The 139,534-nt window shown below is 43.2% G+C and overlaps 7 protein-coding genes, 1 long non-coding RNA gene and 4 other non-coding genes across 32 annotated transcripts in view; 6 read left to right on the plus strand and 6 right to left on the minus strand.

Moving 5' to 3' along the window:
* Positions 1–205: 205 nt before the first annotated feature.
* On the plus strand, positions 206–8,741 carry esr1 (estrogen receptor 1). Of its 2 annotated transcripts, none has more exons than XM_011612141.2 (9): positions 206–912; positions 1,623–1,849; positions 2,489–2,605; positions 3,010–3,230; positions 3,310–3,463; positions 4,497–4,635; positions 6,558–6,691; positions 7,185–7,368; positions 7,464–8,741. In XM_011612141.2, the coding sequence occupies exons 1-9, from the start codon at positions 482–484 to the stop codon at positions 7,753–7,755; spliced, it is 1,899 nt and encodes a 632-aa protein (XP_011610443.1). In that variant the 5' UTR covers positions 206–481; the 3' UTR covers positions 7,756–8,741. The 2 variants fall into 2 exon arrangements, with proteins under 2 accessions (XP_011610443.1, XP_003971795.1); XM_003971746.3 differs by having other exon boundaries at positions 208–912; positions 3,010–3,200; positions 7,464–7,755.
* A 1-nt stretch (position 8,742) lies between these two features.
* Positions 8,743–99,683, minus strand: syne1a (spectrin repeat containing, nuclear envelope 1a). Of its 12 annotated transcripts, none has more exons than XM_029849475.1 (148): positions 99,505–99,683; positions 89,832–89,893; positions 85,852–85,947; positions 85,203–85,286; positions 83,958–83,978; positions 83,738–83,830; positions 82,914–83,089; positions 82,593–82,789; positions 82,041–82,153; positions 81,315–81,353; positions 80,148–80,255; positions 79,606–79,743; positions 79,357–79,521; positions 79,093–79,205; positions 78,837–79,005; positions 78,607–78,703; positions 77,669–77,874; positions 77,097–77,261; positions 76,839–76,991; positions 76,507–76,650; positions 76,256–76,432; positions 75,915–76,073; positions 75,557–75,721; positions 75,257–75,391; positions 74,897–75,058; positions 74,595–74,803; positions 74,405–74,513; positions 74,109–74,276; positions 73,898–74,029; positions 73,616–73,705; positions 73,080–73,208; positions 72,841–72,998; positions 72,535–72,691; positions 71,800–72,024; positions 71,629–71,727; positions 71,242–71,429; positions 70,610–70,733; positions 70,328–70,494; positions 69,993–70,146; positions 69,251–69,894; positions 68,783–68,962; positions 68,496–68,649; positions 68,206–68,364; positions 67,497–67,679; positions 67,304–67,405; positions 66,962–67,165; positions 66,399–66,606; positions 65,697–65,809; positions 65,357–65,562; positions 65,126–65,287; positions 64,716–64,995; positions 64,251–64,423; positions 63,097–63,406; positions 62,811–62,975; positions 61,374–61,733; positions 59,869–60,005; positions 57,818–57,995; positions 55,985–56,167; positions 55,695–55,838; positions 54,546–54,701; positions 53,502–53,666; positions 53,175–53,347; positions 52,861–53,014; positions 52,611–52,754; positions 52,348–52,512; positions 51,913–52,230; positions 51,169–51,324; positions 49,814–49,984; positions 46,966–47,292; positions 46,539–46,691; positions 46,151–46,318; positions 45,738–45,914; positions 44,470–44,616; positions 44,168–44,293; positions 43,857–44,033; positions 43,473–43,738; positions 43,128–43,284; positions 42,645–43,043; positions 40,953–42,557; positions 40,440–40,777; positions 40,214–40,358; positions 39,882–40,100; positions 39,033–39,316; positions 38,707–38,872; positions 38,417–38,572; positions 38,157–38,309; positions 37,542–37,724; positions 37,266–37,403; positions 36,833–37,018; positions 36,306–36,428; positions 36,039–36,221; positions 35,330–35,473; positions 33,742–33,957; positions 32,391–32,531; positions 31,510–31,623; positions 31,052–31,213; positions 30,638–30,832; positions 30,380–30,553; positions 29,820–30,011; positions 29,147–29,278; positions 28,961–29,058; positions 28,691–28,841; positions 28,458–28,586; positions 28,201–28,371; positions 27,902–28,117; positions 27,713–27,814; positions 27,508–27,627; positions 27,209–27,409; positions 26,942–27,115; positions 26,640–26,771; positions 26,361–26,557; positions 26,113–26,245; positions 25,849–26,031; positions 25,562–25,711; positions 25,244–25,420; positions 24,995–25,150; positions 24,748–24,903; positions 24,480–24,650; positions 24,256–24,389; positions 23,959–24,163; positions 23,349–23,531; positions 23,080–23,226; positions 22,847–23,001; positions 22,591–22,738; positions 22,419–22,513; positions 22,112–22,346; positions 21,774–21,968; positions 20,930–21,055; positions 19,976–20,131; positions 19,721–19,879; positions 19,458–19,624; positions 17,612–17,774; positions 17,101–17,288; positions 16,760–16,910; positions 16,111–16,293; positions 15,825–15,962; positions 15,056–15,247; positions 14,470–14,791; positions 14,025–14,093; positions 13,509–13,642; positions 13,282–13,408; positions 12,995–13,197; positions 12,531–12,737; positions 12,314–12,442; positions 11,951–12,214; positions 11,785–11,871; positions 11,204–11,262; positions 8,743–9,989 (listed from the first exon to the last, which is right to left on the minus strand). In XM_029849475.1, the coding sequence occupies exons 1-148, from the start codon at positions 99,569–99,571 to the stop codon at positions 9,722–9,724; spliced, it is 26,412 nt and encodes an 8,803-aa protein (XP_029705335.1). In that variant the 5' UTR covers positions 99,572–99,683; the 3' UTR covers positions 8,743–9,721. The 12 variants fall into 12 exon arrangements, with proteins under 12 accessions (XP_029705335.1, XP_029705334.1, XP_029705337.1 ...); XM_029849474.1 differs by lacking the exon at positions 99,505–99,683 and adding an exon at positions 91,498–92,004 and having other exon boundaries at positions 75,915–76,055; XM_029849477.1 differs by lacking the exon at positions 99,505–99,683 and adding an exon at positions 91,498–92,004 and having other exon boundaries at positions 74,109–74,243.
* Positions 99,684–109,133: 9,450 nt separating this feature from the next.
* Positions 109,134–110,703, plus strand: myct1a (myc target 1a). Its single transcript, XM_029849488.1, has 2 exons — positions 109,134–109,595; positions 109,944–110,703. The coding sequence occupies exons 1-2, from the start codon at positions 109,541–109,543 to the stop codon at positions 110,474–110,476; spliced, it is 588 nt and encodes a 195-aa protein (XP_029705348.1). The 5' UTR covers positions 109,134–109,540; the 3' UTR covers positions 110,477–110,703.
* A 487-nt stretch (positions 110,704–111,190) lies between these two features.
* Positions 111,191–116,558, plus strand: serac1 (serine active site containing 1). 5 transcript variants are annotated; one of them, XM_011612138.1, is made up of 17 exons: positions 111,191–111,211; positions 112,014–112,114; positions 112,189–112,225; positions 112,299–112,441; positions 112,724–112,813; positions 113,348–113,479; positions 113,562–113,683; positions 113,780–113,908; positions 113,994–114,107; positions 114,257–114,419; positions 114,494–114,644; positions 114,741–114,882; positions 114,997–115,097; positions 115,256–115,353; positions 115,470–115,652; positions 115,725–115,868; positions 116,023–116,558. In XM_011612138.1, exons 2-17 carry the CDS (start codon positions 112,021–112,023, stop codon positions 116,157–116,159), a joined length of 1,980 nt encoding a protein of 659 aa, XP_011610440.1. In that variant the 5' UTR covers positions 111,191–111,211; positions 112,014–112,020; the 3' UTR covers positions 116,160–116,558. The 5 variants fall into 5 exon arrangements, with proteins under 5 accessions (XP_011610440.1, XP_029705347.1, XP_029705345.1 ...); XM_029849485.1 differs by lacking the exon at positions 111,191–111,211 and adding an exon at positions 111,544–111,667 and having other exon boundaries at positions 111,989–112,114; XM_029849486.1 differs by lacking the exon at positions 111,191–111,211 and adding an exon at positions 111,545–111,667 and having other exon boundaries at positions 111,997–112,114.
* LOC115252950 (uncharacterized) lies at positions 112,459–120,594 on the minus strand. Its single transcript, XR_003891248.1, has 6 exons — positions 120,509–120,594; positions 118,483–118,912; positions 115,995–118,374; positions 114,714–115,084; positions 114,241–114,337; positions 112,459–112,806 (listed from the first exon to the last, which is right to left on the minus strand). It is a non-coding gene; the product is annotated as an uncharacterized lncRNA (long non-coding RNA).
* On the minus strand, positions 118,150–118,313 carry LOC105417574 (U1 spliceosomal RNA). Its single transcript, XR_003891409.1, has one exon. It is a non-coding gene; the product is annotated as a U1 spliceosomal RNA (small nuclear RNA).
* A 1,076-nt stretch (positions 120,595–121,670) lies between the features above and the next one.
* LOC115253101 (U2 spliceosomal RNA) lies at positions 121,671–121,861 on the minus strand. Its single transcript, XR_003891410.1, has one exon. It is a non-coding gene; the product is annotated as a U2 spliceosomal RNA (small nuclear RNA).
* A 1,352-nt stretch (positions 121,862–123,213) lies between these two features.
* gtf2h5 (general transcription factor IIH, polypeptide 5) lies at positions 123,214–124,353 on the plus strand. Of its 4 annotated transcripts, none has more exons than XM_011612135.2 (3): positions 123,214–123,282; positions 123,640–123,708; positions 123,865–124,353. In XM_011612135.2, the coding sequence occupies exons 2-3, from the start codon at positions 123,674–123,676 to the stop codon at positions 124,043–124,045; spliced, it is 216 nt and encodes a 71-aa protein (XP_011610437.1). In that variant the 5' UTR covers positions 123,214–123,282; positions 123,640–123,673; the 3' UTR covers positions 124,046–124,353. The 4 variants fall into 4 exon arrangements, with proteins under 4 accessions (XP_011610437.1, XP_003971794.2, XP_029705545.1 ...); XM_003971745.3 differs by having other exon boundaries at positions 123,247–123,312; XM_011612136.2 differs by lacking the exon at positions 123,214–123,282 and adding an exon at positions 123,395–123,474.
* Positions 124,354–124,918: 565 nt separating this feature from the next.
* Positions 124,919–125,109, minus strand: LOC115253102 (U2 spliceosomal RNA). The gene has a single exon (XR_003891411.1). It is a non-coding gene; the product is annotated as a U2 spliceosomal RNA (small nuclear RNA).
* Positions 125,110–125,675: 566 nt separating this feature from the next.
* On the plus strand, positions 125,676–125,747 carry trnad-guc (transfer RNA aspartic acid (anticodon GUC)). Its single transcript has one exon. It is a non-coding gene; the product is annotated as a tRNA-Asp (tRNA).
* A 677-nt stretch (positions 125,748–126,424) lies between these two features.
* Positions 126,425–127,625, plus strand: LOC105417573 (uncharacterized). 2 transcript variants are annotated; one of them, XM_011612134.2, is made up of 3 exons: positions 126,425–126,601; positions 126,717–126,832; positions 127,082–127,625. In XM_011612134.2, exons 2-3 carry the CDS (start codon positions 126,719–126,721, stop codon positions 127,589–127,591), a joined length of 624 nt encoding a protein of 207 aa, XP_011610436.1. In that variant the 5' UTR covers positions 126,425–126,601; positions 126,717–126,718; the 3' UTR covers positions 127,592–127,625. The 2 variants fall into 2 exon arrangements, with proteins under 2 accessions (XP_011610436.1, XP_029705544.1); XM_029849684.1 differs by lacking the exon at positions 126,425–126,601 and having other exon boundaries at positions 126,692–126,832.
* A 1,162-nt stretch (positions 127,626–128,787) lies between these two features.
* LOC101062706 (neurofilament medium polypeptide-like) overlaps positions 128,788–139,534 on the minus strand; it is an 11,297-nt gene continuing 550 nt past the window's right edge. The window contains exons 2-9 of the mRNA XM_011612127.2: positions 138,342–138,440; positions 137,905–138,089; positions 136,687–137,001; positions 136,482–136,619; positions 136,307–136,385; positions 131,914–132,191; positions 131,227–131,728; positions 128,788–129,566 (exon numbers count right to left, since the gene is read on the minus strand). Coding sequence (XP_011610429.2) covers positions 131,282–131,728; positions 131,914–132,191; positions 136,307–136,385; positions 136,482–136,619; positions 136,687–136,917 — 1,173 coding nt within the window. The 5' untranslated portion in view covers positions 136,918–137,001; positions 137,905–138,089; positions 138,342–138,440 and the 3' untranslated portion in view covers positions 128,788–129,566; positions 131,227–131,281. The remainder of the gene's footprint in view (positions 129,567–131,226; positions 131,729–131,913; positions 132,192–136,306; positions 136,386–136,481; positions 136,620–136,686; positions 137,002–137,904; positions 138,090–138,341; positions 138,441–139,534) is intronic.

The following is a 139,534-nucleotide window of genomic DNA, read 5'->3' on the forward strand; positions in this document are numbered from 1 at the left end:
TAGGTTGTTTTCTCCGGACAGCAGCTGCAAAAGCCAGTGAAAGCAAAGGGTGAAGAGGCGAGTTATTTGGGAATCACTGTTTATCTCTCCATCCTCCTCTTTCTCTTTCCCACAAGGCTTTTCCTTTCCTCCTACACAGTAGTGTGTGATGTATTAAAGGAAGTGAGGGAGAGGCTCTGCTGACAAAAGAGGGGGGGTGGGGGGTAAAAAAAAACCTTTCCCAATCTTGGGAGGGCGCCTTTCTGAAAAAGGGGGTCCTTTTCTTGGGTTTTGGACATTAGTGGGCAGAGACCAGAGGCAGAAAGGGCAATGTGAGACAATTAGGGACCCTTAAAGTTGTCCGTCTGGCTTTAATGGAAAAAGCACAAGAGAGGCAAAAAGAGAGCAAAGAGAGAGGGGGCCGCACTTGTCTCCACTCCCCCTCCCTGCAAATTGGATAGCAAGTCTAAATCATGTTGCATATCAGTGCTGTTGTGCTGTAATGTTGCTCAGGCAGAGCCCGGCGCAGAGCAGGCAGAGCTGTGGACCAGTAGTCAAAGCCAGGATTAGCCCAGCCTTCACAGAGCTGGAGACCCTCTCCCTGCAACGTCCCTCACCGCCACTGCGTGCCCTCCTCAACGACATGTACCCCGAAGAGAGCCGAGGGTCCGGAGGGGTAGCCAGCGTGGACTACCTGGAGGGGACGTACGACTACGCCGCCCCCACGGCTGCCACGACCCCGCTCTACAGCCACTCCAACTCGGGCTGCTACTCCCTGGACAGCCACGGACCACCGTCGGACGGCAGCCTGCATTCCCTGGGGAGCGGGCCGACCAGTCCTCTCGTGTTCGTGCCCTCCAGCCCCCGGCTCAGCCCCTTTATGCACCCACCCAGCCAGCACTATCTGGAAGCCACTTCGACGCCCGTCTACAGGTGAGAGAAACGCAGCTTCGCATCAGCGGAATGGAGGAAAAGCTTCAGTCCTGCTCTAAGGGAAAGGTTTTTTAACTTTAGAGAAAGGGGGCTTTTTTTCCCCTGGATTTTTACATCCGCAGTTTAACTCTTCACTAAGTTGTGCCAGACCAAATGTTTGTTCAGCTTATATTTGTTCACTGGTGATTAATTGATTGATTTTTATCGGAAAATGGCCCATTGGCGTTAAAACCTGGAAAGCAGCAACCTATAAGTAGCACAAATATATGTGTAAACATTCAAGCAGTCAGTTCTGTCCTCGCGAGACGCCTCCAAACAAACACAATTATATAACCTCAATGCTCCATTTAATCTTCTGCTTTATACAAAACACCGCCATTATCTGTATAGAGAGGATCAAGGTTTGCTGTGGTTTCCAGTTCCAGAGATTAAGGACTTTGTCGAGGGCCTTGAGAAAGGAACAATACGTAAGAACAACAGAAGCACATGAGGGCTTGTTTCCTGGAACAGGTGGAAAATTGTCCTCCGCTCATTCCATTTTCAGGATTAACGTCTCTGTGCAAAAGGTCTAATTAGTGATGTGTGGGGGGTTAATCGCAGCTTCCCCGACCCCATCAGAGACTTTTGACGGCAGCCGGGATGTTTAGTCTTCACACTTTTGTTTTGCTCACGTGCGGTCGAGCGAAATCGGAATTTTCTGAGATCTGCAGGTCCGCCATCGTGTCCAGTCAGGACTCCGTCTCCAGGGAGGACCAGTGCGGCACCAGTGACGGAGCGTTCGGCATGGGGGAAGCAGTGGTTGGAGCGGGATCTGCCGGCTTTGAGTTGGCCAAGGAGATGCGTTTCTGTGCCGTGTGCAGCGACTACGCCTCCGGATACCACTATGGTGTGTGGTCCTGCGAGGGCTGCAAGGCCTTCTTTAAGAGGAGCATCCAGGGTGGGTAACACATCTGCACCACATCAGCCGGTATTATTAAAAAAAACATTCATCAAGGACTTCCTGGAGTCGATCAGGCATGTTTTTATATTTATATTTACTGCATGTGGTTTTATTCATGCAGAAAGGGACAATAGGGAGTAGAATATACCAAGTTGAAAGAATTATGAATCATCGGCTCTCCGTTGCTTCTAAATTTGGATGTTTTTAGGGCCGTATATGTTCATCATTTATTTCTACTTTCTGATGAAACAAATATAACAAAGTAAAGAAGAAAATATTTAATTGAAAAGGTGAAACCGAGCCCTGCGGATCATATTTTTGAGTTTGTTTAGTTTTTTGTTGTTATTCTCATAAGTCGCGGCGTTCAAATTTCAGGTACACCTGCTCTCCGCAGACTAATCTCATTGCTTAGTCATGTTTGTGATGTCGGGGCGTATTGATGAAGTCTTGGAGGTCTGGTCATAAGGAAACCGGTAGTCTCCATGGCGATGACAAAGCCAAGACGGCACGTTCTAATTTCCTCTATCTCCTATCCATTTAAAATGGGAATGGAGTGTTCTTGGCTAATAAACAACTGACATCTGAACCAAATGCTGCAGCGAGGGTCTTGAAGTAATAGATTTCCTTCCATTTCAGGTCACAATGACTACATGTGCCCGGCAACCAATCAGTGCACGATAGACAGGAATCGGAGGAAGAGCTGCCAGGCCTGCCGGCTGAGGAAGTGTTACGAAGTCGGAATGATGAAGGGAGGTTGGTAGAGACCCTCCATTACCCCCGAAGAAGACGAACCAAAAAAATCTATATGATATAATGTCATTCAGTTGGATTCAATCATCTTTTTAAAAGTTTTTTTTTTAATGTACTTAACCTGTAATTAGGAGTTTCCAAAGGGAGCGTTGATAAATGAAACGAGCGTCAGCCGCAGCATTTAAACTATTTGACCTTGAGTTGGTTTCCTCTTCGGGAGTGGAGCTACGGTCATTTGTGACGTGCATGTGTGTTGTTTTCATACTTCTGGAATTCCACGATCTATTTAATCTGCACTCTTTAACCCCCCCCCCCCCAAGAATATTAAGAAAAACATGTGATGAGGGTGCGTTTGGTTATCCGCCGCCTCCCTACAGGTTATTTTCTATTGTGCTCTGTGCCCGAAGGTGTTCGCAAAGACCGTATCCGCGTAATACGACGTGACAAACGGACCCCCGGAACCGGAGGCAGAGAGAACAGCTCTAAGGATGTGCAGCACAAAACAGCGCCCCCTCAGGACAGGAGGAAACAGCACAGCAGCAGCGGTACTGGTGGTGCAGGAGGGAAGTCTGCAGTGCCTGGACTTGCTCCTGAGCAGGTACCGGATATTTTGGATCCAGTTCTGATTGTACGGAAGCCAAAATTAAAATTATAACTGATATCCTGGTAGCAAATGTGCTTATTGGGCTGAACTGCTGCTTCGCCAGATACTCTTTCAGCTTCAGGGGGCCGAGCCCCCGATGCTGTGCTCCCGCCAGAAGCTCAGTCGACCCTACACCGAAGTCACCATGATGACCTTGCTCACAAACATGGCCGACAAGGAGCTGGTCCACATGATCGCCTGGGCCAAGAAAATTCCAGGTACGTTTGACATGAAAGGAGGACGAAAAGGCAAGAGATTAAATTTAGACCTCAACATCTGGCTCACTCACAGAAGCCATGAAGTTTTGAGTTTATAATCCCTGATTTTAATTGCAGTGGACATAGGACAAAGGTCAAGGTCACCATAATCCAACATGATTGGGAATAAGGGAAGGGATTTTCTCTAAAGGTCAAAGGTCACAGTGCCTTCATGTGCACAAGCAGCAACGCTGGAATCCCAGGATTCCCTGAATGCCCCCCCAAGTGTAGTACAAATATCACTCAAGGACGCAATCATATTTTGAAGGTCATTGGTCACTGTAACCATAGGATTAGGAAATGTTTTGGAGAATAAACAGTTCTTTTTCTTCCAGGTCAAAGGTCAGTAACAGTGTGTTTTCAAATCACAAATGTGTTCATATTAAAAAAGAGAATTTTTTTTTTGAACATCACTGCCTGGTGGCTGAGGTAAAAAGATGGAAACACGCACGCACGCACACACACACACACACACACACATACACACACCCATTACAGGGATGGTAATTACAGTCATCACCTTTCGTCTGATTGTTTCCCCAATCTGCTGGCACCCCATAGAGCTCAGTGCAGGATAGGACACATTTACACACTCGGCCACGCAAGCAAAAGCTCTTAAGTGAATAAATCCTGACTTTGAGGAATTACGAGTGTGTGCGTCACTAAAAGCCCTGAGGTGCACGGTTTAATTGCCACGGGTACCAAAACCGAGAAGAGAGGGGGACAACGAGAATGAATTGGCTGTAATTACACACGAACGGGGGCAGCTGAGTGCGAGCAATGAGGCGCCTCATGAGAGCAGAGATTGCCGATGGGCTCTTTTGAGCTCATCTGCTCCCAGAAAATAAGAGCATCATCATTTAGACCCGTATTGGTGCTGAGCATCAATATACGTGTCCCCTCTTAAGTTTGGGTTATTTGGGATGTGTTTTTATGGTTTTAATGGCTGCGTTGCAATAAAAGTGTGTGATCACTGCTGAAACTTTCCTCCTAGGTTTTGTGCAACTGTCCCTCCACGATCAGGTGAAACTCCTAGAGAGCTCGTGGCTGGAGGTGCTGATGATCGGGCTCATCTGGAGGTCCATCCACTACCCGGGAAAGCTCATCTTTGCGCCAGACTTGATACTGGACAGGTACGGAGAGGAATTCGCTCATTTTGCACTCTCTTTCCTTCCTTCTCACCCTCACACGTATCCTCAGAGTGACACATCAGCATTGTAGATTTTCCATTTCACACCTTGCCAGCCATTGTGCTGTCTCCGACACGCCCGTCGTAAAGTGAAAGACTAATTACATGTTCCCTGTGGAGAGGAGAGCAGCCTCTTTCTATCCTGAAATACTCCCCCTGATCATTACGGTGCTGAACAGGCGCCCAGGACCGAAATTTAATCAAAGCCTCAAAGCATAGATAGACGGAAAAGGAGGAGTGGCGGAGGCAGGAGGGCTAAATGACCAACAGACATGCATGGAGACGCGAGACGTGTTTTTCCTGCTTTTCAGGGCACAGCCTGTTCTTCTGCTTCCTCCCCCATGATCAAAACAAACAAGCTCACCAGAGCCAGTATCTCTCTGAGAGAAAAGAGGTGGGGAAGGGGGGGGGGGGTACCAGGGAGACATGCAGACTGTCAGACAGAGAGCTTTTACCCTTCACTGTGTCTGATGGTCCCAATTTAAAGTGTATTAGAGTATTATCTCTGCTGCGTACACCCCCCCCCCCCCCCCCCCCCCACTGCCCTTGCCAATTGGACATGATGGCTAAAATACAGCAGCGAAGAAATTAAAGATTCCCTCTTAGCTTCAAAGTTGATCCTGCATCAACTGGACTCTTCAGTTTCACTGAAGTGTCCCGAGACAAAAACTGGACCCAACAAACCGAACACCAAGCTGGCAGGTAGGGTGCAAAACTCTGGGGTTTGAGTACTGGGAGCAACAGGCCAGATTGGCTGATGACTGGGAGGGTCACAGGTTTACTGGTTTGTCCTAATTATGGAGCAGACTGTGACACCTCTGGTTACTCTGGTCGCTTTACCTTTAAAGGACAATTCCAGACCCATTGTTAAATATTTGGTTATTATTAAACAATGCACTATATTCCATTTATATTCTCTCTCAGCTGTTTCAGAGTTATTTTGTCCCAAAACTACCACTGTGGCACATCGCTAAAACCCGAAGCGAAAGCACCCGTTTTTCTTCCTAGTCAGTTAATGGCATCAGCGGACTTCAATAAAATTTTCAGAAAATAGTGATGACGGGCCAAGTGGGCCAACAGATGACTGAATTATGGTGATGTTCCGGATCCCAGAGGGGCTTTTTCCTCTCTTCAGGAAGCAAATCACCCTACTGTGTTACGTAACCTTGTATTACTACTGTCTGTATGTGTACATATATATTCTATACTATGGGTGTAAGTCCCAATATGTGGGAACACGACCTGCTTGGTGGAGCTCTGCGATTTTGTTTGTACTTTGCAATTCACTGTATTTAAATTTGCCCATTCGCTCAGTAAAATGCTCTTAAAGAGGCAAATTCACGGGGAACATTACTGACAAAAATAAATTGTGTAATTCATCCGAAAATGACCGAGGAAGCCTGGCAACATTTACCAACTCACCCCTTTTAAATAAACCGCTGTCAGCTATTCAATTACCCTATTATGAACACATCTGTGTGTGGGCGCGCGCCTGTAGCCAGTGCAGCAGCCCCTGTTGTTGTGCAGGTTGCTGGTGCCGGACTTGTTGCTCCCAGAACAATGCAGCTCCTCTATGATCCGAGTGGTGCAAAAGCCACAAATCCGGCAGCCAGCGGTGGATTTGACGACATATCAGACTTCGCTTGATATGTACAAGTTACCTCGGATCTTTTCCCCGGCCAGATGCGCCCCAGTAATCCAAGTGCCTCTATCGGTGCTCCTCAACGTTCTCCCCTTTCATTTTCCGACAAATCAACACCATGAATTTTTTTTTTTTTTGTGATGACATATGTATTGATTATTAAAAAGAGGCCATTAAAAAAAACAGTTCTGGAATTCTCCTAAAGCCGATCCCATTTTCCCCAGGAATGAGGGCGACTGTGTCGAGGGAATGGCCGAGATATTCGACATGCTGCTCGCCACCACGTCTCGCTTCCGCATGCTGAAGCTCAAACCCGAGGAGTTTGTCTGCCTCAAAGCTATCATTCTGCTCAACTCTGGTAAGGAAACACACGCGTTTACAGCGTGGGCAGCTCCCTAGGAACCAATGAAGACCCCAGTTTAGTGTAAACAGAAACATTCCAGATCCGTTCTTTATTTCCTTCGATTTATTTGGAAGCACGTCTCCTTGTCCAAGGGTTCTGTTTCCCTCCCCAGAGTAAAATACTGAACACTGTCGGACTTCAACCACGGAACTGTAGCTCATTAAGCAGCGTTCCGGGGAGGCCTGCACCATCAATATCCCTGGTAGTTGTTCCCATGACAACATGGGGTGGTACAGACCCTGTGTTCTTCCCAGAAATTCCAATATTCTACACAGAAAACTGTCACACGAGCAGCAGAACACTGACAGAGCTGTTAACCTTCTGCTCCTGTCACATTTCTGCCGTTTTAGACGTTAAAACCAGTTTTAGGATGTTTTGAGTTTAGTCTGGATGAAAAGTTCTCTCCCACCTCTGTTGAGACGAGTTGGCCGTGTCCGTCTTCCACCAGGCGCCTTTTCTTTCTGCACCGGCTCAATGGAGCCCCTCCACGACAACGCGGCGGTGCAGAACATCCTCGACAACATCATGGATGCTCTCATACATCACATCGGCCAGTCGGGGTTCTCGGCCCAGCAGCAGTCCCGGCGGCAGGCCCAGCTGCTCCTCCTGCTCTCCCACATCAGACACACGAGGTGAAACTTTGGTTTATTACAGCGTATAAACAACTTCAGCCGTTGGGCTTATCGACCTTGAGGGATTGCCGACTTCCTCTCCACCGTTTCTGCAGCAACAAAGGCATGGAGCATCTGTACAGCATGAAGTGTAAGAACCGAGTGCCGCTTTACGACCTGCTGCTGGAGATGCTGGACGCCCACCGCGTCCAGCGCCCGGAGAGGCCGGCCGAGGTCTGGTGCCAGGCTGATGGTAAAAACGGCGGCGGTGACGGCGTTTGGAGCGCTTCTGTAGCTGGCTGCAGCTCGGGTCCCCAATCCAGCCACAACAGCCCCAGCAGGACCCCCACCGGTCCGGGAGTGCTGCATTACGGAGGCTCTCGCTCCGACTGCACCCACATTTTATGAGAGAAACCCGGAGGAAGCAACAGCTGAAGGTCAAACACCATCTGTGCATGTGTGTTGGTGGGTGTGTGTGGGTGGGTGTGTGTAGTCCAGAACGAAAGGAGAAACACAAGAATACCTGTTGCATTTCACTTAATTCTTTGAGGTAATTATTTATAAATGCAGTAATCTAGTTCTGTTTAAAGTCGCTCTTTCATGTCGCATCCCTGGTTTCCAGTGAGCTCCCCCACTCTTTCCTGAGGTGTTATGTCATTTGATGCCAAACATTGTGATCTACAATGACGTGCAGCTAATTTTCTCTTCACATTTGCTTCAACCAAAGTGCACTTCCTTTTCAGATTTAAGGGGCCGTCTGGCATTTTTACTCTCATACTAAGGTGATTTCAGACGATGATGAAACGGATTAAACTTTAAACGGTTGCGTATTTTTTGTGACTTTTTTTTTGTGACTTTAGAAATCCCAGCAGACATGCTCATCTTAAAATTAATTCGGTGTGGGTGTGTGTGTGTGGGAAGGTGGGGGGGGGTGGAGGAATCAGGGAGGCTTGAACTGATTTACTGAAAAAAATCACATCTCAATCACATCGCATAGATGCCACAGTTACTGTTTGTTCTTTCATTCAGCATAGTTAAGCTTCATTAACGTACCAAAAAAAATAGAACTGCTTCATTTTTTCTGTCAAATGTTTCCATGGCGACTCTTTTCAACAGCTTGAAAGAAGTTTTTTTTAGGCGAAAACCAAACCACAGAAAAGCTAATTTTTTTGAAGATTTAAGCAAATATTCTTCTAAATAAATGCAAATAGAAATGCCTGTTTAAATGCACTACAAACATGCAGCTATAATATTCTGTCCTTAAATCCAGTCTTTGTCTTGTTTGAAAGCTTTCCATAAAGCCGATTAAGCCGTTTGAGCCATTAAATCCAGTCCAACCTGACCTCTCATTTGTTTACTGTGCATAAAATAAATGTAAAAAATGAACAACCAAACTAAACATTTCATGTTTTATTTTAACAAAAAAAGGAAATTCTTTGTGATGTTGTTAAGAAACTGTACATACATAAATAACAATTTTAAGATTTCTTTACAGGATCTGTTATGACAATGCTGTGATGTGACTTCACCAAAGACTCGTTACAAAGCTCGCTAATTCCCGTCAAGGCCACCTACCAGAACGCTACCAGTGATTGTGGTGCTTTTTTAAAAGCAGAATTTCACATGCAGGCTGAAAAAAGGCAAATAAAAAAATAACTAGCTGTATTCAAAGGCATTTCGACAAAATATACACATCATCGGAGGCTCCTGAACGAGCGTTCAGCCCACTTCCGGTTAGCTCCTTTTGATTAAATACTGAAATTCAAGCGAAACACAACCTTACAAGGACTTCAGGGGGGGAGAAGTTGGCCATCTTTGCCAGACGGCTTCAGTGCGGTACCGTCGGCGGTGCTCGTGTCAGTGCTTCGGCTTTTATCGCTAACGTGTGAGGGCCAGACTCAGGTGACACTTCCAACTCCCTGACGTCTGTGCTGGTTCATCCTTCAAGTGTGAGCAGCTTCTCTGATTACAGGAACGTCTCAAACTCACGGCAGCGCTTCAGGTTCAGTAATTATAACTTAATAAATGACTAAACACTTAAATAAATAGCAGCAGCACTGGGTTCCATGGACAAAAAGCACGTTGGCCTTTGGTATATAAAGAGTGCTTTTTGTTTTTGTTGATTTTCATAGGTGGATTTCAGAAACCTTAAAAAACAGGATACATATTTAAGTTAAAACGGGATGGGGGGTCTCCAGATGAAGGTCCATTGGTTCTGGAGTCGGGGATTTAAAGGGTTGAGAGTGTGTGTGATGGTAGAGAAAAACATCATTCGTATAGCAGTCTCTTGATTTAGGGCACAAGGTGTCAAGGAAACATTCACCGGAGTCAGTGGAGTCCTTGGAAAAGCTGTGGACAGATTTTTGGCTCCCTCTCATATGGGTGGAGGTCCGTTCATGTAGCGCAGCATGGGATGGAAGGAGCGGGCAAAGTTGTTGGCGTAATGGCAGCTGTAGTCCTCCTCCGTCATGGGCACCATGCAGGCCAGGCCAATGAGGAGCAGGAGGAGGAGCTGGATGAAAAAAGCAGCCCTGAGCACGCGGAACAGGAAGGACGGAGCCTTCGTGGGGGACGACAGGACGACATCCGGAGAGTCAGAACGGGAGAAAGCGCAGCCAGCGGCGCCTGGCGATCTGCTCTGGCTGCAGGAGGACACAGACACGAGTTCAACACAGGAGAAAACAGCTGCCGGTTTTGTGCTTCCAGCAGACCTAACAAAGTCTAAAAAACAATACCTCTTAGAGATCAATCGCGTTGGTCAGCAACAGTGTTTTATCATTAAATGATGATAAATCAGCGGTTCTGGATCGAATATTTTCTAGCTGCAGTAACAGGTTTGCAAATACTCTGACACTACACACAGGAAATGAAAAGTACTGCAAAAGTGCATGAAATGGACCCAGTGAGAGGGATTTGGCACACGTGTACATTTGACCTACACACTAAGAAACACCACGAGCTTTGTGACGGGGCGGACCGCGTCTCTCCAGGATTTGGGAAACGCTCCGGCTTCAGTGCCGAGTGTGCGAGAGTTCAATGTCACGTCTCAGTCCAAACACACACGGCAGAAATGCCAAAATGCTTTTCTGGAGACGTCCACAGACGGAGCCAAGAGTCAAGGGGAGGAACACTGTGTTCTCACTGCAGCTCGTCCTCATTAAGGTTGAAGGAGGGTCGAACACGCCGACGCTCCTTCGGCACAGTTTTATTTAGTGCTGCGTGTGGTGCATCACACGTCTCTTAAGGGAACTCGTTACACGAATCTATAGGTGCCACACGTTTCTGCTACAGATAGTTTAGAACTCGAACATTCGCTGTTAGAAACAAGAGACGTGAGGGAGTTCTGGAAATGGAAAAGTGGGAGTTTAGACAGAAGGGGAAAGAAGTAGGAGTTATTCGTTCATATCCTGCTTTCAACCATGAGGCTAACGAAACAGGAAAGAAACGTGACAAAGAAAAACAGTCTGAAGGAAGCTGAGCGTGCACTGAGCTTCAGCTGACACCACCTGGTGGACGACGGGGGGTTGGAATCATTTCATGAAGACAGAAACAGCGTAGGGAGGAGACATTGTTTTTTATACCGCACTGAAAAGCAGCACAAAGAGAAGCAGTGGATCAAACATTTAAAAGAGACGGGCAGCCGCCTGAGGCAGGGAGCTGCCCGCTCGTTTAAGAGTTGGTAACACGGCCTCTGGAAACAGGGACGATCATGGAAAGCAGCTTCGAAACCAATCACAGAGGCTACAATTCAACTAAAACCACAATTATAATTAAGGAGTCAAGCACAACTCAACACATTCTAAAATCTAGACTGGTTCCATCATGATCCCTTGTTTCTAGAGTCCAGGAGAGGTACCTGTGGCGTGGGACGCTCTCGGGGTGTCCTGGGTGGGCCTGACTACTTTTGCCTCGGGGCTGTACCACGAAATGAGGAGGGAGGGGTAAAAGAAAGGAAAGAATGTTTCAGTCAAGGGCAAATAAAGACAAAGCTTCAGATGAGAGAAAAACAAATGACATAAGGAGCCATAACATTGCTTGAGAGCAAATTGTCAACAGCTAAAGAGCAACATGATCAATGACTGATCATCAGGACCAAGAAATCTGGCTTCTCGAAACTAGATCCTAAGCCTCAAAACAGAATTACAAAGTTAAACGTTTAGCTGCTTGGATGCAAAAGCTAACACATGAATTAACCGCCGCGTCCTTTTGAGATGAAAAGCCAGGATTTCTTGTATGTTTTTGGCAGATTGATGTGATGTGGATGGCAAAAAAGAAAACCATCTCAAAATGGGAGGTATGATGGGCGCAACACAGTTTGGATGTACAAGTTAGCAGAGCGATTGAAAAAAAACCAAAACATGTATCACTAAGAATAATAAAACGAGACTTTTATGTGGAGAGGATGCCCCCTGCAGGCGGTGATGTTAAAAACATTACCAATTGTTTGCGACTGCGCCCGGTCACCTCTGACATCGGACTGGTTGAGTGGCAGATTTCTGCTTTGCCTCTAGGCCATAAGCACTCCTGGGGAATAAACAGAAGTATCATTTAGCTTAAACGTGACCGTGAAGGCAGGACTGTCAATGCGTTGTCATTTCCTGACCTGTTGTCTGTCCACGGCCTCCAGTCTCGTCTCCAAACCCTGAAGGTCCGAGGTGACTTGCTTCAGGAGCAGCTTCAGTCGGTTCATGATCACGTGCACCTTCTCCTGGGCCTCCAGACACTCGCTGCCCTGAGCCCGACCCTGTCCTGACCTCTGGGTCTGCGGCAGCGGAGCCAGAGGACTCGTGGTGACCAGCAGCTGAGCTGAAAGCTCCTGCAGGGACGAGACCTTCTGCTGGGACTCCAGCAGCTCGTGCTTGACTTGCTGTGAGAGCATTAGAGGGACAGAAACAGCACAAACTCAAGACTTCATGAACGAATAAACACAGACGCGTGGTGAGATGACACACACTCGTCGGCATACCGTTAAAGTCTTGTGATGAGCTTGTAATGTCTCACGGTCCAGTCCTGGAGCGATGGGCACCACTTCATTTCTCCTGCGGTCTATGTTCTCCAGCCACAGCAGCAGACCGTGGCTCATCTCATGGAACTCCTGCGTGCGGATGTGGAAAAATAGGACATATGACCGTCTGCAGAAGCAGAAATAATGCTAGAAAGTGTGCGTGTGTGTGTTTTAGTACCTGACATTGCATCAGCACGCCTTGCAATTCTTCCCTCCAGTCCTCCAGAGAAGCACCGAGACGATTCCAGGATGCGTTCATCTCTTTCAGACCCTCCCGCAGCTCCCACGCCTCCTCAGATTCATGCTCTGTTTGGAGGAAGTCCGCACTTCTGAGATTGATTGATAAGACCTCTGACTTGTGGGCGTCCATCCCCTTCAGCAGCTCCTGCGGGAAGTAACCAAAGAGGGAGGCTCAAAGCGCCATCTAGCGGTCAGGACATGTAGGACAGGAAGTGAACACGGCGCGATACACACAAGGTGACTGAAAGGACAAAGTTGTAAGCAAACAGAAAAGATAAACGAACAAAATATGTAGTAAAAAAGTATAGCGGTATAGGAAAAAGTGTAGAAGAAGTCAAAATGAAACAAATGAGGAGACAAGAAATGGTTTTCTAGACTGGATATAAAGGTCAAACTGGCAACCTTGAGCTTTTTGATCCTCTGCTGTATGGTGTGTATGTCAGCACTGTGGACGAGCCCTCGCAGCTGACCGAGCTCAGCCTCGGACCGCCCCAGCCAAGCCCTCATGTTCTGCAGATCTGAGCTCAGCTGCTGCAGATCCTGCTTGTGCCTGTGTGTCTCGCTGAGGGACTGAGCCTGGATCAGCTCCCAGCGTTCGATCACACCTGGAGGGACACGACAGCATCAGGTGACATGGTCAAGGACATGTACAGAACATCTGAATACAGGGGGAAGTGAAAAGTCCTGACCCGATCCTTGGGCATCCGTGCCGTTGAGGTTGGTGAGACCCGGAAGGTCATCCTCGTCCTCCGTTAGCTCTCCCTCTGCTCTTTTCACTGCGTCTATGCTACCTCGACATTCCCCCATCAGACGCATCTGGGCAAATGAGTTCAGTGAGAGAAAAACTTTTAGTAACGTGCATTTGCAGACACCAAGTATTTAGTTTTGCCTTTAATGAGGTCTATAGAGGACTCACATATCCCATGTATGTAGAATCCATGTCTGGACTGGAGCTGCTGGCTAAGGCTTCTCTCTGCTGAAGGTGCTGCCGGCCTGCATTCAGAGCCTGATCCAGCTGCCTCAGACTGGCCTCCAGTTGTCCAGGCTCACCTATAGAAGTCAGGGGACCATGAGGAAAAAGCAAATATCCAGCGCTAAAAATATACGTTGGCATGCTGTTGGTGCCGACTGATGCAGGGATGGCATGCATTCACCAAAAAACACTGGTCAAATCAAAGAAACGTAGAAGTGATTTTAACATGTAAATGTAGATATTAGCTGTGAAATATGTGACGATACTGCAATGGCTGATGTCTACTCTTCTTGATGGAACAGCATGCTGTGATATCATCTTTCCATACGTTGTAATGGATAATGGGACATGCAGCCTGGATGATCTCTGCTCGTGTAGTATTAAAAAGAGGGTTTTAGTCTCAGGTTATGGCATGCTCTCCATGCTCATGCTGCCACACCAGCGCCTGCTGTTTCCTACCAGAGGATGATTTCAGTGTGTTCTCGGTCAGTTTTATATAGGCCTCTGGGCTCTCTGGAATAACTACGTCTGAGAAGAGAAAGAAAATACACTCTACTTTTATCTGGAATACCCACCCATATGTGCGGACTTTTATCCTGTTAGTATGGAGGAGCCCCCCCTATTTATATTGTTTGACAGCTTTCTCAGTTAAATATTATCCACTATTTTATTTTTCAGAGAAGAAACTAAACACATCACTGGAGGCTGTGCTGGACTAATGTCTGTTGTTTCAGCCGATTTCCCATAAACTTCCTTCTAGGGAACGCTAGGCAAGGATAGGCTGTGTGTGAATGTGGCTTGTTACACATGATACAGTCCTTTCTAAAACTGTCCCAAAAGACAATCAAAATTAATATCAATTACACCCACAAGCAATCTGCAACTATCCATCCTATGTACTGACCTGACAGCACAGCAGCAGCCGTCCTCAAATACTCATCCTCCTCCTCCTCCTGCTCTTTACTCCTCTCCCTCAGTCCTCGTCCTCCAGGACTGTCCAGACCTCTGCTCAGGTCGTAGTCATGGTCCCACTCTAATGGGATGGAATCTAAGCTGGCTGGAGTGTCGCGTCCTGCGAGGTCCATGCAGGTGAAGGTGGTGGTGCTGGAAGCTGGACGACTGGACGGCTGGGGGGAAGAGGGGTTGCCCCACTGGAGCTCAGAGAGCTCTGCTCCCACCTCCATATCCAGCTCTCTGTCGGAGCCATCAAGCTCATCGTCGGCCAGCTGGAAGAGAGAAAGGACGAATACATCATTTTGCCTTTGAGAGTTGAGACTAAGTGGAGCTGGGGTGGGGTAACGTGAGGTGAATGTAAGCGTGTAGTTTGTCCTTTAGCAGCTGTGGTCATTAAATTATGCACGGCATTTGTTTTCAGCGCGTCGCAGGTGGTGAAGGAGGGCAGCTGTCGTACAAATGTTGCCGTGTGTTCAGACAGAGTCAAATGTCCTTATCTCGCTGCGACACCTAAAGCCATTGACGCTTTTACTTACAGGCAGTCGTCTGAGTTTCTTGTAGTATCTGTCGACACGGCCAAAGACTTCCTGGCAGTACCTCTGCAGCTCCTCCAGCTCCTCCTCAATAACAGCTGCGTCGAGAGGTTCGCTCTTTTCAATCAGGCCTTCGCCCTGTCTCAGCGCCAACTCAATCTTTGCTGTGTTCAGAACGATTTCCTGCTGGAAAGCCTGAGAAGGAAAAGAACAAATGGCATCTAGCGACAATTCAAACTGCAACTCAGTCCGCTGGTATTTATGAACATTCATTTAAATAACACCTGACCTATTCCCAGTTAGCAAAACTCAAAATATGAGAACATTAGAAGTTTTAAAAGCATAAATCTTTCGGTTTTTTTTAAATATTAGTTTTGAATTTGAATTTTATTTTTGAATGCTAACTGACTATGGAATGTATCTCGTGTTACAATGTATAGATGGTAATAGCTATAAATTCACAGCAGATTTTGATCTCTATATAATAAAAACTTGTTTATTACCAATAAATACTTGACTAATGACTAATAATAGTGACTAGGAGACCATCCAATCTGTGTATAAATATCTTCTGCATTGCTCCAAATAAATAGTGAGATCCTGCCTGAGTGATGACACAAACATCTTTACACATAGATTCTCCAAAAACCTAGATTTTACTCTATCATATTTATAGAGAGTGTTATTACAGCACAGCTGTACAAACACCAGCGTTTGTTCACTTCTGCTCACTTATTTTTAGAATTTTCACTCAAAGCTGTGGCAGTCTCACCCTGAGCTGTTTTATCTTTGCCTGTACGTCACACTCGGAGAAGTGCTCTATGTTGGTCAGCTGCAGGTCCATCTCAGTCAGCCACACCAGAATACTGTCTCGCGCCGTCTCAAACTCTTCTCTCTGGCTGATGAAGTGCTGCAGGAACAAAATGAGACTGCTTAAACATCATTTACACGCTAATAGACAATGCAGCAGGATATTGAACACGGGGAGGTGAACGCAGTTCTTTCATCGGACTCGGCAGCGCCACTCAGCAACCCAAGCATATGAAATGTGATGGTACCCTTAGCCTGCGCAGGATGGCGGTCACCCTCTTCTGCAGGTTGTCCCATCTCCTGTTCCCATTATGCACCATGTCCTTGAGTCGGCAGGAGGAGTCAGTGCGGTTCTCCCGGGCCAGACGGCGGTACTGTTTATTGATGAGCTCCAGCTGGGTCAGACATTCTTGTACCTGACGCTGAAAGGCCTGCAATACAAAACAGAGGAATTTAGATCTTAAAGAAAACCTTCAAACTAAAACTTGTCCCTAAATCCAAATCATTACAACTACTTCCAGCTCTGCACCTACAAAAGAATTCGAATCATATAATAATCGAATAATAAATTAGTAGATGTTAAAGAATGGAAATTGGAAAAAAGCAAACACACGTTTGAAAGAAAGTATCTACGGACTCAGCTAGAAATATCAGCGATCTCAATGCCCCGATTGACGCCACACTATCAGATAGCAGGAATGTGCACGTGCATGTTGACGGACTGTAGCAGCTGAACACACCACTGCACCACTGCAGACGGATAGAAGCAACGCGACACTATTTACTCTTTTTCCTACTGCGTGCGTCTCTGTCCACAGTCTCATTTTCCCATTAGAAGCGCCAAATAAAAGCTCACACACATTAAAATGTGCAAACTGATAATAACAAATTGGACACCTCAAACTTTTTGAGCTCTTCTTTTGCGACAGTATAGAGGACTCCAGATGAGTTGGGCAGAGCTGCTTTTCTTTCTGACGTCTTCAGCCAATCTTCGAACCTCCAATAGTCATCCAGAAACTTCTGCCACAACCTCCACGTCTCTTCGATCCTTAAGCAGAAAAACAGCGCAGTTGCAGAATGTAGCTGGTATGTGTGCATTGGTGCGATCCCATTTAGAAAAGTTAAGTCTCTCATCAACAATAATTAGCTAATAACTTGATAGCGAATGTTACTTGAGATCTTAGAAAACAAACTAGAAACAATCATTTTGTGCTTATGTAGATGAACCAAGTGCTCACTTGAGCCGCCTCTCCATGGACATGGCACAGATATTCCTCCAGCGTCTCTCCAGCCCTCGGGTAGACTGTTGGATGGAATCGCATCCAGTCTCAGTGGAGCAGGCGTCACAGTCGTGCAGCAGGACTTCACACAGGTTCAAGACCGATGCCACCCCTGTGCTGTGTTTCTCGATGTCCCTCTGCACCACCTGCAAGCGGGGAAGAACAACATGGGATGAATATAAAAACAAAAGTGTGGTCTTTATACGTTGCAGCTCTGGGGGAAAGCAGAGGTGCTGTGGTGTCTGAATATAAGCTAGCTTTAAAAAGAAGCGGATGATTCCCTCCTGATGTTCAGCATCACTTCTTGTCCAGCAGCTGAATCATACGGCTGAGTTATTATTAGTATTGGCAGGGAAGAAGTGTTGGCCGATTGACCGTGTCTTTAGGTGCTTGTTAAATCGAGCGTGGATGTTTTAGATGACCATATTTATGTGGAACCTCGGACTGTCCTGTGTGTGGTTCCATTTACCTGCTGCTGGTTGAGTTTCTTCTCGATTTCCTTCTCCTCACAGGTGTCGTAGACTATCGGTCTGGACAGCTCCATCTCTATGTGAGACAGCCAGGAACGCAGGCTGCTCATCTTCTTTTCCAACTGCTGAACAGCCACGAGGGTCTCCCTCAACTTCTTCACCCTGATGGAAGATTTATGAGTTGGCATGTCGTTACCATGGCAACATAACCTAACAGTAGTAAAGAGCGTCACCACCCCCCCCACCATTGTATGTGATACACCTGAATTTAGAGGAATAATGCAGAGGAGGAAAAAACATTTAAATAAAAAGAGAAATCTATTTGAGGTGTTTGTTAGAATCTTCACTGTGGATGACAATACAGGATGTTGTCTGTCATGAGTTAAAAAGAGCAGCAGAAGAAGTCTGTGAATGATTATTATATGAGGTCCAAGCAAACGTTTTCAGAGGGAAGTGAGATGACCTGACTTGACCCCAGACATCATCTGGAAACTACCTCAAATCTGAAATCATCTCCAACATTCCAACGCTGCAATAAATGTTGCCACTATAAGCTTCAACCAAATTACAGTGTTAGCAACCATTCGTCTACTCATATCACACCAGTCACTTTAAAAGCACAAAAGATACATGTATAACTCTACTTGATGAACAATTCAAGAAAAATAGTGTTGGTGGCTAAAGACATAATGTATTTCTACACACTGTTAAATCAGAACTGCACATAGATACAAACTGGCAAAATAAGAATGATGTTTTCATATTATATTAATAAAGATGAAGTTCATTAAAGCTATAAACACCACAACAATCAATAATGAATAAATAATAAATTAATAAATTCCAAAGTTCGTCCTGCCTGTTGACATCGCAGTCACATTCCGGCAGGTCCTGATCATTCTGGCAACCTGCCATATCATCCGATAATAAATCCAAAACCATGTGGTACAGAATTCCCAAAGACCACGTTAACGTCGGGAAGTGTTACACCGTCGATCCAAACACTCTCCTGTCTGGTCTGGGGGTGGCACAACTGTGACTTATCAACTGTTGGTCTCCAAGGTTAAAAAAAGAGAACCTCAAACAGACGTGTGTGTGTGTGTGTGTGTGTGTGTGTGTGTGTGTGTGTGTGAGAGGGAGAGAGAGAGAGAGAGAGAGAGAAAAGGGAGTGAGAAACAAGAGCAAGGGGGGGGGGGGGGGGGGGAGCACCCTGGAGTGACAAGTGCTGCTGTTTCCAAAAACAGACTTACAGTCAGAGGCATGTGCTGCAGAGCTGGACTGAATCAGGGCGCCACACACAAACACACAATGGATGAAGGATCCAAGTGCAACTTTGCTGATTCGACATGTTTTTAGGGAAATAAGGAAAGTCCTCATAACAACATCCCCCAAAAAAACAGTGGATCCAAAAAAAAAAGCTTTTAAGGGAAGCTTAAGAGTAACTTTAAGAGTTCCCTGCTGCAAGAGCGCAGCTGTTATTTTAGCAGTTGGGTCCCGAAGATAAACGGCCAGAAAATATACTGCAAAGCATTCTGAAACACTGAGCAGCTGAATAGCTGCTACTAAAGAGTAGCAAGTAAAAAAGAAGACACAAAGGAGGAATGAGGAATGTGATTTTTTTTTTTTTTTTTGCTTGCATTGCAGCTCCACTGACTGAATCTTCTACAGGCGCAATTAAAGTTGGGAATTCTAGCAGCACTGCAGGGAGATGAATTGGCCAATGTGAGAGTCAGGAAGCAGTAATAAATCCTGAGCCGGGTCCTGGCGGGTAAACGAACCTCAGTGATGGTCTCTACCGTTTGAAGCCTACATATTTATCTGCTGAGAACATTTCGGCACGCTCACCTGGCCGCGATGAGGTCCAAAAGGTGTTGCCAGCGCTCGCTGACTTTGTTGAGCTTTTGCTGGATCTCGGCAGCTTTGCTCTCTTGGCTGGCCCTCGCCAGACGCTCCCCCATCGCCTGCAGCTGCTGCTTGTTTTCCTGCGCCACGTTGATCTCCTCCTGGTAGTCCTGGGAGAAAGACACCAAAGAGGGTGATCCCATGCAAAATGGCCAAACGTATCAGGAAGGATTTTAATTTGAGGAACTTTGCGTCTGCGTTCTCACCTTGCGCAGCTTTTCCATCATCTCCTCAATGCTTATGTCTCCATTTTGTGAGACCTTGCTCTCCATCTGGGTGAGCCACTCACACAGCTCCTTGTTCTTCTCATTAAACACGGCCCATTCGTTCAGCTTTTCGCTCACCTGTTGCCTGCGTAAGGACAGCTGGTGGGCAGAAAGTGGGGGAGATCACTCAGATATTAAGAAAAATGGCATCGGCATCATTTCTGCGTGACAGCCATGTGTAGCGTTGGAATCTACCTGGTGGCAGACCTCTCCCCACTGACACTGTAGCAGCTGGAGTCGCTCTTGCAAGACTGTGATGTCATCTGTGCTGACTGTGCCCTCCAAGGAGTCTCTCAGGAGGAACAAGGAAGCAAGGTCATCAGTCCAGCCAGCCGCGCTGCCCTCCAGCTCCTGTATCAAAGGAAGGACAGCAAATGATGATCTGAGGAGCCTGGTAAAGAGCCCGAGTCCTAACCACCAACATCAGCCACATCAGAGTCACATGGCTGAAGACCAACGGACGCGGCTGCACCTTCTGCAACGCCAGTGAATAATACCAACACAAATAACAAGAAAAACAACATATATTCAGCACAAATAGCCCAGCAACAATAACCTTGCATCTCCTCTTCCTCTGTCATGGTGGGTCTTCGTTGCAGAGTAGTCATTTGTGGAGCGCTCATTACGCAAGACGCACAAAAGGAAGCAGGCACATATGTACACCCCCACAGCCAAGAGGGATGCTCTCTCACTCCCTCTCTCTTATGCGCATGTCTGCACTTGCTGTGTCTCCCCACCCCCCACTCCTCAGATGATGCTACTCTCACCCTCTTTTCCCTGAAAAGGATGCGTCATGCATGAAATATGGCTGCACATGGAGGCAGACGTCATCACTTTTTTCCTATGTATTTTACACTTTGTCAGAAATCTACCAAGCAGGAGCATTTTATTCATTCTTAATTAAAATAGAATATTTTTTTTGGGGGAAAAAAGGGGTTTTAATATAAAAAAGAAGATTTGTGGAAAAAAAGCAGACCCGAGGAAGCCGCCAGTGTGTGTTTATCCTGATAGACAGGCTAAAGGTAACTGATGTATGTGACACATTGTCTGTGTAATAATGTGGGTGAGAAGCAGAGAATGTCTCAACAGGACAAATGGTTCAAAATAGCTGATATGTTCCAGTGTATAAGTGTAACAGAGTGCCCTCACCTTGCATCTGATCTGCTCTAAGTGCAACTCTTCATGGTTGTCAGGCAGCGGCACCGAAAGCTTCATCTTGAAGACCTTGAGCTTCTCCATTGAAGTGTTTATGCCTTTCTCACACCGCTCCCAGTTCTACACACACATGGAGATTTAAATCAACAAGCATAAGGCCAATGCAGATCTTTTACTAATCAGGACCTTTGGATGAAGGGTGTCTGTACAGCCACATAAATTTATCTTCACCAGAAAGAGAGGAAAGTTTTGCCCAGAGGGGCAGAGATTAAGTCTATTTTTAGAGTCTCTGTAGTTGTCCAATGAAGGATAAAACAGGGTTATATTTGGTAAGGAATGCTAGGGGATATATTTAAAGAAAGTAATGATAAAATAAAAGTTAAGGGGAGGCTAACATAAATAGAAGTGCCTTCAATGTGAAAACTGAAGGTAGAGAATAAGACAGAGAACGAAGAGCAAAAACTTTCAGTGTTAAAATAGGGACATTATTAGAACTTGTTTGGTTCTATGACAAGATTTTCAATTCCTACACAAGGAATTGAAACTATCTTCACGTTGCCCTGCAAAATAACCCAATGAAACCCTTTTATGAGTCACTCAGAAGTAGCCCAGTTATGACTCTGTCCTTGGTTTGATCCTCAAGCAGGCAGGATATCTTCAAAGATAGACAGTAGACTGAAGTTGTGAGAAGTACACACCAAATTAGATCTGATGACTTAGCCTGGCAAACTCTTGATAAGTCAAAAAAAAAAAAGCCTTTGGGAATTAATCAAATGACCTCTGGTCATGATTTTTGCTCATCGATGTGATATATACATATGTATTAAAATAACCAGACCTTGATTAGGCCCTGCAGCTCTCTCCTTTGCTGGTCCAGGCGGTGGTGGGCGTGTCTCCACCTTTCCTGAATCTCCATCAGCTCTGCCTGCAGGCTGGACTCAGACACAGCGTCAGCCGACAGCAACAGGCTCATGCCAGCCTCCACTGTCAGAATGTAGCTTCCCTGCTGCCTGTGGAGGACTCGCTCTCTCTGCTGCAGGAAGAGAAACGAGGGGAACGCACAGAGGGGGGAAAAGTTAACTACAGGAGACTAAGGTGGGAGAAAAGATGAGAGTTTATTAGAGGAACATTTCAATCTAGCGTTTTAAAACCAAAACCCGCCGTGACAGGATCTACCTGAATCTCGTCTAATAGATTTCGGGCTTGTAGCAGGGCTACAGGCTCGCCGGGTTGATATACAGATGGATCACGTGACACTTCCTGAAGCCATCGTTGGAGCTTTTCCGTTGTCTCTTGGTAATTCTGCCACTGGCGAACAAGACTATCAATGATTCCCCTTCGCTGCTGAGCTCGCCTCACCACTCCCTGCCACTCGTTGCTTAGCAAGGCCAGTTTCACACTGAAATCATCTCTGTTGGAGGCAGTGAGAACAGCGTAAAGCTTCTCAGTATTTGTTCTGATTCTTAAATGGTCGTGTCTTTACCTGTCATCCACTGATCCTTGGTCCAATATATGATGGCCATCATTGATGATGGAATAGAGAATTTGCTGCCTGCTAAACATCTCTGCCTGGAATAGCTGTAAACAAACGTAGTTTTACCACATAACAGCGAGAGAAAGAGACTAATATGTGTATGTTTGTATTGACCTCTGACCTCATGATCTCTCTGCTGCTCCAGCAGACTCTGGTAGTTTCCTGAGATCTCAGCAGTCAACTTCTGCTCAGTCTGGGTCAAGAATTCCATCCAAGTCTCACATTTCTGGAGGAAGCTCTGCTGCTGGAGCACGACTGATTGCAGTTTACTATTGAAAGACAGTGCGAAGACATTTAGAACATATAAAAGATTAGTTTTAAGAGGTACTGCACGTGTTACCACCTAAAGTCATGGTAAAAAAAAAAACCATAAGTACCTGAACCTCTCATTGAGGTGAGCCGTGTGAGCAGCCCAGTTTCTGTTAAGGTTCTGCAGTCTTTTAACATCACTGTCACTGACTGGCAGCCTGTAAACCAGCTCGTTTATCCGTTCTAGGTCTGGAGACAGGCTGCTCAATTTCAGCAGATGAACCTGGTTTAATGTATTTAGATTTGTTTTCAGACAAACCATATTGTCAAGTTCAAAAACCACAGAATACCACTCTCTTACCCTCAACTTCTCCATTTTCTTCTGGACCAAAGCAACCTCAGATGAGCCAACTGGGTCAGACTGCTTCAGCACCTCCTCTGCCTCTTCAGCCTGACCAATCAGCACATTTAACTGCTTTCTGAAACCCTCGCAGGCCTGAGATTCAGACTACAGCCATTCAAACACAGTAAGAATAGAGAAAATTTATACAACATGAATCAGAAATAAATCACAAGACTGTACGGCGTAACAAGACTCTATATACTGTACTATTAATAATGCTTTCCTACCTGAAGTGTTTCCTGCTGCCGCTGAAGGGAGTGCTCCAGTTTTGCTAGGTGATAGGTGAGTGCCAGCAGGTCAGACTGGATGGCTGCTGAAGAAGAAGCATCAACAAGACACTTGAGCTGGTCCCCTAAAGTCTGTAGGTGTTGCAGTGACTGCTGTACTGAGGCCTGGCCCCCAAGGCATGCCTGCAACAGCAAAGTGAGAAGAGAGGCAAAGGTTGGAGAACACAACAGAAGCCACACAAGGAAAGACAACCCTTTAAATACCTACAACAAAGTCAGTTTATAATGAGAATTTCTTTTTATTTTGGCTTTATTCACTGGAGTGATAGAGGTGCATTCCTCAGTCCCTATGATCCGACCAAAGCAAAGTAATCCACTGACACCCCCAGACCCCTGCAGTGTAAATCACAAGCCTGTCTTTTCTATGGCGGTCTGCTTTTCAACAGACTTTTGTTACATTGTGGTGAGGATCCACATTCCTGGCGACAAAAGAAGAGGATGCCATTTATATTCGGCAGCTGAAAACAAGGCTTTTAAATTTGCGTGGTGGGCAAATGGTTTCAGGGCTAGAGGCCTTTAGTTTCCTTAGTTACTACTCATCTCAACTCACACTGCAGTCCTTCATCCAGGCGCTGCTCTCCTCCTCTGTGATCTCTCTTTCAGTAGCGCTCTTGAGGAGGCGATCGGCACATTCCTCCTGTCTACGAACTCCTGCGACACACTGGCTGTGCAACAACTTGTAGCGCTGCCACAAACCCTGAAGGTCTTTACCAATCTTCAGCTGCACTGAGATCTGCTCTAGTAGATGGTTCCACCTGTGGAGGAGAGACGTGGTGTGAAAGCTAGTGGGACCACAGCCGTGCCGGGCACAGCTTGAGTGATGGGTTTGAATTTGTACTATCCTCACTTGATGTTGACGTCATGGAGAGCTCTGTTGAGCGTTTCAGCCACAGATGGGTGACACTCTGTCAGTAACTGGTGTGTTACGGTACCAAACTTCCTCAAGCTGCTCTCTTGTTTATCCATCTCTTCCTGCAAACCCTAGAAATCCGAAAAATTCATTTTAGAATTGTTTTTTGTGGCATTTAATGCTATGAATAGCACTTTAAAAACAGCTTTTGTAATCCTCACCTCTAAACTCTCCACTTGTTGCTGGACAGCCTCCAGGGAACCGTTGAGGAGTCGCAGCCGAGAAACAGAGTATCTGCCCTCCATCAGGTATCCATTAATCTCCTCTGAAGCACGGCGGTATAACGTCCACTGCTCAAGCACCAATCGCAGGTTCCCCTTCTTCTGGATTATCTGAAGGGAAGAATAGGAGAACGCATGAGCAAATGTCTCAAAGACAACAGTAAAAAGTCAACAATAACTATCATTTTAGGGGATAAAAATGATTCACCATTTGGTCTAAGCGTGCCCATGACTGCTTAAGGCCTTTGAGAGTTTCCCTGACAACAGAGCAGGCTGAACCATTTTCTTTCTGGATGAGAGCATTTCCTCGTTCCTCTGCTTTCTCTAGATCCTTCTCCTTTTCCTTTACTAATTCCTCCAACTCCTGAAACATTATAATTTTTTGAAAACAATCTCAGAAACATATATCCTCACATGGTTTGTTGCTGACATGTCAGTGATGTAGGAGTGCATACGTGACAGTCTTTGAGTGCATTCTGCACCGATGCTACGTCCTCTATCCTGTTTCTCTTCTTTAGTTTCTCCTCCTGCAGTGTGAGCCAGGTTTTCAAGGCCTGAACTCCACTTTCATGCTCCATCCAACTTTCCAAGAGTCCCTCCAAATGCTGAATCTAAAATTAAACCGCAATGTAGAGACATAAGTGACAGCAAACCACAATTTAACAGAAGACCTCTATTCTTGACTTTGGAGGATCCTACGTCACCTTTTCGCCAATAAGCCCCTGAAGAATCTGCCAACGTCTGTTCATTGCTCCAAGTTTCTCAGCAAAATCTGTTTTGTCACTGCGCTTTCCTTCTACATCATGACTGCTCATCTGCAACACTGACTGGTTTACAAAGTCCACGGTTAACTGCTTACAGGTCAGATCTATGCGGAAACCCTGTAAAAGACACATAACAATGTCAAAAGTGTGATAAATAAGATGCATTAAGAGAAAGAGTAAAGGTGGCCAGCTGTTAATGATTTGTTTTTCAGAACACCACAACTGGCCAGTAAATTAACGTGTACATATGATCTATACCTTATACTTCTGCAAAAATTCTTGAACTTTCTCAGAGCCCAAAACAGCCTGGATTTTATCTTGGTCCCCCTCTATGATGTTCTCCATGAGAGAGATCCAACTCATCAGCTCTGTGATGGCATGTCGTGATGCCAGCTTCTCCATTTGCAACTAAAGTATGACAGCAGGAAGGTTTCAGTTAAAAACAACCAACGTGGAAAGTGATAAGCAGTTAAAAACAACTAACAATAAGCAATACTGCAGGGATATTGATATGGACACTTTATGTGTGTGGTGCTTTCACAAACCTGGTGAAGCTTTTCCTGTACAACAGGAATATGCGTCAACAACTCTGCCCACTGAGTGTCAATCTGGCCCATTGCTGACCTGAGGCCAGCTGTGTCGACCCGTTTCAGTCGCAGTAGCTGGTTGCCAGTGTTCAGCACAGATGAGCGCAAGGATGACTTGGCATCTACCTCTTTTGAAAACTCCTGCCACACAAATAGTTGTTTTGTAATTTGTAATATTGTATGTACCGGCATTTGTATTTCTGATTTTGCAACTAGACTAACCAGGAAGGCACACAGGTGATCTCTGACAGTCTCCAGCTCCTGAGGCACTGTTACTGACTGCGCTGTCCAGAACTCCAGTCGGTCGACTGCCGACTGCAACCAGTGGCTCAGTTCTGCAGACTCGTTCTGGTACCTTGACATTATAAAGAGGAGTAAATTATTTATTCTTCTGCCAACTTTTGATGATTATCTTCAGGCTGTATGCATGACGACTGCCAGGTCAGCCAATAGAAAATCATGGCGCTGACCTGCTCCAGTGTTTTAGCGTTGAATCGAGGCGATGCAGCTCCTTGTTGACTTTGGTGGTAGAGGACAGCCAGTGTTCACCCAGCTGAGTCAGCTGGTTCTCCAAGTCTACGCAGCCAACAGAGAGAAGAAGCCTCTTGCCTTCCTCCAGAACTTGGTACAACTGGGGCTGGTGCTCCATCAGACTAGTTTTCAAGTGCTAGTTCACAGATAGGGAATAAATTATTGCAAATTCTTGGGATTGTTGTTAAATATTGCGTTGCAAGAGCCGTCTTTCTTGCCTGGTAAAGACTGATTCTTTCAACGAGTCTTTCCTCTGTCTCCTCAACCAGGCCTACAGTTGGAATACTGCACTCCACGGCCTCTAACTGTCTGCACAGAGCCTGGTAGTTTTCCACGAGCCTGCTCCAAGACTGTGAAAGTGAATAACACAATACTTTTGTTATTTTTAAAACAATGGTTTAAGAAAAATAGTTAACATGAAAACTATGACAACTTAATCCACTGAAAGTAAAAAAGAAAAAGTCAACAAGACTGCAAGCATGTAATACACCAACATGACCACAATATCCTGTTTTTGTACCTCCTGTATGCCCTCCAGCTCCACCCCTCGTCTGTGGGCCTGTTTAAGAACACTTTGGGCCAAGGCCATTGTCTCCTCCAGGACCTGGCTCTCCCTCTGTGCTACCAGGCCGCACACTTTACTGTAAAAGGTCTGGGTGAGGATCATATGGCACTCTAGGCCCTGGAAAAACTCCTAAAGACAACATTAAAGAAAAAAAAACCCAAATCTGTTTAAAAAGCAAAGCTTTTGATGAAAACAAAGTCTTGATGCTACTGTGTTTCTCACTTTGTGTTTGTCCAGTAGCATCTGGACCTCTTTGACAGAAGTCACTGTCATTTTCTGGTCTGCAGCCATCTTGTCCTGAGCAGTGTCCACCAGGTTTGTGAGGTCATGAAGGGCAGCCTCATACTGAGCCTTGAGGGACAAGCCATGATTCAGACTGCTGCGTCTGGAGCCCACCATCAGCACCAGCTCCTCATACGCATCCTACAAATAAGCATCAACAGCAGAAGTTACGGTGCTAGAAATACACAGTAGAGAGCCCAAGAGATCAGAGTAGTAAACAATTGGTGTGATAATGTTACCTGGAGTTTAAGAAGTTCTTGGTTAGCGACATGGTCCGACTGGAGTCCATCTGCTCTGGTCTTCAGCTCTGCAACTCTTTGCTCAAACTCTTTCAGACTGTCCTCCACTTCTGATAATGTCTAGAAAATAATCACCAAAATGAAATCATGATACTTTTAATGCAATGACAATTTCAAATGCTTGAGCATTTATTTTATATCATACCTCTAATTGCTTTGAGGCCGGTCTGTCCACAGTCCCGGCCATTTTCTTCAGTAACTGGTGTTTATGTTCGCTCAGAGCTGCGAAGAGCACCCTCAGTTCATTCTGGAAAGCACAATATAAAATAGAGTCACAGATTTGCTAAGCAACAAAAATAATTGAAGTGGGTGGATGTCACCACTGTTTATGTACCTGGACATGTGAGTGGTCCTGAAGTCTGTCCTTCATGCTGTCACAGTATTGCACTAAGGTGGACTCCAGCAGTCCCATCCTCTCTTGCAAACCCTCCAGCGTGTCTTCCATCAGGACTTGCTCGTCCCTGCCACACTGTCGACCTGCTCCTCCAGCCATGAGATCTCTGCAGAGGTTCACCTCCCGGCTCATTATCTTCAGCTGCCTATTTAAACACTAAATCCAAAGAGACGATGTCTCTTGTCAGTATTAATGGAGGGAACGTGATACTGCTTGTGTAATATAATGGCAGCGTTTACCTCAAAATTTGTAAGCTGTGTCTCTGTATTTTCAGACAGCAACACAGGACCCGAAAGCAGCTGGTTCTCAGCAGCATCAAGCCAGGAGGAGGCCGCTGACACAGCAGAATACAGCTGCTGCTGGACTGATGTTCCTCTCATAGAGCCCACCAGGCTGCCATCATTCACTGCCTGAGGAGCAACAAAGAGCACTCACTCAGGACACTAGAATTAGGGGAATATATTTGTACCTCTGGGTACAAACATCCGTATTTTACCTCTTGTGTGATTCTCTGCAGAGTCTGACTGCAGGTTTCAAACAAAGCTCTTGGAGACAGAGAATCTTGGCCGAGAGGCTCTCCTTTAAACACCAGACTAGGACTGGACAAACGAGACCAGAGGAGGACCTGCACACAAGTTTAACTAAAATCAAATGGGAGAAACAAAACCCCACGTGATGGCAAAAACTGCCATAAAACATGTCAGAATTGTACTGTCATTGTGAGGGTACCGGACTAAGCTGGTCCTGTTCTAGGGAATTAAGCGAGAGCTGTAGTTTTGTGCTCTGATCTTTATTCAAATTTTCCCAGCGTTGCCTCAGCTGGTCTGCAGGACACACAGTCTCACTGTCCAGCAACACTCCTCCAGGGATGGACACCTCACTGTGGGGGAGAGAGGCCGGCTGCTTTATTCATAAAGGAATACCTTTTGATACATGTTGCTTGAGGTTTTTTTAAAAAAAGGCCTAGAATTTAAAAAGAATCCAGAAAAGAGAAAGTACCTGTCACCATTGAGGGTCTGGTTGTTAAGTAACTCCTCTCCAAAGTTGGCTACAGACTGCAGCAGCTTCCTCTGTTCGGCTACTTGATGTTGTAGCTCCTTGAATGTCACCGTGCAAACATTTAGGTACATCCACAACTTTACTGGTGATTTTAAATGGATGACTGATATAAAATACATTTCTCACCCTCTGTCGAAGAAGATTGTCATGATGCTGCTGTGTGCGTGTGGACCTTGCATGGGAGAGCCAGTCCTGAACATTAGGACTCTGGGACAGAGATGAATCTGGTTCACTGTCCTCCTGCTCCTGCAGTGAACCCTGGTCAAGCAGAGGGACAGTCCACAATCCATTATAAATGACTGAAATATTTAGTGAACAATTAAGAAACCACAGTTTTAGTGCTAAGCTAGCTGGTTTCAGTGTGTTGATTTAATTGTAAACCAAACACCATAAAGACAAAAAAAACCTCATATTGACTCAGAAAACAGTGTTTCAAAGTTGTAATATGACCTAGCCAATGCCAAGTATTTCAAAATAAATTAAATTGGACAAAAAAACAAAGCAAAAAGGTCGAAATTTTGCCTCATAAGAACCACACCTGCTTTGGTATTGTTAAAGTTAACATGCAAAGATGGCAGCCCCTTTTTTTTTTAGCTAATTGAGCCCCAATATGGAAAACACTGGACTTTTCTATACAGAGACTGACATGACCTTTGCTATTGGAACAATACCACCATTCATATGGTTACAGTGTGTCAGACAATACAGCCCAGCACAACCAGAGGGGCAGGGAGGAAAAATGGGCTGCATGGCAGTAGCTAAGAAAAAAACATGGACATGAAGAGATCAGAGCTCTCACCTGTATGTCTACTTGTTTGTCCTGCAGCATCTGCTGCAGCTCCACCAAACTGTCTTTGAGGGATCGCAGTTTAAGTGTAAGTTGCTCCGCCTCCCCTTTGGTCTCAGCTCGACCCTCCAACAACAAGCTCTCGCTGTGGACGGACAGCTCCGACAGATACGACACCTTCTGCTCAATCTCAAGTAGCATGTTCTGAAATGGGCAGATGACTGTTAATTCCTGATCTGGGACCTAAATACGCACATTTAGGATTATTTACCTACAGAAAACATCCTGCAAACTGCTAATGAGATGAGTAATTGTGTATCACTAAAACAGCAACAGTGATATAATGACAAGGGACAGATGCTTTGTAAGCAACACTGAGACGGACAGATGTTTGAGCCTTTGTTATATTTAACTCCAGAATAAAATCAAAAGTTGTACTGCTTCTACCACTTAATGAAAAGTTGACAGTAATCATCAGGAAACCTGTAAGCAGGAGGATAATAAACATGCCCCGATATCTTAATGTAGTGTGTTTCAGGCCTCTATGCACCAGCATGTCCAGCAAACCTCACCTGACAGTCAATCAGCTGCTCTTCCATGTCCAGGTCTTCATTTAATGGCTTAAGTGCAGAACTCAGTGTTGCTCGGGTGCTGAGCAGCCAGTGGTCGAGCTCCTCGGCCTCGCTGTGGTAACGCTGCAGCGCCTGTTCCTGTCGTTGCCCTTCTAGCTGTTCACTTATTCTCTCCTGATCCAGCACAGAGACGGAGCTCATTTATTGCATGAAACCAAAGGTACGGGCGTTAAAAGAAAACGCTCTTCAGGCTCCCACCTCTAGAAGCTGACGTTTCCCCGAGGCCTTCATTCGGATGGTGGCCATCCGCTCTCCCAGCACAGTGAGAGTAGACTGGAGAGCCAGCTGGTCACCGGCCTCCCCCTCACCATCGCTGTCTGCCAGCTCTTCTGAGAACCACGTCTGCAACTCACCAATCTCCTCCTGCAGCATCAGGATCTCATCCATTAAAGCCTGGACAGGTGAAGAAAAGCATGAAAATGTTTAATTGCATGATATGTGGTTGACTTTGGATAAAGGCTAGCATGACTTGATAGCACTGTAATGTTTTGGTGTACAACTTTTGCAACAGGACAGTAAATTTTCTGTTACACAAACAAATAATTCTGAGGTTTTTGTAATATTTCCATCACACATTTCTTCAGAATCTTCAGACCTCCATCATTTACTCACTTGATGTGCAGCCATCTGGCTCTCTGGACTCTTGTTAGGCTCAAGGCCCTCGTTGAGCGTTCCCTCAATGGACTCCATTTTAGTAGAAATGGACTGGAGGGACTCTTGATAATGCTGCTGTCGCTCCAAAGCTTCATATAGACTTTTCTGTTTCTCACTGATCTGTGTTGAGAAAAAGGGATGGAAACGATAAGATGAAAGATCAAAGCTTACTGTCACACTTCATCCTGCAACTGAGACAATCAAGATACTATTGGTCATGTTTTGAATGTGTAAAGACAGTAATGTTTTAAGAAATGCTTCTTTGCGTAAAATTAGGTTACGCATTGACTTTGAATCAACTTTTGGAGCTGTAAGGTCTCAAGAACATCGCGAATCAAGAAAACCTGAAGGGATCTTTAAAGTTTACACTGATCGCTGATTTTGTCCAATTATAAGCAGCTTTCTTTACAACTGACCACATTCTTGAGGGTTTCCCAAGATCTCTGCAAGTCATCCAAGTTGGCAGTGCTGGTCTTCATGGAAGGGTCATACAGTTCCTGGATGGGGGCTCGGCTTATAGTGCTATGACCCTGTCGTGCATAACACAGTGAGTAATGGTTTCAGTGCTATTTGCTTATGAGGGACATCACTGAGCTGATAGGTCCATTTACATAACATCAATAATGGGTATGACAACAACAGAGCACTACTGTTTGACTGCTCCATCCCTTTAACTTTTTAACTTTTCCTATCTAAGTTGACAAAATGTTGCTTTGTCATGTTTCAAATAGAGGGTTTTGGACAATGAAGAGTTCCCTAAACAGACCTCTTCCCACATATTGGATGTTTTCTTCAGGAACAGTGGCGTTTTTAGAATTTACAACTTTTATTGGGCTTTTTAAGCTCTTTGTGTCATAAAAAAAGTGCAAAAGCAAATTTTCTTCAGCAAAGTAAATCTGAAAATATAACGCTAATAAACAGAAAAAAGGAAGAGGCAGCAAAGCAGCTATCCTTCCATTATATTGACAAAGGTGATGACGGGGAAGTTATTGGTGGCATCAGATGGTGATGACAGAGCAGAGTGATAATAGCATGTCCATCTTAACAAGTCATCTCTACACTATGTCAGCTTCAGCTATAATTGGTTTGTTATAATTCTTTAATGATTAACCATGTGTTCCACTCATGTCATTGAAGATGAAGCATTTATAAAATAGGATCATTTAATGTTTGGCTGATGACTCATAAAGATTGACAATTTGTGGTTGAGGACAGGACAGTGCTGTTAGGCTGCAGAGCAGATGTTGGGACTATAGAAGCTAGCTGGAGCAGCTAACGCTGGAGGTCTTTGAAGTACCTGGTTAAGAGGAGCGTCAGCATTAGCCCCTGGGGAGGGGGAGCGGCAGGCAGGGGGTGAGGAGACCTCACTGTTGGTACCCTCCTCCCCTGACTCCTCTGTCACAGGGGAGAGGAGTGTGTGGCAACGGCCTGCTGTCATCTGACCACGCGCACACATACATATCAAAGAAGCCGTAAAGGGATGGGGGGGGGGGGGAGAAAACACCCAGATCAAAAGAAGACAGAAGCATAAAAAAGAAAGAGAAAAGGAGAGCACAAAAATTAATAGAAAATGGGAAAAAATGAATTGTATTCAGCACTGCTGATAAATAAGCTAGCAAGTAATGTGCTGATGCTATAATCATGAGACGCTACATCATATTGACCACGGATCAATAGTAAGTTGGAAACGAAAGGTCTAAGACTAAAGCATGCATAGCTAAACGAGACAGCAGCTGTCAGAGAAGTAGCACAATTGTCCGAGTTACTGAATGCGTCACTGGAAAGGCAGAGCAGAAATTTGAGCCAAGCCCTGCAAAGAGCTGCCTTTTGGCAGTTAACGCCGTACTTGGCCAGCTGACTTGAAACCTTGTTATATTTAGAGGATTTTTTTCCCGGGCTTTATGATGCAATGCAATGCAATGGACTGTCAAACCAGTGTGTGTGGGAAGCTCTCACTCACTGTATAAACTTTGTAGTTATATTACCGAATAAGAAAGTCCCTCTCAAAACTGCATTAGGAACTGTACTGTAACTAAGCAGTCAGTACCCAGCAACAGTCACACACAAACACACACTCATATGGCGATATCCTGTTTCCTGGCCTGCTGAGCAAACCACCACAAACAGTGACAGAGCAAAAACAAATGTGAACAGAAATTTACAAAGGAAAGACAATAGGGGCCGTTCGGATGATCATGCAGCGAATGAAACAGAAGGAGTCCGACAGATGCAGGTCGGTATCACCCGGAGGAAATAACAGCATGAATACAGTCAAAGATAACGTGTTAGGAGGCAAAGAAAGTGTGGGTTATTCCTGTGCAAAAAGAGACACAAAAGAGCAGCAAAGGAATCCTGTATAGAAGTGTGCACTCTAAAACTGTAAGTGCTTCGCGTTGGTAACTTGGATCTGAACAGTTACCTCACACCATCTAAGTTAGGGTAAGTAAGCTTCAACAAACTACCAACACAGACAGGGATCTAAAGCAGGAGCCTCTAGATTCACTGGAAGCCATTGGTGTGGGCAGATGGGGAGAATAGACCAACACAAAAATATAGATGCGATGCATACACAGGATAGCTATGCAGCATGCACATGTGTGTCCCTGGTGTGAGTCTGGTTGAGTCCAAGGAAAGGTTTTGCCACTCACCATGACAACAGAGGGGTGTGCGGGAAGCTGCTGGGAGGTTGGCCTAGCGCTGGGCAGCTCCTCATCACTCAGCTCCTCCATGCCGTCTGAAAGACCCTCCACTTCGCTGACCGTGAGCAGCATGGTGGCATGTTTGGCCTTCACCGTAAGCATCTTACACTTGGAATGAAGCAAGGCGATCTGCTCCTGATAGCCGCGGATCTTCTGGGCCAGCTCCTGTCAAAACATTCCCCCCCAAACAGAAAACACCGACGCCCCCGGGGTCAGAGGCATGTGGTTTGGTCCGCGATGGAGATCAACAGTTCCAGGATGGTAAAAGACGGGGGTGGTTCTGTTGGTGCGGCACTGAATGCGGAGCTGGTGCGAAAGAGCGCAGTAAGTTGAGTGGAAGCATTCTTTTCTCTTCCCGGTTCGTTTGAGTGTGTAAGCACAGAGAGAGAATAGCCCTGCCTCTCTCTTTTTTTCTCAGTCTCTCTCTCTGGCTTCCTCTGCACCTCTGGGCCAATCAGAGTGGATCAGAGGCGGGGTGACTCAGAGCGGCGGCCGAGCCAACAGGCTGGACGTTTGGTTGTGAGAGACCCTCGAAAAAGAAGTTCAAAATGCCCCAGACCCTGCCACGGAAATGTTCAGGAAAAAACAGGAAGTGATCTCACTCCCTGCGTCCCCCACCTTCCTCTGCATGCTACTTCCCTCCCCTAGAGGGCTTCATTTCCACGAATGACTGCCTGTGAGAGGGGTGACTCCAGAGGACGAATGGCATAGATGGTGTCAAATTACAGCTATGGTTTGAACCCTGCTCCTCCTCCCTTCTTTCTCCAGCTGCTCCTCCTCCTACTCAGCCCTGCAGATGGTCGCCGCACTGATAATCAGGTCATGTGACTAACGGGGCCAGTATTGTTGAAGCAGGACATAAACACAATGGAAAGCTAAATCAACGCGGTGCATATTTGCCTCCACAACTCCTGGAGGTTGACAAAATCTGTTTAAAACTATTGTTTTCTTGTTTTTTCTTAACTATTTAACTACTTAACTTTTTGTCTTAACTATTCAGCCTGCAGGTTCTCTCACTCGGTGGTGAATTAAACACTCGGCTGAATGCACGTATAAAAAACAGATAAAATCTTTCCGCATCAAAACTGAAACTCTGCTGGGTCTATTTACAGTTAGATAAAGGAGGAATGTGTATCAGTTGGGCCTTTACAGGCATAATGATGCTACAGCTACCGTATCAGACATTTCAATGTCTGTGTCTACAAAATCTGTATATTTTTAATCTTAATTTGTTTGAATCGCTCTTGTTCTTTCAGCTGTAAATGGCTGAATCTCATCTTCTTGTTCTCGCTTCTTAGATTTTGAAAGATCTGGCCTAAATAGAAGAGCTGTTTTTAGACACCGACATCCTGGGACTCGTTTTTATTAAATGTCAAGTGAACTGTCCTTTGAGATAAATGTTAATTATTCACAGTAAAATTACCAGACTGGGCCACTTAGCAAGGAAGAGTTTCCCCTGCAACTGTACCCGGGAATTCCAATAATTGAAGGAACAAAATTCTCTATAAAAACCAGGTGCCGTGAAGGACAACCTCACCTCATGGTGCTGGATTTGAGCCTGCAGTTCCTGTATGTTACTGGTCGATACCGGACGGTCCTGAATGATGCGATGAGCTTCTTCTATTAATCTCTGGAGATTCTTGACTTCCTGTTCGTACTGCTCATACTGCACCACAGCCTCCTTTGACACGGGATAAATGCAGAATATAATATTAGTCTCTGAAAGGAAATTAGTAGTTCATTCGGGGGAGAGCAATAGTGAATGTAACCTACTGAAGTGATATAAGTGGACCTTATTAGATCTATCCCACTTTGTTTTGTCTATATACAGTAATATATGATGATAAATGGATAGATTCTAAATTGAAAAATACAACTGAGACTGATGGAATGAGTTCATTTGTTTTTCTTCCTGAGTAAATGGTCTACTTTGAGTGCTATTGAGTACGTCAGAGTAATAATGATCTCATGGGGGTTCAAAGTAAATATCTAGCAATAAAAGTGATGAGTTGCTTCAGGTTGGCAAGAGTATGTATATTAGTAGTATGGATTGTATATATTGTTGAAACCTACGGAGTCCCTGTCTTAGTATCTTGAAAATAGAAAGGTCATTGGTCATTTGAAGGTCAATGGTAACAGATAAATTTACCAGTTAAAAATAGATCACATAGCATTTGCTGTAACTCAATCCCATGAGACAGATGACTAATAAAATAAGCCATATTCTACAGAAGACTGCAGCACACCTGCAGGATGTTGCACTGCTGGATGGTGGTGTGCTGCAGCTGGCTGGCCTCTTGCTGCAGACATTGAGCTGTGCGGCAGATCGGCAGGCTGGTCACGACTTCCTCTGGAAGCCAGAGGGCGCTCTGACACTGCTGCACCGCCACCACCTTCTGCTTGAAACCTTCCATTTCCACCAGCAGACGCTGTATGAGTAATAAACAGGAATATTAAGATGCAAACATCACATCACGCTTATGTGACAACATTGTTTAGAAACAAATAGTCACCTGTCTCTGTGTGAGCTGCTCTCTAAGGCTGAGCCTGTGGAGATCTGGGGAGGCAAGTGTGACCTGGATCTGTTCTACAGCTGCATGGAGGTTTTTCACTTCTGCCTCTAAATGCAACATATCCTGGGAAGAGACATAGAAAGTTATAGTCTGCAATAGAAGTGGCCATACTGTATATGACAATGTACAATGTAGCTAAGAAAGAATCACTTTTTTGAGCTTGTAGTTGGAGGAGCTATGAGAAGAAGAAGAAGAAGAACCCTTCGGCCGTAATGTAGCCACATAATGTAGCCACATAATGTAGCCACATAATGTAGCCACATAATGTAGCCACATTATTTATTTCCGCTTAAAGAGAGAGAGTGTTTAATTACAATGATGTATTAACAAATGACTGACCACTAGGAGGAAGAATTAGGATATATATATATATATATATATCTGAGAGACAATATGATGTCATGTCATGGCCTAAAGTATTAATGAGCAGTTACAGCAACGTTTGCCTGGGAGCCAGTGACATTTACCTTCGCTGCATCCTGCAGACTCTGAAGACGAGTCCTGGCGGTTTGTTGTAGCTCCTCAGTGCATCTACTGAGGTATTTCACCTGCTGTTCCCAGCTCTCAGTCTGAAGAGCCTCCCCCAGTTGCTCTTCCCTCTCCCCCATGGCCTCCAAATCACCATGGAGACCCCGACACTCCCGAAGCAATGCCTGTCATGATGGGGACGTAAATTAGAATTCAAAGCGAAGCCCTTTATATTGTGCAATTATACTAATTAATGCTGGTTAACACACATGACAGTTTACTGCCAAAACTGTTTAAAGGTGCCTTTACATGGGTCAGTGCATGAAATTAAAAATAAGAGTTTGTTGCAGAAAAATGAAATGTAGCTTCAGCTTTAGTGTTAATTATCTTGAAGCCATTTCTGCTCCCTGTAATGAGGTCATAACGACTCGCCTGATGTGCTCGTATTTGCTCCTGTAGCTGGGATGCAGAGCTCCACACTATGCTACTGGTGACCAGAACCTCTGCCTTCTCCGTCCATCCCAAAATAAAAGCCTTCATACTCTGATACTCCTGCAGTTCTTTTTCTGCCTGTCCCCAAGAGAAGCAACAAGACAAAATTCAATTAATGCTAATAAATTTCTAAATGTAAAAGCAAACTAAATGCATGGATTACCTCCGTGCAATTTAAATTAATCCACACATTTGACACATTTGAGGACATCCCACCTTTTTCAGTCTGTTTGCTCTGTCTTGGACCAGTTGAAAAGTGTGCACCTGCAATTCTGTCAGCTTGGTGACAGCATCACCAAGCTGCTTACAAAGCAAAGGGTTCTGCTCCCAAAACTCCTGCACGGAGGCTCCCAACTCTGCCAGCGAGCGATTGCAACATTCACATTCTTCACACAGAGCCTGTGAAACCCAAGAGAAACTAAATGAATACCTGGGAGAACACTGATTCATAGCTAAGAAATATAGACAAGTATAGAGCAGGTACGGTCAGGTTGGATTAGAATAATATCAGTTTTGCAGGAGAGCAGTGATTAAGTTGGTGCGAGCTTTAGAGGATGTAATAATTAACCATCAAAACAGTGAGGATGTAATAATTAACCATCAAAACAGTGAGGATGTAATAATTAACCATCAAAACAGTGAGAGCAACAAGAAGGACAGAAAGGACTAGGCTAACACTCCCATTTGATATTCTGCTTTCAAAATGGGTCAGTGTTACAGGAAGAAAGCCATTTTAACTCAGACACTCATTAACCCAACATCTGCAAAATGAATAGCTGACTGAACAGGGGTTAATTGCTTGTTAATTAGTCAATCTGTCTTGTTGAATACTTTGGTCTCTTCTTTGGCCTCCTCCAGGTTGACACCCTTGGCTTGGAGTTTCAGAGCGATGGAGTTCAGTTTCGTCTCAATTTCGTGAAGTCTGGAACTGAAGTCTTCTTTGACATCTCTGGTTTGCTGCACTTCCCTTTCTCTGGCCTGAACCTAAAAGAGTTGAAAAAAACGCCATGTTTTACAACATAATCAAAAACATTAAATGTTCACATATTTTTTTAACATTAATATGTGGTTGCAGACAATAGACAAGTCACCTGGTCCTCAGCAGAGCCTAAAGCCAGAGCCACCTCGGCCAGCTGCATGCTTAATTCAGAGGGTAGAGCAGCCTGTAGATCCTGGTACTTGGACTGCTGCAGCTCCATCATGCGCTCCACGCTCTGACGCCTGCTGATGACCTCACCATGTGCAGTCTGCAACACACGCAGCATCACGTGAAAGGCTGCAATACCGGTGTCATTAGATGAGTTCTGTATTTACATTAAACTGCAATTAAGGCTTAGCTTTATGCATAATTTACGTTGGCGTATATAGCATTGTAGCCTACCTCTAGCTCCTGTAGCAGTGACTCCAGGTCTGCGGTGGGGCTCAGCAGTAAACCACGTGTGTCCTGGATCCAACCTTTGACCAAGCCTAGTTCCTTCTCAACATCCTCCCTTTCCCTCAGCTCCTGTTGTACCTGAGACCTGCTGGATCGTACCCCTAATAAAAGGCTAGACATGATATGGTGATAAAAAGAAACAACATAGTTAGTGAAATGTGTTGCCAAATAATAAACAACAATACCAACACGTCTTTGAGTTCTTCTCAATAAATATATGACCATTTATTTTTAAAGAATTGACTATAAATAAGGGGCACTGAATCAGTCACCTGTCATATTGCTCCTGCATGCATATAATCTCTTGTAAGAATGGCTTCTCCTCCAGTTTCTCAATTGTTTCTTCCATCACCACTTCCGCATCTTCAGCACTGCGGAGGCTGCGAGACTGTTGGAACAGCAGTGCCAGAATGGACTGTTCTCTCTCTACTTCCATGATAAAGGAATCATGGTACTCCAAAAGGTTCTGAAGCACCGCCCTGGTGGCAGCCTTCTCAACACTGCTGTCTGGGACACGACTGTTGAGGTCTTGTGATACTGATCGCACCTTCTCCATCTTAAAAAAAAAGATTAAGAATCAACTCTTATATTCTTTTCCAGTGCATAAATATTCACAGAAAACTGTTTAATAGAATCTTCTTTTTGATGGTGGAGGACAGAACAAACCACATACAGTGATTGCCTCATAGAATAAACCAGAACTAACAATAACAAAAATGGCTGCATATAGAACGATTAGGTCATTGCCAGTCTGAAATGGCTCCAAACTTACTCTGTATTCAGAGGTAACTGGCATTCCTAACGGACTGACCTAATTTCCCTTTTAAAGCAGCAGCGTTTCTTGGGAACTGACATGGCTCACACTTGACATAAACCAAAAGGTGGGAAATGCTTCATGACACAGTGTTTTGGCAGGGAGAATCAACTGGCTCGAAGCCTAGAATTACATCACAGCACTCGGCTGTTACTGTGCTTGACCCAAATCTGTGAGTCAGAAAAAGGCTTCAACACTAAAACACAGTGTGGTAACTGACTGTAGATGTTGTAGAGTTGTCCCTAGAAGTGGCACAGCTGACCCCCCACGTGTGCGTGTGAGGGAATTGCTAAATAAAGCCTTTTACCTTCCCAGTGAAGGTTCTCCATTCCCTCAGTGTGTCCTCCAGTGTTCTCTCCTGGGCTTGGGCCACACTACGAAGCCTGGTCCACCGTTGCCACAGTGACGACACAGAATGGCTGGTGATCGCTTTGCTGGACTCAGAGATGATTTGCTCTAACTCACTTGCATTTTCTTTCAGAGCATTTACTGGCAATTCTAGGAGATCTATGTGAGCCACCAGAGACTACAAGGGAAAAAAACAATGGGAAAAAGTCATTTCTTTAACACAGTCCTCTACTATGTGCATAGGTTAAATAAATAAATTAAACTGGGAAACCTTAGGAGCCCACAACTCACTTTGCATCTCTGAGCTTTTTCCTCTGCATGCTGGAGACCCACAGCTTTAGCCGTAGTGACCGCGGCCATCTTGCTTTCAATATCTACCAGCTGGTCAACCAGTCTCTCCTTCTTGTGTTGGAAGGATGTCCATAGGGTTGCACAACTGAGGGAAAACACAAAATAGACTATGACATTGAAACTTCAATAGTGTATGTTTTACATTGTGCACTTCCTGACTACGCACCTATGAAGCAGCTCTCTGTGCACATCCAGCTGCTGTTTGATTTCTGCCTTTCTCAGCTGCACCGCATCAAGCTTTTCTTTAAGTCTGCTCATCACTCCCACCTCCATGAAATCCCCCAGAAGAGGATTTAAAGACCTTTGCTCCTCTAAACCAGCTGTGAAATGTGTTTCCTGGGCTAGAACATCTTCCAAGTCTTCCACACAATCTGTCTGGTTCTCAAGCTCCACCCCTGTGCTGGCCCTCTGCAGCGCAGCTGTAGCACAGTCCAGCCATGTGTGCATGGACTGCAAAGATAAGTGGTACCTCTGGACCAGGGAGAGAGCTTGATCTGCAGCCAGCTAGAATATGCAAGAGGTGAGTTCATTAAATTTGTGTCAAAGGAATCGAGTTAGTAAAACTATACTTTCCAGGCAAATGTGTAGAAATGTCTAAATATATATGGGTGTTTCTGTGATTTCTACTCAGTTTTACCAAAAAAACTGAATGAAATTTTGGAAGCACAAAAGCACGTACCTTCTTTTTGATAACTGCTTGTTGAACTTCAGACTGGAGTCGCTCCATGTGCTTTATTTTTTCCTCAAAGTGGGTGGGTACGGCTTGTTTTCTATTACAATATTTTTGCTTTTCTCTAGTACACAGGGCATCCCCTATCCTTATTCTAGATTTCAGTGCTTCATTAATAGCATTCAGTTTGCATATTTCCTCTTGTATTCTCCCAGTTTTAACCTCTGAAAAAGACAATGGCTCCTCTAATTCATCCCTGAGAGTCATTAGCCATTCCATCAGTTTCTCAGTCTCTTTAACAAAATCGACACTCTCCATGCTCTTAGTTTCGTTTTCTTCAACACAACATTTTACTTCCAAAGTTAAAGACTGTAAAGATTTGAGCTGCAGCGTCATTTCCTCAAATGCAGAAGGATCAAACTTCACAACAAGGCCTTTGATTTGTTGGCTACATTCCTCAGCCCGGCAGCCGAAGTGATCCAGACGATCCAGAAGAGAATATAAAACTGGGATTTTATCTATTGCATCACGTTTGGTGTCCACCTTAATTCCAGCCAGTTTCTCTTTCACGGCCTTCAACTCTGAGCTAAACATTGTCAACACTTGGTTGTATTCGACTACTGCTTCTAGGCAACTGTCTAAATGTTGGATTTTGTGGCTGACCGTGCGTTTCAGTGTGTTGTGAAGGGTCACCAGTTGCTGTGTCTCTTCAGCCCTGCATTGCTGACCCCTACAAATGAACCCCTCATTTTTACCATGCAGTTGTCTCACAGCAGGACTAAAATGAAATAAACTTTTAGCAATATTTCTGTATTCATTAATAAGACAGGCAAATTCCTCCTCTCTGATACTGATAGTCTGCTTCTCCAGATTGTCAAACTGCTCCTGAAGCTCCTCCAGTGCATTCCGTGTAACACCAAAGAAAGTGCTGAACTCTTTTTGCTCTAAGATTATTTGCTGGACTCTGTCTTTCTTCTCTTTGGCTAGAGCTAAGATGGAGTTATACTGCTGAGGCAGGGCATTGAGCCTCTCATCTAGGTAACAATGATCAATCTCATTCAGCGTAGGGAGGATCTCCTGACCTATTCTTTGGACAATTAGGAGAAGGTTCTCATACTCAGAGGCTTGTTCCAGGACATGGTGGATGTTAGACAGTTCCGTTTGCAACTCAGAAGTATCATCAGTTTTGCTTAGATTGAGTTCGGGGAAGGTAATTGCATCTGCTTCCTTCAACCAATGGCATATTTTATCCAGGTCAACTTGGAAGTACTTCCTGGAGGTCAAGGCTTTCTCTAAGTCTGTCAGACGCTGGCTCGTTCTTTGGAGAGCAGTTTCAAACCCTGTCTGTAGTTGACCGAGCCTCGTCTGGGTTTCTGCTTTCTCTTTGTCGGTTGCATCTCTCACTAGTTCTCGTCCTTGAAGCCAGAGAGATGCCAGCTCTCTCCGGTAGGAACATAAACTGTTCTGAACAAAACGACAAGCAGCGACCTGTTTAGCTAGGTCCTCTGGGAGAAGTGCTATGTGGTCTTCAATCAATGCTTTCCTCTCCTGATGTTGCACCCAAGACAAAGCTTTAGCCAAGCCTTGAATGAACTGTGTCCTCTCCGTGAAGGCCTAAAGAGGAACAAAAAGTATTTTGTTGTATGTATTTTTAGACCGTATTTTGACATGCATCCAATCAAAAAAACTACAGTTGTATACCTTACTGAGGTACTTTCTCCTTTGGGCTACATCTGCCCCCAAAGCCTCCATCTCTGTCTGGGCTAGGTCGACAAGCTCCTGTAGGCCTCTTTTCTCACTCAAGCCTAATCTGGATGATGCAGACTGGGCCTCACTTATTGCATGATCGAGCTGCTGTTGGCGGGCCTCCAGTTCTACACACGCACTGAGGTGCTCAAACAAGAAGCTCTGGGCCAGGTCAGGCGGTGGGCTGGTTTTCAGTGCAGAATTAACAGTAGGTTGGTGTTCTTTTGCCCCCTCACAGGCGTCCTTCAGCTTACTTTGAATACGGGCAAGGTCCTCAAGTGTCTGTGCAGAGTTATGGATTTTCTCTTGTATCAGGGATTGAAGTTGACACCAACGTTGTTCCAAATGACCCACCTAAAATCAGTCAAAAAACTGTGAATTTGACAACTTACAATGAATGTTTGCAAAAGGCAAATCACTACAAAAATCATGTCCTACTTGTTGCTTGACTAACTCCTTGTCTAAAAGGCTAAGTCGGGGTAGAATGGCATGTTTCTGGTCTCTCAGGTCTTCCAGAGTTGTTCTTTGGCCCTCTAGGTCACTGGAAAGCTTCTTCAGAGCCTCTAGATGCTCACTTGTACTTTCTGTATCAGCCCTAGGTACACACAAGCACGAGAATGCTCGATATCCTCTGTATACATGCACCCCAACATAGTACTACAACTATGATCTTGGAATTGATATAGATGGAAAAACAGCAGAAGGAATATGTTCTGTATGGAAATGAAATGAACAATGTTTAAAAAAACCCCCAAACATCTCACTATCGAAGAACTTTGATACCTGGCAAGGTAGTCCCATTCCCTAGAAACTTGGTGAAAGAGTTCTTCCACAGAGACAACAGCCTCCTGGAACTCTACACTCCGCTGCATATCCTCTCCCCGCTGGGCTTCCAGTTCTTCTGCCCGTTGGCTCAGGTCCCTCCAACATCTCTTCAGTCTTCTTATCTCATCCATTAGAAGACAAGCCTTTCCATCTGACAGCTTACCAAGGGCTTCACTCAAACGAGTTACCTCAGATTGTTTCTCTCTAATCTGTTGAAGGAATTCCTGCAGGAAAAATCACAGATATTGAGGCGTTGAGTTGAGTTAACCTTACATTTGCTTGGTTACCTGCCATTTATTATGGGCTAAGCATTACATAAGACATAATTATAAAAACACAGACCTGTGCCCTATCCAGTAGGTTCTGAGCAATCCTGGGCTCCAGCTCTGCAGGTCCCCTGATGAGATTCTCAAGTTGCTGCTCAGTCTCTCTCAGCTGCACCTCCAGCTCTGCCTTTTGCTCCTCAATGTCCCTCCAGTTGTTTGCTAGCTCTTCACAAAGCAACATCCTCTCCTCAATCTGGACATAGAAGCCCAAAGAGGGATTTAAAAAATATATATTTTATAATATATTTATAATTTTTAATAGGTGATGGTGACCATGAACGTTAAAGTGTGCAGCCTCTGTTGAAAGGGTTATTAAAGAGAACAGACCTGCAGTCTGACGTGCTGGATGGCTGCTGCAGTCTCTCGGACCCGTGCCTCTGACAGGTCACATGTTGAACACACAAGCTGGAGGTAAGTGCTGGCCTGTTCCTGGAGAGCCCTCTCATGCTTCACCTGCCACACATACAGAATCTAAATGATCCCCAAATGATGCATATTATTGCTTATGGGTGGTGTGATCCACAGTTCAGGCAGAATATTGTAATTGTGAGAGTATTATTGTTGCCGGTCCAAAATTACACTTTTCCCTCAGATGCCTTTCTATGAGGATTGGGTAATCACTCACTAACCTGACAGAGTGCCGACTCCAAGCTGAGCGAAGGGTGCGCAGCAGGTTCTCCAGCTTCTGGGATGGAGGACAACCAGGTTTGGCACTGCTGCAATGTGTCTTGGAGACTCACATGTCTCTGCAACTCATTGCCCAGACTCTGATACACCTACAAGACAGGTACACGACAGGTACAAGACAGGACAGATGGTTTATGACACACAACTGGAGGATAACAATACACCATTCAGCTTATCTTATGGCCTAGCACTCATTTCAAACTTCTAAACATTTTCATTTCGTTATGGGTTTTCATAAAATATTGTTTTATAATGGAATGAACAAATGTGTGGATTTTATTTTTTTTTTTAACGTAGAGCTACTTGTAGAAATATGTCGTACTCAAACTAAAGGACACATAAAACAATTAGAGGGTTATTCGTGGCCACATTCAGCAGGTGTTGAATGTGGAGGCTTTCATACCCTCCAGGGGACACCGAAACAGCAAGTTCTGATTGACAGTGTTAATATGAAAGCCTAAAAGAGGAGAGGAAGGGGGCATAAGATTGGCAAAGTGCCCAGTGTATTTGGCAAATAATTTGGCATGGCAGCACATGGCAGGCAGGATATTAGAGCTGTGTTCTGCTGGGACATAGTTGGCAGCCATTATAACGCCGAAACAGTTGTAGAGACGCCAGCAGCGTGATGGTAAAGTGTGGACGGATCATAAAACGCCAGATTGGATGTGTGAGTGCTGAAGGAGGCGGTGTCTTGGGAGGTGAGCTATGATGACAGAGAAGAAGCTGCCAAAATGACAGAGGGGCTGGATTAGAGGCCCCACCAGTACTACTGAATGGTGGTGTGTGACCATTTTGGCTCCTGCATGAAGAAGTGGAGTTGACAGGGGTTGTGCAGAGATTAATATGTGGAAATTGAGTTAGTGATCGCCCCCCCTCGTTTGCTGTCTGTGCATGGCTGCTGTTTAGCTCCACTTTGGCAATCTTACTGCCCTTGGCCCCTGTGGCACCATACCGGCAGTGTTAAGAGAGCGGTGTCAGAACCAGTTAGGATTAAGTGGATACTAGGGACATTTGAATATTAGCATTACTGAAATAGAAATGATAAACGCTTGTGTGTCTGTTTAATAGAGCTATTGATGCACCTTTCTGTGCATTGGTCACATTATTAATCCCACATCAACATCTTTTAGAACAATCTTCCCATTCATCCTCCATCAATATCCCTTGGTGCTCATCAGTCCCACCCGCTGTCCACTGCCTCCTCACTCACTCTCTGTGCAGTGCTGCAGATGGCGGAGTAACTGTCTCTGATGCCTTGCTGGTGAGCCTGAACTTGCTGTCTTAGCTTGCTCTGCACCCGATCACCGCATCCCTGTACCAGGTGGGCACCTCGCTCCTTTAGCCCAGCCAAGCGATCCTCAAAGCCTGCAATTTCCTCCATGATGGCCTGTGGCAACAGATGACACCAGCAAGATTAAAGGAGGCGAAAAATCAAAAATAACACATAATAGCACCCATGCATATTAAGTCTAAAAAACAAACTGAAAAAGAAAATACAGACAGTTTATAATGGCACTTTAAGTAATTTTATGATGATCAAATGAAGAACTGATGACTAAATTGCAACTTAACGAAGCGACAGTATATCATGTGCTATAACTGTTGTGAATATTAATTGCTCACCTTGTGGCTCGCCAGCTGTTGAGTGGCTGATTCCAGGCTCCCACACACAGTAGGATCAGGAGTCACCATCCTGCTGGACATCTGAAGAAGCCAGCGTTCCATTTCCTGGAGCTCCTTGTGGTAAGCTTCCTGTTCCTTCACCTGATCTTCCAGTGTTTCTACGTGGGACTGGAACACATCAACCAAAAAATATAAGCATGCCTGCGACAGATTATATGGTGTTGATGGAGAATAAAGCCTAAGCAACAACATGCAACCGTCTTCTCAAAGTCACAGTTAACAAAGTCTCACATTTTGGGATAAGTGTAGCTCATTCTTAAAATGGTATAATCCATGTTTAGGTTTATTTCTCTGTGTAGTTATTTTTATCTGAGCAGAGGAATCTCACCATGGCAACATTGCAGAGGTCAGAGTAATGTTTTTTCAGTCTGTTTGTTTTGTCTCTGACGGACGAGTAGTGGATAGAGGCTAGAAGAGTGTCTCCTTTCTCAATCACTGACTTGATCGATCCATCGTGGGACTGAACCATCAGCGAGAGAGCCTGGAAACACACACAGTGAGATTATCATCATTAGGTAATAATATTATTGATAAGAAGGTCGTATAGTGAAAGCTGTAAACCAAAGTACACATGGTTTTAGAAATGCCAGGCAATCATATGCAAGGACACATGTGTCTATTCAGTCCAGTCTGGCTGATAATTAGACTTGGCCAAATGTAATAATATTAACAAATATCGTTTGACACAGTCATGAGTTACAATTTATTACAAAATTATCCAAAAATTTGAAAGACAGAAAAAAGACCTAATTTACCTTATACTTAGCAAGCAGTGCTCTCCTTTGGTACAGTTCAGCCTTGGCCTCCACTGGGGTACTAAGCAAAGCTCTAGTTTCCAGGAGCCACTGGGCCTGCACTTTATACCGGTCCTGGAACTCCTTGGCGAGTAACAACATCCGCTGTAGGAAGCTGTGCTTCTGCCTCAGCCTACCAGCAAGCTCCTCCAGCTGGGCAAGACGAGTCTCCACCTCACAGCCTAAGTTCTCTGCCTCAGCCTCAGTCAGAAAGCTTGCTGCCTGTTCTGCCTGCTCCCGCAGTGATTTCAGGATGCCGTGTCCATTTTGGAGCTCAGACTGGAGGGCCTGGTTAAAGAAGCGAGCGGATATACACTTTAAATATACACATTTACAGGGTACATGTTATTACACTGGCAATACCTTTATTGTATACATATTTACACACATTTAGCAGTGATGAATGAAAAAAAAACACTGCTTTTTAGTATAAGCACACAGATCGCACTATACCCTTTATAGTGTCTATGAAGGTATGGTTAAAATCTAAAAACAGGTTTCTTTCTTCAACAACCCTGACCCCTATGGCTGTAATTCAAAAGCTTTGAACCCAGTAGGAGGGTTGACACCTGCATTGTGAGACGTGGAAAAGATGTGGAGGTCATGGTGTGGAGAAACCACAGCATATAATATGAAAGGAGGACCAATTATGAGGACCCTTAACAGGCAGCCGTAGCTTTGGGGGTTTCCAGGGCAACCGCAACGCACAAACCACATACACAACCACTGCTCAGTGGGATAGTATCGTGCTTTCATCATCTGCTTGTTATTTGAGTGGAGAGGGGCTTCACATGGCAACAACTCCAAACCTCCCGCTATTACTGTTGATAATATAATGTAACATGGCCTGTATCTACGTGCACACGTACTTGGCTGCTACCTAATGTGAAGCTACAGGCATGCAATCATTCCAGCACCCTTTGTCATTCACCTATGTAATTACCTCATGATGAGACTCTCGAGAATGTGGCAGATCTGTATGGCTAACGTGTGAAATTAAACAATACAGTAATTACTCTTTGGGGTGGATTTAGTTTTACACTAGGCACTACCGGTACTATCTCTACGTAAAATCAAAACATGGGGCCAAAGGTTAGGTTAGCACATTTTTGTTCTCTCAAGAACAAAATAATAATTCTGTTGTTTTTGGCTACATAAAAAAGAGGAGCTCATTTACAGCACTCCCTTTATGTGCTGAACTGCTCTGTATTCTTGTACAATGACAGCCCCAATTATCCATGTGAATCATCTTGTGCCCCCACAGTATATGATGAGCCCTAGCAGTTCTGTTCATTATTTAGCATCGGTCCTCCATTATGTACCGTAATGCATCAACCGTAGCACCGTCGACCATGTTCATCAGTTACTTTTGTTGCTAATGTGGGTAGGACATGATAAAGGTGACTGTCAGCAGCAAACCTGAAGGATCAGATTATACTGACGACGGTTGGAATTTGTTTGAAGCATTCTATTTTCTACTGTTGATTAAGGTGGAAATTTAGATGTAGAAGCTAGAGAGCTAAAATTTACAATACTATATGTTCATTTTCAGACCATTCCTCACAACAAAGTCTATAACTGCATCATTATTCAGTGATTAAAAAACCCCGAAGTACGTGTGTTTCAAAGCAACCAATGGTCCTTGACTTGTCTATCGACTGCTGGTCTTTGTGTCAATGCGTAATCATCCCAGCTCATGAAAAAGCCCTGTAGCTGTCGCCACAGGAGAATGAGCAACTGATGGAGCACTTGCATGTTATTTGTACTGTCGGTGGGACACATGTGGCGACAGCATTTCTTTAGTCCCTATGCAGGGACGGAACATCGATCCCAGACAGGGATTACAGCAAAGCCCTCACCAGATGACGCACTGTAAATAGCTATGTGTGAATAAGTTGTTTTCTGGGGGGGTTGTGAGGAAGACAAAGAAAAATGAGACTCGGTGATACGTAAACAGATCCAGCGGAACAGAAAGTAAGTGTATTGCAGGGTTTCAGAGTTTGCTGCAGCTCGTTAGCGCTGCGTTTCGGGTGGGCTCTGTTCGACAAATAAGTGTGAGCGAGAAGCGGAGAGACACAGAGCGGGAAAGAGAGCGCGAGATGGGGTTTGGGAGGCTGTAAGGGCACTGCATCGATTACAGCATCTGTGCCGGCAGGCTCCTCACATCGGTGCTTCCTCATCCTCTGCTTCACAGTGGGAGGTCCCCCCCTGTTACTACGCTTCCTAAAAGGCAGCACCCACTTTATCCTCCTAAATCACCAATCGATACACACACTCCCAACGTTACACACTTAAAATGAAGTATGCCAGGCAAGGATGGCGATGTGGTGAAGAAGATTTTTATCTTGAGAACGCTACATAAAGTGGGGGCATTTTGAGAAAGTGCATGAAAAGACAGCAGCAGCGGAGTGGACTTCTTCCCTTATCTTATTTTGGCGTGTAGCATCTTCTTAAAGAAAGTGCATGAAAATCTTCAATTGTATTTAATTGAAGATTTGATCTGATTAGCCGCTAACATGTGGTTCTTGACGGAAAAGTGATGGCTAAGACAATTTTACAAGCTCTGATGTTAGACTGATTTCAATTTGTGCTCCGATTCTCTACTTTAAACTGATGTATTGCTAACTCATCAAATTGCCAAAGTAATACTAAACATCAGCGCTGATGTAGTGCAGGCTGTTCAGGAATAAGGATGAGGTGCCGCACTGCAGATGGAATCTAAGTGCCTTACTGGTGAGCAGAGCTTGAGACCGAGGCAGAAAAAATAAAGAAATCATCTAATCAGGTAAGTAAATAACAGCAAATGTACCTCGAGTTTCTTCATCATTCTCTCTATGGCAACACGGTCCTGGGGTTCCGAACCGTCAGTTACCTCCGCAAAACCTTTCTGAGTTGAACTGATCCACTCGGTAAAGGTACTGCAAATGTTGTCAGCATCTTCAATGCTCTTCAGTTCCTCCTGCAGCTGTTTGATGGAGCCCTAAAAATGGGTGAACGAGAAGTCGGAAATGTTGCTGGAAACATCTGTTTCACATAGATGATCACTATAAAACAACAGTGACAGTGAAAAAAATAAAATAAAGCCCAAGCCAAAAGCATTTATTAATTTGTGCTTTTTTAATATTGAGTCAGGCCATCAGCCATCCCTCCACCTCTTTCTCTGCATCACGCACACCTGCTCAATGTCAAAAGCCTTGTTATAAGGTGGTGAGAGGTTTTATTTTTTGACGCATTATCCACTTGACTGAGATTTTGCTTCAATAACACCATGAGGATGGAGGTTTTCTTCCAGGTTTGACACATTCACTCTGCTTGCAAATCCCGCAGTGAGAGGCTCCAATTAGCTGAGAGTGCTGAGTGCACACCTTTGCTGCGAATAGACAGCGGTAACAGCTATCCACCTTCAGCCCGCATGGCCCCCACTTCACACAGAATAATTACAGGCATCTGTGGCTCGAGAGGGATCTCACAAGTCTACATGCATCGGCATGACTGGATGTATATCCACACTTGAGTCCATTTTAAGAGAGGAAGGTGCGGGGTGTGGGCTTTTTTGATAGACAAAGAAATGACTTGAGGGATGTGCACACTCGCAGACACACACGCTTGCACACACACTGTAAAACTGCTCAGATGTGTTACTGAAGGTGTAAAAATCAATGCTGTACAGCCAAAGCTCTTCCACTGCTGTTACTGGGTGTGAGATTGCCTTCTGCAGCATTTAATTACAGTCTTAGCTGAAGCCGGTCTCACAGGCCTTACTACCAGAAACTAGTTCAGAGTGATAAGTGGCAGTAAAGAAAAGTCCAAAAAGCATAACTGTGTGAACCACCCCTAATAATCCTATTTGACAGTGTCACCATTCAAACAATCTTTAACCATATATTTTACTACTGGCACATCTTGAACCAGAAAAAGACGATATTTTCTCTCTCAGCAGGTGGTGAGTTTGGCTCCACATTATACAGCTTCCAGTATGTCTTTAAATGATATATTTAATCAAATTTCATCTTGGGTACCATCTCAAAAGTCCATATCGTCCAAAGACGACACAACAGCATTTAAAATGACCACTTTCAGCTTTAAAAATTGGCTGGATCCTTGCTTAGTGTGATTTTAATATAGATGATAGATACATAAATTTTGTACAAGTCTGAGCCTCACCTGTATGTTGAGGAGTAGGGAGTGGTATTGGGCAATTAGCTGGGTGGCGGTAACGCTAATGTGGCTACTGATGCAAGTTTCTTCTAGAGCTTCCTGAGTTAGAGAGGACAGCCCATCAACTTCAACCTGGCGTGAAAGAACTACCTCAAGACATCCCTGAGGAGAAGAACATCATATAAAAAATTAGGTAATTACGGTCATATGTTTGTACATTAATACAGGCAAATAAAGGTCTTTGTAGCTTCAGTTTGTTTTGATAAATAGCCACAGTGCTGGAAATGTGTGTACATTTATGTCCGCGTTTACTGACATTGTCCGACATCCTGAAAGTAACAGGAAGTGTCCGAAGGGAGGAGACCCAGAGGGAAATATTCTGTCTGTTGTTTTCTCTATAAATGCCTGGATGGTATGAAGAAATGAAAACTGATGCCCCAGACAGCAGAACAATCCTTAAAAATCCTTCTGAGGCTTAACTGCTGAAGAGATTCCTGAATGTTTCATAAACTGAACTAATCTGATTTAATTTTCAGAGGAGCAATCTTAAGTGAAAAGGAACTTTTTTAAATCATACAAAGCCCTCAGAAACAATGTTTTCAACTCTTTGCTTATTACCATGAGTTTCTGTTTGTCCTACAGTGCAGACAAGTGTTTTTCTTCTGTATTAATAAAAAAAAAAACCTGTACATGAAATATTATGCCACACATGAAGGTTATGAAACAACTTTATGTTATTGTTATTCTGACCTGGAGTTTTTTCAGCTGAGTGTCCTTCGTCAGTTTGTCCGATCTGCGGTTTTGTCTGACATTTGCTGCTTTCTCCATCTCCTCCAGCCACTGGGCCAGGATTAGAAACCTTTGGCCCATCTGCTTCAGCCTTCCCAGTGTGGAACTGAGATGAGAATGGGTCTCTTCCAGATGGCCCTGGTAGGCTCCCCATTCACGCTGAGCAGTGTCTAACGCTCGATCTTCGATCTGAGGTACCCCCCATGGGATTACTTTCTCTCTGCTGGTTAGCACAGAGGAGAGCAGAGACTGTCCATTTGAGCAACGGTCCTGTAGAAGCTGTATGGGACAACAGAATTGAGAAGAACAGCCATTTAAACAGGCAGCCTGTTGTTATAGTTCTATATCACCCATTTATGGCAAACACACCATACACAAACCACACAGTACTGATACCTGGAGTTGTTCTAGTGTCTTCTCTAGTGTCTCCACATTTCCATCAGGGTGGGAAATGGAGGCCAGGGTAGCCTGCTCCTGCTCCAGCCACTCTTCAAACACATGCAAGGCCCTTTGATACTCCTGGTGCACCAACACCAACCCTTTGGCTTTACTGAGTGCATTCTAGAAAAGTTAACAATGTTACAGCGATGTTACATTCAAAGACAGGCTGTGTAAATGGACAATGTAACAGGAGTGGATAGTAGAAAATTGCTGTCAACCTTGGCCTGATCTTTAAGGGTGTTGTATCTGCACTGTAATTGCTGCACCTCCTGCTGGGTGGTGCAGGGTTCTGTCATATTTGACCCCTTTGTAGCAATGGTTTCCAGAGGGCTGCTGTGATTCAGCACTTCTTCATAGAGAAGCTAAAAAGCAAACAAAACCAAATGTAGACACTCAGAACAGAAATAATATGCGTAACGCTACGCCTCTGAATTTTTATGGCACATGATTAGACAGGGAATTTAATACCTTGGTCTTTCCGAGGTTAGCGGTCTTGTCCCTCATCTCCGAGAACTGTCTGTCTGAGCAGCTCAGTGTCTCCTCCACCCGATCCATCCATAGCACAAACTGACTCACGTCCTCCTGGTAGCTGGTCCATCGTGACAACGCACCCTCCAGTTGGCTGTTAAACCGACAGAACAATGTCAGCACATGGGGAACACGCGTGTCATAACACAGCATTTATCAGGTAAATACACTCAATTCAGTTCTCTCTATAGCCCTCAACACAAACGACTGGCTGCCCCATTCATCAACTAATTGACAGACTGCTTGACGGCCACCTTTTACAGCGGATACAAGAAGAAAGCAGCGAGTCCCATGAGTCCTTGAGGTCCTGGATCTGTTTGCGGATCACTGGGACACCTTCAGCTGAAGTGTTCCTCTGTACTGCTTCTCCTCGTGTCAGAAGCATCTTTAATTGAATCTCCCTTTCCTGGCGTGCAGCCAGCAAGGCCTGCACACAAAGAACAAATGTAAAAATATCTCAAGTCTAAAATAGCATGATTCTTATTCACACTACCGAGGAATGCAAAACATTGTAATATTCACTTAAATCACAGCTGAGGTTTATTCTTAAAGGGATCTGGTCCGATCATTTCCTTTCTTACTTCCAGCTGTAACATCCGGTCTTCTAAAGTGCTCTTGTCAATGGTGGAGGAGACGCAGGTGTTAAGGACCCTCTGAGCTTCACATAACCAATCCTGGAGCTCCTTAAGGCCTTGAGAGAAGAGCTGGTGTTCTCCCACGATACGTTCAATCCTGGAGGCCTTGTCCTTAAGAGACCAGAGCAAAGAACAATAAACACTTTCTTCATTTTTTATATGCTCCTGCAAGACAGCGTTACACTACATTGATGGTTTCCAATGCACCATGTCGTTGTACTTGCAATTTTAAGACCCATTTGCTTCCTGCGCACATCACGCGACAATATTTGCACTCATCATTTAGACACCTTAAGAGTCTGAGTAACCGTAACGTGGATAAAAGCAGAGGAGCAATAATAATCTACAAGTGTCAGCTCTAAATGATTTCATTCCTGTTTCCATGTCTGGCAAGGCAGGAGATCTAAAAATAGCTCCTCACTAGCTAGCTGGCAAAGCAAATAATCATCATTCATCATTGTTGGGGCACTTTGATTTTCCCGAGGAACAGGAGCAGCGTTTCGGGTTCAGTGACTTCTTTTTTTTTTTTTAATACTACATCAAATTAATCAAAAGTGTGATCAATCTACAACTTCTTGTGCACTCACACATATCTGACATTTCAGAAGTGCCTCATTGAATCAAAGGTAAGCTTTCGCCCTTGGACTATTATATGGCAAATAGACTCAAAAAGCAAGGACCTTTTGAAACTTGGACAAATTACCATGATGAGGGAACTGATTGTAGACACTGTGCCTTTCAAAGGTACAGTATTATTCTCAAGCAGGAAACATGACAGCTGTGCTACTGGGGAATATTGCATGACATGTGAACAACACGGCAGGAGTGAACAACGTGGCAGGACAAAGGGTTCTGAAGTGTTTACGTGAAACTGGGAATGCAACCAAGTGAGACAAATTTTAGGACGTTGCAATATTTCACAGGCAGAAACACAGTAGAAATTAGGCGGACCAGGATTGCGGCTGCGCTACGGGATGGAAAAAGTATTACCTTGGTTAAGTTGCTGAGGGCTAAGTACTGTGCAGACAGTTGTGATACACGGTGGACGAAGCCCTTGCCGGCTGCTTGTCCCTCCCAGAGATGATGAGCTTTTTCCCTTAGTCTGCCCAGTTCTGCCTCCCGACTAGCCACTTCCTCCAGTACACACTGGACCAGTACCAAGCAGGTGGAGGATGAATGTGGAGGTAAGAATGATAAGGCAACAGGGAGCGGGTGAGCAAATGATTGAAGGAAAATGATTGGAGAGGTCGTGTGAAAGTGCAGCCAGAAAAAGGAAAATGAGAAGGGCATGGAGGAGAAACACACGGGTGGGTTAATGTGTTACAGGACAGATGAGTTAACTGGAGAACATTCAAATACAAGACACGGCTAAAGAACATCGTAAAATACAACTCCAGCAGTATTTCCCTTGATGTTCTTATTTTAACAAAGAACACTTATTCACTAAGACAAAAGATCCCTGATAAAATCCTTGCAGGGGTGGGGGTGGGGGGTTGTGCTACATGTGAAAAGGCAAAGAGGATTTTGCCAACACAGGTTCAGACACTGAAGCCTGCATGGATTGTATTATTCTTCAGGTGCTGAGGGAGGAAATCTAATTGCTTGCAGGGCCAGACAAAGGCGAAATGTAGAAGTGCCGGAGTAAATACAAAAATAGCAACAACGATAGGAGCGCAGCTTTGAGATGGGTTTGATATGTTTTTCCTCTCCTGCCTGTTTTATCTTTTTAACGTCTCGTCCCTCTTTTCTTTTTTTTGTCTTCGCAGACAAGATAGAGGCTGTTATCACATCCTGGTCTTTTAGCAACCCAGCATTTTAGCTGTGACAGAAGAATTAATTAGATTTCTGGATTTTTTTTTTCTTCTTCTGACTATTGTGTTAAGGCGTTGCCCAGTTTTGATCCAGTGCTGATCGACAAATGTAATTAGGTCCACCTATTTTTCCAGCCAATCTGAGATTGTTCCTTATCTGATGCAGAGCTCTGACTATTTAATTTCATTGGGACACTTATTCATTTTCATGCAATGGTGAAATAGTAACACGCTGTTAGTTTACAGTTGTGAGATATCGCATGATGCATAGCTAAGCAGTGACATTGAAACAATTGGGATTAGTCTAAAACTTTGGGTTTAATCAGACCTGCAGTTTGTTGAGCTCTTGTTTCTTGGCTGGAAGGTCGTGCAGTCGCACACTGCTCTCCTGAACTCTGACCTCTGTAGTGTTCAGCCACTCTTGCAGAGGCTCAGCACTGGCCTCAAACTCTGTCATCTGGGACTGTAGGTTCTGTAATAAAAAAACCAACAAAAACATCAATGGAATTGTCAGATACATCCCATTTCCTCAATATAGACAGAATCCATTACGGTAAATATCTCAATATTAAAGTCTAAGAGAGAAGCATCCGCAGAGAGAACCAAATGTGAGCCAACCTTGAGTGCATCCTCCCGCATCTGCAAGTTACTCATCAGGCTCTTCCAGTCTTCCCTGGCATTTGTCACCTTGGCCTTGATTCCCTCCACTCTGTCTTTGGACACCACAAGGATCAGCAATTCCCCACTGGCTCTCACTGTACTCAGCCTGGCCTGGCCATGCTCCCTGTCACTCAAGAACTCCTGTGGGGATACACAGACAAAGGATCCATTTACTATTCTACACACAAACAAAGGCAAGGAGTGAAAAAGCAAAATAAATGGAAAGAATCCATCAATGCACAACTTAATTTCATATTTTGCGTGCGTTGTAACGGCGGATGGCTCTCTGATGTACATTAAATGGCAGTTCTCTGTGTGTTTTTGTGGAGGGTCCAAGTTTCTTTATATTATAATGTTTAAGGTAATTAAAGTCATTGCTGATTGTAAATGCACAGAGAGGAGGTGTCTGACCAAAGCAGATTAATGAAGAAATGGGAGAGAAGCATTTTGTCTTGGTTTCTTCATGACACGCACACACACAGGCGCACACACACATACACACACACACACACCTTCTCCAGACATGAAGCGATGACAGTAACACAGCAGGCAGGGCTCCACCATCTGTGCATTCAGCGCATCTCTTACACACACTGCAGCTTTACCCTCCTTGTGCACACAGTATACACTCGCGCAGAGTTTGGTGCAGTACACACACACCCACATACACACAGTCTGTCTTTTCATGCCTTTTATCATGAATCTTTTTATTTTACGTCTCTTTTCTCTCCCACTCCGTACCATCCTTTCCCTGCTGATGTAACCGTATACCACCAATTAAGTGTAACACAATGGCTTTCGCCCCACCCCTGTTCTCTGTGTCCCTCCTGGAGGTCAGCCATGTGGAAACATTGTTCCACATTTCTCACCCAGTCAATATTTAATAAAACATGACGGGCTCTATACGGCTCTTCACTTTCCGGCATGTTTTTATAGAAAGATTGTTGACTCTCCTTTCAGGTTAAACTGTCATTATTTCTATTTGAACCCAGCAATCCTGATGATTCCTTAGTAGAGGAAACACAATGGTGGATACGTCCAGAAGAGAGGGTGGCAATTAACCGCCTGGTTCAGGGATGTGGGTGTCTGGGTTGTCTGAATTACCCAACAAGCACCTGACACTTGGTCAGGGCCTGTGGTGTTGTAGAAATGCTGCCACACAGTTAAGCCTGCTGGCTTCTTCACCTGCCAGAGGACGCTTTTTAAACATAGACGCAGGAATATTTTGAAGAGCATGACGCAGAGACCCCACTGTGATGCTCAGTTTCTTCCTTCTTGGCTCTGTGCTGATTTGCTTACATGGGTTATGGCAGACCGTCATGCCCAACAGAGGATACACAATAGTGAGCATGTCGATATAGACGTGCTCCTGTGCAATCATCAGCTGAAAGTGAATTGATTCTTCAATAATTATAAAGTTTTGCATTGAATTTCTAGTGGCCTCAATGAATTGCACCCCCAACAACTGTTATTTACTCTAAAATAACCCCTGCTGTAATATACCAAAGATATTAACAAGATTCTCCTCAAAAGACTAAACTAAAGTAATATTCTGTGCAGTTCAGGCAATACCTCTGTATGTTGCTTAATAATCCCAAAAATATGAATCAGTCAAAATTGTTCTCTGGTTCTTTCTGGTGCTGTTTCTGTCCTGGGATAACTGCCTGGTGTGCAGATGACAGGCAATATTACAAGCAGTAATAAAGGCGTTGGGCTGGAATTTGCATATGTTATCAAAAAACGTGCCATCTCAAACTCCCATGACAAAAAGAAAAAATAATAATCTTTTACCTGGATCCTCTGCAGAGCGTTTGAGGCCTCTGCTACATTTTGTGGCACGTCGAAGCATTTGGCAGTGCTGATTTTGGCATTGACCAACCACTGCTGGAAATCTCTCAGGGCTGCGCGGAACCTCTGCTCCAACAAACGCTCCTTATTCTGACACTCCCGGGATGCCCGAAGGCTGAGACTGCAGAAACAGAGATGTTACAGGAGATAAATGAAGACAGAAATACTTGAGCAGCTACAGCATACACCATCCTCACATTATGGATGAGAAAAGCCAAAGAATGACATGATAAATGGGCAGGTGGACGCATGGCAAAATGGGTGAAGTGGAAGGAATGAGTGGGGGATGGTGGGAAGGGCTGCCGCGTGGGTTGGGGGCTGAGTGGCAACATATGAGTGGGGGGCAAGAGTTCACAGGGGTGGCAAATTGAAGGGAAGGAGCAATGACAGATTGAAGAGCTAAAAAAGGGAATATGGATAATTCAGCCAGCAAAGGGTGGCTACAATTTAAAATTCTTAACTAAATTATTGTATATACAGAAAATAAAGCAAATTTCTAGATGACAAACATTATCTTAGAAGTCAACTATTGTGAGATTATCTTCACTTTCGACAATATCCATGCTTGGTAAAGTCAGGCACAGACGAGAGGGTAAGAATATGTCAGCTTCAGCAAATGTTAATGAATGTTGGTAGTGGCGGTAAATATGATGAGGAGGAGAACGTCCTTGGGTTTTATTCAGACAGATTCCCACTGTCTTTGGCCAGATGGTCAAGGTTAAATGCGGGAGAATGTGAGAACCGGTGACAGCGAGAAAACAATGTGTGCTCTTGTTTAAATGAGGGTTAATGGCTGAAGAGGGAGTTGACAAAAGGGGAAAAACGCAAATTACCTTCTACTGACATGGTCACACGTGTGTGTGAATATATTAAACGCGAGGATTAACGATGCCACAAGGGTGATGAAAAATAACTCGGGCAAGAGAAGCATTTTTTCTGCTGTGACAGAGAAAAAGTGCTGCACAGAGGATGGGGGCCTACAGGCCTATTCACAACAAACGCGGCAAAACGCAGGGTAGGGCGCAGCCTGGTGCAGCCCCAACAGGGGCGCCTGCCGCTCTCTGTGTGGTGGTTCCACATACACCATGAATGGGGGCGCAGTTCTGCGCTTGCCACGTTCAGTGTGAATAGACCTTTAGTCTCCAGAGCTGTGACTCTGTTGTAACACTGTTCTTTCCAGGGTTCTAAAGGTAAAACGGGAACACATGTGAAAATCTATTGGTAGCCTGAAAAAGAACTTTTCCCCCCACTCAGTAGCCTTAGCTATTTATCTGCACTATCCCAACATTCTGTCAGTTACTCATATTTATACTAGCTCACACTGACTAGGTCAAAATTACAGTTATTTCTGGTAAAAACCTTAATTTCTATGCATGTACAGTTGACCATATTCTACATTTGAACTGGCACGCTTTTGTACACACTATTTTATTTTATTGAAAAAGTGATGTCTGCTCAAATAAGCACTGAATTGACAGCTATTTTCAACAATTTAATTGCACTTCATGACCCTCAAAACATAGAAACTGTAACTCTGGATTATATGAAAGCTAACAAGAAATTTTAAAAAAAACAGTAAACAGACAGTGGCGATGGGGATCCAGTTAAATGTTGCATAGCAACTGGTGGCTGAGGTGCTCCTTGTCATGTACGCTTTCTTCTGACACACACATACACACCTTTTTATATACTATATACATATACATACACACACTATAATAGTAATAGTAATATATATATATATCATACAGTATTAAAAATAAGAATAAATCTGTTAAAGATATTTGGACCTAATTCATTTTTCAACAAAATACAACAAATAAATGATGGCATGGTTGCTTAATTATTCAACTGAGCAAAAAATTCGAGAATAAAACCTACTGATCATGACAGAAATCTGCCAATTCCAATGACATCAATGATGTTATTTATATTATATAATATTGAAGCGTTTTATCAGCGTACTCTGCTTGTTAAAGTAGACAGACGCTCACCTGTTGTGCTGTTTGATGAGCGCAGTAACCTTCTCCGATTGTGGACTCACATCTCTGGAAAATTGCACCAGGTTGTTCAGTTGGCCTTTCAACTTCTCCGCCATCGGCTCGGCACTGTGCAAGCCCTCCAGAATGTCCTAAACAACACAAAATAGAAACCAGCTGGCTCAAAGTGTGCCTCTGAGCAGGACAGCGGAGCGTCACATAGATATGGATGACACCATCAGAAACTGCACTGGCATTACAATTCACACCATGGCTCGGTCATTTCTGCCCAACAGACACGCTGTCTTAAACACACACAAACACACACACACACACACACACACACTACTCACAGTAAAGCCTGTACAATAGCATGCCTGTTCCTCATGGAGTATGTCAGGAAGGCGATGTGGATACTGTTTTCCCGCTCTTCTCCGTGTGCTTCATACTCTGGACTCAAACTCATGCAACCCTGCCCCATTAAATATGTACTAGCCTTTTCTCTCTGACTCTCACCCACTCACTCTGACATATTACCAATAAACGCTCCTCCCTCTCTCCCTGCTTGCACAGACTCGCTGCTCTCTTCTCCCCTCCCAGCCTTCTACTACTTTCTCTTCCCTCCTCTCTGCTCTCGCTCTGTCCCTCCTCCCACTCCTTGCAGACGGTCCCTCTCACAGATTTTTCCTCCCTCTCACTCTCTCACGCTCTCTCCCAGTGGAATTCAGCTGTCAGCCCTCACAGATGCAGCACCGGTTCAAACGAGCGCTCAAACGACCATGTAACGAAAACAACACAGGAGAAGGGAAACAGGCTGGAGGAGGAGAGAGAAAAGCGGAACAGAAATGAGACTCCTCCTCTTTTATTCCTAGCCCAAGAAATATTTTAAAAAAAGCCTCAGAAACGCATGGGTAAAGAAGCCCGGGAAAAATATATCCTTGTCCATGCAAGTACTGTGCAGGGAAGCTGTCAAGCCATAAACATCCTGTTGAGGTCAGAAACCTACAGCAGCTGACAAAGACACCATTTCAGTTCAGGCAAGTCAAGTAAAGACAGGGGAGAGCGAAGGAGATGGGAGATGTTTGCAGGGAAGAGATTGTGGAAAATAATGGAAATCAAACAAAAGACTGAGGGGTAGAGGGGACAGAAGGGGAAGACAGAATGAGAAAACAAGAGAAACTGATGGGATTGTAGCTGTCACTGCTTTGTCATTCCAGTAAAGCTGATTTAGAAACTAATCGGTTTTAAGGATTTACAAATATAATGGATAATTACTGACAGAAAAGGCATAGCTAAATGCAGAGGATGTACATCTGTGTGTGTACCACAGATTAACTACTGTCTGGTTTTTTTTTTACACATCACTGTTAGTCGACTCAAAATCCAGCTGAATTGAAGTTTTTTTTTTTTTTTTTTTAATTAAACCAACTATGGTGGGTTGATGAGCAGCAACTGTATTAGACACTGACTTTTAAAAAAAAAGAAAGTATTTATTCATTCAAAATTTCACGCTATTATACCTTAGCCAGCTGCCATCCCTTGACTGCTTCCTCGCCATTACTCCAACCTTCAGCTTTAATCAACTCCTGGCTCCACCATTTCAGCCGTCCCTCCAGTTCTTTTAGCTCGTCATCCAGTTGCACAGTCAGGTGTTTATATTCTTCTTCTGATGTCTCAGCAGCAGCCAGGGCCACCTCAAGACCATCTCTGGCCCTGAGGGCTGCCCCCTCCCACTGCTCCAGAGCCTGGGATAGCGCCCCCAGTTGCCGGTCAATGGCTTCGCAGCCGCCAGCTGCAGTGTGTTCTGCTGTGGAGGCTGCGCTCTTACGCACCCGGCTGAAACGCTCTCGACCCTCCAGTAGCCGACTCTCCACGCACTCCTGAAATGATACGTGGGAGGGAAGGTAAAGTTGCTACAGAGACTGTGGGTGAGGAAACCACCTCTTTACAGGCTAATCTATTTAAGGCTGATTGCTGCTTGATTTTAAATCTAACATTTTCTCTATCTTCATTGCACAATCAATACAGATGTCCCTTTATCTTTGAATGATCTCAGGAGGACACATTTTGTCCTCCATGTTTATTCCTGTAACCCTCCATCTCTCACCTTATGTAGAAAAGCACAAGCAAACACTTGATATGTGCTGAGATATCAGTGAAATGAGAGAAAAAAAAGGCATCTGGATCTTTTATTGTCTGTGAGTAGGAAATGAACATTAACCTTGAGTCCACAAAAGGGAAATGGAAGTGGTGAAATAAGCTTGTGTACACAACAAATTATAGCTCTTCAAACGCCCGTTCAAGTGATAATTGGGATCCAAGAGTGAAACCTGAATTTAAATCACTCAACACGCTCTCTCTGCGTTATACGTGCAGATTTACTGAACAAAACATAAATATGCTTCCCACTGTCTGATCTGTTTTCCACTGTAAACAAATCATTAAAATTTTACTGGCGCAATAGCAATATTGGGTCATTATACAGCAACACAGTAAGATCCTAATCAAGCTTGTTTTGCTTCACTGCAGGTGTTTATAATATGCTCTGAAAATTCAGCCATCACTCATTTTAGGAACATAACACTTTCACCCCAAAAGTTTTCCAAATGTCACCTTGTTTTACAGTAATTACACATTGGCAGTGAAATCATACATTCACCTACGCTTCAAAAAGAAGGAAGTCAAGGAAAAGAATGAAAACAAGCATGAATAATTTACATTTTTCCATTTAAGATGTGATAGACTGAGAATTCTAGGATTGTGTAAAGGAGCATGTGTGGACATGTCTGATTAAAAGTTAACAGGCAGAATTGATATTCAACTCATGACATAATTGCAAAAGCAATCAAATAATGGAGCAACGATTGTATATCTTATTATCCAATCATCAAATCCTGACAAAAGTGAAGATAATAAGAGCAAAGGAAGCTTTTTTGAAGGTTGACATCCTGCCTTACCCTCACTTCTGTCAGCTTTTTTCTGACGGAGATAGAATCTCCGGATGCGTCAGACCAGGACTGGAGCTCCTCTCCCGCAGTCATCAGCCAGTCAGTGAGTTCCTTTACGGCCTCCAGGTACTGCTGGTGTTCCAACACCACAGCCTGTGCTAAATGAACCCGTTCCTGAAGAAGCAAAATTAAGAAAGAAGCAATCCACTTATTCAGTAAATTGCAACCATAAAATGAAGTGATGCTGCCGTACTGAAATGTTTCTTATTAAAGAAAATGTGTTTTCACATCATACCTCCACCATGGATGTCAGGTTATCGAACTGCACCTGCAGCTGGGAGCGTGCACCCTGGTTAAAACTCGTATCGCCCGTTTTCTTTAACAATTCTCTGGCCTTTTCTTCCAAACTCGACAATGGCACTTGGTGGTCCTCCAGGTCGCTCAGCAGGGCTCGGAGTCTCTCTAACTGGGATGCCTTTTCCCTTGGCCCTGGCTGGGGAGTGAGGGGAGTGCGCACCTCCCTCCCTACAGCCTCCATCCAGCATCTCAGCTGGGCGGCGCTGTGCAGGAATGAACCCCACTGGGAGACCGTCCACTCCAAACGACTGCAGGAAGGTTAGAAAAAGGGAACGATACATTTATTTTACAATATACATATGATAATCTGGCACATGATATGTTGCCTATAAAATGCATAATAAACACACATATTACAGCTCAAAAAATGCCGGAACTATTGTCTGTAACAAAAAATGAAATGTGAAATGTAATGCAGAGACAGACAGGAGATAATGCATATTGATGCACATTATACATTTCAATGATTTAGTCAATGAACATTATTGATCTGTAATAATTGTCTAAATGCCTTTATCTTCTTTAATTGGGGTCTTCAAACACACTGAAAAAAATAAACATCCACAGTTCTGCTCGCCACCTGCCAACACGCTCACAAGCACACTCCGTTTCACCTGCACCCCCCTCCCCATCTTCCCCTTTAAAACCTAAATACCTCATGGGCAACCCACTGTTTGCCATCCACCACTTACTCCCCTAAGAGATCATTTTTTTTCGGGGGTAAGGGGCGTAATTGCTCAATTAAGCACACACACACACACACACACACACACACACACACACACACACACACACACACACTCCAACTGCAGTTGCAAAATGAGACAAATACTTCTCATTAGGCCATTTAACCTAATGGAAATTGATGGCATTATGGAATCAATTTATCATGGTAACTCTTACCTGTGCCAACAAAAGGTACAATTTCTCAAAAAGGAATGGCAGGTATTCAAAATAAAATGTATTAACAAGACCGTTAGGTTTAATTGGATGTGTTCAGTTTTATGTTTGTCACATTGATGATAAAATTGTTACAGAACGTTAGCAACAGACTAGGATTATATCAAATATAATAGAACAAGGTGATTCTACCTATGGCAGCTCATGGCAGCTACCAGCAGTGTGGCCCATGCATCGTCTACTTCTTGTAGCTGAGAGCGCACTACTTCCTGGCCAGTTGCTCCATAGCTCCGCAGGGCTAATTCACCCTTACCCATCACCATATTCAGTTTGACCTCTCCCTCCCCCTTCAAAAGCAGGATGTCCTGTGCAAACAGAACAGGATTACAACAAAATCTATTTTTAAACGGTTAAAATAGTTTGCTCCCTCATGTAAACAGCCCCATCTTGTGTTCACTACAGGGACAATAGTTGAATTAAAGCATACAGGGACAAAAAATCCTAAAAGCTTGAGACTCAAGCCAGTCATGAATTAAATATATGTATATTAGCAAATACATTGTGAATAAAAAACAAATAATCACTGCATAGTCCATATCATGCAAACATATCGTGTAAACACAATAAATGTGGTACATTCCAAAGCCATCTTTTCACCTGAACAGTCTCCAGTCTCTGCTCTAACTGCTCTTTGGTCCCCATTGTGCTGTCCACCGTTCCAAGCCTCTCCTGGATCTCTTCTAGCCATGACCAAAACCCTTGGAGGGTCTCTCCAAGGGCTTGGCTCTCTTGGCATATGTAAAGTCTCTCTCTTGCTGTTTTCAGCAAGGCCTGGTGCTCCAGCTGAAGTTGGCATGTTACTTTGACCTCTTCTCCTGACCCCCTGCCTCCTTCAGACAGAGACTGGGCCTCTTGGCAGATACCCTCAATTGAGCGCCTTATGGGGAAAAAAGGGAAAATCATACATATATCCATATATTGATTGAATTTTCTACATTTGAATTTAGAATATCTTGCTTTTCTTTCTATCACACATATATTTATATCATATTCCAAAATAAACAAACCTTTTATCAAGCAGTTCCTTATGAAGGTTTTCTAGCCTCTCCAGCTGTTCTGCTGCATCTGAAGCTCCTTGCTGGCTCTCAGCTCCAAGACTCTGTTCTTTCCTGAGACTGAGCTCCGTCTGGTGTAGCCAGTTTCTAATATCCTCCACACAACCATTTAAACTTGGAAAGAGAGGGAAGGTTTCATTCACTCCTTTAGATGCACATATGGCAAAAAGAAGAAGAACTTACTTTTTCAGAAGGTCAATACTCTCATTTAACTCCCGCTGGTTCTGAGAACAGCTGTGCAGAAAGTTCTCCCACTCTCTCTGACATGAAGACAGATGATCCTGAATTTGTGGTACTGAAGCTTTGGGCAAGTGGAGCTGGAGCTTTTTGGCTTCCTCACAGAGCAGAGAGAGACGTTCCTCGCCTTCTGATGTCTCCTCCACCGACATCTTGGTTGTAGGAGTAAGACAATATTAATAAAAACCTAGAGGTTTACCTACCACAATCAATCCTTCAACAATGTTATTGACAATTTTTAAAATGTCCATTTTGAAACACAGAATAAAAACACAATATATAGTACCTTAAGCCGTTGCAATCTGGCTTCAAGGATAGGAACATCTCCTAACTGATTAGAACATTCTGTCTGAGTGGACTTTAGATTCGCGAGCCAGGAATTGAAGCCTTGGACAAGCTCTGTTATGAGGAAAGAAAACATTAACCTTAGCTTATGATATGGCATATGCTAAAGGACATTTCGAAGTAGCAGAGATGGAAGTAGGAGTGCCAGAGATGTTAATCCAGATGGAGGGAGTGGGTGTGTCCATGCTGTGCACTGTCAGGTTGCCTTGCCAACAAAGCCCAAAATGACTCCCATGAGAGCAGCTGTGACAAGAACAACATCACTTTCCGAGGCACAGGTGTGTGTCTGAACTGAGCCTGTGTGTCAGCGTACCAGACCGTGTGTTTCAACGGAGTGTTGGTTGTAGTTGGTGGAAAAAGTGTGTTCATGAAATAAACGTAGGATAATTGAGGCTAAGTCTGCTCCAACAGCTAAAATGAACAAATTATACTTCATCCTGTTGCTGCGCACAATTTAAGTGGGCGATTATGGAATGGTAAGTGCTTATAAAATGTTCTCTTTTTTTCTTAGGAGGGAAGAAGCAACAGTGGCGATGACTGACTTCATGTGTTCCAGTCAACATGGGTACGACACAAATCTTAAACCATCTACCTTAGTAAATGGCACAGAATCCGAAGTACGATCAACATTCACATTTCTTACCATTGAAGTGAAGTTGTAATCCATCCTGTAGGTCGCTCTTTGTTCTGACGCAGCACTGAGCGACAGCTTCTGTTCTCTTGGCGATGGAGGTGAGCTCAGAGGAAAGGTCTGCCAGCTCCTGCGAGGGGTGAGACCTGCACAGGGCAGTGAGCGCATCTCTAGCAGCCTCTATGTCTGCCCTCTGCTGCTGCACGATGCCCTGTAGGTCCTGGAAAGCAATGGAAAGACTGTACGTGAAGAAGGGAAGAGTAAATCATGTGACGGCTGCTGAATCCCCTTGAGGGTGGGTTCCAGAGCTTGACTTAAAAGGATGATGTTATGATGCAGAGAGGGACAGTGTCATAAATCAGCAGAAACAATCAATTGGGTAATATGCATTTGAATAATTTGAGTGCTCCTCAAGGTCAGGGTTTATCTGATTTTGGGCGCACCTGTATCGAGAATCCATATTTCATATGTATATTGTTATTTTCTGTTTCTATCTTACTTACAGTGAAAAACTGTGGAAAAATGTGTGGCTGAATGAATTATGAGACGGTGAAAGTATTAATAACATGTCACACCTTAAGTGTAGCAATGTCGCCGTGCGATGTGGCACCGGTGAGGTCAGATAATGAACCCTCAACTGCCTTTAGACGCTCAGTCATTTGAGACAAGAGGTCTTCCAGCCGCTGTTTCTTGAAACAGAAGTAGGTCAAAGTGTATTTAGCCTGGTTGTAGACCTCCTGTGCATGGGCCATTTTCATTCTCAGGTCTGATTCCAGGACCTAATGAAGACATTTTGAACAATGACATAATCAAGGTGATCCGGGGCTCCATTCATTTGGTGCATGCAACAAGCAATGGAAAATATTTTGCTTTAGTTATGACAGATTTATTCAGATTACTCTTTTAATTGCATTCACCTGCATTTGTAAGGGAGTTTTCTGTAGTTTGGCACACTCTTTCACCTTCATCACTCTGTCTTGAAGGACATCAAGGCTCTGTTCTCTTTTGTCCATCTCAGCCTGGAGATTAAAGTCCATGACATTGCATTAAAAGGCACCCAAAAGAAACACTAAATCACGATCATCATTGACACTACACATATAGTCATACCTGAAAGGTGGCAAGAAGCGCTTGTGTCCTGTCTTTATCATTCAGATTTGTGACACTGTTGGTGAGCTCAGCAATAGAACTGGAGGTCCACTGGTTAATGTCTTGCTCCATGGACTTGAGGTCATCCCAAAGGACTACGCAATATTCCAGTCTCTCAGTGTTAGTTTGTATTCTCTCCGAGGCCTGCAGAATCAGGAACGATTCAGAATAATAGCCACCGTATTCATGCTTTGTTTTTCTTGTAACAATGGATGGCATGATTTTCTGAGACGGAAGGGAAGCCACTTAATTGGTTTGACAGATGCAGGGATGAGACATAAGAGAGAGCAAAAAAGAAAGCTACACAACGTGTCTAGACTTGTTTATATCTCTGTCTCAGTTGTGACAGCTGAACAGCCAACTAAATCCCACTGAGAAAAAAAAGGGGGGGAAAAGCAGACGTAACTATCATTAGAAAAAGAAGCTCAAGCTCATGTGGCATAGTGCAGATAATTTTAACAGTAAACAGCACCTCAGATCTTGCCATACTATTTTTGGTCATTATAATATGTTGCTTGGGTCTGAAAATATATTCTGCAGGAAACAATCATTGATTGGGACAGTGATTACATGCTCAATCACGCAGCCACTGGAAGTTGAAAACATATTATGCATTTATTCAAACAAATGTGCTCAAGATCCAAATGATCTCTCATTATGTACTTCTCACCTCTAGCCACTGGTTCCTTAATGCCTCAGTGTCTTTCTGGCTAAAACATCCTTCAAATTTAGGAACTTTCTCCAGCTCTCTCTGGAGGTCTTCAACTGTGCTGATCAGTTGGTCCATATCTTCCTGCTTTTCTCTCAGCTCGGTGTGAACAGCCTCGTGCTGAAAGATGCAGAAGGTATGACAACTTATCACCACTAGGGGGAGTGATGCTGCACATACAGCAGAGAAAGACAGAATGTTGTTGCATTGTACTCAACAAAAGAGCTCAAACTAATGTCAAAGGCACTAACTCTTTCAAAAGTCCTTTTAGCCTCCTGAGCATTGTGGTTGTGGTCAGGCAGGTTGTGAGCGACACTCAGAGCACTTTCCACAACAGTGTTGAGGGTCATTTTCAGGTATGTGTACTGGTGAAGCAGTTCTATCACAATGTTACTTTGCTCCTGACTGCGTGAGCAAAAAAGGAAAAGAGACAATAATGTTATCAGATGCTTCACCTGACGATTATCAAAATACAAAATGCAATAATTCATATTTGGTAAATAAGTGAAACTCCTCTCTCTCACATCCCACTCCTTACCCATTGGTGATCAGAGTCTTCACCATCTCCCAAGCTGTGTTTACCAGTGCTACATCCCTAAGAGCCTCAGCAGCCAGCTCACTGTCTCTGTGAGCCAGCTGGCTTCCCTTCTCCTCTAGCCACCGTAGGGAATGCTGCAGGGACTGGAGCTCATCCTCCAGCTGGACAAAAAATTGCAGTCTGGAAGAAATGAATGGAAAATATAATGTGGATTAATAACCTCATTTTAGCTAAATACATCTTATTTTTCCCAAGCGCTTGTATTTAGATACATTTGTTCTTCTACCATCTGCACATACTGATGTCATGTACTGTACATTTGGTTTAAAGAGTAGGTTTAGGTTTCTATTTTAAAATTCAAATTAAATCCTGTACAAACAGAAGGTACGGTAATTAAAAACCATTTAAATGCTGTATAAACTACACTGTTCAAAATAAGTTTGAAGTTTCATGTTGCTGTATGCATACCTGTTTTGGAAGGCCTGTTCAGAGCTTTCTTGGATGCCTGCTTGCGTTGCTTCCTCCTCCATTTTTGTCAAAATGTTCAACACCTCATCCTTCTTCTCCCTAAAGGAGCTCCGTAATGCTCTGATGCAGTCCGCTTCACTCTGCCTCCAGCCAACACACCTTTGGACCTCCTCCAAAGCTACTGTAAGAGCCACAACCTGTCCCCAACACGATGTTCTTTCCTGAGGATGGCTCACATCTTTCAGGTCCCCAGAGAGTTGAAGGTGTGCTTTGCTCAGCTGCCCATCTATCCCAACTGCATCAGCCTCAAGTCGGGCCAGGTCTGTAGCGATTTCCCCTATCCTGCGATGTAGCTCATCAGCCTTGGAGCTGTCCCAGCTCCCTCTGCTTCCAGCTAACTCGTGGAGATGGCGTACTGCGGTGGCTACAGTTCCATGTTGTTCAAGGAAAGTCTTCAGTTGGGTCAGACACTCCTTACGGAGCTTTAGGAGACGATGAGATTCACTGACTGGCTGCTGAGAGGCCTCTCTCCAGTTATGGATCTGCTGTTGGGCCTCCAGGGTTGAAGAACAAAGCAACAACATCTCAATTTGCTGTGCAGTCTCTGACAGGGGGGCATGTGATTCTAGTTGCATCTCATGTTCCTGTTAACAAAATGTTTTAATTATATAGAAGATATAAAAACCAGATTATCAGTCAATATCAATGTGGTTACAGGAGAAGAACAAAACAATTAGCGGACCATCAGCGTATTGATCGCAGCCTCCAGATCAGTAACATCAACCTGGGATGATGTCTTTAAGCTCGACAGGAAGTTTTCACTGAATTGGGACATAGTCCGCAGTGCTTGATCAAACTGCTCTAAATGTGACAAATGGAGATCCAGCAGATTTTGTCTAAAGGAAGAGGAGATGACAAAAATGAGAGATCACAGTTCTATATAGGGTATCAAAAATAGGTCACAGGTAGTTAGGGCATGATAATGGCGGACGGAGAAGCAACAAAATACACCAACCAATCAAAGGGAAGGAAAAAAAGATGGAACTTCCATGCAGTAATGTATAGAACATAAATTGCCTGTGTTTTATGCTGTTCTTTACAGATGCGCATCTTTCCTGTATTTGTGTGAGGTCGTCTCGGAGCTCTCTGATACGAGATTCAGGTGCTGTTGGGTAGAGGCAGACCCCAAGATTCATCAGACCGTGAAGGAGAGCCTCAAAGGAAGGGGTCTCCCTCTGCATTTCCTGCCAAGTTAATTAAAAGTTAAGCCATTACTTGGTACAAATATAATTGTAAACTAGATTAAAACGTGTAAGAACATGGAAATACTTTCTGGAATTAAAGAAAAAAAATATCAACCTGTACAACTTGTAGCTCATTTCTCAACTTCATTTTGTCTGCAGACAGCAGGTCTGTGCCTGGACAACAGACGGACTCACACCTGTCCAACCAGCTCCTCATGGACGAACTCTCCTTTTCAAATCTAGAAGGAGAAACATTGATTGCGGATAGATTAGTTATGAAGCACCAGTCTGTCCTGAATCAAGCCTAAAAGCTGATTTAAAATGAACATTCTAAACACACACACACACATACACACACAGATACTGTAAAATCAGACAATTTCATTATCAGTGACAGGGTTTTGACAGGGTAATCATATCTTGCTGGGGCGCCCAGTCCTCTGAGTAATCCCTCATAAATATCCTTGTGGGGGAGGAGATGAGGTCAACTCCAGGGAAGACACAACTACAAAATAAACTGCGGGCAGCTGCAGAATTATCGAGAATTACTGGCTACATAGATGCTAATATGGAAAGGAACTCGTCCAATTTTCAGTAATGTAAATACAAATACTACTACCAATAATAATTCAGAATATTAGTTGGGTAAACAACTTTGGAAGTGTGGAATAGCAACAAAGAAAAGGATCCGTATTAGTCAAGGATGATAAATCAAACCTGCGATGTTGGGCTCATATCACTAGTTACCTTTGCCACAGTGCTACAAGGCTCTCTAGTGTTGACTGCTTTTCTTTAACCTTTCCCATCATCTCCTGCTGCTGTGTCTTGAGCTGAGTGATCTCCTTCACCAACGGATGGCCCCCTTCGTGTCTCTTCACGAGTGAAGACAGAGCACTGAGCCCGGGGTTGATCTGTTCAACAGCCTGGTAGACCTCCTGGAGAGAACATATACATTATATAATGCCTCCCAAGTAAACTAACAGGTAAGAAACATACTAATGTAACAACAAGAACAATACATTTAATAAATAAGGACTTATGAGGATTATCTATTTAAAAAGAACATGTTCAGAGAATAATTTTATTCAGTTGCTGTTTTTTGAGTATAGTCTGGTATGTGTTTGTGTTCTTTACCATGTGATCCAGAAGGTTTCTGTAGGTGTCAGATGATGATATACAGTACATAATGGGACAATCCAGCTTCTCTTTAAGATGATCCATTGATTTTTTGACCTGATTCATGAAAATAAACCTTTAAATTCTGAAATATTCATCAGCCTACTACGAATATGCCCTTCTGAATACCTGGTCATACGCGTCCTCGGTGTCCCTGTACGATGCAGACAGACTGAGCCGCCTGTCCATCCGCTCATGTTTAAACTTCAGCTCTTCCCATTGGAGTCTCATCCCTTCCAGTTTTGCACGAATGTGATCAGCCTTTCCAGGGGTCAAAAAGTTCAACAGAGCTTCACAGTCGGACTCCATGTGGGCCAGAGCCGCCCTCCCTTTCCCTAAACCCTCCCCCACAGTCTGTAGGAGAGCGGAAGCAAAAGAATAATCAAAATATACGAGACATACTCTGAAAACTCACACATATGACATATGACCTTCATCATACCCGATATGTCATATATTTTCCTTGCATTCGACTGTTTCTTGCTAAACAATAGCATTTCTGTAGACTGTTTTGTTACTGCCACCATATATCCATGAGACTGACAAAGCTGAGCTCTAGAAAGTCAAGATTAAAGTTCCTGGATGTAGTTGGTTCTACAGCAATTTCCCCTAGCAGATAGATTAAAATGTCATCTTACTTCATCTTAATCTTCTGGCCCTAAAGAAAAACTGAAACTGTCCCTGTCACACAGCAAATCTGGCACATTTTACTCGATAGTATGAAGCGGAAATTTAATGTTTAGGGGAATTTTGGAAGATTTATATGTTATATGTGAAGCCTGTACAGTGTGCATTCATCACATGACTGAAAAAAAAAATCACGGGCATGTGGAATATGTGGGAAGAATGAGAAATTGATCTCACCTCCACGGTGTTGATGTGCTTGTCCAGGGACTCCAAGGATGAGGTGGAGCTGACCGCCTCCAGCTCTTTTTCTTTTTCATTGATCCACAAAGAGAAGGCCTCTGACTCACTGCTGAAATGCTCCCACCACATACACACCCGCTCCATCTCCACAATGCTGTAAGAACATTCAGCACACTGTGTAAAACATATCAGATGTACTTTATAAAACACATGAGAACATAATGAAGTGTGGAACTGCTGTTCAAACCACCGATGTTGTGCTGGCTTAAAAATACAATGTGTATTTTTCAAAAATACACATACTGCTCGTTAAGGCGGTCTTGAAGTTGTGTGACTGCTTCTCTGGTGGACCGGGCCTGTTGCGTAAGAGTGTCACTTTTGGTGCCAGGTTGAATCCCTGCAGCTTTTCCAAGAAGAAGGTCCGCTTGGATTGAATACACCTCTGCCTTCATAAGAAACTCCTGCAGCAAAGAAAGATGAAAATAAATGTAATGTCTAAATATAAAGCATTATGTCAGTGTGAACACGCATCCTACACACACCTTGCTCTGCTCCAATTCAGACTTTAGGATGTCCAGGCAACTGAAAGTGTGTTTCCTTTGAAGCTCATTGTTGATATTAGTGATAAATCTCCAAACTGATTCTCTGTCTGATTCAAACTGTTTCCAGGACTTCATGGTTTCCATTAGAAGAGCAAAAACAAGAAAGAGCAAGCTGATGAGGATGATGATTTCCAAATATATTTATTCCAAATATAACATTGACATTATATGTAAAGAAGCGTGGTTGTGCTATTAAAAATGCTGCAATTAGCTAGTTATACGCAGCAAATATTCTGTATTTCCTGATGTGTTTAAGATGATTTAAAAGATTTCTATTTGGAATTGTTGCATCTTCAGAATTTAATCTTTTTAGAGAATAAAGGATGTTGATTTTAATTCGACCTAAAGGCTCAATTGTATAAATGCATTTATTGACAAATGATCAATGTCTGGTTAAGGTTTAGCATGTGCAAAGGAATGATGAACACACGCAAAATTTAGCTCGCTAATGTGGGAAAACCCCAGACACAGTTTACCTGCAGGCTGTGCTCCTTTGCACCAGATTCACTGCCAGTGTCTCGGGAAGCATCGTCCAGCTCAGATGAGCGGAGGGCTCCCTCGCCCTTCTGATGGCAGAAAGACCCCAGATGCTGAACATAAAAACCTATTTCTAAACAGCACTTTAATTCCCTCCATGCAGTGTTATTGGTTCAATACACAAACTAATAAGCAGCAACAATTAACCACGATGAGATTACAACAGCATAATTATGGCTGATTTACAGCTCACTTAAAAGACTAAATAAATGAAGCCGAACCTGGTGACACAGATAAAGCTGCTTGGCCTCCTCCGCCTTCCTGGAATCTAGAATTATTTGGGATCTTGTCTTCTCAGTCTTCATCGGATGTTCATCCATTTCATCATGAGCTTCCTCCTCGATCACCTCATGCTGAAATACGGCAGATGCAGAGAAAATGTAAACACTGAAGGCAGATGCATATGAAGCATTTAGCGTGCCATTTTAATACCTGACAGAGTGAAGAAAAGAGTGTTTGCAAGTCATCGGAGAGTTTAGCCAAGGCTGTTTGCTGCCTTTGGACTTCTGAATCGGAGCTAACATCAGATAGCTCAACAAGTCGACTCTTAAGCCACCACAGGTTGTCCTGTTTGATATTAATTGCTTTTTTTAACAATTCCTGAAAAATTGACAGCACAAAATAGTGGAACAGTGGATTTATTTAACCTATTAAGCAGTATTTGATAAATACTTTTTTGAGAATCAATACACAAACAGTAGAGCACCAAATGTAGTGTGTTAGCTGACCTGGACAGTGGTGTCAGCCTGCTCCTGATGGCTCAAATATTTAGTCGCCTCTCTCAACAGCCTCACTTGTGCTGTCTGAGACGAGAGCCAGTCAGACAGTTTGCAGAATCTAGAAGGAGGAAAACCATCTCAGTATGGAGTTAAGACAATTACAATCACCTGAGTTCGTCCAGTTTGTGTCAACCGCTACCTCTCATTCCATTCTTCCCATTTGTCAGGATGCTGTTTCAGTTTGATGTGAATGCTCCTGATTTGCTCTGTAACCTCAGCTACAGCCCTTCTGGTGGAGTTCAACGTATGATGAGCTGGGTCATTGTCAGGCAACTGTAGGCAAAGTTCCTCCATGTTCCTAATGCCCTTCTCGCATAAAGCATGAGGATTATGAGCCCTGAAATATGTCTGGCAGGAGACCAAATAAATGATAACTTTAGAAAATTCAAATTTTGAATAATGATAATGAATTAGTACATTTGAAGTAAACCCAAATCTCACCCTGTGCTCTTGAATAACTTGCTCACTGGTGCAGGTGTCAGACAGAACATTCATTTCTCTGTCTAGCTCTGCTCTGCAATCTTCTATGACCGCAGCCACTCGATTTTGCTCCAACTCCACCTTCAGGCGCAGCATGTGAGATGGAACTTGACCCTGGATATCCTGAGAAAGACAATATAGCAGATGTTTTACATCACTGACTAAAACTCTACAGTAAACCCTGAGAATGTTAGAGTTACACTGGATGTGTTTAATTCTAAGCAGACTAAGAAAGTCCAACTAAATTACTGCAGCATCAGCTGTAGGCCTCCAGAGAGGAAACACAATTAGTGAGAGTGTTTAAGCGTGTTAACCCCTGACCTTCCAGAGTTTGTGCAGCCTGCGGATAGTGTCTTGCAGTCCCTGTTGCTCCTCCTGAGGGAGGATGTCAGTCAGTTCATCGCACGACTTCAAGAACATACTGAGCACTCGGTGGTCCAGCTGGTCGAAAAAATCCTGCATTAAAGTAGGAAACCGTTAGCTCGGAGCTGATTTCATTTGTGGAAAGTGAACCAAACTACTCAAATAAACAAATGTACAAGTGCAAAAAGTCTGGGCGACAAAAGAAAAACAATATACGCTAAATTCATGACCATGTGAGCAAAGCTGCTGTTGTCTTACGCCGTGTTTTCTCAGTAAGACTTCAGCATCTCCAGTCTCCTGCAGACAGCTCTGAGCTCTCTGCAACACTTGCTCCAGTTCTTGCTTTGATTCTTCAAATCTTCTCCTAAGGCAGTTGTTGCTCTCTTCATGCCTCCTCCATTCCCCAACCTCCTTCAACAAAGCCTGAGAAAGTGGACATTGGTGAGAGCCGACAGTTGTAATGACTGTCTAAAAATATTAGCTATTTTTCTGTATCTGATAGCAAGGAAAAGGGTAATGCACACAAGTCTCGTCTGCACGGCTGCCTCGTGGGTAGTTTTCAATCACAGAACAGCATTGAGGTCAGTGGCTTGCTTTTGTATAATTAAACACTAACCTTTGCTGAACTCTGGATCTCAGCCACTCTCTTGTGCAGCAGGAATAAGTCGAGGTTTCGGAAGACCTTACTCGTGGAGAGCGCCTTCTGCAGCGTGTGGTAATTCCTCTCAATCACAGAAAGACTGCGTTTACAGCCTTGCTGTTGATTCAACAAATCCTTTTTTAAAGAAAGAGAACGTGTTTCAGTGATGGTACATTAAATATTGACATGCTCCTCATTTTACATACCAATAAATAAGCTTACATTGAAATGGGGCAGGTAATTAACATTCATAAAAGATGTATAGTATCAATTATCGTTGTGTTCAGTCAGCTTATTCCATTATGGTTATATCTCACCTGCCACTGTTGTTTTTGATGGCTCCAGATTTGGGTGTTTGGGTCCCTGGCAGCAGAGGTGATGCGACCAGCCCGCTCCAGTGATTGGTAAAACGCTGTGATGTGTTTCTCCATTTCCTCCAGCAGAGGCAGAAGCATATGACATTCCCTCACCAGAGTTGGACATCTTTCCCTCACCTGAGTGCAGATGCCATCGCTCATGAGACAGTGACGGGCATCTAAACGCCATCGCTGGTTTTAATGACACCGACCTTGCTCAGCTGACTTTTGGCGGTCGTCATGGTTGCCATGACCCTGGCAGCCTCGTCCGCTGGTGCCTCTTTGCCAAGAAGCTGAGCACTGCGGGCGGCCAACTTGTATTGCGTCTCCATGGCAACAACTTTTTGTTTGACCGTCTAAATTGAGAGAGTTTAAAGTGAATGTAAGGGTCCTTTAAATTTAACTTTTGAAAGATACAATTTGGGGCTATCACGCCACTAAGATGAGATAAAAATGAATCGTGCAGCAGAAAAACATACATTCTTAATGAGAATAAATCTCTTATCTTTCTAAACACTGTAAAAAGCCCAGCTAGTTTTCTTACCTCCACATCAGAGAGAAAGGCTCGAAGGTTCAGAAAAGACACTTGGACAGGAGCGTTGAGCTTCAGCTCGGCTGTGTCCAGCAGGTCTTTCATGGCTGACACAGCCTTTAGATGGTCTTTCCTCCACTTGTCCAGCTCATTTACAGAGGCATACTGCATCAGGGGGAACAGCAAATTATTATTGTTGTTGTTGTTGTTGTTGTTGTTGTCATGGTTACTAGGTTGACCTAAATGTATATTTTTGATTCTTTTGGTTACTTGTTTGACTTTAAGGAAGAGATCTCTCCAACGTTCATTTAAAATCAGTAGCTGCTGCTTGAGATCCAGTGACACCGTCTCGTCGCATGTTTCAATAAGAAAATTCCCTGCATCATTCATGGCAGCGTGCTGATCTATCCAGTGGCTGAGATTCCTAAAAAACTCCTGGGGGAGAGACAGACTCTTAGTGCAAGATAAACACAAAGACACAGAGAAACAAAGGGAAAAGAGCACAAAAAAGACAGTTGTCAGAGACAAAGAAAGTGCCTCTAAAGAGAAACAAAACATGACAAAACTGGGGTAATTAGCTGTCTAATCCTTGGTGGGGATGGAAATTTGAGGTAACCATGGTAATGCGACAACTGCAATCAATGAGATCAGTTTGATATTTCGGTCGTGCCTGCTAAGACCATTCCGCTTACAACATGAAATGCCTGAAATATGGCAGTGGTGCAATTAGGCGCTGCTGTTATGAAGCCCTAAATGAAATTCACAGGATGCTTCACAACAAATTAAAGTACACTTTTGATAGCCTGTGGCTTTTCCTTGCACATTAGGCATCAGTATCCTACCTTCTTTATGTTTTCCTGCTGGTTTAGAGCTCCCTCTGCATCCTCCAGCCAGGCCTGTAAAGAGGCCACGATGGAGCTGTACTTCTCCCAGTTGGACAGAACCTCCTCCAGCATACTCCTTACACTGCGCACCTCCATGGACAGACTCCTCCACTGAGTCACCACCTCCCGCATGAACCTGCGCACTCCCATCTCACCCTCATCAGCTGAAATTACAGAATCACCTTGTATCCATAAGTTTTTTCAGAATTAAGTCAGACAATGGAAGAACAAACACCAATAGGAAAAAAAGTTTGCATTAGCCATTTTTACTAGCTAGCATTGGAAATTTATAGCAAATATCAGACAACATAGATAATCAGTAGATAGCCACAATTGTGCACTTAGTAACATAAACAGCTGGCAGTTAGTAAAGTTAAATGTTTGACTTAAAAAGTGTCATTATTATTAAGAGAAATACTTAAAAATCCTCCATTAATGATCTAGGTCTATTCTATTATAGGGCTGGGGTCCTCTTGCTAGTGGAGTCATTGCTAGTGTATTAACAATAAGCAAGAATAATGTGGGTTTGATGGGGGCAAAGGGACCCTTTATCTGTCAGGTAGACCTGAGAAGCCTCATGTCCCAATTTCCTTCCACACTTCACTTCTCTGCTCAGCATACCCCAAAGCAGAGCAACCCTGAAACTTAATGAAACCAACTAGCTGCCTCAGTTTGTGCCCAGAGACCTGAAGAAATAGAGCAGCCCCTCTCTAGTAAATGGGGTCGTATTCCCCACTGAGAGCTGAAAGTGGCAAACCCTCAATTAGCTGTAGGCTGCACGCTCGCTGCTTCTATTGAGTGACTGTATCCAGAACAGCATTCTTTTTCCTTACAGTAGTTTTTTTTAGATTTAACATAACGCTGAAATGTGTGTAAAATGTTGTTCAACTTCTCACCCGAACTGTCAGCAGTGACAAAGGCCTCAGCCGACTGTTTCAAGGACTGGAACAACGACTCGTATTTTTCAAAGAAATGCTGCTTCTCAACAAATGACTGATGAAGACATGATACAAGGACAAATATAAATAGATGGATATAGACAAAATGCATCTTCTATTCAAATATTAATACATCCAACCACAGTATTTTGGCTGTTTACCCAAAGTATTTGGAAGTGTGTACTTACAACATAACTTTGGAGTATCAGTTGTACAGACTCTTGCCGGCCATATTTTATGATCCAGGATTTGACCTTTGACTCAGCTACAGTGAGGAAAGCCTGCATCTGATGTTTATTTTCCAAGAATTTCATCTTAGCAAAGTGAGCATTACAGGACATCGAGACAAAGTTCATCCTAAAAGAGACAAGGATCAAACATGTCCATCAAATGAACTCGGTATACAACCCTAGTACCTTTTGTTCTTTTTTTAGACTCTAGTACCTCTCAGCCAAGTCTTGGAGCTGGTCTGGGCAAACAGGCACCCCGTTAACACTTCTGTCATTATGGATCCTCTGAAAGACCTGCTGATGACTTTTCAGGCTCTTTAATAAATCCTGTACATTTAAAATCATTCAGTTCAGAACATAAACATAAATCGCGAACAGTCTGACTTAAAATTCAACCTTATTTTACTGTATTGAGGACTGAAATTATCCATTCATTTTCCGTGTGTATTCTCCCTTTTGCTGTCCCTGATTGGCTAACCTTATGGTGCTCTAGAGCTCTGTGGACAGTGTTGGCTGTCACATCGTGTGCTTGATGGATGACGACCTCTTGTCGCAGTGCCCCTTCAGCCTCATGCAACCAAGCTCCCACCGAATCTAGAGGAGCAGGCAGGGACCTGTCCAGATGCAGGTGCCAGTTCAGAAGCTAAAATAAAGACCACAGGTGAGAAACAATAATGCATTCCTCATATTCCTTGAAAATTCTGGAGATGCCTCCTGCTTCTCTCACCGTGTTAGAGACCCTCTCCCAGGCCTGCTTGACCAGAGCCTGATCCACCGTCAGAATCCCATCTCTTTGAGTGGACTGTAAAGACTGTTCCAGTTGCTTTCTCCTCATCTCTAACTGGACATGCAAGCTTTTGAACAACTGAAAAGAAAGGGACAAAAATACCCTCACAGCTCACACCTTTCCTTTGAAGGAACCTTTCAGGAATACTGAAATGAGAGACCACGAAATAAGACGGAGAGCGTTGTAATCCAATCAGACCCTCGTCCTTTTTTCCAGCTTCACATTCTCTTCACAACTTTTCACACTAAATTGCAGGAAAAAGAAAATGGGGATATCCTCCATGCTGCTGAATATGGCGAGTGTCCTGAGGCATGGCGAAATAAGCCTGATTGACTGAAAACGTGATAGCTGCTGTCTGATCCCTACAGTGTAATGCCGCTGATTAAGCTCATAATAGAAACGTCTGTGCCCAGTGTGCCCAGTTTAAACAGCGCACATGACTAAATGCACCCCCACAAACACCCACAGTAACGCAGACTAACCTGGTACTGTTGAGCTAGACTGCCCTCAGTCTCCTGGGCCTGCACGGCATCACTCTCCAGCTGGTCCAGCCACATTTTGAGCTCCCTCAGGCTCTTTCGCTGTTCTCTCTAGGAGACCGGGATGGGGTGGGGTGTGTGTGTGGTGGGGAGTGATCCACGGGTGGAGATTGGGAGATGACAAAAACAAAAATGGAATATAGTGAAAGGCAATGTGTAAAATGGAGAGATGGGGGGAAAACAATATTCAGTATTCAAGGGTTGCTTAAATATGGTGATTAGAACGCAGGACATTTTCTGTTAAATATGTGCACCTCTAATCCTCTGAGTCTCCCTGTAGGACAAAACGTCAAAAACCCACAGCTGCCAAAAACACTCAGCTTAAACTGGGTATTTTGGCTAAGACCCACTAATAACACTGCATTGAATTTTAAGTAGCCATGATGAGGATACTATGATACTCAACAGCTTGTGCGACAGTCTATTCAACAGCAGAACTGCTTTTGGTGAATCATTCCTGCACCTCGGCCTTATTTATTTTACTGTACCTATTGTTCAGGGACGACCCTGAAAGCATTTTAGATGCAGTTACAATTTTTTTGGGAGGGGAATACATATTCTCGTGGATTTTTGACTTCATGAAAAGATGGGGAGAAGAAAAATATTCACAATTGTTCTTAGGAAAATGAACACACCACCAAAATGACTTTGTGCAGTTAAGCAGAGCGCTGCAGCTGACACAGTACCCAAAAATCCAGGCTACAAAGATTTTCATCAAATAGTCTGTATCAGTGCACACTGCCAATGCCAGAGGCTTTCATTGTCATGCTAATCGAAACAGGCGCCAAAGCACTAGGTGGTTACATTAATAAATGGTAATATCATGTCTTATTATCCTAGACTCCTTTTAGGAACTGTGCTTCAGAAACCCTGGGGCAGGAATATTACATCAGGTGAGATAAATGGCTGGGATTAGACACGCATGTTCTGTTTGGACGTGGAAAAACAATGTTTAATCCCACACATACGCTGTACTACAATACTGTAATCCAGTAAAATAGATTTTCTATGGAAACCAAATTTGTGAACTGCTGCTGAATATATTGAGCTACAGAAGGTCTACGCAAATCCTGCCCCTACCGAACCATGGGAAGGTAGAATGTAACCTACCTCCAACATTTCCTCTATATCACGAGGAGCAAGCCCATGCTGTAGGACAGAGAGCAGCACAGCAACCACAGGTAAGCAGCCAGTACATTGAATCCACGCACAGGAAAAAATGACAGCAGCAAGGGAGGAAATGGCATTCTTATGTTAACAAGTGGAGGATTTCAAATTTCCTGTCAACGTTTTTTGATAATAACCACTGGAGGAGGCGTTTTATAATCTGGTTTGCATGATCTATTCTGGTGTTTTTGTGTCAGTGTTTTTTAATAAATTCGGCTAATTTGGTTTGGTTTTTATCAATCAACTGGTCCGCAGGAATCTCAAACCCTGCACATGTCACATCAAGGCTAAATGGAAACAGAGAGATGCGGCCAACAGCACTTCTATGCTGACTCGCTCATCAGTCACAACATCAGCTCCGTGGCACCTGCAGGATTTGAAGGTCAAATTTGGGAGGTTTGATTTCAAAGCCAAGTTCTTCAGGACATTACAAAGAGGTATTTGCTGTCTAAAGGGGGGTGATATTCTCCTGGGTGGTGCTGGCAGGAGTGTGATACTGAGTTGTTGCTGATATTAAAGGGTCTACTTGGTCAGCTACAGTATAATTAACAACATCAGAGGTCTACTGGTTGTGACTGATTTAGATACGTCATGCCAAAGACAAAAAGACGAAAGCATGAAGAATGCAGAATGCATGAAGAAAATCCTGACTGAGAAGACCATGGTCACCTCTTCTATTAACTGTTCGTCTGAATCACTCTCCTTTTGTCCAGGATGATGCTTCAGGAACTGAGCTACATACGTCATTATAGATTTCTCATCCGGTTTGTCAACATCAACATCTGCAGAAGGAAGAAAAAGAAATCAAAGTACCCAAGATGCAGCTCTCTGATACAACAGATCTCTGTCAGTGAGGGGAAATTATGGGGAATTAAAAACGGGACTTCATAACAACCTTCATTGTTTTGTTTGGAGGTTCCACCATGCTGAATCTCACGGCCTAATGGACTTTGATTATACTGATGTCAAGCCAGATTTGTCAGGGTTAACAGTGAAGGGCAGGCATGAAAGGGCACAGATGGTGTTTGGAAGTGAAACTGTGGTGCACATCTGATGCCACGATAGATGACTGTGACTGCAGTCAGTGCATCAAAGGAAAGTTCTCTGTGATCAAAAGCTTTTTTTTTAAAAAAAAATGCTACCTCCGTAACTTAGAGAGGTCCTCGTTCTAATATTTGCTTGAATGTTGGTGATATCCTCAAAATATGAACAAAGGTTTACCATCTGGGTCAAGAAGCTGTGGAACACCCAGCTCTTGCTCCGCCAAAAAGAAGGCTTCTTTGAGATTTTCTCTGTTTGGCCGCCTGCACACACGTTCCATGTCAACTAGACTGGGTCGCAGGGCATGGATCACTGCAAAGAATGCCAAACCAGTGCGCCAACTGGGCCCAAAATCCTTCACTTCAATTCCCAGGCGTCTTCAAAAGATGGGAAATAAATAAATCAGTAGCATTAGCATCGTTGGGTGAACAAATGACTCCACTGGTAATGGCCGGTAAACATTTTCTACATGGTTTTTATAAGAAAGCATCAACTACATACTTAGCAGCTGTGTGCTGGACCCATCGTAGCAGAGCCTTCCTGGCACCACCCTGCCGTGGTGGGTTTCTTTTGATGGGTGAGCTGGTGGTGTCGGTGCTGCTGGTCGAGCTGTCTAGAGAAGAATTGCTGCTGGACAAAGCCTGGATTGCTGGTAAGTTAATAGTTAGCTCCTCGATCTGATGAGACAAGATCAGACAACGAAAAAAGGGCCATTGAGTTAAGAGAGTTCAAAATTCTTGGATTTTTCACCAGAGCGGCTTAGTCCACCATTAAAGGTTCATCCAGCAGAGAGCTGCGGGCAGGTGTGAAGGCTTCACTTGCAAATAAACCTGGGTGTGACTTCAAACAGGCTACCAAGCAAACAAAAGAGAGCGGCTGCTGTAGCATGAGCACAGTGCAAATCTGAAGGAACAGATGAGCAACGGCACAGAAAAGTTGGAAAATGTCTAGTGGGCAGACGTGGAGCAGTGCGAAGGCGCAGCTGGTTATTAATATATTATCTTAAGTGGGAAACAGGCCAATTGAAAGGGACATTTGCTGATCGTGTATATTTTTCTTCCTGTTTGGTGCTGCTTTCAGGCACAATCTCCTTGAATGAAGCTGTTGTTACTGTGTGAGAGCGGTTTGGTCGGGCATTTCCCGCTCAACCGAGAGTCCCCTCGACTTACCTGGCGCATAATAATGAATTCTAAACGGCAACTTTAAAATGTTTGGGATTGTGCACATTTCACTCCCAGTTTTACCATCTTTCTTTATCAATATTCCAAATTATGCACACAGCATTTGCAAATCTGGCCTTCTTACCATTTGTGTGGATTGGTTACCTGGAAATAGAGGATGATGGTCCATATCAACCCTAAAACTATTGCTGGTCGTCCGTCAACAATATCTGTGGAGTTGATGTTGACCAACTTGATCTGTGAACAAACATTTCCAATATTATTGGAATGAGATAACACACTGAAAACTTAAGGATGCCAACAGCCCAGAACTAGATCATTTCATTTAATTAAAAAAAGGTTCAGCAATGATATGGATACTGACCGGAGAGCCTCTGTAAGCAGACTGGAATGCAGATAAGAGGAAGAGGAGAGAAAACATGAGCGGTAATCCAAGTGTGGTGAATTGGATGGAGACATGTGATTGAGATAGCAGCATCTCTGAGATCATTTGAGTGGTTCGCTGAGAAGAGCGAGATCTATCACCATCCTACAGGCAACAGGGATTACATCCAGCAGAGATGGACGGAGGGAAAGAGAGACGAGCAAAAAGTGGGAGAGAGGGCTGTTTATAGTGGCGACGTCAAACACGTTATCATTATATAGCTGAATTGGTGTAGCACAGGTCATCATATGGAGCTGGAACTCTGTGATTCAACGTGGTGGGAGAAATCTAGGGCAGGTTAGGGCAGCAGAGGGAGGCCTGGGATAGGTGCTGATAAGAAGATACGCGATGAAAATGGAAATCAACGCGGGCCCAGCGCTACTGCTGCACAGGCCTAGAAGCCTGGCTGTGCTTGGTTGCATCTGACAATGATTCAGCACCTTTAATATACAGACAAATACAAAATTTAGACTTCATCATGTTGGACTCTTCATATTAGGGCTTTCGAATCTGAGAGTTGAAGAATTGATGTAAAAATAGGCAAAAAATAATAATAAAGATGTATATAATATTATCAAATTTCTACACACACACACACATGCACGCACGCACACACACACACACACACACACACACACACACACACACACACACACACACACACACACACACACACACACTATGTGCCCACTGATAATTCATCTCCAGACTGCAGATTACTGGTGTAGGATTTGTGGTTTTAACCCCGTCACACTTTGAGAAGACAAATCAATGTCCCGGCAGACACCAGCTCATCCTTATGGTTTTATTTATGTATATCCAAGGACGAGCTTGGCGAGAAGGATTTTCTAATCTCATAGTGGGACATTTGATGCAGTTTTGTGATCACAGATTAACAATGTTTTGGGCAAAATGATGTGAATAAAGACAAAAAAATGAATCTGTTGATATTTTGAAACATCAAATGAACAGAATTACTACAGATTACCAACATGTAGAATCTATTTTCATTTGATTATAGAAAGCAAGTGTGGTAAATGGGGAAAATGGTGAAAATAGTTAAGAATATAGAGAGAAAGAGGATTATGCAGGGTCGAGGTTCAATGTTTTAGCTACAGGGCAGGAGCTGAGAACAAACACAAAAGCAAAAAAAAAAAAATACAGAAGAAGAAAGAAAATTCTTACCTTTCTACCCTCAAGGAAGTTGAGAGCCGTACCAATGTTAGCGACCCAGTGGATCCGTTTCAGCTTTTTGCCCTGTTCGCATGGCTGGAAGGATGAACCGGAGGAACAAAGAAGACCATGTTATACACAACAGAACGATAATTATTTGGTACAGTACAGTGAAGACACCATCTTTATAAATGCAGCTAAAATAATCGATTCAGAGAAAAAAGTTAAGACAAAGATTCAATCAGAGCTGTGTTTGACTATAAATACCCAGATCAATAGGACACGGATGACTTAGACCTGAGGCAATATTGGCAAGTAAAATCATCAAGCAGTGTTTGTGCCTGTGTCGGCCTTGTTTGATTATGAGAAGCATGTGATCTATCTTTGTTAATCCGGGTTTATCTATTCAATATAACCATTCTAATAAAAGCACATCAGCAATTCCTTGTCCTGGCAGATTCACTGCACCAAGATTGTAGCTTTAATGGAGTTTGTCCAAAGCAACCAAGAGGCAAAAATCTATTTGATTTTTTTCATCCCCCAGTCCATTCTTGTTATTTCAGATTCAAAATAATATTAATCCAAAAATATCAAAAGATCTGGAACACTTGATGTTTCGTGAAGAGTTCAAATGCCAAATGAATGACTTGGGGAAACTCACCAGTTTTTGTCCAGAAAGCACCTCCAGCAGGGCCAGCAGCATGACCCCATCCTTCAGATCTTCATACAGGTCAGTCACTATCAGAGGTGGGACTCGCTACACAACAGACAAGTCTGCCGATCAGATTGTTTCACATGCTAAAGGGATCATAACATTTTTAATTGTTGTTGTGCAGGAAACACTTTCTAATGTATTTTTGGGCTCTAGAACATGTGTGGTGACATAAACCTGGCAGGCTTGACTCAAAGAAGGCTTTCTCAGATTTCTTGGAATGTAAAAAATCCAAGGATTTAGGTCTTTCCAGCTCTTGAAGCGTACATGAAACAATAAGGCAGGAAGTATTTCCAAACTTCCCTTGTTCGGCAACTACTGTTGCGGAGAAGATAACGAAGCTGAAGTGGGTCTATGTCTAACGATGTAAGATGTTAATTTCAACTTGTGGACATGGATAAAGAAAATCCTTGTTCCCCAAGCCCCCCCCCCCAAAAAAATTTGGCGATCCCCAAAAATTACTGACAGCAGGATTCAGCCACAGTCAGCGGCTCAGCAGGCTCTGAATGGGGTCGTCAAATCCTAAAATATGCTGATGATTTCAAACTGTAACCCTCTTCATTCTTGACCTGACACAGACTTCCAGACTCAGGAAAATCCACATATCTCTCTTTTTTTGCCGGCACCACTTCAAGGATTTCTGTGAAAGTACAGTCACATGCTGGAGCTGAGAAGAGGTTTAGGCGGGGGAGCGTTCAGACGAACAGACCATTCACAGGGAGATTAGCAGCACAGAGAGATGTGAGAAGAGGAAGTGGGGATGTGTTAGTGTTTTTGCATGCTTTGAATGTATGTGTGTGTGTGTGTGTGTGTGTGAAGTACATACGAAAAATATATAACCCCCCAAGCTTGTGGCGAAGAGGTATAATTGAGCAGAAAGACTGGCAGCGTGAAAAATGATTGAAGGCAAAGAGAGGAGTGACGCTAACCTCACGTCTTTCAAAATTAATTAGCAAACACAGCAGCTCCTCTCACTAATTCCACCTCTAATGTCATTTCATGGATGGGATATTAGAATATAAACTTGTGGTCATAGCGTAAAGTGACAGAAGAAAGCCTCACAGAAGCGCTTTGGAAGCATAAATTACACTCTGAGCTAATGAAGTTGAATTTACCTTTTTTGTTCAATGTAATCTGACAATTAATGAGGAAATTTCCCACTAATTACTAAATAAGAAAGTCATATCCATTTCCTCAGCTCAGCTACATTGACTTAAAGAAAAAATCAAGGGCTTAATGAGCTAATTACATATGAGTGTCTAGGCCATAATTGATTTTGTGCACGGAAGCTTCAGAATGTGTGTCTGTGTCTGTCTATGCTCTGAAAATATTCCCCTGGTACACTTGACACGTTGGATTCTGAAAGATCAACAGCATGGCAGACAGTGGGAGGGGGCCGAAACAAAGAGGAGATGGAAGGATTTCATTGTGAATTGTAATACATCCAAGCTAAAGGAGCAATTGACACCAGATGCCTTATTATCCTAATCTTCTGACGGTAGCCACTGGCAAACTATTAAAAGGCATAATTCCTCATCAAAGAGACACTGTGCAGAACTTTCATCTGAGAAAAAACACACAGAATGGCTTCAACCAATACAAACATAAACTTCACAATATTTTTGGCTACCTCTAAGAAAGATATTCCACTGGACAGTATGAATTATTCTTTTTTAACCACCTTTAACTATAAATATTTGCTTATTGGTAGTTATTAAAGGCAGCAGAGGTCAATGACAGATGGAAAATGGAATCTTCTCAATCAGAAAAGTTAGCAGGATTATTGAGTTCGAAATATACGGAGGAGCCCAAGAAAGATAAGACCAGAAAAACTAATAGATCATTAAAAGAAAGTTGGAAAGTTAGTTAAAGGAAAAGATTAAATTGTTTCTGCAGTCACTATAATTCAGGCCACATACAATTCAACCCTCTTTCCCCTCTCTAAAGAGAGAAGGGGGTGGGTGGTAATGAATGCAGAGCTTCATTTTATTACTGCTTTAATCTCTAAGAACACTTGGTTTGCTGATTACCACAGCAAAGCTGTTTTCCACAGAAAACACCAGGACATTGCTGAGACCTCCATCATTCACACAAGCTCCTCTGCAATTAAGCTTTAACCTTCTCAGAGGGGATTTGTAAAAATGGAATCTTGGGGTGCAGTCACTGACTTGGCTTGCCAGTCCAAGGCAGGGCAAGAACAACTTTAAAGACAGCCATTTGAACATAAACTCAATAGCCTGCATACTCTGACTATTTATGTGGAGAACAGAAAACACCCAAAACTGCACAGCTACTCTCCCTTAGCCTAGTCTGAAACTGATGACTTAATCTGGCGAACGTTTTAAAGTAATAAGAGTCATTAATCTTCCGTATAAATTACCGGCTTCAATACATTTTCTATTAGAAAGTCTTTATCAGTACTTGGAGGATTGTAAGACTTCTTTTCATACCTGTGGAGTGGAAAAGAGAGGGGGGAGGGAAGTGATGCTGCAAGGGATGACTCTCATACCATTTCTCTACTATCGATTAATCACCTTCCTTAAGGCTTGGAATTAAAGCCCTGTGATAACTGGAGCGGCCTAATCATCTGCATAGCCAAAGGCAGGCTCTATCCTTCTGGAAGAGTCAAGTTAACCCAGCTGTTAAAGCTTCTCCCTTCACTTTATCCCTCTGTCAGTCTCACTCTACTTACTGTGTCCCTTAAAGGGTTTAGGGATAGTTAAAAATGTGAGATAAACCTTTAAGATGGCATTTGTTCTCAACTAGTCTGGAGAATGAAGTCATCAAAAAAGTTCCATTCCGTATTACAACAGATCTTCCACACCGACGAAAGGCAAATATCGGCCAATCAGAGTCACTATGGCAACAGCAGGCATCGGCCCACAGGGTCAGTGGTGAGCATGCTGGGTCCAGAATAGAGTGACTAACTTGATCATTGCGGTAATACAGACAGAATCTGGAGTTGATTTATCATCAAGGTGAAATTTCCAGGATCCTTAAAAAGCCTGGACACAGGCTTTTAAGCTCTTTTACAGCTCAAGTTCAGTTAAAAAAAACTCACATTATGCATTAAATTGGAATGAAAGCATGGCCAGACAATATCAACATAATAAATAAATGATGCACTAATCCAAAATGTGATCAAACATTTAGGACACTGTCATTTTGAGCTGGGTGTAATTTTCTGCTGGTCTGGTCCTGAGACATGGTAGCTGATATGTTGTTAAGGTTTTCACTCTCTCAAGAGCATTTCAAATGAATTTTCTGCTCCATGTCACAGTGTTTCAAGGCCTCCACAGCCTTCCTAATCAAATGAGAATCCTTAGGAGAAGCGTCACAGATTGAAAGAGCACTTAATTGTAGCATATTTGTCTCGTCTGCTCAGTTCTGACACACTGTTTGAGCAGCAGTGGGTTAAACTGAGGAGCCTAATGCAGTATAATATAGTAATTACATGCATACAATAGCCTCTCAGTATGCGTCTCCATTAAGCATAATTGTTTAGACTAAATTACAGATGTGTGGTTTGAAGGGCAGTCTTTAAATGAAAAGACCCATCCTGAACAATCTAAATTGCTCCATATCGAGGAAAAGACAGTAGCTCCCGGGGAAATAGATTCACAATGCTGAAATGTGAGAATCATAATTGGAAAGAGGGTAAATCCATGCTACAAGCTATTCAAAATTGGAGAAAAAAAAGGAATGAAGGCATGTGAGAAAAACAGTGTGAGGTCTTAGCTGGCACGGTTGGTCCCATGACCAGCTCAGCAGTGTTTTGGAAAATAATCACATGAAGTGTGGAAGAACAATGCAAATGGAGGTAAAAGAGGCAATGAGAGGGGGAGGATTTTCAATCCGCAACAGCAGCGCCGATGTTTGTGCTAAGAGACAAAACAATACTGGCAGTAGCAGTGGGAATAAAGGCTTACCTTTGCCAAATGGGAATTGATCCATTTTGTAAATGTCCTCTTCTGCACCGCCTCCTGCTCATCTGTAAAGCAGAACCAAGTGCATCAGCGTCACTCACATAAAAAAGCAAACGGAGGGGATTTAAACAGCATCATTTCATTGATCAGTGTCATCTGAGTGGATTTAAAGTGCGGAGCTGGAGTCTGACTGGAACTTCATTTCATTAGTTTCCTTTGATCGTGCATGAACACTGTCACACCAAATAACAGCTCGTGATAATAAAATCACGTGGGACATTTGACATTTAAAAATGGCATTTTCAATAACTGACCCATTTTTGGTGTCGAGAAAAGAACCTTGCTTTCAGAGACGACCTTTGGCCACAGACGTGGAGTTTGTTCCCTCTATGATGACATCTCCTTCTCCCATAATCTGCTCTATCACAGTGCTTAAAAAAATCCCTGGCTGATGTTCAGGCATGCCGTAATGTAAAGTTTAATGTACAATCTAAATGTATGGATTTCGCAACGTCTGTCGCGGCACCACAAGCTAAAGCTGAACGTGGCCACGGATGATGCCTTAAAAAATCCACTTAACCTTGATATGAACAGCCTCCTCTTGTCCATTTACAGAAGTATACATGAAATACAGTAATGTACATTAGAACTGTGTACACAGACCACACGAGACTCTTACATATGTTAATTGTGAAAGAGGACATTGCATAAAGTGTTTAACTGTAATAAAATATGCTGATGGTTTGATTACAGTCTTGTTGGTGAGTGTATCATTAGGGAATGTGGACTGATGGGCTATGTGTGTGTGCATCTGAGAGGGGAGGGACCCTTTCATACATAATGCAGATACCTCCACATAGTCATACGTGCCGCTGAGCAGGTCCCCTTTCGATGGATTAATCTTCTGATTGCGCCGAGGAGTAATCAAATATTGATGGATCGTAATATTTGATGGGAAAGGTTTAGGCTAAAAGCAGGGACCCGTGTGATGGGAAGTGTGTCTGCACGCTGCACGAGTGCAGCCCTGCCACCTCGGTCTCAGGGACGAGGTGACTTTGAACTGTGCACACACTGCACAGCGCAGCAGGCACAGACGCGCCGCACTCTGAAGGCAAACAGGCGAGCGAGCAAACGGGCCTCGTGGCTTTTACACACCTGAATACTTTTTACTTTGCATGATCATTTGTCACAGACAGAGACGCTTGGCAACCCCCCTTTTTCTCCAACTGGAGACTGAGCAGAACAAACATTAAAAGTACAGCACAAATGAACTGTACAGCTCTTTCTAATTTTAATTGACTGTGCTGCATGTTACTCTGAGTCAGGTGGCTGCAAACAGTTTGAAACATTATCACAGCATTGTTCTATTTAAGTCTTATCTTTCAAGCAGAATAACATTCAGAGGCAATTCTTGGTAGCCTAATAGAGTAGCCGAGACAGGCAGACTGACGCAGGGGCAAAAAGAGGGATCACAAGTCAAACATTCTTACTGTCTGCCTGTTCATCAATTGCGTATAAAGTGTGCTATGGCATGCTTCGCCTGCTGCAGGCACACCGACATACAGACTTTTTGTCCATCTACAAATGTCGCCATCCTTCCATCAAACATGCCTTCTTTTCCTCACACCCTCTAGCTCAAAACGGGACAGACATTCAAGCTCACACTTACCACGCAGATAGTGATAGAACCCCGTCACCAGGTTGAGCGAGGTTTCCTTTTTCGGGGAGCTCTCGCTCCCTGTTTGTCGCGCCATCCTGTGCCTGAGACTGTGCCGTGATTCCAACCTGTTCTCATGTGGATGTTGACAGGACAGTCGCAGCAACCTCCAGGACAGGTTACGCTTTGCCCTTCCTCCCGCCCTTGCTGCCTGCCTCCCTTTTAAGGGGAGGTGTTGCGAAAGAGCTCCCTGGAGCAGTGAACCACAGATGGCAGCGGTGAAACTGTTGCACAAACAGAAAGCAAGATTCCCGCGTCTCCTCTTGTCCTCTAAGTCTTCCTTTCCTCTGCCTGTCCTGCGGTAAAAGGCTGCAGACTCGGGAAGTCGGTGTTTTCCTGCCTGTTAAGCAGCTTGAGAGAGTGATGTGAGTGGGAGCATGGTGCAAAGACTGTGCGCGTGTTTATGGATGCATATCAGAGTGAGTGACAGCGGTGCAGTGCCGGCTTTCCTCAGCATCAATCTGTCTCGCTCAGTCTCATTCTCCCTCTTTTTCTCCAACACGCTGCGTCGCTCTTACCCTCCCACGGGCTCTCTCTCTCTCTCTCTCTCTCTCTTAATTTCTCACTGTAGGCTGCAGGAGTCATCCACTTCTCTCCACTAGCCAGCCAATGGGAGTGTGTGGGAATGGGTGATGTCACAGCAACTCCATCCTAATGTGTCCAGAGCTCTGAGAGAAGTGGGAGGGTTGAAGAACAGGTAGGAAATGAGCATGAAGGGGATTTTTCTAATCACATCACAGGCAGTTGGAACTAACCAAACACCAGGAAAGAAGCATAGGAATTCCTTATGTGCTCTGGTTCTCTGAAACTGCTGCTGTCTGTCTCTCTTCATCAGAGATACTGTAGAGAGCAGCCAGACAGACACACACAGTCTTCTAGGCTACAGAGCCTGCAGGGGACCAGAATATCACTGGCATTGGTCTGACCTGCTGTTGTAAACGCTTCAAATGGAATCTAGTTTCATCTCAGCAACAGTCGTACACAACCCAACTGTGCATTTGGTCCCAGAGTGAATGAGCAGTAGAGAAAGCAGCACAGTTGTAAATGGGGTTTAACAGGTTCTAATGTAGGCCAAACCAGAACAAAACCAGATATGTGAAGCATATATTCAGCCCAACTCACAATCTGACATAGTAAGTGGTACTTCAACTAATAAAGCACATAATAAAATAATGTGCCTGCTTCTTTATCTGTAGCTGTTTCTGACAACCCCGTGCTTTTTTTATTCAGCGCGCGTGTCCATTTTCCTCTATTTGGTCCTCCTCTCAGACAAAAACCTACACTGAGAGAGACAGAGAGGGCGGGGGAATTATTAAAAGCACTGTACCCATCTCTGAAACCAGAGTTTCCAGGGAAGTAATATTCACACTGAATAGCCGGGTGGGTGTGATCTCAGTCTTATAGATAAAAGAACCATTTTTCATGTGTGTGATTTTCCCCTTTGTTCTTGGGGCTCACCCCATAAGGGATTTTAATTATGAAAGCCATCAATAACCAATGGCAGCTGCCATCCACTATCTGTCTGCTGATAATCACGCCACTGACAGTCCTGTTAGACTGGTCGACAGAGCCACATCAGCCTATTTCAGACTCATCTTTGAAGGGAGGTTTAGGTTTCTCTGTATGTGGGTACCTGGTTTCAGCTGTTACAGATAGAGCTGGAGGAAATGTTCCTGCATTCCTGCCCTGTGTATTTACATATACATTGCCTGTACTTTCACATTCAACTCTATAAAAACACAATTTCATGGCAGTAAAATGTAATTTAAGAATTTACGTCACACACTCACACCATCCAAAGGTGGAGTCGAGGCGACCACAGAATATATATTATGTCAATAGCAAAACAGAGTGCACATACACACTTAAATCTATTAATTTAATCTATATATGTCCATTGAAAGGTGCTGTGTAATAAATAAGCGTAAGAGGATCATAGTTTTCATTTCTCAACAGAATAGGAACCCAAGTATGAGCAGTGTTGAATGTCTGAATACCGCTGTTGGCTTTTATGTTTGGTCTCACATCCTTACTACCAAAAGCATAAACTCTTAACTTCCCTACAGGGAGCAGCAGTGCTCAAAAACAAAACAAAGAAACCTCAGGGTTAAAAATAAAAGAAGTCAAAACAACATGGCAAAGATTCATGGGAATTATTAGATGTCATGTGGGAACTAAAAGAGGTGAGCAGGTGCACACAAACACAATAATAAGAGACTGAATTCAACTTCCAGCCTACTGTATGTGTAAAAATAACCCTACAGTCAGCTTTAGGCTGCAAACCTCCGGAGAGTTCCAGTCTTTCTAAACAGAAAGGCATGACGGGTGTGCAAACACACCAAACCTCAGCTGGTCCGGATCTCCGCTGAAGCCCCTGGCAGCCCCACAATAAACAGAACCCTTCGCTGAGTCTGTGGAGGTCGGATGTAGGTCAGGACCCCAGTGCTTACACAGGTATGTCTGTAGGGGTGTGAGGCTTCCCGAGGAGAGGAGGTGCAGCCTCTTTCCAGCCATTAAACGGGAAAAACAAATGACCTCCTGAAGGGTGAAAAAAAGGCATTTTCTCCTCGCACTGAAATCTATTCACCCTGAGGAGTTTTTTTCTGAGCATCCCAGACTCCCAATTGAAGCTGCAGGAGGGGGTTGTAGAGACAGAGCCACCTAGTGGATATGCAGCCTCTGCTCTGGAAGGACCTTTCTTAATCTCTTAATAACTCCACAGCCACCCAGACTTTTATGAGCGTTGGTCAAATATGCAAAGCCATTCAGCTCATACTGTACAAGGGTAGACACGGCTACGCTTGTTTTAATCAATTACTGTAAAACAAGACATGGAATTAGCATTTACTTAATTACATTATTGTGTTGATGCGATGTTGCTGCCTACATCTTGAACACAAATCTTTTAAAATTTTCTAATAAGATGCCATTTTCTATAGCAGTACAACAGTTAATGGAAGACGTGTGTTACAGCTATCATCCATTAAATGGATGGCTTTTTTCTTTGTTATATACCAACACATACACCCACCCACACACACACCACACACAGTAGAACCAATTTCAGGTCTTTTCTGCTGCCATGCTCCTCACCATAGCTTCCTGATTTCAGTTGTCTTTCACACTAACAATTCCTAATTTAAAAAAACCCACTTTGCTCCACTTCCAGCAGGCTTCTTCATCCCCGACACTGAATAACATCCTCTATCACACCCTCAGTGAGGCCACTCAACCCACACGTGCCCATTCATCCTCTTTATTCACCTCCCCACTCCATTTACAGCACATCTTTACCAACCCCAACATAAGTGGGGAGGCGGAAGTCCAAATGTCAGCTATTAGCATAGCTAATTACATTTCAGTAAAATGACACCACATTAAAGAGAGTAAAAAAGGGGGAACAAGTCAAAGTGATTATCAAAACACCCCTTTCATGTTTTAAGTACCATCAACCCCCTTTCAGCACCAGATGTGCAGGGAAGGCTTTCTGGTGTTCACAAATGTCCAAATATCAGGGATCATTAAAGCTGGGCCAGTGATACAGCAATTTCAGCACCTGCACTGCTCACTTACACACACACGCACGCACACGCACACACACACACACACACACACAGACACACACATACACAGACACACAAATGCGATTCATTTTTAAACTCATAAACACTAACAGAATAAAAATGCAAATACTACAAAATATATTTTCCACTAGAGGTAATATGGGTTACATCAGTGGCACTAAGAGTATCAATCTGATTAATTTTTTTTTTTTACAAAAGGAATGTGTCTGTGATTTGTGCGCATGTGTGTGTGTTAGTCTTTATATGTGTGGAAGAGCAAGAGTAGGTCAGACAGTCTAAGCTCTTTATCCAGGTTCAGCGGCCCCATCGTGCATTATAAGGGCAAGTAAAGTGAAAGGACTGGCGTCAGCGCAGTGCATGTGTGAGTGCAGTTAAAGCAGTAAATTCAGTTATAAATCCCATCCTTGCTGCGGAATAAAAATACTGTCTGGAACAGAGCCAGAATCATCCATAAAACCACTTGAGTGCATTCATGACGATCCGACTGGATCCATTTTCTGTCATAAGAAGTAAATGTACGTCTATTGTTTAACTCTGGCTGTAACCACCTGACAAATTAATGGCATCCTCTTTATTCCCTGATAGCCAGTGCTTCTATTTTAAAATCTTATTAAAGGTAAGAAAACAGAATTCAAGTCATATGTTGGGCTGTTCAGATCCAAAACCCCTGGAGCAAGAAAGAGCTGGAGGGAGAAATGACACACAAGACACTGAAGGAAATAACATCCCAGATGTTTAAACCAAGTATTTTGAGATAATAAGAACGTGTGCACAAGAAGGGAAGATAACGACAACTAAATGAGCTCAATTTGATTACGGTAAGTCTGGCACTCATCTACATTGCAATAAATGTCGCTTATATCTGCAAACATAAAATAAGGAGTAGCAGGAGTAGAAAAACAACCAATGTTTGAGTCAGGTAGATGACTGCTTCATTGTACTGCTGACCTCTGCCAGGTCACAGTGGCTATCTGACCTCTATTTGAAAGCCCCTTGAATGAACTGCCAGAAGCAGAATTCTCCACTGTCCAGTCAAAGTGTGGCAGGCGCCGCAAGGACAGAGGCACCTGCAGGTGAAAGATAAGCACATGCACGAGACTTGAAGTATTAAGTGAAAAGGCTGAATGTGAGTGTGGGGGTCACAGGCTCAAACCTCAGGGTTTTATCTACGAAGACATTGTTACAAGTGTCAGTCAAAGGCATATCTGAGTCCTCAATCTGAAGGAATCAGAGATGGTGGGATCTGTGCTGCCTCAACAGCAGCTTTATTGTCATAACGCTTTTGTCCCATTAAAACTTTGTACTGTTTGAATAAAGGTCTGCAATGCATAACACCAAAATACTAATAATCTACCATATGAAGATAATGGGACAGATTACTGAAATATTTACACATTTATGTTTTCTATAAATCCAATTGATTCCTTATTTATTAAAACAATTAAATACATTTTTGTTTCTGCTGTTTTCCTTTATTTCAAATAATTCTGGAATCCCTGTCCCTCCTTATCTGTAGAGATGGTTTAGGACGGATGAATGCAGGCCCACCCTCCACCTGAGACCCTGGTGAGGTGTCACTCAAACACTCAGTGAATGTCAGGATAAAGGAGATTATAATCTGATCAGGGGGGAAAAAAGCAGATTTAAAATAAATTATGCTCTCTATTCAACCACACACAAACAGCTTTTTCCCCACTATCAAACACACAGTTCTGTTGTTCAGAAGAAGGCAACGTCCCAAGGGCAAAGACATAAAACATGTGCAGGCTGTCATGAGACTGTCATCGAGTCAGTTTGGGAAAACAGGCTAAATAAAACTAAATAAAAAGCTTCCACAATTGCTGCATCGCACATCAGACATCCGGTCGCTGTTTTCACAGTTACTGCTTGTGCTAATTGTCCGAGACACTTGAAGAAACCCTCTGCGTCCGTGTGACCACTGAGGCAAACCGGCGACCTCCTGTGATAGGACCGATGAGTGAAAAAGAGGCATCAAAGCTATTTTTGTTCGGAGATATTTGAGCGTGCACGTGCGTGCGTGTGTGAAGCCTTGTTATCCAGAGCTGCAGACGATAAATGGCTGTGTCAGAACTAAACAGGAGGTTGGCGTGGCTCAAGGTGACCGTCTGCTTAGTCTTTCCTTGGCTAGAGCAGAAACGTAATATTGCCCACTGGCAACAGGATGTCATCCTGGCCCCGTGCCAGTCCGAGGAACCGTGCCAGTCCCACCAGTAATCAGAGCTTAAACACTGCTGTGTGGACTCTCCATCCCTCTCTATACCTTTTTGGATGGGACCATCCTTTTGCTTTTGCCTCACTTATCTGGTTTATGCATCCAATAGCCTCAGCAGGACACTAATGTATTCCAGATGTGCTCAGCCATTGTCCTTGGCCTTTATCCTTCCATGCACATCTTCCTGCTCAGCGGCTTCCTCAGGCAAAATGCTTGTTGCGAGAGCTCTAAAAATGAGACCGTAATGCAGAATAGATGTTTTGCATTCAGTGGATTTTATGGATGTTAAGTCGGGGATAATTAATCAACTCACTGGACTGCCAGATGCTTCGGCTCCTTTAATTTAGAAGTGCTAGATTGTGCACAGCCTACGCACACAAAACTCCAGCAGGTGCTTCTAAAACGCAACTTCTGCAATTGAGTCGGAAACAGAAGGCAAAATCCAGAGATGTGGGCGGGAACGTGCGCCTCTGCTGCCCACCAAGGAGAAACCGGGTGAGAAATCGAAGAAAGAAAAACAGCAGATCACTTTTCTCATTAACAAGAGACAACAAACAGCCAAAATTCCACAGCATATGGAGGAGTTCAGGCTGGGAGGTGTTGAAAGTGGCCTCGTCACTCTCTGCCATATGGTGTCACTAATTGCTATTTTTTTTCAGAGGTACACCAAAAGAGATGCTTGAAAGGGGAAAAACATAGAGCCAGAAATTGGGCAGGAGTTTAATTGTTTTGATGTTACATTTTTTGGTTTGTGAGAGCTTCCAGACTGAACCTAAAGGGACTATAGTTGGTATCTGAGGATGATTTGGCTAATTTAAGCACAGCGTTTCCTCTTGAGAGAAGTGAAATGCCCAACTTAATCTGATTTTAAAAGACATACAAATAACTTCAGGTTATCCACATGCAAAGAGCGGTCAGGTTTTACCACAGAGAGAACACGCAGTGCAGAATTAACAGCATATCTGAGAACCCTGACAACATGGTTTTCCTGTGTAATATGGACTCTTCCACTCATCCATCCCCATGGTGATATAGGTTTAATTTTGTCATATACCTCTCTTATGGTTCACATAGTTTTAGATGTAAGCTCTATTCCATTCAATAATAGCAAATTTTACTAGGTCTTTACGGAGATGTGGTTGTAGATAGGCTGTAAAAAAAAACAGTAACTCTTACAACCTCCCGTCCTGTTTAGACCCTGAATGTATGGAGTTTCCTACTTATGGCTGCATATGGTTTACTGGATATTTATAAAAAATAACAAAAAAAAAGACAGTCCTAGAGGGCATAATTATGTAGCTTCCCCAAACACTGATGTCTCCTTTTAAATTTTTAAGCAGTGAGTTTTGTCCTCATATATTATTCATAGTACCATTTTTACACCAGCGCAATCTAATGCGTTGTTTAATTATCACTGAATATGTATTAATGCACTAATCCGTCCTTGAGGTGCTGGTGCGACAGCTCAAGGGGAGGCTTCTAAAATTAGATCAATCAGGATTCAAAGTGTTCACCCGCACCTGCACACAGTGATGCAGAGGAGCCACGTGGTCCGTGATGCTGTTCTCAGCTTTCAAAAAAACTGCCACCTCAGAAGCCACACAGGGAGCTGCCATATTGGATCTCAGCCCTTGTGTCACCTGACATTAGTCTGATCTTGCTTGTGGGGCTGTGTTGTTTTTCCACAGAGATGCAGTTATATGTGGTGCACATGTGTAATACAAAATCTTAAATAAATAAAAAATGGGAACCTGCTGGAAACCCAACATAAAGATATCCAGTGAGAAAAGAAAGCCTGTCTTGACTTAATTCAAATATTAAAGATAAGAACAATTAAGATGCTAGCATTGTACTTTAAGCTTCCATGTGACTACTCTGATCTCTAGGAAAACAAAAGTGCCAAAAATAAGGCACAGCATGATAATATACAGCATAATGGATACAAAGTTTGTCATTCATGGTGTATTTGATAGATTCATCTCAGCTGCGTCCTTCACGTGCCACATATTTAGAACTTAAGATAGAATTTAAACGTGAAACAATGCATGCGGCACATTATTAGCAACTATTTGTTGTGCCAAGTCACCTCTAAAAATGCTGCAAGTCAGGGTGGGCTGGTATGAGTAAGCATTTTACACCTACCTTGCAGCTTCTGCATCACATGGGTTATATCCTGAGCAGAGCATCCAGAGTCCCTGGGTGATGCCATGTTGCTATCCCTAAGGTCACCCAGGTAACCTCTGAGCTGTTGTATGTCACTCTGTTGAAACACTCATCGTGCACATGGCAGTAAGATGTGAGGGGGCTGCAGTGGTTTTCACTGACAGCTGAGCTTTAAATGTAAAGTATGTCTATATCGTCTCTCTTTAAGTCATTGCTGTTGCAGAGGAGTCTGCAGTCCTCACACTCTGCAGAGCTCCTCCTCTGGCGCTGATGTTAAAGGAATACAGTGTGTCTTGTGCCAGTGCCTTTTGCAGGACAGTTTCCTGGACAGAGTACAGCGCCATCTGTTGGCCAGGAAATGGCGATGCTGATCGATTTCTTTACAGAGGAACACAGAAGTGAGTTCAGCAAAGCAGCCATCATAACTATAACAAAACAAACAGCAAAAAAAGAGACATGTCAATCTGACATTCAGATAACTTCTGATCATTTAAAGTATTAGAACAGTAATTGTTTAAATAATTTGGTGCCCAACATTTCTCATACACACTATATGACCTGAATGAATGAAAGATAAATAAATATTTGCTTTTTTGTATTGTTTTTCCTCTGCCAAACATGGTGTGTGTGTGCGTGTGTGTGTGTGTGTACTAGTGGGGGTACTAGTGAGAAATCATTATCCATTAATTTCTGAATTATTGAGTGGATCCAAGATTTATCTTATGACATCATCCTTCCAGTCTGGTATAAAAGGTTGGAGTGGCTTCTATTCTCTCCTTTTAAAACACATTTGGATCGAAGATGTTTACTTGTCAGTAAAAAGAGATCTAAATCAAATTCAGAGAAAAGAGTAAACAATGAAATGCACACAGCTGCCAATGAAACACGTCCTGAAGTCTATCAAAGAACGGCTCCCGCAGCAAAGATCAATGGCGCTCTTCAAAACAGCAAAAGTGAGATGTGATAAACCACGAGGCTCACAGCACTTACAGTGATGTGTAATCCCATTAGACAATTCCTTTCATCGCCATCTCAAGAGAGCCTTCAGAGTAAAGTAAAAGCACGCCCCGCTGCTGCGGCTTCATTCAATAAACCCAACCAAAAGAAGGCAGACAAAAAGAATAAAAAAACATATATTATGAATTGAAAGACTCTTTAGGCTTTTTATGAAGAATATTAGGAAATAAATTTAGATGCTATGAAAGAAGAATTTAGATGACTGTAACATAATGTATGCCTTATTAACAATTAATATACTAACTTAAATATCTGTTCAGAAATGCTTACTTTCAGTAAAAATTCACGTGTACAATTAATGGGTTTACTTGTGCACACAGGGTAAAAGCCAAGTCAGCAGTTTAGTCAAATGAATATAAATATGAAGTTTCCCATGTGCTTAAGCTGTTGGGACCAGCCATTTGTGCACTGGGAGCATCTGACCTGTATTGGCATATATTTCAAATTACAAGCTCCTGTACAGCAGGGATGAATTGCTGATTCCAACATTTTGCAGCAGTCAAAGTGACCTCCACCGTGCGCAGCCCTCCGGGACCAAACATGTTCAGCAGCAGGACGAGTGGACACCCTCCTGCTGCGAAGCAGAGCAGAGAGAAACGGAGAGACAAAGGTCAAAAATAAATCTTCCCACAGTAACCAAAGCCTTCAATACATGATTTCACAGAAAGCTGGCACCAAGCCATGGTGGTAATCTCTTTACGTTCAGCACAGTCAGCAGAAACCTCATTGGGAACTTTGCTGCATGTCTAAATCACAGTGGCAGATACCCTGGCCTATATACTGTAATATCATACATTCAAATATGCCAAACAAACACACTCCTCACATCCATTTTCACCTGGAGCTGTTACATTTAAATTCTATGCTTGATTTGGACTTAAAACAGCATGTGCTCTGTATTATAATGCGCACTGGGTCGAGCTGATTCAGCTCTTCTGTCCCGTGGACTATAACGCCATCTGCTGGTCAAAAGGACCCAGTCCAGACTGTGAATGTACAGCAGGGGTGGGGAACCTTTTTCATATCGAGGGCCATTTCAATTTTTATAAAGTCCTCCGAGGGCCATACTATTACAAACACATACCTAGGGATGCAAAAAAAAAGACAAAAAAAAGTCTATAACCACTGTGTTACTAAGTCTCATGATTGCTGCATTTGAGTTTGAATTATTTATTTAACACACATGCATATAAAATCACCAAAAAAATAGAATAAAATGACAAACAAGTAAAATATGTTTTCATGATCATACAAAACAATAAAAAAAAGAGGTGCAGAGTTGAGGCAAGAGACCAGTAAGGGCCTGTTCGAGGCCTCTACTCACAAAAACTGCAATACAACAAGATAATCAAGAAAATAAATTAAAAGAAAGAAAGATAAAGACAATAATAATAACAACTAGAAAGCACTCGGAGAGCGCAGACCTCCGCCAAGCGCAACAATTCCTGGCATTAGTCCCACATATACTTTGACTACATATTTAGATTCCTTGACCATAAAAACATACCGTTAGCCACTGGAATCATAACAATATATGTCTTAGTTAAGTAGTTATTCACAAAAAAAAAAAATCACACTTTGAAACAATTTTACGTTGTCCGGCGCAAGCGCCTCAGCGGCGGCTACGAGGCACGTTCACGAACTCTCCTTCGGCGTGAGGTTTCAGCTTCGTGGCTATTAATTCACTCATCACAAAACTTGCACGCTGTTGAGAATTGTCTTTATCTTGTTGTTATGTGTTTCACCATATGTTCCTGTCTTCCCTTAGAAGTTAGGCAAGGTAGACTAAATGTAATTAAGAACAGAGACATTTGCAGGATTGTTGTTTGATCTACTGTTATCTCAGGAGCCAGTCAGGCAGGGGGTGTCAAACACTCATTGTAAACAGGACATCAGGGGGGTTGATGATGATCACATTTGCATGAAGAATGGGATCTGGCCTGGGAAAACAATGGAAGAGAAGAACTCTACCAACACCAAAGGGACTGGAGGAAGAGGACGGGGACATCTCAGCGGGGGATTGCATGGACATTGTGAATTTGCATGTGTGTGACTATAAAGGACTGGGCCAAGGGATAGTTAGCTTGTCAGACTTCATGCCCTGACAATTGACTCTGTTGTTGCTAGGGTTATGAACTGGCCCGGAGCTCTGTAATATTTGTGTCTGGAATTGATTCTATTGTTAAATACATTTTGAAATTGGTACTTTACTTCTCGAAGTCTTCATTCAACGAACACGCGGATCGGCAGCTACATACAGGAGGTATTGCGATCCAACAACGCGTAATATTCTCTCTGTCGGTACATGGTCGTGTGAAAGCTGCTTGTTGAGCCTCCAAACTCCGACGAAGAGCGTTAATTTTATCCAAACTCATCTGTCCTTTCAACACGTCGAGTTTAGCGTGTTTCGCTAGGTATTATATGTCCGTGTCAATCAGTCCAGCCCACTACGTACATCACATGCTGTGTTCACTGACCCTGACCTTGACTCGGACATAACATAACCGTCTGTTTTATCTCAGAAAACGGGAAAATATTTCCTTTTGTTACGAAAGAAATTTCAGGATACGAAAGGCAAAAATACGCTACCGCTGCTACTCGCAGCTCGCGAAGTTTAGCGAACGGTCCCACTGTATAAGTGCACATATAAAATATAAAAATCTTATTGCTTTGCGGGCCGGTAGAAATGGTCTCGTAGGCCGTATACGGCCCGGAGGCCGGGGGTTCCCCACCCCTGATGTACAGCATTCCCGATCCTACTGCTCATCTCTGTTGGCATTTTAATAAGACATTATCTTGAACTTTAAAGCTCAAAACCTTCCTAACCCTCTATATCCATTTAACATTGATTATCACTGTTAAGGGTGCATGTAGATTGTTCTGCAGAGCATTACAATAACAATTAAAGGAAGTGGGAGTCACGTGATCGGCTGGACAAGATGGCTGCCTAGGCTTACTGCTCTCTGCCCGGCGTTGTCAAATTGTTAATTAATTCGTAGCTACAGGTTTCTAGCTCGACATTTTGGGGTGGTACAAAACATATGCCTCTGATGTCCTCCAAGAAAAAAATCCCCAGCGTCTCTCGAGACACTGACGTCGACGCAATTGCCGAGTACATGATGCAGAAGCAACGCGAGTACCTGGAGCCGCGGCTTTCCGAAATCCAACAACTGGGGAAAGACAACGATGTGAAGCTAAGTGCCATTCAAGCTGAGCTAACTACGCTCACGACTGCCCTCAATGCCATTAAATCCGACGTGGACTCATTGAAAACTACTGTCGGAAGTAATTGTCGCAAAGTGGACAAGCACGACCGGGCTTTGCAGGCCATAGACTTTAAGCTAGCAGACATGGAAGACAGGAGTAGAAGCTGCAACATCCGTGTCATTGGCTTGGACGAAGGGCTTGAGGGCTCTAGCGCTACCCAGTTTATTTCACAGTCTCTCCCTAAGTGGTTCCCCACGCTTGGCGACACCCGGATTGAGATCATGAGTGCACGAAGAATCTACAGCGACGGTGCCCGCACTCGCGGTGCTACTCGCACCCTGATTTTCAGCGTGCTTCGCTACTCTTCCCGCCAAGCCATTCTACGTGCTGCCAAGAAGGATCCCCTCTCCATCAACGGTCGGAAGATTCGCTTTTCTCCGGATTACAGCAACTTCACTGTCAGACGTCGTCAAAGTTTTCAACGAGCTATGGATACAGCTCGAGCTAAAGGTTTGGACTTTTTTCTGCTCTACCCGGCCACTCTCAAAATTAAAGACGGTGCCCAGTTCAAGGCCTTCACGTCGCCGAAAGAAGCGGAAGACTTTTTGGACGCCGGTGCGACCCACGAACCCAGTGGCTCCGGTACAGAATAACATTGCTTCATTGCCGTAAACGCAGCTCATTCTCGAGTACTATTGTTACGAGACCGAATTCTACTTCGTTTTTCACCAGAATTGACTGCACCGATCTCATATCGGTTGGTATACTGGCTTCGATTGGTGTTTACTCTTGTTACTTTGGTTCCAGAGCTACTTTGTCCCGAGATAGGTGCCCTGCACCTGCTCTGTACGTATCTCAATGTTGATTTGTAAATGAGCACAACGTTATTGTTCGCTTATGGTGTGTGTGTGTGTGTGTATATATGTGTGTGTATATATATGTGTATGTGTGTATGTGTATGTATATGTATATGTGTATGTATGTGTGTATATATATGTATATATGTATATATATATATATATATAAGCTACTTCACTTCCATTTGGAGTGGTAGATTTCTTTATCTTATTTTTTCTGACTTGTTTTTGACGGTGTTGGCGCAATTTGAGTGAACATCTAAATACTAGTCTTACTGTATGCTACAATCATTTCTATTACTGTACTGCCGGGCTGGGCCTTCTGCCCTGGCTGCCCCATATCCAATATGATCACAGGCCTACTTAACTATTTGCTTTTTGTATGCATGTTTACTGTGTTTTCCTTTTTCTTTTATTTTTGTGTTTTATATTTTATTTTACATATTCTTTTTGTTCTGTTTTTGTTTTATCCATATTGTTTAATGAGGGACCCTTTCTCAAATACACTTGTGATTGCACTATTAATGGAGGAGGACCATGGTAACATTTTCTCTTTGTTTGTGCCTAGAGCTTTTTTCTTAGAACATGGGTGATCTTAACATTTTAGTATGGAACTGTGGTGGATTGAATGCTCCCCATAAGCGTACTAGCACTCTTACTCTGCTTAAAAGAAAAAACATTGACATAGCACTGCTGCAGGAGACACACCTGCTGAAGGCTGACATGGGTCGTTTTGCAGACAGATTTTTTCACACTATAGCATTTTCCTCTGCAGACACAAAAACTAAAGGTGTGGCCATTGTTGTGAGACGTAGTTTGCCTGTAAAAATCGCAACATCCTGGGCTGATGAATCGGGTAGAGTTGCGATAGCTCAGATAGAAGTCCACTCAAGGAAGATAGCACTTATATCTCACATTTGGCGGTTAGTCAATCCCACCACCAGAGATTATACTTTCTTCTCTGGCCGCCACAAATCTTTTTCTAGGATAGACTACCTCTTTGCTTCTCCACAACTATTTCAACTTGTCAATACTGCAACCTTACTCCCAATAGCTCTTTCAGACCACAAGGGTGTCTTCTGCTCTGTAACTTTGAATTACGTCTCCAAACGTGCTGTTAGATGGCGCTTTAATACCTCATTACTTAAAAATGAAGAGTACACCAAACAATTTGTTTCAGGCCTCAAAGAATTTCTCAACTTCAATGTTGGTTCTGTGGAGGACCCCAGAATCCTTTGGAATGCTATCAAAGGCTTTATTAGAAGCAATACTATTTTATTTAGCTCCAATGCACGAAAATCAAGATCCCTTCATTTACAAAACCTTGAATTAGAACTTACCAGGTTGGACTCCATTTTGCAATCCAATTTTACAGAACCAGTTGCTCTACAACGCACAATAATTAAAAAGGAAATCAACAACATTTTGAAACAGCAATCTGAATTTCAAATTCACAGGACCAGACAGAAATATTATTTTCATGGTGCCAGATCGAGCCATCTCCTGGCTATGAGAATCAGAGCTAATGACCATTTTGCAGACATCCCTGCCATTAAACTGGCAGATGGCAACATTAGCACTGATCCTAAACAGATAAATTGCACATTCCGAACTTTTTATTCTGAGCTATATAAAACAGAGGTGTCCTTGGATAAAATTCAATGTGACAGATTTTTAAATCAATTACGTTTACCCCAACTATCAGGAACTGACTCCTCTCACTTAGAAAGACCAATTCTCCTGGAAGAACTTGAAAAAGCTGCAAAAACAATGCAGAAAGGGAAATCACCAGGCATTGACGGCATCCCTCCTGAATTTTACGTTACTTTCTGGGAACATTTGGGCCCATTTCTTTTAGATATGATTGTGTTCTCGATTGAAAGGGGTGGATTTTCGAGGGATGTTAACACAGCCCTCATTTCCCTACTGCTGAAAAAGGATAAAGACCCCACTGATTGCTCGAGCTACCGTCCACTCAGCCTCCTAAACTCTGACTTGAAGATTTTTGCGAAACTCCTTGCTCGCCGTCTTGAACGTTACATGCCGTGGCTGGTCAACTCTGACCAGGTAGGTTTCATAAAGTCACGTTTGGCAACTGATAATGTTAGGCGTCTTCTTCACATTATTGAGGCAGCAACAGACAACAAAACACCTATGTCTGTACTCTCGCTGGATGCCATGAAAGCTTTTGACCGTCTAGAGTGGCCATTCTTGTGGTCTGTCTTAGAGACAATGGGCTTTGGCAAGAATTTTATTGGAATGATTAAGACGCTTTATTCAAATCCTTCCGCTCAGGTTTTGACTGGTCAAATGTATTCTTCTCTTTTCTCAGTTTCCAGGTCCTCACGTCAGGGCTGCCCGCTCAGCCCTGCATTATTTGTACTTTCTCTGGAGCCTCTAGCCGAAGCAATTCGTCAATCTAATTTGATTTTGCCTATCTCTGTCTGCAACACCCAACATCAGCTGTCGCTATATGCGGATGATGTCTTAGTTTTCTTAGAAAATCCAGCTCAATCTGCACCACACCTACTGGCTATTTGTGAAGAGTTTGGGAATTTGTCAGGGTTTAAAATTAATTGGTCCAAATCTGCTCTCTTACATCTCAATGAGGTTGCTAAATCTTCTGTTCTTCCAATCAACATCCCCATAGTACCACACTTTACATATCTAGGAATTGAAATATTCCCCTCTCTAAACCAGATCACTAAATATAATTACTCTGTAGTTCTAAACAAAACATTAAGGGATTTGGACCGATGGGTTGATCTTCCTATGTCTATCCGTGCCCGTGTCTCTGTCATCAAAATGAACATCTTGCCTAGAATTAACTTTGTTAGCTCTATGATTCCCCTCCCTCCTCCATCTGACCATTGGAGCAAGCTCCAATCTGCAACCACCAAATTTATATGGAACAAAAAGCGCCCTCGTCTGAAAATGTCCGTCCTGCAGAGAAGGAGGGAGGATGGAGGTTTGGCGGTGCCTGACTTTAAGCTATATTTCTGGTCATTTGTGCTTAGGCCCTTACTCTCCTGGTTTAATCCTGATTGTTCTGTCTCCTGGCGTACGCTAGAAAGCAATGCAGTTCAACCATGGACTCTTCAAGATGTTCTCTTCAGCAACATTTCTAGAAAACAGTGTCAATTACGTTTTGGCCCCCTAATTTCTTACCTTGTATCGACATGGAGACAAGTTGAGACACACTGTCGTCTGGCCTGCAAATGGCACCCCTTTTCCCCAATTTTCAACAATAATGGGATTTTAATAGGAGGACGGCCTATTGCTGCTCCTCAATGGCAACAGAGGGGTGTTTGCTATCTTAAGGATATCTGCAATGACTCTGGGTTACTCTCTTTCAATGATATTAGGGTGGCTTTTGACTTACCAAATTCCTCTTTTTTCTTTTACTTACAACTAAGATCAGCACTTAAAGCACAAGGTGTGCCCCTGCAGTGCTCTTTACCTACCCACCCATTAAGAGACTTGTTTACTAAACATAAAGGAGCTAAGGGCGTAGTCTCTAAACTATACCGTTTTTTGCAAAGGGACCCAGCCTCACTCCCCATCGAGAGAATTTGGAAAAAAGATTGTCCTGACCTTGCTCAGCAGTTTGATTGGAATGTGGTCTGGTCCAGTATAACGGAAGCATCCCGCAACCCAGACCATCAACATATCCACTTTAACTTTTTGCATAGAACATACCTTACCCCTGTTAAACTTCATCATATGAAAATTATCAATGACCCATATTGTACACTATGCTCTCTGAAAGCTCTAGGCACTTACATCCATATGTTTTGGGACTGCCCTCCCGTCCAAAGTTTCTGGAAGAATGTTGCTGCTAAGTTGTCTGACCTGACACATGTAGTGGTGCCTGTAACTATACCTGTTTTGATCTTAGATGATCTTTCAGTTCTTAAGATTTCCAAACCAAAAAAAAGACTAATTTTTGCTGGATTAACAGCAGCAAAAAAAATGATTGCAACTCGTTGGAAACCACCTCACTCTCTGACCACCCGATCTTGGGTATTGTCCCTGCTCGATGTCATTTACATGGAGCTTTCAACTGCTCGGATTAACTGTGCAAATGAAACTACAATCAATATATGGCGTACCGCCGCTGAGTCTTTGAGTAGCATGACATAAAATCTTATCTCTAGCTCTTCTAATATAGTTCCATTGCCGTTTCCCCCTTTTTAAGTGCAATTCCCTCCATTTTTGTCAATATGTGATTTTTTTTTTTTTTCCTGTCTTTTTTTTTTTTTATATATACATATTTTTATTTATTTATTTTAATTTCTGTAGTGTCTCTATTGTATTTTGTCCTATGGCATGTTCTTGGCCTTAGGCTTGTTCCTTCTATATTGTATTTTTTGCCTTTACTTGAAAATAAAAAATTTGATCATAAAAAAAAACAATTAAAGGAAGTTCAGTCATTAGTAGGCAGTACTATTCGTCATATCTTGCCAGTGATAAGGCTGAAAGCTTTCAAAATGGCATCACAATTATTAACAGTATTTCTGTTCAATCCAGACATATTGTTTATCCTCTCCTGACCTGGCACACTGTGGGGAAAAATGAGCCTATTGTCAGAAAATGAGGTGATACGATTTCAAATAAATCAACCTGAAGGAAATGATGGTGAAGGAAGTAATTGCAGCAACACCCCAGCCTCTCACCACCAGGATCTCTGTCCAAGGCAAATAAGCAACTCCTGCTGCTAATCTTCTAGGAGAAATGCAGGAAATGTGACAGTGTAGCTTTTCTGCCCCAATAAAAGCAATGAACCGCCACTCAGTCCCTGCGTGCACTGTGTCTCCCTCTGAGGGAGAAATTTGGAGAGGGAGACAGGAGAGGGAGAAAGTGAGGGAACAGGAAAGAGGGGAGGCAAAAAAATCAACAGACAGCAGCAGACTGTGACAGTGCAGACCAAAGTTATGGCAGAAAACAACACAAGTCCTTTACTGGAAACACTTCAGTCATTCGATGCCGGTAAGTAGTTTATCTTTAACTTGCTAAAAACTTACAATAATCATAGAAAACATAACGTCTGGCCAAGTCTTTCCACTAATTGGCCAGGGTCTCTTCTTATTTCTCCAATGTCAGAGGGAAGTCAGTGGAATTTAAAAAAAAACCCATGAAAACCTGTAATAAGACGCCCTATTTTGTCAAAAAGTAAAAATCTTGCAACGCATTACTGATAAACCACTACTGGTTAAGAAAATGGATTTCCCTTTACTCAAATCTGTATAAAAAGAAACACAGGAAGAAAGGCATGAATGCAAATGATAAATAAACACATATTCCTTTCTCAAATCCTGTTTTCCTCTCTCTTTACAGTCCCTTTGATCGTAGCGTTCTGTGTGTCCATGGCAGTGGGTCTGATTTTAGGGGCAGTGGCTAATGTGATCTTGACCTGGATGTACCGGCGCAAAACAGGTTCTGCCAGGATCACCCGCTGTCCACCTCACCGTTCACGCACATGGTGGAACCTTCCAGGATTTAACCGCAGCCGCAGCTATGATTGTCACAGCAACAACAGTTTGGTCAGTGCAGCGCTCATGTCATACCGCCAAACTTCCTCACCAGATCACTATGAAGCAAATCTCAAATCGAGCTTCAGGGGCTCCACTTTTCACCCCCTACTTCAGGACAGCCAATTCACAAGGGAGGCAGATGAGGGGAGCCAGACCTGTCTGTCACCTACACCGACCACGTCAACTGGACTGGTTCAGACAGGAACCGACTGTGCTGCAAATCCACCCACACTTGTGTCATTTTGGGGCAACAATAACCTGCGTGGTTTCCCTAACCAGTCACTACTTCCAGCCTCTGAAAGCATTCTTAGAGCTTATGATGAAACATGCATCTGAGATGGGGGTGGCACCATGATGTCATATAAAAACTGAATTAACTGTCATAAATCTGAGCAGCTTGTCTTTAGATTTGTTAGTACATAAGTGATGCTGTGTTTCTGTTGCTGGTGTCTCTTGAAGAGAATTATTTTATCTTGTTAGCATCTTTTATCTTATTAGCATGTGTTATACTATATGTTTTTGTTTTATGTTACAGTTAGTTTAGAAGTTAGGAATACTATATAATCTTTAGTAGGAATACACATAAGCAAGTCAGTTGACCCTTCTTTGACATGAATACTGCTTAGACAGTTGGAGCTAGGCAGACAGGAAATTGTAGACCCTCATCGTAAAATATGACAGCATAATTTACTGGTGATTGATAAGTACCTGGACAGGAATAAGACCTCTGACCTGGCCATCTGAGAAGACAATGGAGAAGGACTGCACCAACACCAAATGAGGCAGGAAGAAGAAGATGAAGTCACCCAAGAAGAAGGACTGGATTGGACTGAATTAGCATCAATAATTACATATGTCTTTCTATATAAACTGGGCCAAGGGATAGTTAGGTTGTCAGACTTCATGCCCTGACAATTGACTTTGTTGTTGGTAGGGTTATGAACCGGCCCAGAGCTCTGTAATATTTGTATCTTGAATTGATTCTGTTTGCTAAATACATTTTGAAATTGACATTTGTTTACTTAAAGTCTTCATTTAAAGAACACGCGGATTGGCAGTGACACACGAGAGGTATTGCAATCCAACACTCTACACATCTTTGGTTTAAATAAAACTGCAAAAAAGTACCAGTGAATGTATGAGAACATTTTTGATTGTACTGATTGTGAAGAGCTTTAACGTATTTAATCACTGCATCATGTATTTAGCTCTGATGCTGTGTGATAAACGACTGTGCAATATGTCAACAGAAAGCAGACATGTCTCACTAAAACAGACATGTGATGTTATATTTTGAATAAAATGTAAAATCAGTGATGATTCAATGTTTCACGGTGAATTAAACTCATTAGGCGTGGAAAATCACATTTAAGCGACTATGTCAACGGCATTAATGGCGGGTGATGACGTCATATTTAGGCGACAACTTTAATTTATAAACGGTTGACACTTTGAAGGTAAAAACCCGCAAAGACCCATGTAAACATTTTGACAGCCGACACCAACGCAGCGTCATCCACCCGTGAAGTACGTCCACACGAAACTTTAACATTATCCAAACCGTATAGCTGTTATCGCCACTAAGCTACTGGCCAGTCTTTAAAGTTAGCCGAATGCAGTGCGCTGGAGTTAGCTTACTCTATCAAGTGTTGACATCATCTTGTTTTGAGGTTCTAAAGGCCACCGGAATTCATAATAAACAAACGGCATCTACATTAGCTATGCGTTAACTGAATAATAGTCGATGTGGATTTTGATATGTCCCTGACATATGCAGTAAGGCTCTGATTCTGTCTCTGCATCTACCTTAAGTGAATCTGAAGCGTGAATTTGTAGTTTTGGGTGTGGGTTTTCTGGTTCCGATCACATGCAGGTGAAGGATGTCTGTGGCAGCTCTCCGTTTGATCCACTGTCGGAGGCTGAGCACAGCTGGAACACCTGGGGTCCGAAAAGCTTTAAACTGGAAAACGTTCAGTAAGTTTGGAGATCATTGCAGTTAACATTTAAGTAAATCTAAGAAGTCAACTTATTCTTTTTTTGTAATTTAGGGAGGTTTGCTAAAGTAACTGGCGCAGTTGTCTTGGGGTAAGTTAAAACAGATTTGAATCATTGTTTTATTTGGCTGATGACAAAGTGTAAATCCACCATCATTCTACAGAAGCTATCTTTTCATCACTTATGAAGTGGAGTACTTGAACAAGGCTGTCACACTTGACACTCGTGCCATTCTTCAGGAGAAATACAAATCTTACATTTACCTCAAACCCACTCCTTCAGATGACCAGGAGGACCTTGCTGCAGGTGTGCCTCAGTAATGCTGTTGTCTCTATCTTATGTGACTGACTTTCACAGGTGCACAGTGACATCTGCTCCGTTCTTTCCTCCCATTCTCTGTGTGTTTCCTGTTATTTGGTATCAACTCCTGATATGATCACCTTCCAGCTTGTACTGAGAGTTTTGACTAACAGCAGCGATTACTATAGAGTTTCTTTAAATTACCAAACCTCCATATTTTTGTGTAACTGATGCAATTTAGCTTGAAAGCTCAGGGTAGTAATAACATATATACTGTGTCTCATCCAGAACTCACGTACAAAGCAAGAAAAGAACTGCATAAAGCAGCTAGGAGGTTTCTGGAAATATCCTCTCGTCTTCTGCTGCAGTCACTAGATGGTAAGAAACAGTAATAAGGTTAGATACCCCCAAAATAACACACTTAAATGGCAAACTAGTGATATTTTTAGGCAGTAAAACAGCAGCTCCTGTTGTTAGGTTCTCAAAACAATATTGGCCAAAGGAAACACCTTCAAACAGGATTCACGTGTCACATCCAGCATTTTAGGTATCAATGTCATTTTGTGCTATTATGGACTGTTATACAGGATTGATAGTGAACGTTCCTACAAACTACATAGAAAAGAAACTTGTATTTTTAAAGTTTGGCTTATTTTTGTATTAAATGTTACTGCATAATATCTAATAAATAAATGTTTGACCTAAAAAAAACTGGACAGCTGCCACCTTGAAGCCCCCCGACTTGAAAGGAAAAGGTTTGACTCATTTTCTGTGGTCACAAGCTCATAGTTGCATTGTAGTTACGTAGACATTTGTTCAAGTTGGAAGTGTGCGTAGGAATATGTCTAGCGGCTCGTATACTCTTCGTTTTGACAACAACCAACCGGCTTGTATGCCGTCTTCATGTTTCAGAACATTTTAGTCATGTGGATGCAGACCCACATGAAGTGGCTTTATGGGTATTACTGAAGAGGACACAATCCCCTAATAAAGCCATTCGATTACAAGCTGTACAGGAGCTTGCCGGGAATCATCACTGGCGTGGTAAACCACACACAAATTAATGAAATAGTTGACTTAAAAATTGGACTGTGGACCCCTTAAGATGCACCTGTTCATAAAACAGACTATCAGTATCAGACGGCAGCACAAGTTATAGACCAGCGAACGGCAGTGGGGCTCGCTCGGACCCCTCGGGTTGATCTGCGTTTCTTCCTGCGCACGCCCTCCCTGCCTGACCTGGAGGATGTAAGTATCGAGTCGTTTCAGACCAAACAAGATAGCCTCTACATGTAGAAGTTAGGGGAACCCTTATTGTTCGGACTGATGCATTCATTCTGTCAGGGTTTGTCAGCAGAGGACGAGCTGCGACAGCTGCTGGCGTCTTTGCCTCAGTCCGAGGTAGACAAATGTGTCCAGTACTTCACTTCACTGGCCCTCAGAGAGAGCACCCAGGCCTTGGCTGCACAACGGGTAAGGAAGACAGTTTCTCATAGAATTTTGGAAAAAGAAAAATTAAAAAATAATATTCCTATTTGGATGGGATCTTATGTTGCAGGGTGGTTTGTGGTGCTTTGGCGGTAACGGGCTTCCTTATGCCCAGAGTCTTACTTCTGTCCCCTCTCAAAAGGTGGAATCCTTCTGCCTACAGGCGCTCGTACAACACTCAAAGGTAATGATGATGCTAATATCAACTAGAATCTCTATTGTAACGTCTGAGACTTGTAAGATAATATTTTTTATGCCAATGATTAAGGGTATTCTTTCTGTTTTATACATGTTTGTAATGAATGTTCTGGACTTACTTAAATGCCTTTTCAGGTTCAGAGCCACTGTGACCACATAGTTGCCAATGGGGGTGTACAGCTTCTCCAGAGGATGTATCAGCTACGCAAAGATTCTCTGAAGATACAGAGGAATATTGTTCGTATAATAGGAAATTTGGCACTTAATGAGAGCATTCACCAAGCCATAGCACAATCTGGTAATGTCCCGTATGACTGTTGATGACCTTCACATAGCCAAGTTGTCTGATCTGAATTTTTAAAACATCTGCAGGCTGGGTGTCTGTCCTGGCTGAGATGATGCAGTCTCCCCATATAATGCAAGCATCTCATGCAGCCCGAGCTCTGGCTAACCTTGACAGGGAGGCAGTAAATGAGAAATACCAAGATGGAATCTATATCCTCCACCCTCAAACTCGCAGCAAGTAGGAAAATACTGATGTGACGGACACGTGATATAATATATACTTGGTTCATTGTATGTGTCAACCAACCTATACATGACATCCTTCACTTTCCAGCCAGCCAATCAAAGCAGATGTGCTCTTTATCCATGGGATTCTGGGGGCAGCATTTAAAACATGGAGACAGAAGGACCGCGTTACATCAGAGGAAAAGGATGAGACGGGAAGCACTGAGAACTATACAGAGTGCTGGCCGAAGGTGAGGAACATTATATTGGAATTAATATAAAACCAATCATTTAAATAGTAAAGGGTGTAATCAAAAGAAATCAGATTTGTTTCTAACCGTTGATTCTCTTTTGTGTCGTTATAGTCATGGTTGGCTGCTGACTGTCCGAATCTGCGAGTGCTGTCAGTGGAGTACGACAGTCACCTTAGTGACTGGATGTCCAAATGTCCAGCTGAGAATCAAAGGTAATGAATCTTTAGCATGTGTGTTTCTAATGGAATTGTTTAAAGACCTCTTAGAATATTAATAGAAAAATAAATGTAGGCATTTAACGAATTTTTTTTGCCTAACATAATTATGTGCAGAATTATAACAGAACCTTTATTTCTGTTTTTCTCTCAAGGACGTCCTTGGCATATAGAAGTCAAGAGCTGCTGAAGAAGTTAAAGCAGGCAGGAATTGGAGACAGGCCTGTGATCTGGGTAGCTCACAGCATGGGAGGTGCTGCTCCAATTCCATGTCCTTCCATAAGCGTGCTGTGGTTTTACACCACTGTTTTTAATAAACCTACAAACATTTTTTTAAAACTTGAACACTGTATTTCATGTCTCCGTCAGGACTGCTTGTCAAGAAAATTCTGCTTGATGCTTCAATGGACCCAGATATGCACGGACTGTTAAACAACACCAAGGGAATGATGTTTTATAGCGTTCCTCACCATGGCACCTCCATGGCAGAGTACTCTGTCAATGTAAGGTACCTCCTCTTCCCCTCTATTGAGGTCAGAGAACTTTGCAAAGGTGAGTGCACCAAAATGAACTGAGGTTCAAGGTTGTTTGAAACTTCACTTTGTTGTTTGGTTGTGTTTTCAGACTCGCCAGCCCTGCGCAACCTGAATGAGAATTTCCTGATCATGGCGAAAGAGAGGCAATTCAAGGTGCTGAGTTTTGCAGAGACGGAACCAACAAACATAGGGCCCATGATCAAGCTATTGGTGGTGCCGACACAGTCAGCAAGTACGTAAATACAAATCACATCTTGATCAATTTGGAAATACACTACGTATCTTAAATATAACAAATATGCATGAAGACAATTACCAGAATTGTAAAACTATTCTCTTGTAATGTTTTTCCCCTCACCTATTGGTTACTCCATGGTTGGTTTCAGATCTTGGCATTGGCGAACTAATTGAAGTGGATGTAGATCATCTTAACATTTGCAAGCCAGAGAAGAAGGACTCGTTTCTGTACAAGCGCAGTCTCCAGTTCATCCAGGAAGTTTTACAAAGCTACATTAGCCTCTGACTGACACCTGTGGACACAGGTGAACTGTAAAATCACTGTTTACTGTTTTACCAGCACCTTCATTCACTCCAAATGGAAATACAACTGCTGCTTTACTCATGCCCTCATAGTCTAAAAATCATTATTCACTGAAACTGCGTGTTTGTAATGCTTTATGTAGTCAATTTAATACAGGTTACGCTAGAGCAATAGTTACAAAGTGTGTCTGGCCATATAGCTGCTCATTGGAAATTATATTAAGTTAGTAGGCAGTAATCTTCATGAGGCTCAAAGGATCTGAAGTGTTATAAATATTTTTTTAATCAGCAAAATGCCATACTGATTCAAAGTAAATGGTATATGCTGTCATACAAGACTTTGCCTAAGACTATGCTCAGGCAATCTTAACATTTAAAAAAAACAAAAACAAAACATTTATCCAACCATTTCTACCATGTTTTTGTAATTCTGGAGTGCACTACCAACAAACCTACCCATCATAACGTCTTTGACTGGTGTTGATTGTACATGTCCCATGGTTTGGTGGGTAAGAAAAAGCATCTTTGAAGGCAAAACAGAAGACAGTAAAACATCCTTAAAACTCACACTTGTCTTTGGTTGAAGAAAGCTATGGATTTAAATGTGGGAGCCAACAACGTAGAGAGTCATTGCCTCTCCTCCGCATATTTCTTCAGTACCATGTTCTTGAGAGCCGGCCTGGATGGGATCAAGCAATCCCACAAACTCCTCGAATCCACAGTCATCCACAATGGAAAATTGCTGCGAGTCTTTCACCGTTTATAAGGAACTTCATCTAGCTCTCTTCTGATCCACTATGACAAACAAAGACAATGGAATGAATGATTAAAAACAAAAACATGGAAAAATACATTTCAATGAAACATTAACATGGAACATAAAATGTTACCGTGTCTAATAAAATCACTATTTTGCCTACCTTGATTTGTGTTCACCGGTTTTCCAGCATCTTCACGTTTGGCAGTAAAGTGCCTAATTAACGAGGAACTAGAATTGAGATGAGGTGGCGTCAGTGTCTGATGAGTTTGGACCGCGAACCAGTCAGGTGATTGATTCAGGAAACGAAGCAGTTGCGACTTCATACAGCGTTGTATGAAGTAGAAACTGTGACTTTTTTTCTGCCTGCTTTCGACCAAAACAAGCTTTGAAGCGCTGGTTCTGTGGAATTTTAGTCCAGGGTTCGAAGCTTGTACCGAAGCTTCAGGGCAGTGATGGGCAAATGATACCGAGGCTTCGGAGCTTGTGTCCCTCTTCCTGAAGCGGAGTGATTCGAAACGCTGTGTCGGAGCTTGTATCAAAACACCAGCGTTACGTGGAACGTCATCGCTGTTTCGCTTCGCGCTTCATTGCTTCAAAACGTTTCGAAGCCTTTCATTGGCTCATGGCGTTTGCATGCATTCTGATCCAATGACAGCTGGACAGGGGCGACAGAGTTGAATGATTTGATGGCATACCGGCTATATAAGATGAATTATTACGCTTCAAAATTGTTGGGTTGTGAGGAGATAGAGATTCGGAGAGTGAGAGTATTTTGGCAAGTTTCATGGCGAGTACCACCAATAAGCGACGTTCTAAAGTTTGTGAGGACAACATTTGCATTTATTCTTTGGGTTAATCTTGAATGTGTTTTAGAGTAAGGGGGAGAGTATCTGCATATTTTATCGTAATTATTTGGTATGAATGAACAAAACGCCTGGATGACCACTTTTACTGGCGTCGTTGGATTGAAACAGTGCCAGTGCTTCAGTCGTGCTCTTTAGAGGTTGCTATGGCTTCAGTTGTCCACCAGATGTCACCATCACTGAAGTCTTGAAGCTTTTAATATTTTTCGACACAATTTTTAGGAAAGCCTCAGTGCTTCATGAGGCTTCACTTGCCCACCCCTACTTCAGGGTTGCCTTGCCCTCACTAACTGACAACACTGATGTTGACATTTGTGTTCTGATTAAGTGGATTATTTTCAACAAGTTATCAGGGGAGAGCGCGAACGCAGTCCCCCACTACCAGAAATTATGCAGTCGAGATTCCCACATTTGGGGAATTCGCAGGGGTCAGCACAGCCGGAGTGCAATGGCTGAGCCTCGCCCTGGGTGAACCACCTTCGTGATCATGGTATCTCCCCTGCCAGGTAAGTATGAGTTGTACAGCGCACGTTTGGGGAGGTCTTTCACAGTAACACCATTCTCACTCACGAAGCCTGGAAATTATCACAATCACAAACACAACAGGATCCATTAGTGTTTATGTACTACATGCAGGATATTTTTACAGCAAAATCTGGATTTGAGCATAACGTTTTACTCACAGCCTGTGTTTCCCATAATGCATAGCTGCGCCCCCACATCAGACTCCTTCTGAAATAATCTATTTGCTATGAACGTGCACCTAAAGAGACCTGACAAGGCAACAGCAGGTTAGAGAGCACCAAAGCTACAAGACACTGTAATAACATTTGTAATATAAACTGTCTGAGCCACGTTTTAAACACTCAAAAGGAGACAGTAGAAGTACACTTCCTTCCCTCCCCCGCCAGATGCGTCACTTCCTCGTCTGCCTGGTCACTAACGCACGCTACCGCCACCTGTGGTGAACAAGTGTAACAACATGGTGTTGCAGGGTGAAACATACCTCCATCCAGCTTCTGACCTCTTCCCCCTCACAAGGTTCCAGTGGGGCTGGGCTCCATCCCTGCTACCTTCCAAGAGCAGGTTGGACCCTATCAGGTCACCAGGGTACTGCAGGGCCAAGGATGATGCATCCACAGTTAAAACAGCCAAAAATAAAAAACAGTGAATCAACAAGTGTCTGTTTTCAAAATGTAAAATGAAGTGTCATATAAAAGGACCGTGAACTGCAAGGCTGGACCTCATTTACATACAATTTAAAAACAAAAACAGTGCTTCATTTATTCTCCATAATCCTAAAAGTAGAGATGGAGTCAGCCTCCCGTACCTGGACAGAGAGCTGTGAGTCCCTACCAAGTCTCACTCACTGAACTGATGCATCATGACACATGGTTGAATACGTACAGAACACAAGTTAACACAAGTCTTTGCTGCAGTGTGCTGGGGTGCAGGCATTAAAGCAAAGGATGCCAACAGACTCAACAAACTCATCAAAAAGGCAGGGTCTGTTGTTGGCTGTAGACTTGATAACTTGGACGAGGTGGTGAGGGACAGGATGGTGTTGAAACTGCGGACAATCATGGACAATCCCTCCCACCCCCTCCATAACACAGTGGACAAACTGAGGAGCAGCTTCAGCAACAGACTCCTGCAGCCTCGCTGCTCCAAGGAACGGTACAGGAAGTCATTCCTGCCGTCCGCCATTAAACTGTACAATTCACTCAAACCAACTCAACAATAATTGTGTAATGTTTATGTTGTAATTTTATTTCTAATTTATTCTATATTTATGTATATATGCTTATAATATGTATATATTATATTATGTATATATTATATATATGCTTATAATATATGCTGTATATATGCTTATAACATTCTAATCTATCTGTATTTATTTTTTTCTGTCTCTTTACTCTGCATTCGCTGCTACTATAATTCAATTTCCCCACGGGGATGAATAAAGTCCATCTTAATCTTAATCTTAATCTTAAAGAGGGAAAGTTCGTAAAATAGAACTCTGTCTCCCTCTGGCGAGCGCGATCATGAAGCTAAAATTAACAAACATAAATTTGGATGTTCAGAGGCGAGAATAAAACCATCACCAAAAATTAGGCGATGGCACAGACTTCATGTGTCACCAGTATTTCCATTAATGCATCACGTTGGGAGTTTGTTCTAAATCGTCAGAAAACAAGTATGAAATTTAATGCATTTAACGCTTTTAAGCTCGCAATCATATTATGATATAGCATATATACATGTATTGCATTTCTTTTTTACTAAAATGGAATCCAAGTTTGTTCCCTAAAATTCAATATACTGTAAACACGTATTTTCATGAAACGACCAAATATACATTTTGACTTATGCAGACTTAAACTTATCAAAGTTAATTTCGCAAACAAGAGCGACATTTGGATGCCTTTATTTTTAATTCCCCGTGTGGCAACGCTGTGACTTTGAACCAATTCTTGACAGATATTACGGATATAATCTTAGTTTAAATCGGCCTTCGTCGCAACGCTGTTAACATGTTTGTTAGCCTCGCTTTAGCATATAAGCTAACAAATGAAATCGGTAAAAACTTGTTTAACGCTTTGTCTTGACCATCATATTTAATGACATTCCATACATTAAAACAGCACTGAGGTGTAAAACTAAAAGACTCGATTACAAAATAACATAAGATAAACTATTTCTTACGTTTCTGACGTGTCTTCTTCGTTATAACAAATAGTTCCGACTACGTAATTTGATTGGACAAGACGCTTTCCACCAGCGATGGGACTTTTTACATGCAATATCACTCCGCGGTACAGGTGACTAAATAATCTTTAATTAACTAATTGGCAACAGCCCCTCTCCCCTCCTGTTATCGAGCTGTGTCAAACAAACCCTCAAACCAATCAAACCTCTTCTCACTTATTACTACTAACTGATAAAATCTAACAAGGTTATGCTGAATATCAGCATGGTGTGACTCATTTTCGACCGAATCACACCAGTGCTGATATTCAACATCACGACCTCGAGGGTGCTGTTGCTTAATTAACATACCAGCAGGGGGCGCTGTTGTGTTGCATGATTGAAAAAAGTCGCGTTCAACCCGTGTGTGTGTGTGTGTGTGTGTGTGTGTGAGAGAGAGAGAGAGAGAGACTTTGCTTTTACGCATCATAGATTTCAGGGACTCAATATAACAATTTAAAAATATAGCTATTTTCCAAAAATAATGGATTTTTTCTTTAAAAAAAAAATTAAATGGTGGAAATGAAATAATTTTCAAACCACATAAAAACTACGATTTGCACTAACTCCTCGTTGCTGTAAACAACTATCTGATGCAACTCATCTGATGTTTTGTAATTGATGCAGGTCTGAGATGTTTTGCAGCAGATCTTCATGCTTTGTGACCCAACTCTGCGTTTGTTCAATCACTTCCCTCTTCTTGTCCTCCAACAGCACCACTGATGTCTCGTAACTGGACATGTCTTGACTTCATTAAGGTGTTACTGTTGTCTGGTTTGTCTCAGCTCTCTCTGAATCTGGCACAATTGTTTTCATTTTGTTTTTGCACTCGATAAATAATAATCTTGTTATCAGGGACCTAATAAAGGGTTCGGTCTAAATTCAAAGCAACACCCACGCCTCCTGTTCACCAACAAGACCTTCAACTCAATTTAACTGCAACTGGGCGGTGCAAAGACCACCTTTCGCGAGGGGAGGTCGCTGTGACTAAAGCTTCGATTATTTAACTTAATTCCGTCACATTGGAACGAGTGGTTCTTGAAGTGTTCGGAATTTTGATTCATCTGTAAGTAATCGGTCGCTATGGAGCTGCATTTTAAATTAATTTTGCACATTATTAGGGGGGTGCACCGTTCCTGGAGATACTGCAATACCAGGTCGATGCGTGGAGTGGACGGAGCAAGCCCCTATTCCATCTCCCTGTTCCAAAAATCAATTTAATATATGGTCCCCGGGTAGGGGACGTATCAGATATTAAACTGATAAGAACAGATACTACACTTGATCTTAGCCAAAAGGCCGAGAAGCGATAACACATAACTGGTGAAATGAGGAACGGATACCCGTAACTATGACTTTCACTCACGGTTAAACGTAGGCACAATGTTGTGGAAAAAAATAAAACAACACTCAAAAACTATACGATATAGAGAAACTTTAGCACAAAGCTACACAAATGATATCGCTGTTAAAAAAAAACGAAATAAAAATTAACGAGGATTCTAAACGCCGCTTTGTCTCATTTAGGGTCACGTGGCGTAAATTTGGCCAATAGGCTTCCGCCTTCAAAAATATTACTTCATATTTTCCTCGTACGTGTAAGGCCAGGATAGCTGTTTTTTCGGCCTAATAATTTAGTAAATATTGAATTGATACACGCCAACACACTGTTAACCCTGTATAAAATGGAGAAAAAGTTTCGACAGTATCAGAACGCTCCTTCTAGTGAGCGCAACCAAGACCGTGTACGTATTTTAACTCATACGAACTTAACAAAGTTCCATAAAAATGCAATTAAAAGCAGTCACAACATATTTACCATATCATATGTTACATTTCAATAGCAGAAATATAAAATATAATATCAGAAATATTTTTCGAGAAGTGTTTTTCTTCCCTGATCACTTCGATCAGCTTTTAACCCACCACTGGGGGCGCTGCTGTGCTATCGGCGACTACCGTGATTGCAAGGTCGGATTTACTGTTTTCAAGAGTTTTGATTAAAATTCGTATTATTTAGGGGTATAAGGGAGAAAAACGGTTGTGCTCTGTCCCCTGCGGAAACAAATGGAACACGCCACATTATACCCAAATAAGCTTGTCAAAAATACAACTGGAACATCACATAACAGACTCTATCAGGGTACACTTGCATATAAGTCACGTAACTATTAATCACATAATTTTAGACTTTTAAAAACAAAATATATCATGGCCTAAAGAGAAATAAATGGATAGCTTTAATTTTACTTTAATTTTACTAAATTAAAACAAATTTTTGCCTTATGCACAATCCTCCTGTTAATCTCATTGGGAACGTTCAGTTGAACTCTGTTTTATTTACAAGTACATGTATTTCAATTACCTTCTAGCACTTTTCAGAAACCAAGTGGCAGAACCACACATTTACTGGGGCAAAGGTCAGTGCTTTACCATGGAAACCAAAACAACAGCATAAGTAATGGCAGTTTAACGACAATGAGATGTAAAACAAACAAACAAACAAAACAGTTACAACAGTAAGAATAGTCCTCACTGTCGTTACACAAATGCAGCAAAGGTTAGACTGTCATCCCGACCATCGAGAGCGGCGCTTTCAAATTCCCTCAGCTGTATCAACGATCCTGAATTTCTAGTTTTGACCTCTAGAGGACGCTAACACGCCAAAAGCTACCACACGTCCGAAATATAATAGAAGAAGAAGAAGACCCATCAGAACAAGGGGCAATCTGGTCAGTAAACGTCGATTTCTTCTTTACCATGTAAATATTTAAGGTTTTACTTTTGAGGTTGTAATATATCCATCCATCCATCCATCCATTCTCTACCGCTTATCCGGGGTCGGGTCGCGGGGGCAGCAGCCTAAGGAGAGAAGCCCAGACTTCCCTCTCCCCAGCTACCTCCTCCAGCTCATCCGGAGGGAGGTTGTAATATATATGCTTAAAAACCTCAAATTATAAAACGATAAATGCAAACACGTTTTTTTTGTTGTGAAAACCCAATACACAATAAGATTTCCCTTGATTAGGTCTTTCTACATTAGTGTTATCTGTTAGTTAATCTAATGTGCTGCATTTAATGTCATACAGGCTTGAAGCACTTCTGGTCAGTGCAGCAGTAAATATGGTTAATGTACACAAAGGCGTTCTTATTGAGTGGTGAGTTCAACTTTAAACTGCCAGGAATACTTTATCAAGTATCTCAAAAAGACAATCTCCCTGAGACAGATGGCCTTTCTACAGGAGGCACATTATTATTATTTTCCATTTGTGAAAACATGTTTTTATTTTCTCTCATGTGTTCACCTGGACCAGTGATCCTGCTATGAAAGAGTTCCTCCTCCACCTGGATGAGACCATGGCTCTTGGAAAGAAGTTCATCCTGAAGGACCTTGACGAAACTCACCTCTTTATATTAGCGGAGGTGGTTCAGACTCTCCAGGAGAGAGTTGGCGAGTTGATGGACCAGAATTCCTTTCCTATCACGCAAAAATAAACTCTTAACAAAATGATTTCTATTTTTTTTTAATCATTGGAAAATCTGACCAGTGCATTTTGTTTGTAAGTAGTAGAGTGTATTTACTGTCACCCAAACATAGTTTTCATTTTAATTTATTATTTTGGTTGATCAAGTAACAGTTCTTTGTGTAAAGTAACTTTTCCCAGATGCATTACCTGTAAGTTAATGTCACAATCCTTGAGTGCAGTTGTTTATGTGCATAAAGTTTAAAGAGGGAACATCTTGCTTGGCCTTTTGGTATAATAATCCCTCATTAAAATCACATTTACGAGCCTTTCTTTACCCAATTTGGATGCATTTCTGGTAATCGTCATCTGCTGCTTATGAATATAATACAGGATCTAGTAGAAATACTGGGATTATAAAAACGTTGGTAATTAATCACTAATTTTACGCTTCAAGCGCCCTAACAAACTATATTAGGTTTTCGGATTGGCCCAGGGTCTAGGCCTGTCTGAACCAATCAGAAGGCTGAACTGTCTACTTCGGTGTCGAGCAGACTGACGTGAACGGAGAGAGACAGGAGCATGAGACACACCACAACTTGGTGTTTTCTATTATTGATCCTCACGTTAAACGCTTTTTGAGATTGAAAAATAAAACACTTCTGGGTTTTTAAATCTTAAGTTTGATCAACTCTCTTTAACACAAACAAGGCCGTACATTTAACTACAACTGGGCGGTGCAAAGGCCAACTCCAGTCGGGAGAGGTCGCTGTGACTAAAGCTTGGATTATTAACTTAATCATGTCACCTTTGAACAAGTGGTTCTTGAAGAGTTGGAGAGCGAGGTAAATCCGCAATTCAGTCAGTTTAAAGTTGTATTTAAAATTAACTCTGCACATTATTAGGGGGGTGCACCGTTCCTGGAGATACTGCAATACCAGGTCGATGCGTGGAGTGGACGGAGCAAGCCCCTATTCCATCTCCCTGTTCCAAAAATCAATTTAATATATGGTCCCCGGGTAGGGGACGTATCAGATATTAAACTGATAAGAACAGATACTACACTTGATCTTAGCCAAAAGGCCGAGAAGCGATAACACATAACTGGTGAAGGGAGGGGCCCATTCTCGTCACTATGACTTTCACTCATGGTTGTATGTGGTATGGTGTATGGTGTATGTGTTGTATGGTGGTATGCCTTTATAAATGTTGTGGGAAAACAGCAATAAATATTCATCGCTATCATTAGCAAAGGGTACACAGGCTAGCGCTGCGCTAAAAACAAAGAAAATACAAAAAACGAGGATTCTAAACGCCGCTTTGAGCCTTGTCAGGTCACGTGGTTTAATTTTGTCCAATGGGCAGCCGTATCATAAAAAATTTGTATAAAATTCTAGTTACGCGTTAACTGGTCGCTAAACTGTTTGTTCAGGTCACGTCTCGCTCAGAACGCGCATTGTGGCTTTCTCGCTAACATAGCGATTAACGATTATCACCGATTGTCACGAAGCGACTCGTGTATTCCAATAGAGAACAAGCCAATCAGGTCGATGTCTCCTTCACCTAATTACTCGAAAGTACTGGTTCAAATCTTCTTTTGGCCATTATCAAATAGAGGGATGTTGTCTAATTTAATCTTCAAATTAGATGGATACAGAACATCCTCGTTAGTATAGTGGACAGTATCTCCGCCTGTCACGCGGAAGACCGGGGTTCGATTCCCCGACGGGGAGTAAGTTTTTTCTTTTTTCTCCGAGCTGTAAAAATATGTCTGATGAGGAAAAACAACGCGGCGGTCTCAATCTTTGGAAAAGCCAATCGATCCTAGAGTTTATTTAGAATTTAAAAATCTGCCCGCTGTTTATTCCGGACATCTCCGTGGATTTTGACAAGGTACGTGCGCAAATTGAGGTTTTTTTTTTTCATTTCACATAAAACATCACCATAAATGCTTAATGCAATATGTCCAAGTCATGTCAGGCATTTGTAATGCTAATGTAACTTGAACATCGGGAGTTTTGCAATAAAGTTTGTGCAGTTGCTGCCGTAGCTTTAGCTGGTTGTATTTTTTTCCGCCGATGAAATTGCTTGTTTTCTTTGGCAGTTGTACGCTGGAGTGCGTCGTTTCTGATTACTTGTTATGTTATAACAATGTTATGTTATAACATGAAAAATGTCTACCAAAAAAAGAGTGGCTGTCGTGCTTGAGGTCATTTGCCACCACAGGCGTCTGGCCATCAACTTGAGGCAACAGGCCTGCTCCCAGACAAAAGAAATGGCATGACCTTTACACTAAGGTAAAACGACCAACCTAAAACATTTTTCCCTCAGGTACAGACAGGAAGGATATAATCTATCTAGATTTATAACTATTAGCTGGATAAAAATCCCTCGGAAGAACTTAACACGGTGAACTGTTACATTCAGTAGGGCGTTTACACATTTATTAGTCAGCTATTGTGTCATGTGAAACAAGAGTAAGATTTTTTTGTTGTTACAGATAGAAAAGTGCCCTCTGCAGCTGAGGGGTCAAATGACACTGGTGAGAGAGCCACAGGGGTGCAATTGTGGCTTTCACACTCACAAGGTGACTACAATTAAAAAGAAAGACTGCAAATATAGAAAAATTCATTTCCAATGAGAGGTTGACTGCTGACACTGACAGCACATTCACAACTCCATACATTTCTCCTATTTTTCAGGCATGCCTTCATTCACTAATGGGACTCCACATCCTCCAGCAGTGCCTCCTCTTCAGTCATCTACAGTTTTGCTTCAGCCCCAGCTTCCTTCTTCCATGTCCTCTTCACAACAGGATGTAAGTGATAAATAAATTCTCAGTCGATCTATAGATCACCTTCAACCTTCCCCAACTATTCTATCCTGCCTGCTCCCCAGTGAATCCTGTCTGCTGTCTATTCCTGATAATAAAGCTGTGTTCCGTTGAACTCCGGTCTCACATTTGGGTTCTCGTCGGGTCCCTGACATCTGTCTGTCTGCAAGAATTTAAGTCGTGACAAGGAAATTGTGATGCCACAGAACCTAAATATCAGTTTTTATTTTCCAGGCTGTAGACAACCGCAGCATTCCTGGAACGGACCGTGTAGATGAACTGGCTGAATACTTGGTGGAGCTACGAGAGCAGACGGGATTGACCCTGAACAATCAACAAGTTAGCACCATTCTGGGTTTGTGGCAGAGTCTTGACAAATCTGACAAAGACAGGATTGTGTATGCTGCAAGACATCAGGACCGGTTGCTAACTGGACGCTTCAGGTCTCCTAAAAAGAAGGCTGTGTTCACTCCTGGGGTAGAAAGCACAAAACGGTGTGTTCTTGGCTCAAGTGGTTCACCAGCTCAGTGGCCAAACTGCTGTCGCCTGATTGAGACCATCTTCGTGAGGCTGTGCAACATTCACACAAGCCCCAAAAAAAAGAGAACACAGCGTATCTCGATGGTCTCTAATTTTACAGGACTACAAAAAGATCCGGCAGCTGGTTCTGTGCAATGGGACACTAATGCAGCAGACAACCCTTCAACGTGTAGTGAACCAGACCACCCTCATGCAGTGGTATAACCAACGGCTGAAGGGTCAGGAGGTGTCTGTTCTTTTGCAAGGTGTGCAACGGCCAGTGGCAGCTGACCCATTGCCCTTTGCAAAAACAAAACCCATCTCTCTGCCACAGTACCAACAGCAGCCCCCAGTTACCAGCTGCACACATACCATATGCCAGCAAAAACAGCTGGACAGGCAAAACCGAGGGTGCGGTGAATTGATCCTGCAGTTGCCTCCAGTGGACCATCAGCCACCCTCTTTCAGTCCTCGGTCACACAAGCTCCAGATTCCTCAGCTCCCAACAGAGAGAGGCCCATTCTGCCGAAGTTTGTAGTGCCGCAGCTTGTTTTGGTACCGCAGCTGACCATTGCCTCTGATAACACTTCTCCTGCTCCAGAGCCCCATGTTTCCACTCTCGGATGTGAAACAAAAAAAGTATAATCGGACGGTCACTACTAATTCTTGTAGAGCTTGCGGACAGTTCAGGACGGTGGAGACTGGCCACAGCCAGTACAAAGGAAAAATATACTGTCCAAACACTGAGGCTCTCACCACATTAGGCGAAAGGTTTCACTGGCTGGTGGAAAATTATGTTGGCTACATTAAATAGTAAGTGTGCTGTTCTAAACAAAATAAATCTTTGCACAGTCTTGTCCCGTTAAGTGATTCATAATTCAATGTGATATTTCAGTATCATCGCCACGTTAAAGAAAAGCAACGGCCAGAGATGGAACCAATAAATGATGAGTGGGTTAAGGATTACCTCAAGTACAGTACATTCAGTTCTTCCCACAAGTCTCCTGCCATCTAGAGATGTGTGTGGACAGAGCCATTTATGCGACTTCAGCCTGACCCTCAATGTGGAAGTGACCATGAGGAGAACGGCCCAGGAAGCACACACACCTCTGAAGCAATGGTTGGTCATGGCCGAAAATGACATAGCCACCAGCTCTCTGAAAAGATTCTGCAAATACATTCTCGTCAGGAAATCAGAGCCAGTCAGTCAGAAGCACCACTCCACCATCAAGATCACCACCTGAACATCACATCAAGGTGACTCTTTGCTCCAGATCCAGGGCATTAAAGTGTGCCAATATCAAAGCTTACACTAAAATGCTGGTTATATTCAAGGTTCCGGTGGCGGCTCCCGAGAGGACAATTAAAAACAAGCTCAAGTTTGAGTAATCGGTGACTGTCGGATAAAGTCGTGTGTTTTCTTATTAGGTGACTTATGAGGGATGGCACAAAATGTGGGAGTCTGCTCCCAAAGCCTGACGTTGCACGGCTGAAAGAGGATGAAACCAATGGACTCTTCCGGAAGGCGGCATCCTTTCAGGACAAACATGGAAAGGATGAAGTGGAGGAAGGTCCTGAAGGATGACAGGGTGTGGTTTCATCCCCCAGAAGTGCCTGGAGTGATAGGCAAGTGTGGCGTTACAGCCTGCGGTGTCCCGGAGCTGCGTGCCCAGCGCGGGAAAACGAGCGCTTTCCTGTATCGTTGCGGTTACTCTCTGCGTGCGGGACTCCCAGACATGGCCGACTCCCTTTCAGATAGCCAGCATATAGAGAGGCATGTCACCAAAAGGGACCTGTCCCATTATGCAAGGAGAATCACAGTTGGGGCCCAGGAAACCTTTGTGCGTGTCCAGAAGGTCAGACACACTGAAAGGACCGGCGGGAATGGATGCGAACCAGGTCCATCTGTTCCAGGGCAACGATGACGTCGATCGTATGTGGGAAAACCAACAGAAGCACCTCAAGTGCATACGAATTTTGTGCCACCTACAACCTTCACAGCTCTGACGTGGAGCTTGTCTGGTTTTTCCTGAAGTTATGATCTTTAGCTTTATCCACATTCAGGAGGAGGTTGTGGACTTTTACTTCCTTTCTGGAGACCAACCGTACTGTGAAGTCTGCAGACAGTCCTGGAGACGCCGTAGTGACAGCGGAGGGCTCAGGACACCGTCCAGGGTTTGGTTGATTAACCACCATGTCTCTAAAGGCAAGAGGGAAAAAAGTCAAGTTGAATATTTACATTTGAATGATTTACCATTAAAACTTTCTTTTCAGCACTGGCCAAATTAACCAAGAGTCAGTGTATTAGATCCACGTATCCCTTCTTCCCTTAGTGGTGAAGACTTCATGAGCTTCTTCACTGATAAAGTTCTAGCTATCAGAGAGAAAGCCGACCAGACCATCCCAACAACTGGACCATCACCAGATGTGTTGACTGTGGGAACATACAGGTTCTCCAACGAGCCCTTAAACTCCTTCAGCCCTATATATTTTTCTGAGGCGTCTTCGCAAATTCATAAATCCAAGACCACCACGTGTCTTTTAGATCCCATCCCAACACACCTGTTGAAGGATGTTTTATCATTGATAGGCAGCTCTATCCTGGACCAGATCAATGGTTCTTAATGACAGGTTAAGTACCCCAGTCCTACAAGGTGGCAGTGATTAAGCTGTTGCTTAAAAAAACATGGAACCACATGAAAACCACTGGATCCTGACGTATTAGCAAATTATAGGCCGATATCCAACCTTCCTTTTATCTCTAAAGTTCTAGAGAAGGTGGTGGTGACCCAGTTACTGGAGCACCTGCAGAGAAACAGGCTGTTTGAGATGTTTCAGTCAGGCTTTAGAGCTCATCACAACACAGAAACAGCACTTCTTCAAGTTACTAATGATCTTCTCATAGCTTCAGATCATGGACTGGTCTCTATGCTGGTTCTGCTGCAGCACTAGACTGGTTTAGATCATATTTATCTGATAGATACCAGTTTGCCCATGTCCATGGTGTTCCCTCCTCATACAGTAGGGTTAGCCACGGAGTTCCTCAAGGCTCTGTACTTGGACCAATCCTTTTCACCTTGTACAGGCTTCCCTTTGGGAACATTATTCAGCAGCATGGGATAAATTTTCATTGTTATGCTGATGACACTCAGCTTTATTTATCCATGAAACCAGAGGAGACAGAAGTTAGTGAAGAGGACTGGTCCAAGAGAAGAGGGAGATGGGACAATGGAAGCACTGAGAAGTATCCAAAAGATGAGGAAATTGTGTTGCAACCCTATGGTAACGTAGGGGTTAGGTAGTACGACCGGGGTAAGATGACTGGGGTAAGATGACTGGGGTAAGATAGTACGACCGGGGTAAGATGACTGGGGTAAGATAGTACGACCGGGGTAAGATGACTGGGGTAAGATAGTACGACAGCGAAAACTTGGACATCCTTCCCCACAGATGACGTACAGCCATGGTATAACATACATACGTCTATCTGTTACACGTAGCCTCTTGTATTAGGGATATTCAGCTGGAGTCCATCCCAGCTGCCGTCATGGTGACAGGCATGAATGAATCGCTCACTTGTTTCAAAATAGCATTTTCAAGATTTACTTTATTCATCCCCTCATAGGGAAATTGAATTTTCAGCACAAGCATTGACCCTCCTGGCACCTTGTGTGTCTGTGTGTGTCTAATTTGGTCTTTTTCTTTTCTTTTGTTTCTTTTATTGATTTTCTCTATAGTTGGTTGTTTAATTTTATTTCCTGACTATTGGTTTTTAAATCAAACATTCCTCTGTGAAGGAGCGGAATGTCTCACATGTTTTGTGAGACATGTAATCATTCTCATGATGAGGTTCTTCTTACACGAAGTCACTCATTAGGCCTGGAGGGGATTCCACCGAAGCTGATCCAGTTTTCTTCAAGCTGCCGTTTGTTGATTGTCGTCAGGATCATCTAGCAGGTTTTGTGCATCACCAGCTGGTCCTTGTCTTTGGCCCAGTAATTTGTCCTGGAAGGAATGATCATCCAGGCTTTCTATCATCTTCACTGCGTCCGTTTCCACTTCTTTGTTCAGGGATCTTTGTGAAGTCCAACTTTTTAAAGAAAGCACAGCGATTCCCTCGGTAGAGCATTGACTCGATGATGCAGGCCTTGAGACACCAGTCGCCGCGCTCTGGTCCATCTGCTCCTCTCTGCTGATGGCAGTCATCTCTGACAACATCTGATCTTCACCGAGGCTCTTTGGCTTCTCCACTTCTGGGGAGCTTCGCTTTGTGTCCTGTTTTTTGCGCCTCTTCTCTTTTTTCTCCTCGTGCTCCTGCTGTTCACCATTGTTCAGCTGGCTCTCCTCTAGCTTTGTTGGTTTCTGCGTATAAAATCAAGAACATGAATTAACTTCTGTACAAGCAGGTCTAAATACGTTTTCAGCCTACTTTCACAGGGGCCCTGGACCTAAAAAGCAGTTTTAGCATCTCTAGTGAAAATATGTCCTGAGAAATATTGACCAATATTTTGATGTGGAAATTTGGAAGTGAGGTGAAGCGGGTTCACCTGTGATGGTGGAGAATCATCAGGAGTCTTTTCAGTGGGCTCAGAGTCAGCTTTGTCAACAGGATTGGACCCACCCAGGACAATTGCTTTGGTCTCATCTGGCTTTTCACTGGTTTTCATGTAGGTTTTAGCAGCATGCAGATGATTTGAAGAGCTTTTTCTGGTCTCGTCTGTCTTTACACTGGCTTTAGTGTAGGTTTTAACAGAGCGCATATGCTTAGACCATCCCTGTGTGGTTCTTTCAGACTCCTGCCTCCTCATGGTCTCTCTGCCGGAGTCTGTCATACACAAGTTATACCAGAGATTAATTCCAATTTGGTATTTCAAACCAAAGTGGTAAAGACATGCGGATATCCTGAGAAGATCATTTAAAAAGTCCATACCTTTCTCCTTTGTGTTCTTTATTTTCTTCGTTATTTCATTCATTACGAAGTGAGCTCCAGTGTTTGGGTTTCTTTGGGCTTTTCCCTCAATCTGAAGAAAAGTCAACAATCTGATGGTCAAACAGAGGCTCACACCGTTCTACAAGCCAAAAACGTTGCGTGCAGACTGACCACGAGCTTGTTGTTGAGATCCTTCACTTTTTCCATGAGAAGGGAAATTTCCTCAGTCGCGGCTGCTGTTTTATTCTTCTCTGCTCGTAGTAGCTTTTGATGCAAACTGTTGGTCAGGTCAGCTTTGCGTTCTACCTCCTACAAATCACAGACATGTTCTGGTTGTGGAACATTTGAAAATGGATCAGTAAATAATTGGCATGAACGTGGCATCGCAGGTGAACAAACCGCAGCTCTCTCCACCGCCTCCTGGGCCACTTTTTTCTGTTTGTCCAGTTCTCGTAGCATCTTATCTCTGGTCTCCATCTCTTTCTTAGCCAGCAGCTGTTGCATGTGTGTGATGGTCTGCTCATGCTTTTTCACTTTAATTTGTTCCTTCAGAAAGATCAGGTTGTTGTCCTTTATTGTCTTCTCAGCTGCTCGCAGCTGCCTTCTGTAGTTTCTGAGCTGCTCCTGCCACGCGCGAGTGTCTTTGGTGTACTGTGCCTTTAGCTCCTCAAACTTGTTTTCTGTAATTTTGCTCTGCTGCAGACGCCCTTGTGCCTGCACAATGATAAAACCACGGAATTTAGGACACCACTAAGTCTTCAAAAAGTAAAAAAAATCTACTACAATCTAACAGGTCGCACATATATAAAAGGGCATAAAAATACAAATTTCGAGGAAGAAAAATGTATTTTAAATACAACAGCAATAAGGGGTGGGCCCACCTGTTTTAGTGTTCGGTTCTCGAACTTGACCTTCTCAAGCTGAGTTTGAAGATCATCGATCACAGTCTTTAAACGCTTCATCTGCAGTTCTTGAGTTGCAAGAAGCTTCTTTGTCATTGCATTTTCGTTTTTAAGAGTTGCATTCTCAGTGTTGGTCTTGACAGCAGTAGGCCTCTGGCAGTTTGGTGGCTGAGGAACGTAAGGCACAGTCCCGAGCCTAAACCTGCCTGCTAAATAGAGCACAGTTGAGTTTGGTTATTTAGCTATTGTGCTCATCCACGTTCTTAAGCTTTAAGTCAAAAGTGCAGCATTTATTTTTGTTTCCCCATAACTTCAGTGAAATTGCCTGTACCTTTCTGGCTGTTCTCGGTTCTTTTCTCAACAGTACGGGGATTCTGGCACTTTGGTGGATGTGGAACATGAAGTCCAGGCTCAAACCCAAAATAGGCTGTAAGGGAGAAAAGACTTGAGGTCAATAATACCAGTGATACCAGTGAAACGCCAACAAGCACTTTTTGTTTACCGTTCTTAATGTTGATAGAAGAAATATTTAATTCTTGAGCTTCTATTTTAGGAGGTGATGGGCTCCTGCATTTGGGTGATAGAGAACCTTCTGAGACGGATTCCCGACTCTTTGAATGTTCTCTATCAGACGTTTGACTGCGATCTAAATCAGGACTTGACCGTTTCATACTGTGATGTGACAGACGACCAGTCAAAGATGTGGAAAAGGAAGATGAGGAGGAGGGTGATGCGGGAAGTTCTGGGCTTTCCAGTTGCATATGCTTCGTTTGGTTGTCTACTAAATATATAGTTAGATATATAGTTATATCTAAATATGTTATTTCTTAAACTTTGACAACCTTGCCCTTTATATTGGCTTTGTTGTTTATGCTTTGATATAGTTTGATACAGCCTCATCAAAGCTTTACATGTATATTACATGTAAAGCTTTGATGGCACATTACATGTATATTAAATGTAAGGCTTGGATGACACATTACATGTATATTAAATGTAAGGCTTTGATGACACATTACATGTGTATTACATGTAAGGCTTTGATGACACATTACATGTATATTAAATGTAAGGCTTTGATGACACATTACATGTATATTAAATGTAAGGCTTTGATGACACATAGGTGCATGGGGAGGGAAGGGGAGGGGAGGATCTAATCTTCAAAGTAGAGATGGAGTCAGCCTCCCGTACCTGGACAGGGAGCTGGTTCCACAGCAGGGGGGCCTGGTAGCTAAATGCTCGGCCCCCCATTCTGCCCCTAGCGACTCTGGGGACCACAAGTAGACCAGCATTCTGGGGTGTCAGCACACTGAAAATATAAAGAGACTTGAATATACCATGACATGGCCACAACAGGCAGCTGCTCTCAATGGCTTAGCTCAACATAAATATGAATAGTGCACTATGAGTCTTGTTTACTACCATTCAAGTTATGAGAAGCAGTGTGATATTTGTAGACAGACGTAGAGCAGCACAGACACAGCAGGTAGTAGGGATGAACATTAACAAGTATGTAACTAGTTTCTGTTATTGGTAAGCAGTAATACGTGTTGAACAATCAATACTAGCGTTTATTGCCCGATAAGTGATACCATAGGCTTTCCTTAGCTTAGGTTTATATAGGGGATATATAGAATAGATGCTGCTCTCCACTGACAACACGGTTCAGTTTCTCTTCTCTGGCCATTAATTCTCACCATGAGCTCTCTCCACTCTTTGGGGTGCTTAGTAGGCTCAAGTGTCGGCCTGTGGGTCCACTGTTCCCTCTGTATTGAAGGCTTTGAATCACTGATCCGTAGCTTTACCCTTATTGTAGCCTTGGCAAGATCGTTTTCACCCCATCCCACAAAAACCAGCTCCTTGATAGCTCGAATGACTTAAATCTTTATTAAAAACATGTACACTAAAATAACATTGACTAAGGTGAGTAAAATGTTTAAATAAAATTCATAAAACCAGACTCAAAACTGAACACCTCTGGAATTCCCAGCTACAAAAGGCATTCTCAAGTGACCCCTGCCTAGAAACCTCTTGTCTTTTAAATTTGAATTTATTGATGGATGTTTTGCTAGGGCTTGAGGCAGAAGCCCCCTCTAGAAGATGGCAGGATATGCTGAGAGCTGGCCCTGGTTCCACTGGACTCCCTCTGCCTACATGGCTTTTGGTTCAGCATTGTCTTTTGTTTTTTTAGACGTAGACATAACATTTTCTTAGTCTTCCGAACTTTCTGATAGTTTTTCCTGAATTATTTTCTTACGGTGTTTTACGGTAATTTACACCCTTAATTGTTTGGTTGAAAATGTACAAGTCTAAAAATATGTTGGCCATTGGGGCTGGAGGAGGGGGGTGCTTCAGGTTGACAGGACGGCGATTTGTGATACTGAAGCTGATCTAGCTGATTCTGCGTGATCTTAGACTTGATGGTGTGTCAAAATCGTCGAGTATGTTTCTATTATCGCCATCTGATCCTTGTCTTGGGCCCAATAATTTTTCTAGGGAGTAAGAGTTCTCACGTTCCCTCGTTCTCACTGTCTTTGTTTCCACCCCCTTGTTCAGGTAACCTTTTGAAGAAGTACAGCTTTGATTTTGGGGTGCCTTAACCCCTGCTGCAGGTATTGAGTCACCAAACACAGAACTCTGGACCATCTGCTTCTCATTGGTATTTGCGTTCGTCTCTGACGACAACTTTGACTGCACTGCTTCTGGGGGGTTTCCCTGAGGGAAGTGAAGTGATTTTACCTGTGTTAATGGAGATTCACCGGGAGTCTTTTCCTTGGTTTCATTGGCAGTTTTGGCATCAGGAAGGGTCCCGTTTCTGGTGTCTTTTGGCTTTTCTTGGGTGTTAGTGCCAGTTTTGATGGTGGACCAAGGTTTGGAAGAACTCAGGGTACCAATTTTGCCCTCATCTGTCTTTTTATAGGTGTCAGTATCAGTTTTGAAAGTGGCCAGAGGTTTCGAAAAGCTTTGAGTCCCCTTGTCGGTCTCTGCTTTTTTGACCTCCCTGCCGAAGTCTGTCCAACACAAATTATACAAGAAATTAATCTCCGTTTTGGTTTTTCAAACCACATAGTACAAGTATTAAGTTGTCTTAAAAGAACAATGTACCTTTCTCCTTTGTGTTATCCTGCTTTACTTTTGTTACTTCTTTCATCCCAGAATCAGCAGGAGTCTTTGTGTTTTTGACCTAGATTGTGGTCGAAGATCAGATAGAAAAATCCACATATCATTTAAACGAAGAGACACACTATGCTACACCACAAGCAGAATTTTGTGCACTGACCATGAGCACGTGGTTGAGATCCCGCACCTTTTCCATGAGGACGGAAATTTCCTCAACTGCAGCTGCTGATTTTTTCTTCTCCGCAAGAAGTAATTTTCGATGTAAATTGTTGGCCAATTCAGCTTTTCGTTCTATCGTCTATTAAACACAGAAAATAATATGTTCAGTTTCTGAAAACTTGCAGATAATTAGCAAATGAACATACCGCAGCCCTCTCTTCCGCCTCCTGGGCCACTTTTCTCTCTTTTTCTAATTCTCCTTGCAGCTTTTCTCTGGTCTCCAGGTCTTTCTTAGCCAGCAGCTGTTGCATGTGTGCGATGGTCTGCTCATTCTTTTTATCTTTCATCTGTGCCTTCAGAATCGTCTGGTTGTTGTCTTTTATCGTCTGCTCAGCTGCTCGCAGCTGCTTTTTGTATCTTCTGAGCTGTTCCTGCATCACGTGAGTGTCTTGGGCGTATTGTGCCTTTAGCTCCTCAAACTTGTTTTCTGTAACTACTTTGTTCTGCAAACGTGCTTGAACCTGCAGAATGAAAAATATATTTTTTAGGAACTCATGAAGGTTTTAAAAAATCAAACCGCTTACGCATATAATATTCTCCAATATACTCAGTGGTGGCTGGTAAAAAATATTCTATGTGGGGTTGTGTTCCATGATGCTACTGATGAGCCATGAGGGTAAAAGTCAGTATAATGGTAATTTCACTGACTACAAATAAGGTTATACCATGGTCAAACAATGAGGTACAGTTTTTGAACTGTGTGGCAGACGGAGGAAGATGGAGCTACATAGCGAGACCTGAAATGAGGTTTAGCTGGAAGTTACCAATGGAAGCTCAGAGGAAACAAACAGGATACCGATAAAAGCTAAAAACACCAAAGACGATTACCAGAGAATCAAGGAACAAAGTGGGATAAACAGGAAGGATTAGAAGTTTTTTTTATACAAGGGATTGGAAGTGGTATAATCAAACGGAGTTGTTTAAAACTAGCTATATAGCTAGCTATATGTTTTGTGACAATCGACAACATTTGATAAACTAACGTAACGTTGGCATTGTTTAAAAAGATCATGTTGCATTTCGCAGTTTCCTACTTCAGCTGCGTGCGAGTGGGTTTCGGTCTTGCTACATTCTGAATTTTCCTCCTTGTAAAGCCTTTGAATTTTATCTCTGATTGTAATCAATTATTGCATCATTTGGACCGCCTCATTTAAAGACCCCGCCCACATCGTAGAGGTGGTGTATTGGAAAACTAGCGTAACCGTACCATACTGCGCCAAACTGTGGAACCAAATCGTATAGTCAACGCTGTGTAGTGGAAACGCGCCTATTGACGGGCTGCTGACTGGATAAATTTCCCTGTCGCTTCACAGATGTAGAGGAAGAAACTTACATCTTAAAGACAAAAGCAGTGATGGACTCACCTGTTTCAGTGTTCGATTCTCTTTCTTCACACTCTCAATCTCATTTTGAAGCTCAACGTTCACATTCCTCAAACGCTTAATTTGCACTTGTTGACTTGCAAGCAGCGCCTTTATTATTAGATTTTCATTCTTGGGATTTATGCTCCTTTTGGCTGTTGTGGCAGCAGTAAGAGGCTTCTGGTGCTCTGGGTAGAGAAGATTTGATTTTACTGTAGCAAAAATACCAGTGGCGCAAGTGGACATTTACATTTGTTTTATGTCAATATGACTGTTGAGGATAAAGACTGACAAATTCAAAATTATATTAGTGATGATTAAAAAAAAAAAAGACTGTTTACAATTGATGATTCTCTGTTCAAAAAAGGTTCAAAATGTTTTGTGCCAGCAACTGAAATGGAAAAATCAGTTATTTGTTTTTCCATTAAAATTACTTTTACCTTTCTGGTTCTTCCTCTCTGCTGTTGTGAGACCATCACAAGGCTTCGGGCACTTTGGTGCAAGTGGTCCGCGAGGCAGAGCCCCCAACTCAGCACGGCCTGCAAGGGAGAGAAAGCTCAAGTTTAATATGCTGTACCAGTACCAGTGCTCGTACCCGTGTAACACACCCAGAAGAGCACTACTTTGTAAACTATTAACTTTACCTTTCCTATTGTTAGAGGTAGGAGAAATCTTGATTTCCGGTGCTTCCATGTTAGGAGACAAACTAATGCATTTGGGTGACCTAGAACGCTCTGAAACCTCTTGGCTATGAGTGTGCTCTGTATGTGATCCGTGACAGCAGCTTAAATCAGAACATTGTAACAACTGTTTTAGACTGTGATGCGACGGATGACTAGTTGCAGATGATGCAGAGGAAGACGGTGATGACGATGGGGGTGGTGCAGATAGTTTAGGGTTCTCTAAATTTAAATCCATCATTTTCATAGCAATAAAAATTAGATGCTGTATTTGTGAAAATAGACAAACTTGTACTAAGTTAATTTAACTTTTTGAGTGCCTTAAATGTTAATTTTATATGGTTTCAAAGCATTATTTGAATAACATCCAAGCTTTGATTACACAGTTATGCTGTGTTTGTGTAGGTATCTGCAAATGTACAGGAAGATGGGATCTCCTGCAGTGCTGCCCTCACTCCTCCTGCAGCTGCATCAAACAGGAACCTCCATTTGCTGGTTTTGTTCCTTTAATCCTAGAACATCTGATGGTGAAGCAGTGACATGCGTATATCACTGTCATTGCTCTGTCAAGTAATTGCCCTGAAGAAGCTGAGGAAGGTGTTCTGGTAGTTGAATCATAGCAACTTGAAGATGTTTCCCCTCACATCCAAGAGGCTTCATCACTTCTCAGTGACTGGAGGTTCCAGATAATTATAGCCAAATCAATCTTTATTTATATAGCGTCTTATACAATCAAAATTGTTTCAAGGCGCTTTCCAGAATCACAGGGCCTAACCCCAGACAAGCAACAGTGGCAAGGAAAAACTCCCCTTTAACAGGAAGAAACCTTGAGCAGGACCAGGCTCATGTAGGGGGACCCTCCTGCTGATGGCCGGCTGGGTAGTGAGGGAGGAGAAGGGGGAGGACAGGTAGAGGATAGGATAGGTAGGAGAGGAAGGGGAATAAGGAGAGGA

This window comes from Takifugu rubripes, chromosome 16 (genome assembly GCF_901000725.2).
Source record: "Takifugu rubripes chromosome 16, fTakRub1.2, whole genome shotgun sequence".
NCBI classification, from domain to species: Eukaryota; Metazoa; Chordata; class Actinopteri; order Tetraodontiformes; family Tetraodontidae; genus Takifugu; species Takifugu rubripes.

Coding starts and splice junctions, on each gene's coding strand:
- esr1 (XM_011612141.2), top strand. CDS start 482: ATGTTGCTCAGGCAGAGCCCGGCGCAGAGCAGGCAGAGCTGTGGACCA. Junction 2,606..3,009: donor AGTCGGAATGATGAAGGGAG/GTTGGTAGAGAC, acceptor CTGTGCCCGAAG/GTGTTCGCAAAGACCGTATC. Junction 6,692..7,184: donor TATCATTCTGCTCAACTCTG/GTAAGGAAACAC, acceptor GTCTTCCACCAG/GCGCCTTTTCTTTCTGCACC.
- syne1a (XM_029849473.1), bottom strand. CDS start 91,582: ATGGCGCGACAAACAGGGAGCGAGAGCTCCCCGAAAAAGGAAACCTCG. Junction 76,651..76,838: donor CCTTTCTCTCTGATGTGGAG/GTAAGAAAACTA, acceptor CTCTCAATTTAG/ACGGTCAAACAAAAAGTTGT. Junction 21,056..21,773: donor AGCTGCAGGGCCTAATCAAG/GTCTGGTTATTT, acceptor ATGTGTGTGTAG/AACTGGGAGCGGTGTGAGAA.
- myct1a (XM_029849488.1), top strand. CDS start 109,541: ATGGCAGAAAACAACACAAGTCCTTTACTGGAAACACTTCAGTCATTC. Junction 109,596..109,943: donor ACTTCAGTCATTCGATGCCG/GTAAGTAGTTTA, acceptor CTCTCTTTACAG/TCCCTTTGATCGTAGCGTTC.
- serac1 (XM_011612138.1), top strand. CDS start 112,021: ATGTCTGTGGCAGCTCTCCGTTTGATCCACTGTCGGAGGCTGAGCACA. Junction 112,814..113,347: donor TCTGCTGCAGTCACTAGATG/GTAAGAAACAGT, acceptor TTCATGTTTCAG/AACATTTTAGTCATGTGGAT. Junction 114,420..114,493: donor CCAAGCCATAGCACAATCTG/GTAATGTCCCGT, acceptor AAACATCTGCAG/GCTGGGTGTCTGTCCTGGCT.
- gtf2h5 (XM_029849685.1), top strand. CDS start 123,629: ATGTCATACAGGCTTGAAGCACTTCTGGTCAGTGCAGCAGTAAATATG. Junction 123,709..123,864: donor AAAGGCGTTCTTATTGAGTG/GTGAGTTCAACT, acceptor CACCTGGACCAG/TGATCCTGCTATGAAAGAGT.
- LOC105417573 (XM_011612134.2), top strand. CDS start 126,719: ATGCCTTCATTCACTAATGGGACTCCACATCCTCCAGCAGTGCCTCCT. Junction 126,833..127,081: donor TGTCCTCTTCACAACAGGAT/GTAAGTGATAAA, acceptor TTTATTTTCCAG/GCTGTAGACAACCGCAGCAT.